Raw genomic sequence first — 123867 nt, 5'->3', positions numbered from 1 at the left:
GTCAAAGTAGTTTTTATATATCCCTATATTTTAAAGCATTTCATATATATATTTCATTACACTTAGTAAGTGTTCAGAGGTCAGAGGCAATGGCATTCCGCATTCTCTACCAGCCGAGTAGCAGAGAGTGCAGAGTAGACATAAATAATTCTTATTTCTTCCTGCTAAACAAATTTTTACAAAATATTCGATCTGATTTTAAAACATATCCCAACTATTTCAGTCGTTGTTCGAACTTTATTGATAAGCATACAATCAAAATTATATAAAATGTGTATTAGACATATAATATAATAACGTAACAAAATAAAAAAATATAATATGATAACATGAAAAATAAAAAATTTTTTGTATTAAAAACCTTGTGTATCTATATCTATTGTAGTGTCTCAATTGTCTTTATATTTATTATTTGCATTAGAATTATTAATTATTATCTACGAAACATATCGTAAAAATATCATTATAGTTTCAAAATAATATCACCTGTTTCAAAGTTTATAATCTGCAATAACTCAATTATAATTAATTGTCACGGTTTTGGGAAATTTAACAAGATCAATATTAGTTTGGTCCTTTAACGTGATCTAATTAATAATGTTGTTTACAGAACCTTAATTATTTTATAATATTAATAATGATATCGTTGTGTGTAGAGAATAATTGGATATTTTGTGTATTTTAATTATTTCTCATATTTGGTATATATAAAGGTTATTATAATTTGTTTTTAACCTTTTTAAATCTTCTATATTATATGATTTATGTATATATAATTATATATATATTTGAAAATCATAATACATAAGTATGTGTGAAATTTTCTTTTGTTAGTGAGAACTAGCGCGCAAGAGCAACTTTTGTCTAAAGTTGCGTTGCGGAAGTTGCGTCGCTACGTGCGCGCACTTTCTTACTAGCCCATAGAGTTAATGGGAGAGACAAAATAGTTGCAGAGACAAAAGTTGCTCTTGCGCTTAAGGGAATTGATAAAGGCTTCAAAACATTCTACAAACTGAAGTTAGTTTGTACGCTTTTGTGTATTCGTGCGAAATAAAACAGTACGGAAAAAACACCTTTCCTTTTTGCCAAGTTTTATAGGAAAAAAATGTCAACATATCGATTTTCCTAAGTGATAAAAAATATTTTCATGAACTATGGAATAAACTATAAAATATTACATATAATACGTCTATATCAAATAAGATGTTTGCGTAATCTATCCCAAAGCTTTGTACCTTTTTCTCTTTGAAATATAAAAAAATATATCTTTGGAAAAGTACAATAGATGGACATAATAATATGTGATGTAATTATTTTTGTACGGACTATCGTAATACTTCGTTATTCCTTAAGTCTTTATACTGTAACTGTCTAGATGTAAGAGATTATACTGATTTATGAATAAAATGTTGATATTTTTATATTGTGTTTTATTTTCCCTGACGCCTTCGAAAACTATTAACCAAGGAATTAGGAAAGAATCTTAAGGTGCATCTATAACAAACGAGCGAATGATCATTCTAAACCCACTATGCCAAATCTTTTAGTGTAAACAGGCGTTGAGCATTCTTTCGTTGTTCTTAGTGCGTTCGAAAAGATTCTATACAACGTTCTAATACTGAACAACACTGAATACGAGTTTTCGTTTACACTAAAAGATCGCGAAAGAATGCTCTTGCTCTAGCTCTATGTTCGTTTGGTCTAAATGCGCACTGTTTCACTAACTACTACTGTTGTGTAAGTTATGTCACGTAACTTACACAAGTTGCGTGACATAACATAGAGCAAAATCCGAGGTTAAATCCTGAAGACTATCTCGTTTGAAATAACATACTAAGCTTATGCTGATAAACCTCTCACCCAACTAAATAAATGGTAATATATTTTATTCCATGAGAAAAGTAGGGCTGTGTCACACAATAGATGTAGATTTGAATAAAAATCAACTCCATCCCTTACAATCCCTTGAGAGTTATGGGTAATCTACATACATACATTTAAATTCCGATTGACTAGTTTTTATGATCGAATAGTTTGTTACAAAGTAAACAAGAATTATGGAAATTTAAAGCTAAAGCTATATGTTAATGGAATAACATAACCTAATGATTGATCTGCCTACGATGCGATAACGTGATATCAAATCTTTTACCTTAATAAATAATATCTACCTAATATCATTTTTCTAAATATAAAGAAAATCCATTAGGATTTTATAATTCTCTGAATTATCAGAGAAATACGATTTAAAGATATTTTATAAACTTATAAAGGCATATACTTAGAATACATTGGAAAGTTATCCACTTTCTATGTTTTCTGTATACGCAAATTGTATCAACTGTAAGATTAATCTAAAAACTTCTGAGTTACAAAGTAAACAAACAGTCACTAGAAAACTTTTTCAATTAAATAAAATCAATAATTTTTCATTTGCGAAAAACTGCAGGTATTTGCTCAGCGTCCTTTAAATTCTGCAGTCGAGTCTCAAAGATATTTCAAATTAATATCTAAAGCTTCATAAGGCGAAGATCATTATTGGTCAAAGCTGACAAGCTAATAGATTCTAGACGATTGGAATTTTAAAGTATTTCATTTGGAAAAATAACTTAGTTTCACAATAAGTCATAGAATCACATACAATGATGTAGCTAACTTTAAAACATCGTAGGTTATTTGTATCCCTGATCACTTTTCATACGTAGCAAACGTACAGAGTTATGAATATTATTTGTATATAATGTGCTTACATGTGACTATTATAATATGTAGCCTGTAGGTTTTAATAACTCATTCCTATATAATATGTTTGTTACAATCATTATCAAAGTTCAATTTGACCTCGCGTAATTATTTAGCTGTCTTTTCACAAAGCACACAATATCCGATGTTTATCAACATTTTAACATTATGTGAAATATTTCCATAATAATATAAAGCGACGTGAAAAATTTAATAACGCTATGAGCGTAGCGAGTACTAAGAATCTCTGTACATTTTCATCTAAATGGAGGAGAGAAACACGTGTAAAAACAAGATTTTTCATTAAAATGTTTCCCATTGAACTTAAGTCGTCGCAAGGTAAACTAAATAATCTTCTCTTTGACCTCTTCAGTTTATTACCTACAGCCAGTGAAGATGTTTGTTATGACAAACTTTTATTAGTGAGACAATCAGTTAAAATGCTCTTAAAACGACTGCCTCATATTAATTCTATGTCAAGAATTTATTCGTCGGTTTTTTGTGGATCATTTTTCTATGTAATTGGGCATATTTTTTTAGTTTTAGGCTATTGAATGGTCACGGCATCCAAGATTCATGCGTGAACGGGTGGACCGATTTCGATAATTCTTTTTTTATTATGTTGAAGTACTAGGATGGTTCTTATGTAAAGAAAACGTAAATATGTACCACGGGCGAAGCCGGGGCGGACTGCTAGTAATAATATAAAAAACTGTTCATACGATCAAAAGAACATTTCTGAGAATTATACTAATTTACTCAGAATTTTCCACTTCAGAAGTACACAAAAACTTTGATTTGTTTTGGACTAGTATTTATTACGTCTTATTTTTGTTAGTCACAGTTTGTTACAGTATAACTTGTAATAAATTATGTTTGCTGTAATAAATTATATTTACACGTATATTTGTATTCCAGAAGTTCAACCAAACATAAAAGGACACAGAAATATAAATACTATCTCTATTTAGCTTTACACTGCTTAATTTATACTTTTACAACTCACCTGAAATTTTTAATAACATATTAATGGTATGGTACGTTCAGACGCGTGGCAAGCAGCCCGTGCGCTTACGGTGATCTATACTAATATTATAAAGCTGAAGAGTTTGTTTGTTTGTTTGTTTGAACGCGCTAATCTCAGGAACTACTGGTCCGATTTGAAAAATTCTTTCGGTGTTAGATAGCCCATTTATCGAGGAAGGTTATAGGCTATTATATATCATCACACTAAGACCAACAGGAGCGGGGCCACTCGGGTGAAACCGTGGGGCGCAGCTAGTAACAAATAAACACGGGCGCATGCACAATCAACATGTTTACATGCTTGTGCCCGTGCTTGTGCTCTTTGAATGTTACTTTGATCGCAAGCGTTCGAACCTACCAGAATAAATTATTTCATTATACATAATGATAATTGATACTATGAGCCATTCAATCGTATTAAGTGATTTTGGATCGATTTAAAATTGCTTCCAGTGAAAATGAATTAACAAAATTGATACATTGGATTTAGAATTGAAAGGAAAACGAGAGATAAGCAAAAGGGTCGGAAAGGCCCAGGTGTTCAATTACTTTATAGCAATTCTATATTTTATTAGATTACTTATGTTATATGATATATTCCGTTAAAATTATATATTTACGTGTAACACACAGGCCAATAAATTGATGTAAAAGTATTCTTCTTTAAAAAAATATAAAGGCTATTGATAAATCTTGCAACACAAGTATGCAGCTGTTTTATTAGAGATTTGTTCATGATATATTTGGTACAGCTGATACATTTGTCTTTTTCGAAGAACTATAGAATTAAGGATGTAGGTGTATTAATGAAGTTAATTTATAAGCAAAAACGTAATATGGAATTTAAAGAAAGTTTGCTGGGTTATAAAGTTAAATGTTTTTAGCTTTAAAAATCTATAGTGCTGAAAAATTAAATATAACGACATACATAATTTTCCGTTTCTTATTATCGATCAATTTGATTCTCTAGTTTAATTTAGAACTTTATTTACATCATTGGATGTTAAAAAGTCCTTTTTGTCCTTCTCCATTCAAGTGTAGTCCAGAAAAATTTCTCATAAAATTTCCTTCAAATTTAGACTTCATTCAATTTATAATTCTTTCATTAATCAGAGTAACAACAGTCATTGTATTAAGTACTACTTGAAAGATATAATCTTTTTAAGCATAAATTGTTACGCCCATTATGTGATTAAATCTTTGGAACTTTTCAAACTTCATTATTCGGTATCACCTTTAGATGGTATCAGATACCACAAATGACTGCTTTTAGGGATCTGTGTTTTAGAACCTTACTTATTAAAGAAATAAACATACAACTTTTTCAATGAATTGAAACTTATTATTGAAACTTATATTATTGTATACGTAGGAACATAATATACCTTTATAAATGCAGACTAAAAAACCTGTAGTGAACATTAAAAATGTATATTTTATCAAGTTCATTGCTCTTAATTGAGTCCATCTTATTATTATTACTATTAAACACAGCGAAAACTATATTAGGAGTCTGGGGTCCTCTTTTTTTTGTGTAATGTATTTTGGTTCAATAAATGATTTTTATTTTTATTTATTTTATTTATTATAGGCTTTAGTTTTTATTGTTACAGTTAATTACCTGCGTAGGTACAGTCAGTTTGCTTTTTTTATCATGATGAATTGATTACTGTTATGCCATTGTGAATATTGCTAATTTTAACTTTAAATAAAAAAATACGGAACCCTTTACCAAAATAACTATTTTATCCACTTTTTGCGTTCCCATTTTCCTTGAACATCGTCTATTTTGGACGTAATGAAGTACTTTGACACCTGAGCTCTAACAAGATGCTGTAAGCTGATCGTTATGCTCATGAAAGTCAAATAGTGTTTTTGGAAAATGATGGCATTGTTATAAGGTCGTCTGATCTACAATAAGGAGCCTGAAATAAATCTGGAGGAATCTGTGTTATTTTTACGTTATTTAAAGATTGGAACTTGAAGCTTCATCTAGCTATAGCTTCATATAGCTATTATTTTCTATAAGCAGTATTGACTTACAGTATCTATTTATTTGGTAACACACGTATACTTTGTGAACAGATAATATTGGTGTGGCTTTTTTCGGAAAGAATTGCGGAATTTCAGAAGAAATTCACTTCAATATGAAAACTTATAAACGCATTATTACGTAACTCAAATTATCGAAGAATTTGTTTTGGTTGATTAAAAATATGGCTTACCAATGCAGCTGAAGGAACTGCTCTTCTAATGAAACATAATAACACTTAAAAACTATTACAAAAGCACAAAGAAATGGCAGACGTGGTCGCTCGAATACGTACCTTCTGTCATAGTCTAGACTCTAGGCAAAGGCTTGTGGAATACAGAGAGAAATCAAAAGGTAACCGAAATAGAAACAACTGGTGTTGTAATATGGACGCTCTATGTAAATCAAATGAGTAAAATGACCTGATTCAAGTGTTTATTCAACAGACACATATAGTCTAGTGTAGCTATTTAAATTACATAACAATAATTCAGCTCTGTCTGTTCACAGGTAAAATATACAAGTTAGAAAGCACGAGTGCGGTTTTTGATTAATTTCCTCCAAAAATATAGATCATAGAAAATAATTGGTTTAAATATTTCTCTTTTGTTTCACTTATTACGTCGTAAAGGTAACCTCCTACATACAATCTTTTATATCAAATATAATGACCTCAGAAATAAATCCAATATCTATACTTCCAATTCTTTTCCTGTCCTTCATATTTTAATATATTTATATTGTAAAAGTAATAAATACGATATATATTTTATATTGTTTCCCCGCAGGAACTTAAGAGAATGCCAAGGTCCTCATATATATAGGTCAGGGATGCTGAGGACCAATGGGCTTAAAAAACAAATAAAAAAGCATTCAACTACAAAAGGGTTGCCTACATGAAATAAAAGACACAATGCTGTAAAGTAAACATTTTTAATAGGTTCCGTTTTTTATATACGTGAGCGAAATGTTCGTTCATGGGCTTTAAAATAAAAAAAAAACAGCGTTTTAAGCTTATTGTGACTTACTGCCACTTACATTACTTAGCGTACATTTTTATTAAGAACTTTCATAGAAGCACTACTATAATAATGTATTAAAAATATTATCCTAAGAATTCGAACTAAATAATATAAGCGTTTGTTAATTTATTTTTAAATACTTGCAGTATACAAAAGTTTAATACGAAGTCACAAAAACAAACACAAAAATGAGCCATAGTTCTTATTAAAAAAAAGAAAAACTTTCACAAATTTGAATTTTCTGAATCTAAAGGCACTAACATACAAATCCCCTATGGTATTTATCGCACTTCTAAACTCTTTTTTATCAAGCAAGGTCTATAAATAAACTGTCAAATACAGTAGGAATGATGTTTACACACAGGGATCTTAAAATAATGCCAAGGATGTTGTAAGTAGGTCACCCGCACCCGGGCCTCAGCCTTGCATGTTGAACTTGAGGCCACTTCCCGCGGAGGCTAGTCTCCACAGATTATATAGAGACCTGGAAGAGAAAGTGTGATTTAGAAGTAAGAAGTACAAATAAGAAAAACTCTATAACTTCAAACATCTTGAAGTTTTTTGGCTCTCTTTCAGTTCTATCTAGTTTAGATTTTTTTCAGAATACACTATCTTCTTAACTAGCTTTGGAATTAAAACATTCGTATCAAAAATGCGTATCATTTCTATTTTGGTTTTATTTGTGTGGTTACTAATTAATTTTCGATTTAAATGCGCTTCTAGTTTAATATATTATGATCTGTGTTAAGGATAGTATCACATTAACATAATGTAAGTAGAAAGAAAGGAACGCCTGCATTTTGATAGAGAATTTTCAACCATTGCGAGTTTTAAATTAAAAGAGCAATTGATTAAGTTATCTCAACTGTTAGGAAATTAATTATTCTCTTTTCCTGTTAGATAGATTTCGTTCGTTCGTTTTCGTTATATTTTCCTTTTTAATTTATTCCAAATACGCTCTTCCTGTTCAGTTAGTTTCTATTAAACCATAATTATGCATACTTGATGTAAGAACCATTTACAAAAAATATTAAGTTATGTAATTTTTTAACGATACGCCAATCTACTAATATTATAAAGAGGAAAGGTTTGTATGTATGTATAGTTTTCACGCATAAACTACTGAACCGATTACAATGAAATTTAGCACACATATAGAGGATAACTTGGATTAACACATAGGATAGGTTTTATCCGAGAAATCCCACGGAAACGGGTACAATGCGGGTTATGCTTTAAAAACGCGGGTGAAGCCGCGGGCGGAAAGCTAGTATTAATATAATCGTGACCATCCCTGTGTATAAGAAGCTGTGTTTGCCGATAGTTAATTATAAAAACTTTATTTAACATAAAATTCAATATTTCTGTTAAATATTGGTTAGAATGCGTATGAAACTATAACTTTTAGTTCTTCTTAGATGTTCTCTTATTGTTTGACGAGAAACAAAGGACTCAAATATTATTTTTTCCGTTCTTCTCTACTGTAAACACAAGACGGTACGAATATTAAATCTCAAGGACTGCTTACGATTTTTTACGTTAAAATATTTCAAGGGTACTCTTATTATGTACATGGAATTCTTTGTGGATTTTACAAAATATAAAACATAATCACTCAACTGTACCTATATACCTGTAGGAATATTTCTTTCTCAGTCTTTCTATATAATCGCTTTGTATCTTCCTATTGAGAATCATAGTATAAAACAAAGTCGCTTTCGCTGTCCCTATGTATGCTTAAATCTTTAAAACTACGCAACCGATTTTGATGCGGTTTTTTTTTAAATAGATAGAGAGATTCACGAGAAAGGTTTTAGTATATAATTTATTAGATTATAAAGCGGACGAAGCCGCGGGCTAGCTAGTAAAATATATGACTTTTACATAACTTTGTATATTATTTAACTCTACGTTCCAGAGGAAAACATGTTTACACAGTCAAGAAATAAATTATTTTAGTGTATAACAGTTTGATATTATTTCAATTTAACCTTTCCGAATACACAAAGGAAATTAAGTGGTGTGTTTGAAAATAATTGGCGAATCGACCTACACGTTTCACTTATAGATGACTAACCATGTACCTATCTATAGATTATTTATGACCTTGATGTATGTATTGTATGTAATAATGTAGTTTCTTTTTTAACCTTTATTATGACTCGAGTATCGATACAAAGAGCAAAAATAAATATTACAAATCCGATAGTCTGTAAGGATTTTTGTCTAACAAAGACCTAGATTATTTTTTCTTTTAGTAAATGTAGACCGAGTCTAGAACATTTTTTGCTCATGTATTTAAATATGATAAAGAGTGAGTTTCCCAATGACAATGAATATATATAATAATATTATTATATCACCTTTTGATCTGTTAAAATATAATTAGATTATGTTTTCTTCTTCCTTATGAACAGACAATTATTTCACAAAGGGGAAATGAGGAAAATACGTAATACCTTTTTTTCAATAAAATTGTTAAACAAAGGAATTTCACTTTATCTTTTTTTAATTAGCACCTATTTATAGATAATATAATATTGGTCGCTGTTAAACAGCTTTTTTAAACTTAATCATATATTACCAGGATATAAATTTAATGAGATGTGATAAGCTCACTCACTTTGTATTTGCAAGCAATGTATCTATTTACCTAATGTTGTGATGAGACAAGTAAAGTTATATTATTTTATTTTATTTATTTATAATGTATAGTAAAAAGCTCTCATGTAAAAGTGCTTTTAACCGAGGCACTTGAATTTTTTTGTGTATATTCAGGTCTCAAAATAAGCAATTTTTAATACTCTGAGTAACGAGAGTGTCCTGGGAGAACAACAATGACCAGCGAAAGTTATTATAAAAGTTATTATTTTCCAAACAGACAAACGAATATTACGATTCAATATCGGTTAGTTTGTAAAATAAACGCAAAAGGGTAATAGTACTGTAGGGTTTGGATAACCTTCAGTGTACAATAACCGACCGAACAGTATTTGTGATCCATTTTATTATTACAAAAGATATCGGATGATGGATGTGGTATCGTACTTAATGTAGAATACGAATGCGGGCTCCAATTTGATTAATTATTATTAGTTAGTTTATAATATTATTGAATAAACTGTGAACTATGTAAAATCAAGATAATTTTGATCTTACTTTAATTATGAATTGAGAACCTTCGCCATTTTTGGAACATCAGTTATAGTTTAATTATTATTACAATATAGTTATTATTAGGGAACGTTTGAACGTGTTTTAAGTCTTATTTATTTATTTTATTTAACAAATTAATGTCACACGCAGAGATAAAAATAGTTTGGTAAATCCAAAATGCACGCCTCATAATCTCATCCTTTACAATAAAATTGATTATTTATAAAGAGTACACTATAAATATAAAAAAGAAATAAAATAAAACAGTTGGAAAAGTAAAGAAAGCGGTACCGTAATAATTGAGCTATTTTTCTTGTGGCCCCAACTAGATGTGAAACTGCGCAGGTTTAAGGGACTGACTACCAACTTATTTTTTTAAACCTTGGCTTATAGTATAAAGAATCGAGTTTATAATGGTGAATTTTGAGTACACTATAAATATAAAAAAAAAATAAAGAATATATAATATAGATATACTAAAATTATGGAGAACAGTCGATATTTTTTTTTTGTTTATTTAATAACAATTAAACCACATCGAATCAGACCCTGAAAAATGAAAGGGTTCTATTCCTGAGCATACTAAAAAGACTCGATTAGTAAAGTATTTCGGTCGCTATCGTGTTAACAAGAAACTCCTCCGCACATATAGACACACGGACGTCCAAAACAGAACTTTTTTAAACTGTTTTTTAACTAGTTTAAATAACAAAAATGACATCAAAAATATCATGAATGTTAAAAATAGTGTTTTTTCTTAATATGTGTGTATATGTATTATCTTACAAGTGCAATGTATGATACATAAAGACATTTTAAGTTTGAAAAATCAGATGTTTTGCGCGAAGTGACAGTAGTACCCACCTCAACGCTTCGCTTATGAGGCGTGCAAAAATACAAGTATTAAGGCCAACTTAAGGTAAATCTTATAATGACTAGAAATATTTACGATATTTATATAACATACTTTTTAATCCATACTTAATATTATAAATGCGAAAGTAACTCTGTCTGTCTATCTATTACTCAATCACGCCCAAATTACTGAACCAATTCATGAAATTTGGTATGGAGATATTTTGATACCCGAGAAAGAACATAGGCTACTTTTTATCCCGGGAAAATGACGCAACTGCGGAAATTCCACGGGAACGGGAACTATGCGGGTTTTTCTTTGAATGCGCGGGCGAAGCCGCAGGCGGAAACCTAGTGTAGGTATAATACGAATTATAAAACATTTATGAATAATAATTTCCAACATTCTTCTTCCCTAAAATTGTAACCAAATTTGTTTGTAGGTATTAAGTAATCGATAAACAGAAAAACAACAACGTTCTTAATAAAAATTCCATTAGCGGAAAGTTACAATACATCTACATAGGCTTTATTTATTTTTACACTAGTCAACAACAACAAGGCCGAATCTTGGTGGAAAGTATTATAGATATACTAGTGGTCCACCCCGGCTTCGCCCGTGGTACATAATATTTCGCAATAAAATGTAGCCTATGTCCTTTTTCGGGTATCAAAATATCTCCATACCAAATTTCATGCAAATTGGTTCAGTAGTTTAGGCGTGATTGAGTAACAGACAGACAGATAGAGTTACTTTCGCATTTATAATATTAGTATGGATTCCTGTTATAAAAGCGCTAATATTTAAACAATTTGATAGGGTTGCTCTATATATATTTGAGCTTCGAGAGTAGCTTTTTGAAAGCTTCATAGTTTAGTCTAAGCTTCGTCTCTAAGCTTTACCGTACGCTTGCAATTTAAGTATGTATTTTACTGGAAGTTTGATTTTGAATATGAGGTTCTGATGTAGTTTCGGGTATCAAAGTTTTAGTATTGCCACGCATTATATATTTGTAAAGTGCATTATTTTGCCAAGTATCTAATTATATAAAGTACTTATAAAATTATGATATAACAGTTTGCTCTTCATATTTTAATTGCTGAAATTGGCGTAAGTACATATACATGTACATTGAACATATAACATACAAATTTTACTGATTTTCTACATATTGACATAAAATCAGCCTTTTAGGCTTTGCTAAGTCTCTTTATCTGTTATTTTGCGGCTTCCCACAAGAAGAATAGATTTTCTCAGCTATTATGCTAACTCTCTCCACATACAAATATGTTAATTTAGTATGAAAGTTACATTTTTTTATTTCTTATGCCTTCAAAGAAAGTATAATATTTAAAATAATTGTTTCTCAAAGCACATTTTAGCTTACAATTTTAACTTTAATAAGTCGCTTCCGGCGTGCTAAGTTACAAGTTAAGTAACGAAATAAGCTGCAAGTTTTAGATGACGAACCCTGGACGAATTTAATTTTAATTTCATATTGTTTTGTGAGTAAACTTTCTATATTTTATGAGTTTACAAACATTTTTATTCTACAATAGATCAATATTAATACATAAATATTTCAGGACAATTTTCACACACGACACGATCAGCTGATCCCATACTAAGCTTTCGCTTGTGTTATGGAAACCAAATGATAAACATACATCTATAATATAAAAATGAATCGCAAAATGTGTTGGTAAGCGCATAACTCGAGAACAACTGAACCGATTTCGTTAATTCTTTTTTTATTACATTTCTTGAAGTACGAGGATGGTTCTTATGGAGAGAAAACGTAAAAATGTACAACGGGCGAAGCCGGGGCGGACCGCTAGTATTATATAAGTTTAAATGAAGAGCAAACACCTATGTTCATTATATAATATTTTTTTATTACCGAGGTTACCGTTACTCATTTTTAAAATATTGATTTCATAAGTCACATTAATTTTGCAACATCATACATCTGGAATATCTCCATAAGTTTCCCATTAAAAAGGTTATAATGACTCAGCTATAGGAATTTATATTGAAAATTGCTTTGATGGCAGGACGTCTGAATTTTACGACATTTGCCATTAAAAGGAATTCTGTAGACTCTAGTCTTAACTATCCTTACCTTGGTTTTTATAACTTTGTCCTAAAATTATAAGATTACTAATATCTTCAGTGACCTGGGTCATAGAATAAAAATATGTCTGTTTGTTACTCCTTTAGTCTATACTATAATGATCAGCTATGTGTATACTAGAATAATATCAACCAAGTTCAGAAGTTTTTGCGTGAAGTGATTCCATAAATGTAGCGGGCAAGGACTTGAAATAATTTCAAACGTTGGGATGTAGATCGTAGGTAATAAAATATCGAGAACCTCCTCATTTTTGTAGTCGGCAAAAAATTATGGAATTTTGCACTTAAATCTCAGCCTTAGTTGGTTGTGTCTCATTTCGATACTCTATCAGGATAACACAAATATTTTAAATACGCAATATAATTTCTATAAATGATTTAAGTAATAACAAGTTAAATTACCTACAAACGTAGAAATAAACAAAATTTCATTTCACCGTTGAAATTGTATTTTTGTTTATATGGATAAGAATTATATATAAGATATCCCTTATTAAGATGAAAGATCAAAGAGAGCGTTAATTGCTATACGCTTCAACATCGTATATAAGTTTCCTTAATTAGTTTTCGGATATTTGATAATTTAATGTTGTATTTTTATAAGCAATAATACTTATTATAATATCTACATAATATTACAACATCATAAGTGAAGTCCCGTGTCCCCGAAGTGGGGTAAGGGGCAGATGCATTATGCATACATCTGTTTCACTGATCGATTTTCTTTAGGGACAAGTAGGAGATCAGTCTTCTGTGTCCTACCAGACCGAGACATTTTTTTTTCTTCGTCTCCACCGGGAATCGAACCCAGGATCCCTCGGTTCTACGCTCACACGACAACCACTGTACCAAGGAGGCGGTCGAAACAACATCATAATGCATAATATAAATAATGCTAGCTGCCTATTTGAAAGAAATACTGACACCACATTAAATAGGGGTCTTTTTAGTTAGGTTCGCATTGACTAGGTCCTTTTAAATTACAGTCTGGTCATTTTCGAGCATTATTGATATCAGAATAATAACAAGAAAAAGCAACTTTATTTGAACTCACATACCTACATAGCAAAAGAATGTTGAATAAGATCGCTATGAGCATACAAAGACAACTAAGCATAGTAAAACTGTAAATAGAGAAGAAGCCGAAAAAATATAAAAAGAGTGGCATATTATTCTCACTTATATTTCTCCTAATTACCCTACAAAATAAAACGTACAGAAAACACGATTAGTAATTCAAATGCGAAATTCGAAGTTAATTTGCATTTGCATTTTCCTCGAACGTAAAATAAATCTTTCGAAGTGGGATTTGCAAGGAAATGTGAGCAAAGAGAAGCGATTCCCTTAAGCCTAGCTCCTACGGTCCAGTACTATGCTACTTTGTGAAATTGTTTGAAATTTTGTTTGTGCAATGCACGTCATTTCAAATGGCTTTCGTGTTTTTATTTTTTAATTAAAACTTACTTTCTCTAGATAGAGCGATTGTAGAAATTTTTATGATAACAGTTTGAGTCCACGATTTAGTAACTATTCTGAGCAGGAATCTGCAGTGTTGTTATAAAATTTGAACTATTTGTATAAACACTAGCTCCCGCCCACGACTTTGTACGTGCATCCCCGTTTTTCCCCGTTGCCGCAAGAATTTCGGGAAATCCTTTCTTAGGTGACGCCTACGTTATGACATCTACCTGCATGCCAAATGAGTGCCCGATACGTCCAGTCGTTTGGGCTGTGCGTTGATAGATCACTATATCAGTCACCTTTGAGTTTTTTACATTTAAATAGATATACCTATAGTGACTTTTTCGGGTAGACCACCATACCAGTAGTATTTTTGTAAAAATCGAACTATTCATTTGTGTAAAAATCCTAATGTAATATTTTCGTAATTTTAGTTTATTTTTGGGTAATATTATCCTTAAATGGTCACTATGTAATTACTAATTTCATTCTTAAGGAGGCTCATAAATAACTGCTTAGTGCTTATATTATCAACGCGATCGTGTACTTAAGTAAAACATTAAGACCATTATAGCTCAGACAAATCTGATTTATTTATAAAGACAAGTTCTTTTTATAATTGAGAAAAGTGAAAAAAACATTATTACATTAAAATTTTGTATCGAAAATGGAAAACAAATTGGCTTTTTACTATCTTTACTTAAAATTATAAAGCTGAAGAGTTTGTTTGTTTATTACGCGCTAATCTCAGAAACTACTGGTTAGATTTGAAAAATTCTTTCGGTGTTAGTAGCCCATTTATCGAGGAAGGCTATATACCATCACGCCAAGACCAACAGGAGCGGAGCAATGCGGGTAAAACCGCGGGGCACAGCTAGTATTAAATAATACCTACTTACAGTAATATCTCTTTCACATAATATAATTGAAGAACGTAATTCCCTCTCTAGCACAATCTGATTAAAAATAACGATCATTTCAATAACGACATTATGTTAATGTGTTCGGTGCAGTAAATGAGTAGTTAATATTACTTATATATTGTAATACAGGTTATTTATTAAATCTGGGATTGTAATTAGTTGCACTGTTGTAAAAATTGAAAAAAATAAAATGAGGGCAAAATAGAATATCATAGAATGCAAGTATCTATACGATAGATTACAGACTAAGAAGCGTATTATGCAAGAGGCATTGTAATATTTACCACAATAAAGTATGTACCTATACCCAATTTTGGAAACAAATAGAATCGAATCGAATTTAATCGATTGTGAGGGGATTCTAAAGCCCGTAACACAGTTTTGAACAGGATTTAGTTTCCCCAATTATTTTAAAACTTTATCAATAAATATTGTTTCTATTTCTATAATAAATTAATTTAAAAAATAATTACACATATAATAATCGTAAATAATTAGATTCATTTATAATAAATTAACGTTTAAACAGATGATGGATTAGGGATCCTCAGATGTCGAGTAAACTTGCTACGTGACTGATTGTGAGGTTTTATTTTCGGGGAAAAACCTGATAAATGGTTGTGAAACAGAGATTAGCGCCAGTTATGGTGACAGAGGATAGTCCGCTATTTATGACAAAGTATAATAATAGTTTTTTGTCGAAGTAGTTATGTAATATGGAAGTTTGAAATTACGATACGAACTTTGAGAAAGTTTTGTGATGATACGAATAAGGAGTTTTTAGATGTGCATTATTAAAATTTCTGTGAAAATCGTAAAACTATTTTTAAGTCGAAAGTTGATGATTAATGTTTTGTCATTAATGTTGTAAGTACCTAATGTAATTAGGGAAGTTATCCGGTCTTTTGTACTTATTTATTAAAACTCACTTACTATTGCAAATTCAAATAAAGTATAGGTATCTTATGTTGACTGCAGCATAAATTAGGTAATAAATGAATAAAACAAATTATGTGTACTTTTGATTTTACCCCATTCAAATCCTATCCTCCTACTTATATTATAAATGCGAAAGTTTGTGAGGATGGATGTATGTGTATATCTATGTATGTTTGTTACTCTTACACGCAAACACTGCTGAACCGATTACAATGAAATTTAGCACACATATAGAGGGTAAATACGATTAACGCATAAGATAGGTTTTATCCCGGAAATCTCACGGGAACGGGAACTATGCGATATTTTTTTTTAAAACGAGGGCGGAAAGATAGTACTATAATATTTCTAACTCAATACGAACTACACACACATGTATAATATCACTGCATATACAATCTGAATGCATAACCCCAATTATGCCTGACAGTGGTCGCTATATTGGATGTAAATTGCCTACTAAAGCCACATGGTAAGGCTTTGAGGCTACGTCTGTGATATATTGGAGTAATATAAGATGCGTACCAAAAACAATGTTAGGCACAATTTCGAACAAGTATTGCACAGGAAAAGGTAGAAAATTCTTTCGTTGCCTATAGTTTTATTGTACACTAGCGGTCCGCCCCGGCTTCGCTCGTGGTACCTACATGTTTACTTTTTTTTCATATATAGATTCCGCAGCGCACGCGATGACAGAATTTTTATTAAGGAATTTTTTACACCTTGGGTTACATTATTGCATTTTTGGTAAGGATCTCAATTTTTTTTTGAAAATGTAATATAGCCTATGTTGCTCAAAGAAGATGCAGCAGATGGTGAAAGAATTTTGGAAATCGGTCCAGTAATTTATGCGTGAAAACCATACATACATAATAATTACAAACCTTTCCTCTTTATAATATTAGTACTTATAGAAAACAATGTAAGTTAGATTATAGTTTAAGAATATTGAGAAAGGCGTTGAAGAATATTTCCTAGTATCTTACTCCATTTGATTGTTAGTAGATAAGTTTAATGGTTAGGTACCAACTGAAAAGTGTTATTAATAAACAAAAATACTTCCCTTTGTTCGTTATTAAATTTATTGGTATTTTTTACTTATTTTACGATAGGTGTCGTGGTAGGTATTGTCACATAAAAACAGCGGCTTAATCTTTCATACTTCAGAGTACCTAATTCATCACCTGCCACATTTATTAAATTAACGACCTGTAAATAAATAAAAAATCACTCTTATGACATTCCTGGTAAACCAATAGGTAATGTTTATATATAAATATAATGGAAGGAAAGGATGAAATAACTCAAACTCAAACATTTATTTATTCAATTAGACTTCTTATAGAAGCACTTATGAATCGTCACAATATATAATAACATAGATGTTACGTAGGTAGTGTTAAAATATCAATATAATCGGCTTTTTAAATAATAATTATCAAAATGTAATGGCACTTCAATGATTCAATAATTCTTTCTCTTTAAATAAAACCTAAGTAGGTATGTAATTAAACCGTTTTCATTAAAATAGTAATTGAATTCTATTTCTAGGCTGTGTTAAACTTAAATCTAATTCCAATGGCTATAACTCTCAAACCAAGATGAAATTTTATTTTACTTACTTTATACCTACCTATTACCTATACAGTACGAAAAAGTCGGTCATTTTTAACCATTGTACACTCAAAACCTTTTCACTGTAAAATTGTATATCAAATAATGAATTTTGAGATAAAAAATAAAATACAATTGATTAATATCAAAGAAAATTATTTAGGTCATTGCGCCTGTTCGCGTCCACATGCCTATTCGCGTCCATTTTGCGGATATCTTTTAGAAAATTCACAAAAATAAGTATACTTTAAGTAAAATTGTAAGAAGAAAAATTTCCGATAATATCTCAATGTATAAGAGACATGCATATATATTCAAAATACGCCTGCGCACCACCTATCCTATTAAAAAAAATATTTAACTTGGCTATTAAACGAGAGAGCTAAAACGCGCGGGATTTTGAGAAAAAAATAGTGCGCAGCGTCGCGTTTGACGGTAAGTATCTTATTGTTAAATGTGAATTTTTGAATATGTAACTGTTTCTTTACTTTGCTAACAAAACATAGAATAGTATGGATTATAAATCAACTTATTTCTTTTACAGTTAATAGCTAAAATAAGGTAGACGCGAATTACTACACCGAATTTGTACAACTTCCATTTTGCGTCCACGGTGGGCGCAAACTATACCTATAGTGCATAACAATAGAACATATTGCGTCCACATTGTTTTTCATTACGTATCAATGAATTGTTTGTTAAAATATGTAATTTAAAATAGATTGTAAATTTTTGACTAAGACTACAAGTTGATAATATAAATTTTCATTCAAATTAGCAAATTTTTATGCAATTTTTTTCATTTTGAAATGGGTATTCTTAGAATGAGACTAGTATATTTGAGAATGAGAGTCAATAAGTCTATGGTTAAGAAAATAAATTTAATTCATTAGAAACTAAAAAAAGAGGGTAGGTAGGTAATCTTAATAGAACTGATTATTATTTATTTACATAACGTAACTTTGTTTTTTGTTAATTTTTAGTTCTATTAATGATGAGATGAAATATAAATAAGTTTTTCCAGTTTCCTTACAGTGAATTATATTAATAATAATGTTGATTTTAGGGTTCCGAACCTCAAAAGGAAAAACCGGAATCCTTGTAGGATCACTTTGATATCCGTTCGTCTGTATGTCCGGTCTGTCTTTCTGTCAAGACTCTTTTTCTCAGTAACGCGTGGAGGTATAAAGCTGAAATTTATATTAAACTAGCTTTCCACCCGCGGCATCGCCCGCGCAGTCAAAGAAAAACCCGCATAGTTCCCGTTCCCGTGGGATTTCCGGGATAAAACCTACTGAACCAATTTGCATGAAATTTGGTATAGAGATATTTAGTATCAAAATATCTCTATACCAAATTTCATGCAAATTGGTTCAGTAGTTAAGGCGTGATTGAGTAACAGACAGACAGACAGACAGAGTTACTTTCGCATATTTCATAATATTAGTATGGATACTCAAGTCTACGGTCCCTTGAAGTAGTGATAAAAACTTATGAGCCAAAGCAATCAAAAGATACAGCCGTTTAGGCTGCAAATTTTCGCAAATTTCGACATTCGCAAGGGAACCAAAACCTACAGGGTACTTTTCGTGAACACAGACACTTGAAGTTTGGTACGAAGCAACGACTTATAGCACAAATAAGGGAAACATTGAAAAAATAATCATTTACAGTTAAAACATATGAAAAAAAAAACAGGTTAATACGGAACCCTCGGTGTGCGAGTCCCACTCACATTTGGCCAGTTTTTATTAAATAACTATATTCGTAAATAAATAATTTATTTAAAATCTATTTTTTATAAGCATTTATCTGATAAAATATCACCCAATACACTCTAAATTCCTTTTCTAAGCTGGTGGACGCGAACTGGTCCACGTGTGGACGCAAACTGGAATTTTTGGACGCGAACTGGGTAAAACGCCTAATTCTGATATTTTTCTAGATAAATAAAAACCACATGATATTTCCAACACAATTGGAAGTAAATCTTAAAATAGACTATGTAAATGAACACGTTACATAAATTTTGCGTAGAAATTTGTTCTGGAACATTTTTATTTTCTCCTTCAAACTTTCCAACTGCACTAAGTGGACGCGAACTGGCGCAATTACCCTACTTACAATATTAATAATGCGCAAATCTGTCCGTATTTTACGTCGAAACGAGTTCTTTCTTGTGTTTGATTTTACGTGAATGATGATGATTTACTATTCGAATAAATCGCGTGTAAGATCCGTTAAAAACTTTAATATTTTCTAAACTAGGTAATACCACTTGAATATTTGAACAAAATACATATTAAATGGCATAATTTATGTTTTATAAATAAATTATGAATTTGTAAGATAAATGTAAGTATATATTATGTATCTACATCAGATATGATTTATCTAGCCTAGGGTATTTCTGCTCGTACTTTATGTCTACAGTATTTTATACGGTCTCGACTGAGGTATTATTTATTAACGAATTTATTGAGCTACAGTGATTATTAACTTTAGTATTTTATCTAAAATCACACATTACAAATACGATGCAACATAAAAATATGATAACGCGTAAGTTAAAAACGTTCTTTTCATAATTTATTTATTTATTTTTAAATTTAGATAGGTAGTACGCTATTCAAATAATAATCTGAACTAGATACTGAAATAACTACGATGGATGTTAAGAAAAAAGCATAAAAATAACACCATTGAATACGAACTTTGGTAAAAAATTAAATTAGTCCAAAGATAATAAAATGGGTAATTGCACTTGTCTTGATTTTGTTTTTTTTTTTTTTTTTCAACCACGTAATAAATACAGTCTACACTCTACACTATAAAGAAACCCTGTAATTGAAGCTCTAGCAGTCAGCAGATGCGTTTAATATTTAACACACCCTAAAGCTACCATTCACTACTCAAAATCGGAGTGAATACAAAATATGGATGGACACTAACGTTCCGAATTGATGACGTCGTTAGCGGACATCTGCATGCGACGTGTTGAGAATAGACATGAGTCGAATATGGAATTATGGAGGAAGCAGGGACTGGGATATTTAGGTATTATGCGCTTAGTAGAGGAACAAGCTTGTTGCTTTACGCCCGAAATAGTTTATTAATAATGTATCTTCTATCTATTGATTAAGTATTGTATGTAAGTACAACTAATCTGTGAATTGTGTTGCGCAGTTACACCCGTATCTAGATATACTAGGTAATCTGCGAATAATTTTGTAAGTTGCGCAGTTACACTTGTATCTAGATTAAGTTTTTATTGTAACACTTAATATATTCACTGTTTGTTACCCCAAACCAAGAAAGATAGGAAAAATAAATAATCATCTGCGGGTCACTACAAAAAAAAAACCTTCGTTAGATGAGCAAGCTATTCTCAGAAAATGAATTGTGAGATCTATCAATAACTTTTGGAGTAGATAAATAGGTTTCAAATCTCTTCTGAATCTTAATTTTCTTGTAGTGTTGTCTTCGCTAGAAATACCTTACATAGTGAATTTAGTTATTTATATTATACCTATCACTCTATAGTAGGTAATAACAAGGTAGGTGGTCAGTATTAGATAATATTTTTACAATTTAGCTACAGTTATCTTGAACTAAATATGTACATACTACATTTACGTCAGAAGCCAGTTGAAATGGTTTAAATATGCAAAGAACAGTAAGTAACCTACTAAACAAACTAACCTAACAAAAAATTACAATCAAATGTCTACAAAAGGAAGGAAGTCAGATCTACTTCATCTTTTCCTTTCAATCTCACAGCCGGTAAATTTGCACGACAAAGCGACAAAATACAGACTTCCTTCGTACTCGATACCTACGGCGATTGTTACGTAAAATAAATATAAACTTGTTCTACTTAGCGAAGAACGTCTCGAACTTTTTCAATAATGTCCGTTGTTTGCTGCTTTGTATTGAAGCGATTAGTTACGTATTATGGTAGCGGTATATACAGGTAGAAATATTATATAATATTAAATATTGTAATGTTATCTAGGCAAGGAGACGAAGAAAGATGACGGAATGTACCTATAGCGTACCTACAGGTAAAATTGTAATTTATAATACAAAATTTTATTAAAAATGAAAATTATTTTCATTATAACTAGATAATAAACAAAAAAAGATTTTTTTTTTCTTGATAAAAAATTAGAAACAATAAAAAATGTGTATCTTAATGTCGAAGATAACATAGCAATTTAATAAATAGGTACCTACTACGAAAAACGATAATATTATCACAAATTATATTTTTACTAAATGATATTGATTTTTTTGTAAAAATATTGTTCATATTGTGATTATTATTTGGTCTGTGGAATAATCATCGTCAAATTAAAAAAAATAAAAATAATGCTCAGTTTTGGCGGTAATCATTTACTCAAAGCACAAATAAAATAATACTAAACTAGTACACGTAGTATATTATTATTAGTCTGTGCTAGTACCTACCTAGGTATATAAAGTAAGCGTTGTAGTAAATAGAGTTTGTAATAGAAACAGATAAAATCAAAACTTTAGCAAGAAGCAATAAGATAAAGTTAAATCGTAAATCGAAATGTGTTAATTAATGTTTATTTTTGTTTTATCGTGGGCGTGAAACAGAAACACTGATTGGAGAGCAGTCATAGACAGTTTTGAAATAGGGTTGTCTTACATTAGTAATAAGTAATCTACATTATATAATATTATAAAGAGGAAGACTTTGTTTGTTTGATTGTAATGAATAGGCTCATAAACTACTAAACCGATTTTAAAAATTCTTTCACCATTCGAAAGCTACATTATCCACGAGTAACATAGGCTAGGTTTTATCCCGGAAATCCCACGGGAACGGGAACTATGCGGGTTTTTCTATAAAAACGCGGGCGAAGCCGCAGGCGGAAAGCTAGTAATTAAATAATATCGTTATTATATTATATTAAACATGTATTAAAATGATTTTATTTAGTAGGTAAAGGATAAATTATAAAAAATTAAATGAGTGTATTTTTTTTTTTCATTTCCTTCAGTAATAAATGGAATAAGGACAGAATAAATTTATTTATACCTAGTTATAATATTCTTGTATAGTATAATTAAAAAGGTAATTAATAACTAATATTAATACCTTTTAGTATGTGGTGGTATGGTCCAGACGTCCAGTAAAAATAAAAGGGGTATAAAAATGAAGCAATTTTAATTTTAAGGATACAATTTAATACAAGAAAGGTTATGTGCATATACATATATGTACATATTTCATCTTTTTAATATGTATAAAGATAAAAAATAACGTTATGTGTACATAACAAAAAAAACTATTTATATATGTATATTATAAATGAAAGATTCTTTATCAATAACTTGATAAGATTAGAATTTGTAGTTTATTAAAAGATTTAAAAAAATCAAAAAGGATTTTTGGCAGCGGTGGGATTCGAACCCACGCCTCCGAAGAGACTGGTGCCTTAAACCAGCGCCTTAGACCGCTCGGCCACGCTACCACTTGACGAGATGGTTGAAATTGTCAATCATATTTAAACTAACGATGATAATTCACATTTTGATTTTTTATAATTTTAATTAAAGTTTTATTACATTTTATACATGCATATTTTAAAAACTCACATTTAAAATATCTTTATTTTCAAATTTTTATATTATTTAACAATCTTAATGTACGTTTTTTTTATTAAAACTAGTATTTATAATAAGAATTAGGAAAAGGTTATTTTTCTACACTATCAAAATTTAAAATAGAATAACGTACGAGCATCTTCATGAAAATGAAGTAAGTACTAAGTACCTAATCCCAAGTGAAACTATATTCATGATATTTTAGCTTTGGGGCTTGTACGCTGAATGTTGAACACAATAATAATTTAATCCCCCGTAATTAACTATTTAGAGCTACAAATGGTTTGGCGGGAAACTTTACACCTGTGCACAGATTAAACAACCTTGTATACCTGTAGATTTTGAATAGTTTGTAATGTAGATAATCAATATTACTAATAGATAATGAAGCATTCGTTAGTTTATTATGTACGTAATTTGTAAGAATATGATATTTGATCTTAGAGAAATGCAAACTACCTATAGGTGATAACAGAGTCAGGAAGATCGTGTTATAGGTACATGATATAATAATATTCCATATTGTGTACATTGGTACCTATTATTATAATTTGAATGATACAAATATTTTTATTATTATAATTCCATTATTTAAAATTGAACTCATTACTCAACTATAAACTTTCTAGGTACTTGTCCGCCTATCGATGGGTCACGTGTATAAATTTTATTAAAAAATAGGTCAATCGGTATTTGAGCGGCGTTATTTTGTTAAATTTGTCGCTATGATGATGCCACCTTATGTCTATTATTTCGACCAAAGTAATTTTATACATAATATCACCTTAGTAGTTATAATGGATACTATAGTTAATAATTTATTATCTGTCAGTATCAACACATTAAATACATAATGGAATGGATGATAAAATGTAGGTACATAGTATGTGAGTACAACTAAACTATAAATCTATACATATAATAAATCTGTAGAAGGGTCAATTCTGTACATTGAAAATATTGAAAATACTTATAAATAGCAGGGGGTGTTACTGGATCGATACCAAACCCAAATATGTGATTAAAAAAAATTTTGTCTGTCTGTCTGTCTGTATGTGAAGGTATCACGTGAAAACTAACGGTTCGATTTCGATGAAATTTGGTATAATTATACCTTATTATTCTGGGCGTAAAATAGGATACTTTTTATCCCGGAAAAATACGTGGAAAAAAGATAAATCTTAATTTTTCCGCGCGGACGGAGTCGCGGGCGGAAGCTAGTTGTAAATATTTGTAAACGTAAGAAATAGGTAAGATAAGAAAAATGCTTTCACTTTACTTAATGCAATTTCGTTTCATCACAAGAATAATATATCTCTTTGGTAACGCAATATTTCATAGTAATGTACGCAAAATCACAGAAAAAACATCAAATAATTTTCTTAAAGGATGTACGGTGAGAGCGAAAATAGTCTCTATCTAAGTAGTAATAAGGGAATTTATACTAACAGATATAAAAGTCTTATTTTAAATTTATTCACACATCAGAATTTGTAAAATTGCAATTATGTACTATAGATTTCAACAAAACATTACCTAGGCACGTAAGCAATGTTTTATTGCTCTACAAGTTAAGGTAAATGTCAAACCTTTTCGTTAATTAAAGTAAGAAGTAATAAAGACTCAGACAATAAGGTATAGGAACAAATAATGGTTAAAGTTCGGCCGTAACATTTACTTGGTATATTGTTACGGACGCATTTAACGCACACATACACGCGCCTGCAATCCCCGGTCCAGACGAGCCCGCTTAGAGAGAGATAGCAAACTCACGCCATGTGTTAGACGAGTGTGACCGATATATTGATGGGGATTTGAGCGGGGAACGTACGAAACTGAATTTCAAAACATTGAACTTTTTTTTAATAATAAAAATAATATCTTGGCGCCAATTTTATTCGAAATGTGTAAGGGGTACTACTACTACTACTCTATTCACAAAATGATTATTTCGATTGTATTCGTGACAGTTATTAAATAAATTTTAGATGGTTACATAGGTATCTATTTTAATTGTACAATTCAATAGGTGAAATAAAACAACATTTTACTAACCTAAATAATATATTAAATTTATATAATAAAAGTTTAGTTGTAACTGTAGCGCGAATCGTGTGATATTGACCTTCCGAGCGATGACGTCATTCGCGACCTACCTGCAGCTTCCAATGCGCGTGTGTGCGTGAACCAGACCCTGAAAGTCCTGTGTGTGCGTAGTTCCGTTTCGCAGACATTAAATTCTACATAAAACGTGCATGTGTGCGTTGTCTCCACGCTTACAATATGCAACAGGCTTTCTGTATGGTAATCATTGATTTTAGTTTACTTATTTTTATACAATAGAAATAGGAAAACTGTGGATATGACGTCACCATATAGAATAGAGCGAATGGAAACTGTATTTTATGCTTCTTTTTGAAATAGACTCTGTAAATACATATACAAAGTCTGTCAAGTCTGTTGAACGCGAGTCATTGCGCTCCGTAAATTTTAATCCAATTTTCGCAAAATGTCGCAGTCTAAGCTCGAAAAAGTGGTTTCTGAGCTGCACAAATCCATCGTCGAGCTCACGAAAAAGGTGGAATCGTTGGAAACTATAATAAACGAGCAAAATACTTTAATTAAATCTCAGGCGGATTCAATATCGAAGTTAACAAAGCAGCAAGCAACGGATTCAAGTACCTCCAAGTTGCAAGAAAACAATGAGGTGTCATTAAGAAATAGACCAATCCGAGCCGCTAGACTTCGTGTACCATTGGTCGCCAACGACGCGGACGTGCGCAAGAAACGTGATGTGCTGCAGGGCGCTGCGTCAGCGAGCGACGCCGCTTCCGCGATGAGTGCGAGCGAGGACGACTGTGCTAACTCCCTTGCACCTATGCAGAACGCGAACACTGTCATCGACGCAAACGCCGTACAATCAACGGACAATAATAACTGGATTCAAGTTAAACATAAACGACCAAAAAATGTAATGCGCGGGAGTGCAGCCCCCGGCAATTCTATGATCGAAGCTTCTGAAAGATGGAAATACTATCATTTGTTTTACGTAAAGGCGGGAACCGCTGCCGAAAAAATTACTGAACATACCTATAATGAAAACTTGTAAAATCGATAACTGCACCGTTGAAGTATTAAAATCGCGAGGTACCTAATTATTCGTCGTTTAAGATTGGCGTACTTGCAAAAGTATCTCAGCTGATTATGGATGTCAACAATTGGCCGGAGGATGTTTGTATAAAGCCGTGGCGCAATAACTTTCGTAAACAAAGTAGTGATCAAAAAGTTTTGTTATCTGACTATTACCTTTCAAAATTGCAGAGGTTTACGCAGTAAAACAACGGAGTTTAGAAAGTCGGTGTTTAATTCTTCATCACATATCTTCGCATTGACAGAAACATTTTTGAATGATTCTATGTGTGATTCGGAGTTATTTCCCAATAATTATACAGTTATAAGGAAGGATCGTGCAAATGACACAGGTTATGGTGGTGTTTTATTAGCGGTACGCAGTGAGTATTCAGTGAAACGTATATACGATGTAGATGGTCTTTCAAATGATAAAGAAATAATCCTCGCTTTGTTATCATATAAAAATATTAGGTATTTGTGTGCTGTTGTGTATATTCCCCCGAGTTATAATGATAACCAATTTTCCAATATTTTATATGTGTTAGAAAATGCAGTATGTAAATTTTCACCTACAGATGTACTCATTTTAGGAGATTTTAATTTGTATTCCATGAGCAGGCACTCAAACGAGATATTTAATTGTTTTACAGCCTTTTGCAAACTAAATCAACATAATACTGTTTTAAATAAATCGGATAGAATGTTAGATCTTGTTTTGAGCAGCATGTCATTGCAATGCGTATCTGTGAGCGGTGATATACCACCTCTCGTACCCATGGATGCACACCATCCACCACTCGAAATAACAATAAAGTGTAGGCGAGGTACAGCCCTCGTTAGTAAGGATGAGGAACCCCCTTCATCCCAGGAATCTATAAATAAATCTTATCAATATTTTTGTGACTGGAATTTTCGGAAAGCTGATTTTAGTTTGTTATATTCTATTTTTGAGAATATAGATTGGTCTGATCTTTATGCTATAAAAGATGCAAATGAAGCCGTCGACTTTCTTTATTCTAAAATTTGCAAAAGTTTAAGCTATTGCGTACCTTTAAAAAATGTTAACAAGCCTGCTAGTCGTTACATTTATCCTACTTGGTATACGGCGGAGATTATTTATAATATTAAAAATAAATATTGTCACCACAAAACATACAAAACAAGTGGTAATTTAGTTAACTTTGAACTTTTTAAATATTATCGTGCCTTAGTCAAGAAATTGATTAACAAAGCGTACCAAGATTACACTAATAGGATTGGTAGTGAGATTTGTAATAATCCTGCAAATTTTTGGAAATTTGTCAAGGAACTTCGTAAAAGCAGATGCGCTATGGGTTCATATAATTATAACAATAAAACCTTAGTTGGACAAGATGCTGTAAATTCGTTCGCTGAATATTTTAGTTCTGTATTTTTGCAAAATTCTCCCCGCTTAAACGTCGAAGAAGCTTTACAAATTTCTGATTCAAACTTTAATGATTCTTTATAAAGAATCATTAAAGTTTGAATTTGAATTTGTACATATATGTACAAATTGATAAATTTAAACCTTCTGAGTTAAAACAGGTCAGTAAAAAATTAAAGTCGCATTCTGCCGCCGGACCGGACGGTATCCCGCCCTTCGTAGTTAAGGATTGTATATCGGTTTTTCTGAGTCCCTTGTTACACATATATAATTTATCCATAGAGCAGTCATTATACCCCGCTGTATGGAAAATTTCCCGTGTGACTCCCATACAAAAAAATAGTGATAACTGTGATATAACTAACTATAGACCCATAGCCGTGTTGTCGACATTTGGTAAGTTATTTGAGATGCTACTTAATAATCGAATTAAACGACAAATTGAACCTCATTTGAGTGATTGTCAACATGGGTTTAGATCAAGAAGCTTATATCTAATACACTGGAGATTGCACTATGACCAATAACTTGTAACAAGAAAATATGATCTAGAATGACGTCAGTCATGTTTTTTGTCTCTTTCTGTTGAGTGACCACGCTGGTTTGTAAATTCAGGATTTTTCAAAATAGAAAAAACTAAAAATCATGGTCTATAAATAATAACGACAAAGGTATATTTTTAACAGTATTTATATTATAATATTATGGTCATACTTTATAGGTACATACAATTTTAATTGGTATAGAATGATAGTTTTAAACAACTTTTGGCTACAAAGCTTGGATATGAACCGATATATAGCATTAACATCCTTTGTAAATAGAGGAAAGTTGTGATTTGCATCAGATGCTGTTTACCAAATTGTAAGCTACTCAGATCTTCTTTTTAAACGCGTTGCTTCGACTGGTCAATTTCAAGCCAAAATCATCAAAGAAAAACTGTTTAGCGGCCTTGCACAAATTTCAGCTAACTTTACAAAGTTTATTTTTCAAAAGGTATTTTTTTCTGGGTCGTAATCCTCAGTAACCTTGATGGGCACATATATTTCTTTTTATTTTACTTTTTGGAAAGCTGAAATACGTAAAACAAAAAAAATATAAGGTAAGTTAAAAAAGTATAAATTTCAATGTAAAAACGAACAATCTTATAACTACATGTGAGTGCAATACCGATGTCGTGTGTTGCTTCATTACTAGTAACAATCTTTAAAATGGTGTTCTAAATTTTCATCATAATATTATTATTACAATATATTCTCCTCGCTATCCATAAAAACTCGTCATCATGGTTACCTTACTTGTTAAATTTGTTTATTGAAAACTTGTTGAAAAATGATAAAGTATTGGGGAAATAACAAATTTAACATGACTGCTTACTAAAATGATGCTAAATTAGACAATTTTTGCCATTGAAATGATTCTAAACAGGTAAATGCAGGAGTATTGAGGAATATTGTAAATAACGTAAATATACACTTGCCTGTGAAATTCTATGCCAGAATTCGGTGTCCAAACGCTTATGCAATTTTGCACAATACAATGCATTCTTTATATTCGGAAAATATTCATTAAATAAGCAACAATATTAACTTAAATATTCGAAGCGACGCAATTTTTTTGACACACATGCCATATAGACAAAGTGAGAGTTGCTACAATTTTATTATTGTGACTACCCATAATCAGGGAGTATCGCTTTTTAATAATTGGTTCAGATACTTAGTTTATTTAGCATAAATAATAATTGTCTCATCCAACAATGCTTCTGAATGACGTTTTTGGCAATTTATCAACAAACTCATGTACAAAAACTAACCTTTTGCACAGAATATTACAGCATACATAGTAGCCTTGGGAAAACTTCGTATTAACAGTGGCAATACCAAGTTAGGTGTGAAAGTGATAAAAAACATGAACTGGGCAATATTTTCTTGTTACACGTCAATGTTCATACCGAAATCTCCAGTGTTTTAGATATAAGCTTCTTGGTTTAGATCCAAGCGATCGACAACAACTAATCTCACAAATTTTGTAAGCTATGTAAACGCACGTATGGATGAAAAGAAACAAGTTGACGTCGCCTATTTTGATTATCAAAAAGCTTTTGATAAAATAGACAACGACATACTATTACATAAATTTGCTCTATTTGGCTTCAATCCGAAGCTTTTACAATTTTTCGCTAATTACCTAAAAGATAGGAAACAGTATGTACAGTTAGGAAATTATAAATCATATATGTATTACACGAGATCGGGTATAAGTCAAGGCTCGAATTTAGGGCCAACCCAGTTTTTAATTTTAATAAACGATTTGCCAAATGTAGTCAGCACCGCTAGATGTCTGATGTTTGCTGATGACCTCAAGTTATACTTGACAGTTAATAACTTTACTGATCACCAGATGCTTCAAAACGATATAAATTCTGTTGCCCGGTGGGGTGTAGAAAATAGTTTGCTTTTCAACACTGAAAAGTGCAAAATAATGAGCTTTTCGCGCTCTCTAGTGCAACAAAACTTCAATTACAAACTAAATAATTTAAATTTGCAGCGCGTTTCAAATATAAAAGATTTAGGTGTCACCTTTACATCTTGCTTAGATTTTAAAGAGCATATAATTAACTTGTGTAACAAATCCCTAAAAACGCTAGGATTTATAATCCGTACTAGTCATAATTTTGATAATATTAAATGTGCCATCTCTCTTTATACCGCATATGTAAGAAGCAGCCTCGAGTATAATTGTACTATATGGGACCCCTATGAACATAAATATATTTTAAAGCTCGAAAAAGTACAAAAGAAATTTTGCAGATTTATTTATAAAAAGATGTACGGACACTATCCATACATTTATCCCTCCTTATTTGTTTATGGCATGACAGGCTTTATGTCACTGGAGTCGCGACGCAAATATTATATGCTAATACATATGTACCAACTGTTACACGGGGGCGTGGACAACCCAGACGCACTAGAGCAGATCTGTTTAAACGTTCCGCCTAAGATCATGTACAGCGTGGCGGGTCCTCTGGACGTGGGCCTGCGACGCCTTCGCGATTTGTTCACCGTCCAGTCGGGAGGGCGAACGAAGAGTGGCAGGAATGCTCCCCTTATACGAGGAATAAAGCTGCTCAATGACATGCTCGCTCACAGCAATGAATGCGATATATTTTATTTAAGTTTATATAAATTTAAAAATATTATTTTGTTCTTTCTTGGTCATAAAAAATGATGTAATTTTAGTTAAGTAACTGCCTTGTAATGTTTTGGGTATACATACCTGTAAATTACTTGTGTTGGAAAATAAAAATAAATAAATAAATAAATAAATAAACAAAATATCATATAGGTAAGTATGTGAGGTTTTAAATTATTTTACATATTTCTAGGTGAATTATGAAGAAGTGAAATTATTCATGTGATCATTCATCATGGTTACATTATACCTAGTATATTATGTAGCTTTGTATGTGTAGGAAATACTTGTATTTCTTTAAATTTACTCATATGATTGAAGATATAGGCTGGCCTAGTAAATATTGTATTGTACACAGTACGTCAGGAGGATAGTGTAATATATGAAATTTCAGGAAAATTTACATAGATTAAATAAAAACACGGTCAAAGTTCAAAAATTTATTCACTAATAATATATTTACAAATAGACTAATTTTTGACAATAACACAGTAAGTATTAGCAAGAACCTTAAACTGTTGTTATTAGCTGTAAAATGTAAATATAGATAAAACAGATGACTATCAAAAAGTGGAAAGTTAGAAAAATCTAGTAAAAATATAAAAATCTAATAACTTAACTATCTTAGAAAAAGATTAAATTGAGCAGAGCGATTTTATAACTAAGATAAAACTGCCAATTTACGATATAGTCTCGCGTAATATAAATATATTCGATTGCTTAAAATTATACATACTTAACTATATTGTAATGTTTGCCACTACTAATAATTATCATTTAATTATATTATCACATTTAATTCCAGCCATTCGGCTCTATTTATTTTCGTTCAGAATACAATGTAAAAATGAAACTTTGTAACTAAAAAAATGTTCGTAATTTTTTAAAAGATGGCGCTACTGAAATTTGTAATAGCGCCATCTGTTGGAACGAGCGTTATTTAAGATTTACGAATATATTGGTGAATCTAGTTCATTAATTATTAATGTAGCAATTAACAACATTATAATATCATTTATGTGTACAACCTATTAGTGCTAAATAAAAACAATATCAACTTTTGTATAAAAAAACGTATTGCAACTAATTTATGGCATTTTATTTCCACAAAAAACATGGAAACACGCATTTCATAGGTTATAAAATCTTAACATAATATTATAATTATTTTAAAACATGTATTTAATGAATGTATGTATGTAATAAAAAATCTTTAAGACACTACATTTTGCTTCTTACTGATGCGCTTTTCTTGGAAGCGATATTTCAAGGGAAAATTTTAGCTAATAAATATTGCAAAGAATTGATAAAACATTAAATATTTGTTTATTGTTACGGTGAAATCTTTTCTTTAAAAGATATTTTTCAAAAGATCTAAACAAAGAATAGTTTACAGAAAAAGAAAGCTAGTTTTGAGAAGCAAGAAATTTTGATAATAATTCCAAATAATATATATCCTAGGTATGTCTATATTTAAAAAAAATTCACCGCATTTGTTAAAATGGTGTAAAATTTATATAAATACATTAATAGCACAACCATTTACATTGATAGTAAATCCTAAAGCAAAGTTGGAATAAGATTATCTGATAACTTTTTAGAAATAGTTTCAAATCCGTAATTTCACCTCACATTTATATTGGTACAAAAAAATTCATATAAGTAATACAATTCTTAATTTCATTCTTATAAAACCTACATATTAAAAGGCCTCAGAAATGATTTTTGATATTTATTCAAAAACAAAATTAGCCCACCAATTATAATACATAAGAACACGCGCCAAAATTTCATCTAAAAATTTATACAAAAAAAAATTTTCTCTCAATTTTTTTCTAAGCTTTCCTAATTATTTCAAGAACACGCTTCGCACTTAACAAGGCCCACTTCATCACAATTCATGCACTTAAGAGCAACGAACTCGGCCGTGAAGTGATTTCTATGGAGGCTCTTTTTGGACCCGTTGCAAATTCGACAAGGCAGTAGTCGGAATCCACCACACATCTGGCAGGTGTTGCAGGCGTCTGGACTCTGGAATTGATGAATATAGTATTAGATAAGCACCAAGATCATAAAATCTATACTAATATTATAAAGCTGAAGAGTTTATTTGATGAATGTGCTAATAGGTAATGCTAGGAAATACTGATCCGATTTGAAAAATTCTTTCGATGTTTGATAGCCCATTTATCAAGGAAGGCCTAGGCCTAGGCCTATCATCACGCTACGACCAACAGTAGTGGAGCACTGCGGGTAAAACCGCAGGGCACAACTAGTATTCCAATTACTAATTGCACTACCATGTCATTACGCGTCTATTTGGCAATAATCTAAAATGACACAATTAAAGGGAACAATCAGATATCTTTTTTCACTATACATTATAAAGATCGATGTATAAACAACAGTAAGGTACAATTCAAATAAATACAGGAGACTAGACAAAAAAAGTGTAAAACATAAGGATAGATTTGGCGACATTTGTTGCTCTTGAAATCTGTAAAATCTCAATTTTCATAGCAATATTTTTCTGAAAACTACAAACGCTTATAAATAAAGAACATAATACAGAAGTCAATACATAATATGTACATTTAAAATTCAATTCGACGCAAACATTATTGCATATAGCTTGTTGAAATCCAAACATTGCTTTTGAATAATCAAAATATTTGTTTAAAACGATTTCAATTTGGTCCGACATTGTTTGCGTTTGACCATATCCAATATATACGTGTAACTGAGATTTTTAATGTGTAATTGTGTACATATTGTAATTTCGTCATTTTCACATATTAAATATTAATTTTATTGTGGAATAATAATATGTGACCGTGGATAATTACAGTCTAAGATGTGTGAAATATTCGATTTTCTAGTTGAAAGATTCAATGCCTTTCAAAATTTCAACAAGAAGTAGGTACCATTTTAACAGGGAATACATAGTATAATTATACTTCCTAAGCAGATTGCCAAGTTTTAAGTTGTTTTGGCGGGAAACTTTAAATAGAAGATCGTTTAAAATCCAAAAAGTGTAATTTTATAAGAGAAAACATGCATTATAGTTAAATTCCTACACCTGTTAGTAATAATAATAATAATTAGTAAATAACTTCTTTTAAGCTTGTAATTAGGTTCTAGGTCATATAATTCCCCCTAACATTTTATATGCGTAAATTAAACCTTTCCCACTTAGCCCACTACGAAATATCATCCTATAGCCGTAAGTATAGGTATTCCTTATGTTTATTTCAGTGTGAAACCGCCCTACACACTAACTGTCTCATGTCTCACTAAAACAATGTTTACGCAGTCAATAGTTGGCCATAATTGAATGCCATCCATTTGCTCACAGCCAAGCCTTGTGTAACTTTAACGTGTCGGATTGATGAAATACGCCTAATGTACATGTATATTTACTTAAAGCATATTATGTCGTTTGTATAGAGGTTAGTGATAGTCCTAACCTTTATGTGTGGTTGTTATTTGCATGCGTTATTTTCTAGCTATATTTTAAAAGTTCTAATTGATGAATGAGATGAGTTTTTACTTACCTTATAAGGTTTCAGCATTTTCCTCAATTCGCCGCTCTCGTTCAGTTTTTCCACCGTGTCTGCGTCCTGGAAATTAAATTGTCTTTATTAGGATTATTTTCATAGTTTTCTTTGGCTTTGTCATTAATTGAAACCTGAAAGGTATTAAAAGGGCAATTTGTTATAAGAACTTATAATCAGCATGAGCCTTTCTGAAGGTGACGTTTCTACAAACTACAATTACTACGACTATATAAAAAAAAAATTATTACAGGGGACCAGCATTACATTTATCGTTATAAAACACTTCTCACTCTATTAAAAAATAATAATAAAAGCTGTCAAATGCTTCAGCTCTGTGCTTATTATGAAGCGACAACATTCCATGGATTTTCATCTTCCATATAGACCGTGTTAGGTATTCTTTAATAAAATATGTTTAACGCTCAAATAACACTATTAAAAATTATCACACGAGGAATTTCATTATAAAATATACCTAACCTTATTCTTATAAAATTCAGGTCGCAAATAATCCCTGTTACAAGTTACAACACATTACAGAAATCCTTTGATTTCTATAAAATTCGATAACGTATCGAATTCATTTATCTTTTCATGAAAACCAATCCGCAAAATTGTATTTGTATTTGTACCACTAAACCTCAAATACGCTCCTAACCCTTTATTTTTACGAGTCTGAACGTAAAAACCCTCTTAATAAGAAATATGAAACGGAATCGATGGTTTTTAGTATCTGAATTTGTTAAAGGTCGATAAGTATGCTTTTTTTGTTGATCTTATGTTTATCGAAATAATATATTCAATATGGCACTATTCGTTAATACTAGATATTGTTAAAAGGAGAAAATCGTTTTGCTGATTACCTAAAAAAAATTATTTCTTTTGCCCGAAAGGTAGAAAATACATAGTAGCACGCTACTATCCAGGTGAAATATCTTTTTCAAACAACCTACCAAATTGGCTTCCAAACATGTTTTCTATACACCAAACTTCAAAAACTTTATAGCAGAATCAAATGCGGGGTTTTTCGAGCGAGATTAACTAAAACTTTTGGCACCTAGACGGAACTACACTAAAAGCTATCTATTTATTCGCCAACATTTCATTTCCATATCACTTTAATACTTGGAACCGCATCTTTTTGTTCTCTTTACATTTTCAGTATTCACAACAAAATTGTTAGAAATTAATTCAATATTTGAATACAACGTTGGAATATTATATCTGTGATTGTGAATGTCACTCGCACGAGTGGCATGGCAACTAGAGATATTATAGAAATAGAGGAATAAATGGAAATAATATTAATAAATGCAAAGGTATTACAATAAAATCGACAAGATTAAATTTACTATAACAAACATTAACCATTAGGGACGATATATACATTTCCTTACCTACTATATTATTTCATATTTAGGTTCTAAATAGATCTTAAATAACGAGATATTCAATGTATTTATATCATGCTAATAATAATGCTAATAAATATCTGACAAATAAACAGTTATTGATATAAAATATACCTATATACATCAGACATCTATAATATCAATAATCACATGGAGAAAGACGAAGTCACATGCAAAAGCTATCGAACTATAAAGTTTCAAAACTAAATCACACATGATCAATGCACGAACTAATTGAAATGCAGTATCGATTTATTTACACAGTAGCACAAGTTTCAGTTGACTTCGCAAAGGTCCTTATAGCTTAGACTTATGAATGCAAACTTCAAGTAATGAGATGGCAAGTAATGAATTCCTGGATAGCGAAAAATCTCAAAGGAAACGGCGCTGGTCGTCGAATATTAAAACTTATCATTTGTGAGATTTATTACGATTTTGCGTAATGAGAAGGAATAAGTAAAGACGTTTTGACCTTTCCTTTTTATTTTGTAAACTATTCCATGTATTTTGTGAATAAAATATGTATCATAGATTTCTTAAGGGCAAAAGAACTTGATAACTCCTCAGCTAGTATATAATATCTTTCATCATATTAATATCTGAATCATTCAATCCGTCATCTCAGTACATAATATATACTCGTAGGTTTGTAACCACTACACTCATCCAATCTTAAATTAACAAAACCAAGTTAAAATTATATCTTAGATATTTCATAATAATTACGTTTATTTTGTTACATTTTTAATGAGTTATTTAAGCAGAAACGTTGTTATAGTGGATAATTTATCTGACATTGCGGCTAGTATAGCCTTGGGCAGCTCTGTTACTATGAGCTCTGCTTTATTTAATAAAATTGTGACTTTAACATTACACAAAGGGTTTACAAAGAGATGGTTTTGTTTGAAATTGTAATAGTTTTATTAGGAGGAAACAAATGACTTTGTGCGCATTAATTTCTTTTTTTTTTAATAAAAAATAAAAATAAAAATTCTTTAATAATTTAATCAATTTGCAGAAATACTGATATATCTATATTATGACACAATAGTAAATATTATATTCGCAAAAAGAACATGAACATATTATTTTTACCATCGAATCGATGACGACTAGTATAACTGCATAACTGCATTTGCAAATCTATCGGCTGATGATGATAATTTAACGAAAAATACCAAAAATTTATCGTAAAGAAAAAAACAAAAACTTATAAAGTTATAATTGCCAAATACTGTATTATTTATGCCGAAACTTATAGCCTATATAAGCCCATATAGTATATTTAAATACAGAAGTTACGATTGCAAATACGAATAACTGATAAGTTAATTAAAAAATATTTTCCCACGTGCGAGATGCAAACATCTTGCGAAACAAACTACCAGTAAAGAAAGGTCCTTCACGCCATTTAAACATTATTTAATCATGGCTCAAGTATCATCTCTTTACTCATCTTTACTATTGCAAAACTATCATGTTGTGTAAAATTATTTTGTGAGAAATGAATGTGAAGGTTGGTTTTAATTTGATTTTGAATATGCCTATTTGGCAAAGGAAAAATTTTACTTGATTAATTAAAAAAATACAGTACGTAATATGAAGTATAAACTACGTGCAATATCACTACATAGAATAAAACAAATCGCTTTCCTTGTCCCTATATCCCTGTGTCGCTATGTATATATACTTAAATCTTTAAAACTACGCAACGGATTTTGAAGCGGTTTTTTTCGAGTCGCGGGCGGAAAGCTAGTATAATACCTAGGTACTAAATAATATGGAGAAATTATGAGATGCAAAATAATGAGATAAGACTGAATGAGCAAGAGGAGAGGTATAAATAAGAAACACGTGCGTGAAAATCTTCTTCAAAGTATGTGAAGTAGGGCACAGATAAAGTGTCATTTAAAACTTTGAAAGTGTCCAATATCTTCATAGTACGGATTGAAAAGCCCAATTCACATACAAAGCTCAATCCTATTCCTTATAAACTGCTTTCCAAATGGGTGGTAAATGGTATATCTATGTTATGGCGATTCAAAAGTCTAGAAGAAGTCTAATTGGATGAAAAGCGTTTGAATTTGCGTTTAACATAAGCCAAAAAATAATCAAGCTTAAAATAAATTTTGAACAATTTTGAACTAAATCAGCTGTTAACCCGTATGTGTAACAATTACGGTACGATAGACAAACAAATCAGTTAATATCCAACATAAACAGTGTTACTAGGTTCAGGGTCGCTGTGCACGTGGAACTAGCGGACGGTATTATGTAATAGTGCGCTTATTTAGATAATTATATAATTTTTTAAATTTTGGTTGATATTTATTTATTAAGGATGTAATTAGATTGTGTAGGTATATAAGAATGTAATTTATGAGTATGTTTTAAGTTAAAAAGATGGAAAAATGAAGAAGGGCGAAACTAAAATGATCTAAAAATTTAAATGTAAAACAATTAAATGAATTAATTAATAAATCTAATAATCGATCATATGGATCTTCCAGCCAGCTTGTTTTTTATTTTGCTTATTTTAGCTAAAATATTGTATTACAAAAAAGACCTAATGAATCCAATGACAGACTCACGCACAAATAAAATACACACATACATTTATAAATTTATTCCAATTGTACAATTTTGCATATAACCCTTACTAAAAGTTAGATCGTTTCAATCCAAAGCTTTCCCAGACAAATAGCAAATACATTGTATTCAAGAACCATCCACCTTGTTACGACAGATTTATTCTGCACACTAACTAGATAAAACCAGTTTCAACAAATTCTGGTTATATAAAATTAGTTTTAAGGCTTTTGAGACAAGTAGCTGAAAACTTTATAAATTGACAAACCTTAAAACAAACTATTGCGCTTCTTTTCAAAGTGCATTGTCATTAAATTAAGTATATAAAAAAAAAAAACTAATAAAAAGTAATGATCTCTTATGAGTTTTCTGATTTCTCGTAGGCGATGTCATTAAAGTCTTAAACTTTTATGTGACATGAATCGATTTCAGCAAAGTCAAAGTTCAATTAAGTCTACTAGGCATGTTTCATCAATTCTTATAAAGCGTAATGCCCTTTAAGGAGTGGGAGGACACGTGCAATGCATGTAAGTGAAAATAGTTCGACATCTATACGTAAGAAAAGCTATAATATATTATTAGGAATTTTCTCTTTAACAAATGGACAACGAATTAGTATAATTTTAGTTATAGCTGCTATCAAATACCACCAAACTATTGGTTTAAGAATTCAAAATACAAAGTTTACTTATGGTAATCACTAATTCCGATGGAATTATAATTATTGTGTAACTTACACGGTATTATGTAACAAAAGAAAAATATGTACACATACAATAGATAAAGGAAGGAAAGGTTTCACATTTTCCCGATTTAGTAAAGTCGGTTAAAATATTACTTCTCTTGTTTACCTCTTGCATACATAGTCTGTGCAACGCTACCTACAAAAGATCTTTAGAACTATGCATCTTGTTACTCGAGATCGCGGTACTACTGTAGACTTACTTTGTGTACTTTTGATAACTTTCAAATGCAGCTAGTAGCTTATTAGTAGATATTTATTATTTTTTTCATAGTATAAATAATATAAATTGTACAAACAGGAAACCATAACGATATCGAATTTAAAATAAACAGTACAATTTATAAGCAGCCTAATCGTTTTGAAGTGATCTCTTCGAGGCAACAAGCGCAAAAGGAAACAAGCATAAATATAAACTCTCACACACAAATATTCATTGACATTTAATCATAAATTATAGAGAATAGTCCATAAATGATCTACTGACTAACTAACTAGTCGAGAACAGTGTATCGGTTGGATATTGACCTAATAAATTTAAATAATTATCGTTATATGTTAGATGTGTTAATGCTGTTGATTGAATAATATTATTATTTCAAAATATTTTTTTTACTGGTGATCTTTTTATCAAGATCTTTCGGACTAAAGGTGTAGGTCACTAATTTATATTGCCTGTTGTGTCATCGAATAAATACATACTTTTCGTAGCTAGAGTTATAGAGTGAATACTGAGCGTTAATTTGGTCCGTAAAATCGAGTCATAATTGGATTATCTGAGTCTTCCCAAAATTAATGTAAATCCAATATATGAATTATTTTATTTATACATAAAGTTATGTAATCCAACTGCTACAAGTTATGTCTGCTACAAAAATAAATTGAAATTATTTGTATGCCAGCACAATAAACTATAAAGTGTTAATAAATAAATAACTAATTGTTATTAAAGCAAACAATATCATTATAATAATATAATGTTGAGTGCTAAATGATAGATTACATGTCCCTATAACGGAAACATAATCATCGTTTACTGTAGAGTACCTTTTACTTACGTAGTAACTAGTATTTTCTAGGGTTTGATTTTACGCGAGTATTATACATTTAGAAATTAAAGACTTTTTAACGGATTTTAAACGCGATTTATTCATTATATTATTTTCCCGACGTTTCGAACACTTTACAGCGAGCGTAGCAGTCTCCCCGTGACCACGCTCGAGCTCGCTGTAAAGTGTTCGAAACGTCGGGAAAATAATATAATGAATAAATCGCGTTTAAAATCCGTTAAAAAGTCTTAATTTCTATACGTAGTAACTATTTAGTAATCTGTGCTTTTACTCATGTGTTTATTTTTTATGTAAAAAGTAAAAAATAAATATAAACAGACTAACTTTTTGCACGCTGCTTCACTCGCGTTACATACTTCATCTTTCATGATTAATGCATTCATCGTTTTGGTATGAGGTCTATCAATTTTTTATTATTTTTATAGCAATTCGATGATGATGAAACTAAAATCGAGATGCTTATATTGTACAAGACTGCAAACGACTAGAACCTATGCCATTTATAAGATATATTGTATCTGTACAACATAAGTTTCGTACCTAGTTGTTTGTATTATTCTAAGAAATAAAAACCCCTACATTATTTACTTTGTTTGATTACAGTTAAAAATATCTTGTTTATTCCCGATATCTTACATCTGTTATTTTGGACATTTTTTATTATCATGAGCAAAGAAAGTACCAGAGAATTAAGAGCAAAGATTTATATCATTTTTTAGGACCGACGACTGTGGTTTTATGACGTTTTGTAATAATAAAACTTCCGCGAAATGTATGGAGATAAATCAAGAGATATATCATGCAGCGCCCTCTAGTCGTAAAGTAAATAAAATTATGATGAGTGCGACTTTCAACATATTATGTTTTTCTAAGTTACTTGTCGCTGTATTGTGTAGTAGGAATTTATGCAGCATCAGGTGCTTTGTTGGAATTGATACTGATGATAATAATAATGGTTTTTGATGATTGATAATGATAATGGTACTATATGGTTGTTAATAGTTGTTAACGGTACTATATGGTTGTTAATACTATATGGTTGTTAATATTTGTGTCCAATGTCCATTCATTTGTAAACAATATACAGTTAAATTAGAAATACAGTAAAATTTAAAACGCATGTAAAATTTAATCATTCAGGCATTAGTTACAATGTCTAACTTAGACAAGAGAGCATTCTATATTCTACATTTAAAAAATCAAAATCGATCCAGCCCCACGCATACACACAACAAAATATTTATCAACGCTTTCCACCTGATTTTGCAATCTGATAGGAAATTGCCAAATAGCTTCAATCAATGTTAGAATGAATCAATTATAACAATTCAAACACATAAACAGCCAATTACGGGAATAATCTGGACGTAATTGTTCAACATAATATCACGCACACATGTACCTAATACCAATGTGTATGTGTATAGGTTCATATTACCTATAAGTATGCATGTGTATGTGTAAGCGTGCACTCAAGCCATATCGATTTTGTGAAACCGATATACATAATATATTATCTCCAATAGATTCTTGATAATGAAGAAATTCTTCATTCTAAAGCTTTACTTCAGACCACAGTCGAGACAGAAACTTTTATTTCGTAGGAAGTAGGCAATGTCTATATAGAAATTAAGGCGTTAATAGGGGCTAGCGACCTTGGCGACGATTTACAAGGCGGGATCGGGGGACTGCGACCGGCGCGAATCTACCGTAGTAAAAGTACGTATAAAAATTATTTAAAAAGATATTTGGATATTGATTCAAAATTTAAAACAACCATGCCCTGTGTTTCAATTTCATAAACACACTGTAAAAACACTACAATAATTGACGTTATATTGACTTAGCGTTTTGGTTTAAAGTCCAAAAATCGACCTCAGTTCATGATTTTTTTCCAAAAAACCTGATTGTAAAATAAACAAATTAAAACAACCATGCCCTTTATCATATTCGAAACTTTAATATACATTTTTTTTTAGATATGTACATCAAGAATCTAAGAAGAAAAACGGTTATAACTAGAGTTAATTTTCGGTATTAAAAGGGAACCCTACCCGATTCAGGCCTTAAGGTGCCGAATTAATAATACTTATACTTATTTTATAAATATGTACTTAGTTATTTAATTCTAACTTTAGAATTAAGTTTCCAGAAAAACACATAGATATATAAACTTTATTCCTAACCTAAACGGAATTTTCCTTCGTTACAATATTTCTAAGTATTACAATCATTCATTTCTTAAAGAATAAAGATTAAACACATTGGTACCAATTTTGTATTTACACGTTAAGTAAACAAAATTTGTTTTGATAAATTCAGAAAATTTCCGCTACCAACGAATTATGAAAGGAGCTTATGAAGTTCGCAAAGGCTTTTATGAATATGGTGTACTTATTGAATGTTCTAGAGAAATTGATACTGAACTTTTTGAATTAACTTTTTTGATTTGAAGCATATTATTTGGCATGTATTTGTGTGTTAGCATTCACCTAATTAAGTTCAATCAAACTAATATTATAAAAAGCCTTGATATTTCGTCCTTTTGACCGATTTATAAACTTATTTTGCTATTAAAATATACGCATTTTCAACCAATTTTAAAGTACCTACCTACCATATTTAAAATTCCTTCTCTACCAAGTGTACTTAACCTTCTGCCTATCTAACTACCTTTCATTCGATTTAACTTATCGATTAATTATTATTAATGCAAAAAGGTACATTTATTTATGAATTTAGGTCCATATATCAGATTGAATTCGGTGTTTCACAAGGAATTACTCGTATATAGTATTCTCATCCACTAATAGTAAAAAAGACGATGTCAAATGAAAAATAATAAAATTTTGAACTCAAAAATAAATAATAATAATATACTTCGTCTCATAATAAGCATATTTTTCCATAACTCATTTTGTCACAGACAAAAATTAAGCTCCGACATCGAATATTAAGAATTTAATAAAAGTTTCCCGCTTCTGTGAAAGCCAATGACCTCTACTGAAAAGTTTTTTTTTTTTATTATGACGGACTTTAATCGAATCGTAACTATAAATATCATGTACCGGTCTGTGCCAGTGTAAAAATTGTAAGACCCTTGACATTCAAGCCTTTCTACTGTTGTCTGAGATTAAGGCATACAATACAAAGAAATAAAATACGTTTAAAGGATCGAAATAATTGCATTTGAGTAGGTGTTGTGTACGGTAATTATAACAAAATAGATATTAAATCGTTTATCTAGTTTTTCTTTAGATAGATGTTACGGCATGTCATTTTTTTACTGATACATATGAAATATCTAATTTTTGAGGCACTTGCAACTTGTTTGATGTATATGCCTACATCAAATTAGTTATATAGGTTATGATTATGTTTAGCCATAATCTAGTCAATGTTAACGCTATGACAAACATATAATATAAAATAAATGCATAATGTTCAGTTGGTCAAGAATCAAAATCAAAATCTGTTCTTTGTTTTTTAATTTAAGCTATTGCATAGCTTCTATAGCGGGCCTTCAGCGCGGGGACCGAATCGAGAAATTCCGTAACGAAAAACCTCACGCTCCCCACTCCGACGGGCTCGAAGGTGTGGCTTGAGGGCATGCAAGCTTTACCGCGGCAGTCCCCGAGTGACACACGTCTTTCTTTGTTCTTTGTTCCAAGTATCATGTAAAAAAAATTTTTTCACAGGTAATATTAGGCAACCACTAGTCTTTGAAGTGATCTAAGTTTTATAATTTACGTTTGAGGACAAAGTAAAATTATATGACCGCGCACCCCAATAATCCTTGAGTTTCAACCTTCTACCCTACTTAACTTTCTTTAGTTTTCGGCTTAAAGGACCCTTATTATGTATTCCCGTAGTAGATAATATCATAAATGTCATGGTTACAGCCTCACTTCATTTTATTAAATATTACCTCTAGTCATAGTACCTTTGTGCAGACTTTTAAAACCGCGAATTTGTGCTTTTGCTTTGTTAATTCCGTATCATGAATCATCTACACACTTTCTTTTTTTAATCAAAGCTGTATGATATTTAATTAAATGTACCTATATATTGTAAAGTTCACTGAGAAATAACAAATTTATTATATTTATTATTTAGGTATTTTTTAAGCTCAAAAACATTACAGACAAAATCCTACTTAGTGTTTGGGCAACAATTATTCAAATCATAATGTAGTACTAGCTTTCCGCCCGCGGCTTCGCCCGCTTTGACTAAAACCTAATAAATTATATACTTAAACCTTCCTCTTGAATCACTCTATCTATTGACGTAAACCGCATCAAAATCCGTTGCGTAGTTTAAAGTCTAAAGTTTTAAAGATTTAAGCATACAAAGGGACATAGGGACAGAAAAAGCGACTTTTTTTTATACTATGTAGTGAAGCAGTATATTATAAATCTTTTAGTATGGTAAACATAATAAAACTTGACAACCTGATCAATGAAATTGCATACATATTCAGTATAGATATTACGCTACACTTTGCCTAAAAGCCTATTAAGATGAGCTCGCACTCGATCGAACTTACTCGTGCTTCTTATTAAGATAACGTTAAATGCTATACTAAATAATTAATAAAATTAATTTATATTATGCATCGAGCCTATTACACGGAAAGTCGCTTTTACGAAAGGTTATAACTTTCAGAAGCAATACCTATGCCTTTGAAATTTCAAATTCATGTTTTCGAGTAGTTACACGGTACATGTAGGTATATATAGAAATTAAATTGGTTCTTAATATTTTAATTCTAAGACTACTTATTGCAATTTTTAACTTCTTTGGCAGTCTTTAAAGCGACATATAAGAAACATTGCTGATAGACCGGGAGATACTGACACAAAATTTCGAGTCATTTGTAACAGGATGGCGGTTCTACAGGGGTCTTAGTACGCAATGACAAAAAGAAAAACGATGGTGTGAACGCTGGTACCGGCGGCTTAGTCGCGTGGGCGTTAGTCGAACTCGTCGGAAAATAGCGAAAATACAAATCGTTTTTCTTTTTGTCATTGCGTACTAAGACCCCTGTAGAACCGCCATCCTGTTAAAAATGACTCGAAATTTTGTGTCAGTATCTCCCGGTCTATGAAGTTTTAATGCTCAACTGTTCTGAAATACAGAAATATACGTATACTAGGGGTCCGCCCCGGCTTCGCCCGTGGTACATATTTCGCAATAAAAAGTAGCCTATGTCCTTTCTCGGGTATCAAAATATCTCCATACCAAATTTCATTCAAATTGGTTCAGTAGTTTAGGCGTGATTGAGTAACAGACAGACAGACAGAGTTACTTTCGCATTTATAATATTAGTATGGATAAACTATAAAGTTACGGTTAGAACAGTCCAGAATTAACCATAAAAATAACGAATGGTTTTTCTCTCTTTGCCATGGACCTATTCAACAAATCACTTAATGGTACAACGGTAAAACGTGTGAACTTACTCCAATATGATGCCCATCAATGAACAATTGCGGCACTAATATCTGATCGCTCCGCATCCTATCCCTGATCTCGTCCTGGTACTCCATGCTCATGAACACGTCCCGCTCCTCAAACTTGATGAGCAGGTTCCTGAGGATCTTCTTCACGAGGACACACCGCTGGTAAGTACTTCGTACGATGCCCATCGTCGTGGTATACACTACCACTTTTCCCGCGTCTTTTTCTTTGTAACTCTGTAAGGAAAATACAGATAATTAAATATGTGATTTAAAATATAATTTATTACGAACTATTATTAATTTAATTACTTAATTAAAAATAGTTTTAAATTTAATTAGTTTAATAATAATATTATTAAAATAAAAGACTAATAATACTAAATACTCTTTTTGAAAATAGCGCCATCTATCGGAAGTTGTGTGTATTATTAAAAAGATAAGGTTTCAGAATAATGCATTGTATCAGTAATTATAAGTTAAACTAGATGTCACTACTCACTGTAAACAATACGTCTATAAAAGTTTAATTAACCTAAAAAGGCAACTCTAAAATGTTTTAAAACATGTTAGTTACCTAATAGATCAATTTAATAACACTCAAATACATATACTTGAATCAATAATATTTTTTTTAATCTTACAGTAGGTATAATCCTGAAGTCCAAAATCTATAACAAGATATCATTAAGAACTCAGTTGTTAAAGTTTAAGCCCGACTTAAAGTAACAATAATTATGTAAAACCAAATTTTTAACGTTCATGCATGCAAGAAGTGATGAGCCAACAAAACTATGTGACAAATGATGGGTGAACGGAACGTGTGGCTGTCATCAAATTCGCACCTATTGCGTACTTACTTCTTTACGCAATCGAGAACATTCTATGAAGTTATTACTTCTTGGGTGGGTTTTGAGTAAAAGTACTGGCTATGTACGGAATTGACCTCTGACGAAATGTGTTTCAAAATGTGTCACTTATTTGTATTGGTTTAAGAGAGATTTTTCAAGTGGAAGGGGTTATAAAATTATGTACTACCTACATACTTTATGGGTTGAAGTCAGATACAAAATTTGTGTTTTTGATAGAATTATTATGTAAAGTTTTTCCACTAAAGTTTGAACTTCAAAGTAAAATGTAAATGTGTAAAATATTTTGTAATTTTATAAGGTAAATGTAACCTTCTAAGTTCTAACTTCTAACTCTAAGATAATAAAATATTATGATTGCCATGAGTTGATGTTTGTCATGGTTTGAAAAACGCTTTTTTTTTTCGTCAGGACCTCAGCACTAACTAGCTTTTAATAGTAATCCATGCGGCAGAGGTCTAAATGTATCAACTTTTTTCTAACATCGGACCACACAATATGACAGTGTATTGAACTTAATAAAAGCAAGTCCAGTTACAGCTTATCATTGGTAGAAGCCATTAGTCAATTGTTTTATAGTGTACGATATTTAAGTCGCATCCTTTAATACATCCGATATAATAAACATATTACAGACGTAAGAATTAAGTTATTAATGCATTTTATTTTTATACTCAATACACACGTAAATATTTATACTCAATCTACTCGCCGCAAAATTCCGAACAAGATGCTTTATAATTTACCTACTACCTACTACCACCTATGCACTTATTTTATTTTTACATATTTAATCATTTTATTTCGGATTTTCAATGAATTTTTTGCTACTGTCTCTATTTATAAGAGGTACATATAGGTAGCTAATTGTCCTATTTTATCAAGACTTATTACAGACCGTATTAATAATGAATATGAACGCAATATTGTCGCATGCTGTAAAAGTCCCAATCTCCTTAAGGCTAAGTTTTACAGTTATTTAAATCTCGTGCGTGCTCCTAACGGTGTCCGTCTCATCCAGTTATGTGGAACATTGATTTGACTATAGATTTTTTATGTTTTTTTTGTACCGACAGAGAAATATATCGTATTGTAATGTTCTTTTATTTTGCACTTTACTAGATGTTTTATATGAAGCAATGCTATAATGTATAAATAAATAAATATAAATAAATATAAAAATAATTATAAAGCTGAAGAGTTTGAACGTGCTAATCTCAGGAACTAGGTACTGGTCCGATTTGAAAAATTATTTCGGTGTTAGATAGCTCATTCATCGAGGAAGTCTATAGGCATTAGGCATAGTCTATACTCTATAGGCATATCATCACGCTAAGACCCAACAGGAGCGGAGCCACGCGGGTCAAACCGCGGAGCGCAGCTAGTGTAGGTATAATTTGGAACGTAAATATATTATCAATATCCAGTATCAGACATCAGTAATGGAATATGGAACATGATTGTAATCAGTAGATTTTTTTGTTGCAAGTTAATAGCCATGAGAGCTTAGATTATTATTATAAAACCATTTCCAGAATTACAAAACTACCTGTGTACTAAAGTCTAAATAGGTCAGGGCAACCGTTTTTAAGTTAATAACAAACATGCCAACCTCGAAGTTGTTGTTATATAATATTATAGAGGTAATTTATAATATAATATATTCAATAGGTAAATCAATTCAGTAATTTTCTTAATGTCTAAGCCACATTGAAATTAATTTCCGATACTTAAGGACGCGTTTACGAATCTGACAAAAATAAGCAGTTTTTCGGTACATTTTGCAACATAATAATACAAAACCAAATTTAACTAATAATTACTATAGATAGATTAATCCTTAATCTTTAAATGGTAGCAATTTTTTAGTCGAAAATTTTGGTTTATAATATTATAAAAAATATTTTCCGTTGCCCTTTCACACAAAATTGACAATATCGTGCTGAATACAGGAACATTTTTCTTGTATTTAATAAAATAAATTTATTGATTTAAAAATATTTTAAGTAAGCAGACATGTCCAACTCAAAAAGGTAGCAAAGAAAACTATCAAAATGTTACAAATAGGCTGAGAAAAAAATTAAAATCAAATCTTATTTTTTCACATATTTAACTGTAACGCGTGATACTTATTGCATGGAAATAAGGGTTATTTTATTTGACACTATCTTGATTTATTGTACAAAAATTTGTAATGAAATATTTTAGTAATTTAGTCGGCGCTCGGACGCCTTTGTGAGTAGACGCTGTGACGCTTGTAGGCAGCTCCTCGTTTACGAAAAGATCGCTGTACGTATACAAAATATTTGACCTAATAAACTTGATCATTGACGACGCATTCTGCACCGACAACCAAGGCACACCAGGGAAAGATTTTATTTATAGTTTTTCATACTTATGGGATTATAAATTTCATATTTAGTTTCTGACTTGATGGAGTGACCTGCATGTGTACTTCGAAGACTGCTACTGGAACTAATAGACGAGTAGAGCTAGGTGTGCCGAGTTTGGGCTCGTTTTGTTAGTAATGTTGAGACCTTACCTCCGGACTTGATGGAATGACCTGCAGGTGTACTTCGAAGACTGCTACTGGAACTAATAGACGAGTAGAGCTAGGTGTGCCGAGTTTGGGCTCGTTTTGTTAGTTATGTTGAGACCTTACCTCCGGACTTGATGGAGTGACCTGCAGGTGTACTTCGAAGACTGCTACTGGAACTAAAAGACGAGTAGAGCTAGGTGTGCCGAGTTTGGGCTCGTTTTATTAGTTATGTTGAGACCTTACCTCCGGACTTGATGGAATGACCTGCAGGTGTACTTCGAAGACTGCTACTGGAACTAAAAGATGGTTAGAGCTAGGTGTGCCGAGTTTGGGCTCATTTTGTTAGTTATGTTGAGACCTTACCTCCGGACTTGATGGAGTGACCTGCAGGTGCATTTACAAAATATGTTTTATTAATTAATGTAATAATATAGTGTCGACTTATAAAAATACTACAGGTTTGCCGGCAGCTTCGCCTGCATCATTTTTAAATTTAACCCAAATTCGGCGCCATTTTGAAATTTTCTGTTATTGTACCGATTTCGTTCAAAATCGATATCTGAGGCTCCCTGGGATCGCAAAACAGGAAACTGGTACCAAAATTTTAAAAAGTCAGCGCCATTTTGAAATTCTTTGTTATTGTACCGATTTCGTTCAAAATCGATATCTGAGGCTCCCTGGGATCGCAAAACAGGAAACTGGTACCAAAACTTTTAAAAGTCAGCGCCATTTTGAAATTCTTTGTTATTGTACCGGTTTCGTTCAAAATCGATATCTGAGGCTCCCTGGGATCGCAAAACAGGAAACTGGTACCAAAATTTTAAAAAGTCAGCGCCATTTTGAAATTCTTTGTTATTGTACCGATTTCGTTCAAAATCGATATCTGAGGATCCTTAGGATCACAAAACAGGAAACTGTTACCAAAATTGAAAAAAAGTCAACGCCATTTTGAAATTTTCTGTTATTGTACCGATTTCGTTCAAAATCGATATCTGAGGCTCCCTGGGATCGCAAAACAGGAAACTGGTACCAAAATTTTTAAAAGTCAGCGCCATTTTGAAATTCTTTGTTATTGTACCGATTTCGTTCAAAATCAATATCTAAGGATCCCTAGGATCGCAAAACAGGTAACTGGTACCAATATTTAAAAAGCCAGCGCCATTTTGAAATTCGTTGTTATTGTACCGATTTCGCTCAAAATCGATATCTGAGACTCCCTGGGATCGCAAAACAGGAAACTGGTACCAAAATTTTAAAAAGTCAGCGCCATTTTGAAATTCTTTGTTATTGTCCTGTTTTGCGATCCCAGGGAGCCTCAGATATCGATTTTGAACGAAATCGGTACAATAACAGAAAATTTCAAAATGGCGTTGACTTTTTTTCAATTTTGGTAACAGTTTCCTGTTTTGTGATCCTAAGGATCCTCAGATATCGATTTGGAACGAAATCGCTACAATAACAAAAAAATTCAAAATGGCGCTGACTTTTTAAAATTTTGGTACCAGTTTCCTGTTTTGCGATCCCAGGGAGCCTCAGATATCGATTTTGAACGAAATCGGTACAATAACAAAGAATTTCAAAATGGCGCTGACTTTTAAAAATTTTGGTACCAGTTTCCTGTTTTGCGATCCCAGGGAGCCTCAGATATCGATTTTGAACGAAATCGGTACAATAACAAAGGATTTCAAAATGGCGCTGACTTTTAAAAATTTTGGTACCAGTTTCCTGTTTTGCGATCCCAGGGAGCCTCAGATATCGATTTTGAACGAAATCGGTACAATAACAAAGAATTTCAAAATGGCGCTGACTTTTTAAAATTTTGGTACCAGTTTCCTGTTTTGCGATCCCAGGGAGCCTCAGATATCGATTTTGAACGAAATCGGTACAATAACAGAAAATTTCAAAATGGCGTTGACTTTTTTTTCAATTTTGGTAACAGTTTCCTGTTTTATGATCCTAAGGATCCTCAGATATCGATTTTGAACGAAATCGGTACAATAACAAAGAATTTCAAAATGGCGCTGACTTTTTAAAATTTTGGTACCAGTTTCCTGCTTTGCGATCCCAGGGAGCCTCAGATATCGATTTTGAACGAAATCGGTACAATAACAGAAAATTTCAAAATGGCGTTGACTTTTTCAAATTTTTGTAACAGTTTCCTGTTTTGTGATCCTAAGGATCCTCAGATATCGATTTTGAACGAAATCGGTCAATTAACAAAGAATTTCAAAATGGCGCCGAATTTGGGTTAAATTTAAAAATGATGCAGGCGAAGCTGCCGGCAAACCTGTAGTATTTTTATAAGTCGACACTATATTATTACATTAATTAATAAAACATATTTTGTAAATGCACCTGCAGGTCACTCCATCAAGTCCGGAGGTAAGGTCTCAACATAACTAACAAAATGAGCCCAAACTCGGCACACCTAGCTCTAACCATCTTTTAGTTCCAGTAGCAGTCTTCGAAGTACACCTGCAGGTCATTCCATCAAGTCCGGAGGTAAGGTCTCAACATAACTAATAAAACGAGCCCAAACTCGGCACACCTAGCTCTACTCGTCTTTTAGTTCCAGTAGCAGTCTTCGAAGTACACCTGCAGGTCACTCCATCAAGTCCGGAGGTAAGGTCTCAACATAACTAACAAAACGAGCCCAAACTCGGCACACCTAGCTCTACTCGTCTATTAGTTCCAGTAGCAGTCTTCGAAGTACACCTGCAGGTCATTCCATCAAGTCCGGAGGTAAGGTCTCAACATTACTAACAAAACGAGCCCAAACTCGGCACACCTAGCTCCACTCGTCTATGAGTTCCAGTACCAGTCTTCGAAGTACACTTCGGCAAGTACTTGTTTACCAAACAATCACTGTCCAATGAAATTAGATAAATGGTATCTACTTTTGTGACCATTCAACGTTACAAACTTTACAAATCAAAGTAAAGTTAAAAAAAACATAGCAATAAAAATAAGCTCAATTATCAAGTCGTGTCAGTTTACTCATAATTTCGCCGCTTCGCGCATTTCGATGTGTGTGTGAGCCGTGCACGTGTAGTAGTAAGACTCAATACCTAAAATTGATGCGCGTCAATTTGTAAATACGTCCTTAACAAGTAACAACTTATTTTGTCAAGTCAATATGGATAACTTTAATACATTACTTATATTATTGACTAACCGACCAAATTGAAGAGTCCATTATCTTTTCTCATATTGCCTAACCGACCAAATTAAAGAGTCCAATAGATCCTCTAGCTCCAAACAGCAGAACTTTCGCATTACACTCGACCAGAGAAACCGTCCAGGAATGTTTAAACCGATAAGTGGGTAAGCACTTTCCCCAGCAAGTGGCCTCACAAGGTCGGCAAACCGGTCTCACAGTTGTAGAAATGTTGGAGACGCTGTACCCTTGAAACTTGTTGGGATACCAGTTATTATATTTAACTATAGCTCGGTAAAGTGGGACTAACGGCTAGATCAAACCACGGGAAAATCAAATATATCTATAATCTACAGCTATGTTATTCTTGTACATAAAGTTCTGCGGCATTAAAGAAAACCACGGGAAAAAGCAAGTATTTCTATGTTTTTATGAGTTATTTTGGTGCGTGCTGAGTTTCATAAAGATCGGTAATCGGTATTTACCCGTTTCAGACAGCTTCGGACAAAAGCTTGTAAACCTCAATTCTACATAATATGCTGTCAAGTTTCATAAAAATCCGCTGTGATTTTGGCATTATTGAATAACAAACATCCTAAGCATCCAGGTATAATTATATTTGTATAAATGGTCGTCCTAGTTTTGTCCTAGTTCCTCGAGGGCCACGAAATAAAAGAAAAAAAATCTTATGTACCTACCAAATAGACTAAAAATGTCTGCTTCATAATATTCTACGGAAGCTTCGAGAATATTCTAACATCAAATAAAAACAGATTCATGTATTGCAATAAAGGATGTACCTACCCATATTCAGATTGTCTATACTCTATACGATGATTATCAAAACTAGGTAGTTAGGTATATTTTAAATGCGACACGAAAACACTCACCGTTCATAGTTCGTGATGAATCGTAGATATAGTTTTGAAAGGTCAAGGTAAGGCAGACGCATAAAATACATGAGTAAGACATTTTTGTTGCTTGAAACGCATTCTTTGCATTTATTTTTAGTAATTAGTTAGCTAATTTAAAATAAGACATCTAAATAAGGTAATACTTAACATAACTGAGGATTAATTATTATCATTAAGTGGCTCATATATAAGAATAATGGCAAGATTAAATACTGTTACTAAAGTAGCTTTTAACATTATTATTTTAACACATTCATGTAATAAATTTGTTAATATATTTAATGTCACTCATCAACGCGAACGTGCTGATAAACATGAGATTATCTAGATCCCAGGTTTACCACTTCTTAAAGCAGTAATTATTCCAGTTTGGAAAAGTGATGGCGCTAGACGACCTAGGAGTATATATTTGTATCATTTTTCTACAATTTAATACGGATTTAAAACGTCGAGTCACAGTAACTTCCTTGGACTTTTTATTCTATGACTAGCTGTGCTCCGCGGTTTTACCCGCAGTGCTCCGCTCCTGTTGGTCTTAGCGAGATGGTATATAGCCTTCCTCGATAAATGGGCTATGTGACCCCGAAATAATTTTCAAATCGGACCAGTAGTTCCTAAGATTAGGGCGTTCAAGCAAACTCTTCAGCTTTATAATATTAGTATCGATGAAACGCAAAACCGATAGCTTTACGTTCGCAGACAGTGATTAAAACAAGCTTGTGGTCAAAAGTCCGTGTGACAAATCCAAAATATCAGTGACAATCACAAGGACTGAGGTAATGTTACAAAACTTACTGCTGAAGGTAACACGCATTACTTGCGTTGAAATGACATTGCGCAATTGAATTTTGTAATTATTTAATACACATTCCAATGTATAAAACTGTAATTTTCAATTAAAATTAAGGTTGGAATTAGGTTCGGGTTTTATACCGCAGGTGCTGAATTTTTGTTTGGTGATTTACGTTTGACATACTTTCATGTAGTCGCTAGTAGGAATTGACGAATTTGTTCGTTAAATGTGTAGTTTAGAGTAAGATACCTATTTGATTAAAATGAAAGAAATAAATAATTGTAGAAAGGTGTACTAATATAGGTATGTAACTTAAGTTGGGATTACATACTTTCATTTAGTTGTAAGTAGGAATTGTGAATTGTTGTTGTTAAATTTGTAGTTTAAAGTAAGATATTCATTGAAATATATCAATTGCTGTTATAGAGGAAGTATGTATGGAGACATACCAATACGTTGCAGGAATTATACCTACGTTAAATGTGTAGTTGATAGTATCTAAGTAATTAAATGAAAGAAATAAATTGTTAGTTATGTTAATTATTAATATTTATGCAGGTTATAATTAGATAAAAGGCGGCTATTTTGCACGCCTAGCATTCTGTTTCTTATCAATCGTAACAGAAGTAATAAGTAGGTAATTCTCATATTATACGTTTATGTAATGTTCCTAGTCAGTAATTTAAGTATCTATATGTAAACGTAGTAATAAATAAAAGCATGCGTAATACATTATGTGAGGCGAAAACTATTTATTATATTATTGTTGAAATTAATTATTGCATTATTTATAGTTTAACTCGAATTAAATCAACAACGTGTTATATGTAATATTAGTTAATATAATTTAAAATACCTATTGAACTGATTGGTCACATACAAAGCATTGGTAGGAACGTAGGTAATTATTTTTAAAAATGAGAATAAAATGTAGAGTGTTTTTTTTTCTGTCTTCTCGTGCCTTGACGATGGTTTTCTTACATTCCTGAGACATGATAACTTGCCATTAACTTGACTTGTTTATAGACTTCGCGATTTATCCTATTAGGATTTGGAACTCGTAAACAATTATACCACAGATTAAAAAGAGTTCATTGAACTCCAATACGGTATTTGTCAAACAAGAAGTAAACATTAAAGGAATTAAAACGGAATGTACCTATGAATTATTGATGCTATACAGAAAGATAGGCATTAATTACGCATACACTAACTTGAAAGCGTGGGAAGGACGTACATATATACAAACAATCTAGATAGGTATGTTGATTGTTATTTGTTACACATTTGGTGAGGAATTATACTTTTACTCTCTATGAGGTGGATATTTTTGGCTAAATTCGAGAGTAAACAGGTTGTTAATGATTAGGTTTATGGTATACTAGCTTACCGCCCGCGGCTACGCCCGCTTTGTCTAAAACCTAATAAATTATATACTAAAACCTTCCTCTTGAATCACTCTATCTATTTAAAAAACCGCATCAAAATCCGTTGCGTAGTTTTAAAGATTTAAGCAAACAAAGGGACATAGGGACAGAGAAAGCGACTTTGTTTTATACTATGTAGTGAAGAATACCAATTGATAATTTTCGTTTTTTTTTTAATTCTGTAATCTAACCGCATGTTGTGTTTGCCTGATAAAGGTGTGCATTGCTATCTACTTAATTGTAATATATTATTGTAGATGTGATTCATCTAGACACGCGGCAGCGTGTCAAGCCGAGTTCAAGCGAAGAGAACTGGCGAGCAGCAGCCGTGTGTATATTTACACGAACCATTTCGAGCCACTTTTCACCCCCTTATAACTCGAAAACTATTTAAGTTAAATAAACCAAATTTGGTACATATCAAGAGGACCTCAAGATAAACAAGAACCTTAAATTTCATAAATACAGATTAAACAGTTGCGTAGATATTAATATCCAAAAATCACAATTTTTAAGACTGACTGACTTATAGACATATACAAAACCTAACCCACTTCCAGATGACCTAGAAAGTTCAAATTTTGTAATCAACTAGGTAATAGTGAGTGTACCTACAAAGGAAAAAATCAGAAAATACTGAATTTATTTGTATTTAATTTTTTTTTCAATGACATAAATTTTGTTTGTATGGAAAAATGGAAAAGTTTAAAAAAAAAGAAAATAGTATATTCACCTTACTAGTCTTAAAAAATAGATCAAAACTAACCAGCGGCCGAAAAAAATTTTGAAATCCATCAATAAATGACTGAGATATAAATTATTGAAGTTTACATATTTTAGGACGAAACATCTGTAGATTCGAAGCGCCTCTGACATCACACTCACTCGCGCTAGTATCGCTAGGGCGGATTACTTCGATTGCATGATTTCTTTATTCAAAACTGTTATTAAACGTAAAATAAAAGAAAATTGTAATAAAAATATTGCCTTTATTGCTCATACAGTTAAAAATAATATATAATTTTACATATTCACATTTATTTATTCTTTATTTATGAGTGTTTAGTTTAGTATTAATTTCAGTGTAAATAAAAAATAAAAAAAAAAAATCTTTATTTTGCTTTAAACATGGTATTCAATGGTGATACAATTATATTAATAAAGCACAAACATGTTTAGCCAATACAAGCATGCAAAAATAATTACCATAAATGGTGTAATGGAAGAAGGCTTCGTCGAAGGTCGAAATGATTTAATTTGCGTAATATTAATATGAGTGAAACATCTTTAGGCGCGTTTAGAGTAAAATTTCAAGATCGCGTCATGGCAATACCGTAACGTCATGGAGTAAGGCGACGATTCTTCTACAACGATCTTTGCATCTTGGTAATAGTGTGTGTACAAATTCACGCTGGATGTTTAGAAAATCATGACGTAATCTTTTAAACAGAAAACGAGTTTAAGAAATTGCAGATAATGACGGGGCAATGTGCGCTGACATTCATAACATACAAGAAAATATAGAAAATAATACTAAACAAACCATACAGAGAAACCGCAAGAAAAAAAATCGTATATAAAAAGTATTATATTTATAAAGTAAATCAAATTTGCAGAGTAATTTTCTGTACAAAAAGTAATGATATCCCACCAAAAACATAAATGTAAAAATTGGAGCCGAGTTCAATCGTTGACTTAATTTGCCAAAAAAAGAAATGAGATCTAAATGTGTGCCAAGTTCTGCAGACAGTCCAGAAATTTATTTACAAAGATGTATTAAGTTCTTAGGTTGACTGAAAACTCAATTGTTTTATTCCCTTAGAGAACAATGTTTATTCCAAAATATAACTTTTTTAATTTGAATAATATAATTATTTTCACAAAGCAAACAACTAATGACCTATTGAAGCCCATAATTTGATGAGGCTAGTTTTACATACTGTTTATATTTTGTGAGGTTCTAAAAACTAGCCTCATCAAATTATGGGGTTCAATAGGTCATTAGTTGTTTGCTTTGTGAAAATAATTATATTATTCAAATTAAAAAAGTTATATTTTGGAATAAACATTGTTCTCTAAGGGAAAATAAAACAATTGAGTTTTCAGTCAACCTAAGAACTTAATACATCTTTGTAAATAAATTTCTGGACTGTCTGCAGAACTTGGCACACATTTAGATCTCATTTCTTTTTTTGGCAAATTAAGTCAACGATTGAACTCGGCTCCAATTTTTACATTTATGTTTTTGGTGGGATTTAATGTAACACATGTTGGTGAACGATAAAATTAATTAAATAATAAATATATAATAAAGTGTATCGACTTTGAAAACCCTTGAAAACGTAGTTGTAACATCTTGTACCTACAATAACAAAAGAAACACAACATAGATCTAGCGATTTGTATGTCAATAAATTATTCAATAATAATTATAATTTATTCAACTCTTTTTTACATAATATTCAAGCGATTGTGCGTCGAAGCATTCTACCATAAACAAGGTTTACAAAGACGTTTAATAAATAAAGATAGATGCCTTAGCTGTTACATAAAGGGTTGCCAACCTCATACTTTATATTATTTAATATTCTATATTATTTATTATATGAAAAATAATTCATTTATTATTCAGATTGATAGGTAGTAGTAATGAAGGCAACCCTCATAGTTGCTATCTTTTTTAAAACAAAAAAAAAATAGCTATAAGGTTCCTAATTTTTCAAGCAGATCTGTGAACGTGATAATTTCAATTTCATAATACGAATTTAATGTGGGTATTATTTATTTGAGTAGGTATCTAAATATGTATTGTTATTTAATTGATTAACTTTATAATTATTTATTAGAAACAACAGAAAATCGTGTAGGAACATCGTCTGTCGCCATGACAGCTTTTTCTAAAGTAAGCAGCCCTAAGTATTTATGTGAAGGAATTATCATACTTATAAAAATATATTCAGGCTGAGAAATCAATGACTCGCGTATAAAATACGACGTGATTATCATGACCAGTATTGTTGAACAATTGTTACTTTCAATTATATAGAGGTTCTGAAATTCCAGTATCGATGAGACGGGTCCAGGCGGTCCAGCTGCAGCGCTAGAATATGTTATACCTACCTACATATAACAATTAGTTATTTATTGCTAGTCCAGTTAATTTCTTAGGTGAATAAAATAGAATGCGCTACAATTCATTGAATTTAACCAATACATAATACCTATTTAGTGAATTTATTAAATCAATTGCAATTTTCGTTCCTTCAATTCTATTCGTTCGTGCTACCTACCTTTTAACCTACCTTCAATTAGAAATGAAGCCGCGTATATTCTATGTAAGGACGAGGTGGTTCTTTTACAGCCAGTGCTTTTAAAAAAGATAATACTTTTCGCGCACCCAATCCAAAAATTAAACAAGTACGCAATAATAGCAAAACGGGAACCCAATAATTTACAGTTATTCAAAAGAGATAAACAAGCATGTTTATCCAATTACGTCATCATTAAAATGCAACAAGCGACAACTATTATTAACATTATTAACTATCAAGATCAAAGCATAACCGTGATATAAATTAATATAACCGTTATGATAACGCGGTCTGCCTTGGACGACCCACAGGCTGCCCACTAGGAAATTATAGGTTCAATCATTGATAATTGATTTGTATCATAACTGTTTAGTACGATAAACAATAACTTATATAGAAAAGGTAAGGAGTAATTTTACTACTACCACCTGCTTGGTCGAATAAGAGAGCATTTCGTTTTATTGTTTCTTTCCACTGCATGTGTCCCCATGAAAGGTACTGTTTACGATTGCTACATTCCAAAAAAAGAAGATCCTTTCATTCTATATCCCATTGTAGCTTTTTTGTTTCTACATATTGGTATAATGAAATCCGTTTAATGAATTTTCCACTCAAAACCTATTCGAAGATACCTTCCTTAGAGATAAGTTATTGTTCTCTCCTACTATCCCCTTTCGAATGAGAAATTTAGTTGTTCAAACAGTTGATTGCATTGTTTTTGAATGATTATTTTATGCATTGATAGTATAATACCCGAGTAACACATAAGTAGCTATTGACAAAAGCAAGATGGCGGCTCAGTACAAAGTTTAATATTTGTTCATTAAGCACTCATCTCGAACTAAGCCGAGAAGAATAAAGGCATGCCTTCCGCATGCCAATCATAACTTCTATTTCCACAATAAAGTACAGAATTACGTAACACAACTATTATATTGCCCGTTGAAAACCATTATCTTTATGTAATAATTATTGTCTGTTAAAGACTTGAAGAAAAATAAATAATTAGACTCTATTGTTAAACTTCTTTTGTTACAATATTGCTGGGTTTTGGGTTGTCGTTCTTATTTATTTTGGTTTATTATTGTCTATTGATTTGACAAAACAAAGGTATTTTAGTATCGCCAATTACTCAACAATAGAAGACTTGTTACAGGCCGGAACGTAAGAATGATTGTTAAATGTATTGAATAACATAAAAAGGTGACCCCTCGTGTCCTAACGTCGATGTAATGATTGATTAATTATTTGATTGTCTGTACATTCGAGTAGGTCAGTCTTATATGTCTTGTGATTTATTTTTCTTTACTAAATTTAATCTGGGTCGTACCCAGAAATTTTCAATGAAAACGTACCCCTTTCTTTGTGTTAAGATACGAAAAACATTCATAGTTCATACTATGAATGTTCTAATTACTTTCATAAGTATCACGAAAAGAGCTCTTATTAAGCTGTTAGAGTTTTAGGCTTAGCACATAACTAATCTAGACACGCGGCAGCGTGTCAAGCCGAGTTCAAGCGAAGAGAACTGGCGAGCAGCAGCCGTGTGTATATTTACACGAACCATTTCGAGCCACTTTTCACCCCCTTATAACTCGAAAACTATTTAAGTTACATAAACCAAATTTGGTACATATCAAGAGGACCTCAAGATAAACAAGAACCTTAAATTTTATAAATACAGATGAAACAGTTGCGTAGGTATTAATATCCAAAAATCGCAATTTTTAAGACTGACTGACTTATAGACATATACAAAACCTAACCCACTTCCAGATGACCTAGAAAGTTCAAATTTTGTAATCAACTAGGTAATAGTGAGTGTACAAAGGAAAAAATCAGAAAATACTGAATTTATTTGTATTTAATTTTTTTTTCAATGACATAAATTTTGTTTTTATGGAAAAATGGAAAAGTTTAAAAAAAAGAAAATAGTATATTCACCTTACTAGTCTTAAAAAATAGATCAAAACTAATCAGTGGCCGAAAAAAATTTTGAAATCCATCAATAAATGACTGAGATATAGATTATTGAAGTTTACATATTTTAGGACGAAACATCTGTAGATTCGAAGCGCCTCTGACATCACACTCACTCGCGCTAGTATCGCTAGGGCGGATTACTTCGATTGCATGATTTCTTTATTCAAAACTGTTATTAAACGTAAAATAAAAGAAAATTGTAATAAAAATATTGCCTTTATTGCTCGTACAGTTAAAAATAATATTATATTTTACATATTCACATTTATTTATTCTTTATGAGGGTTTAGTTTAGTTTTAATTTCAGTGTAAATAAATAAATAAATAAATAAAATCTTTATTTTGCTTTAAACATGGTATTCAATGGTGATACAATTATATTAATAAAGCACAAACATGTTTAGCCAATACAAGCATGCAAAAATAATTACCATAAATGGTGTAATGGAAGAAGGCTTCGTCGAAGGTCGAAATGATTTAATTTGCGTAATATTAATATGAGTGAAACATCTTTAGGCGCGTTTAGAGTAAAATTTCAAGATCGCGTCATGGCAATACCGTAACGTCATGGAGTAAGGCGACGATTCTTCTACAACAATCTTTGCATCTTGGTAATAGTGTGTGTACAAATTCACGCTGGATGTTTAGAAAATCATGTAATCTTTTAAACAGAAAACGAGTTTAAAAAATTGCAGATAATGACGGGGCAATGTGTGCTGACATTCATAACATACAAGAAAATATAGAAAATAATACTAAACAAACCATACAGAGAAACCGCAAGAAAAAAAAATCGTATATAAAAAGTATTATATTTATAAAGTAAATCAAATTTGCAGAGTAATTTTCTGTACAAAAAGTAATGATATCCCACCAAAAACATAAATGTAAAAATTGGAGCCGAGTTCAATCGTTGACTTCATTTGCCAAAAAAAGAAATGAGATCTAAATGTGTGCCAAGTTCTGCAGACAGTCCAGAAATTTATTTACAAAGATGTATTAAGTTCTTAGGTTGACTGAAAACTCAATTGTTTTATTCCCTTAGAGAACAATGTTTATTCCAAAATATAACTTTTTTAATTTGAATAATATAATTATTTTCACAAAGCAAACAACTAATGACCTATTGAACCCCATAATTTGATGAGGCTAGTTTTACATACTGTTTATATTTTGTGAGGTTCTAAAAACTAGCCTCATCAAATTATAGGGTTCAATAGGTCATTAGTTGTTTGCTTTGTGAAAATAATTATATTATTCAAATTAAAAAAGTTATATTTTGGAATAAACATTGTTCTCTAAGGGAAAATAAAACAATTGAGTTTTCAGTCAACCTAAGAACTTAATACATCTTTGTAAATAAATTTCTGGACTGTCTGCAGAACTTGGCACACATTTAGATCTCATTTCTTTTTTTGGCAAATGAAGTCAACGATTGAACTCGGCTCCAATTTTTACATTTATGTTTTTGGTGGGATCTATAATACTAATATTATAAAGCTGAAGAGTTTGATTGTTTGTTTGTTTGAACGCGCTAATCTCGGGAACTACTGGACCGATTTGAAAAATTTTTTCGGTGTTAGATAGCTCATTTATCGAGGAAGGCTATAGGCTATATAAAATCATGCTACGACGAAGAGGAGTGGAGCCACGGGGGTGTAACCGCGCGGAGCAGCTAGTTCTTTATATGTTACGACTCAATTAAACTGGGTTTTGAAGATCAGAATAAACACGTCATTAAAATAGGCATAGGGAATTACAGTTTTTGTTCGTGTTATATATATATAACAATTTTAAGATATCGCAATAATAAAGCTCATATCAACTTTATACGATATGAAAATTTGTGCTCGAAAGAAGTTTAATTTAGTGCCCTTACGCACTAGCGGTTAACCGCTAGTGCGTAAGGGCACTAAGGAGAAGACCTTTCTAAATAGTTTGGTAACTCAAGACATGCTGAAGAAAACAAGCGAATTCGCAATATACGTAAGTAAGTAATTACATTAATTTGAAAATTACGATAAAAATCTATCCAAATACAACTAACTGCAGCATTCAAAAAGAAACAACATCATTATTCAAAGTATTGTACATTAAAAGCTTACATAACCGTTTGAATTAAATTAAACATTACATACAATTCCTTATTATAATAAAACGCTTTATGAGATCACGATAAGTATTGCATCGTTAATATGTAAATGATACATATGGTTAGTTATGTACACGGAAGTAAGAATTAAGTAAATGTTTTTTATTATATTACTCAATTTGCGCTAAAACAATCTCATTCATCTTTTCACTTTTTCTATTGTGCTACATAACTTCTCAATTAGGTACATATAGTTTTAAATATTTGATATCTAAGTAATAATACAGTTTGCAGCTCTTAAGTCTTTAATTTGCGTAGTTCATTAAAACAGAAAGAAAATGTATATTTCCATGATGATACCTATGTGAAATTGTGTGATATAATAATATGTACCTACCTATCTCTTGTATTGTATTAGGAGCAGTATAAGCCGGACATCGATATTGAGTTGAAAACGTCCCTCTTCATGACATTAAATCGTTTTGCTATGCTAAAACAATTACCAACAAAATAATAACAGTTTTCCATAGGCAATCTCAGTATACATTACAGTTTATAACAAAACCAATTTCTAACAATTGAACTTATACCAGAAGCCAATTGTAATCTTTGCGGGTATAGATGCATCTAAGCAATTTGGTAACCATGGCAACCGTCTACCGTTAGCTCAATCTGTGTTTTATGGTCATGGGAACGCCTGAAACTGCTGAACCGAATATAGCACGATTGTGTGGCTTGTGTGGATTAGAGAAACAGAAATTATCACTGTAAATTGCAATACTGTATATTACCTATTGTAGGTACCTACCTAATACATAGGACGTAGGTATTCCAATTTCTGGCCTTCGATGTTATAAGATATAACTATTTGTAATTTTAATACTTATCTACTGCTTTCGATAGCTGCCTATGTAATAATCAATTATTTGGTATTGTAACAGCTTCACATTTTATCAACTAACGACACTTCTCAAGCATGAAATACCTAATGTAGAAAGATTAGCCATTTTCTTTTATAAAGAAAACGTCATTAAAAAAACTTCATCCGGCTATAAGAGATTATAAATTTTGTAACGGCATATTAGTTCGCTCGTTGAAAATCGCGCCAATCAGGGAAAATTATGATGGCGGTGAAAGCAAGACAGATTGTATAAACTATGAAACAAGTGAACAATGATCGAAGAAATCCGATGTCTCTTCCTTGTGGTTACGGTATGGGAACTTCTTAGATATACCTATGTGTTGGTTGTGAGGTATATATAACTTTCTGCCCGCGACTAACACCTTTATAAAATAACCTTTACCTTTTGAAGTGAAACTTCTTTATCGGGGTTGGAAAAAAATTTAGTGTAACATTTTTTCGTTACGCGTGACATTTTTCCGTTACGCGCCATCTTTTTCTTATCCCTACCACGCGTGATTCGACGTATTTCTGTAATATACCTACAGGTACTTAATATGTAATATATTTTATTTTGTTACTTAAAACTCTATCGCACAGATTACTGAATATTTTACAGACTATCCGCTATAGTTTAAAGAGATTGATTTTTTTAACGCTAGCAATTTTAAAATGTCTTTGTACCTATCTATCCATAATTTAATATTCATTATTATTTATTATATTCAGAAGAAATTCATATATTGTTTGTTTTTGTTGTTGTATTTTTTCATATATTAATAATAATAACTGTCTAGTTGACTAATTGAAGCTATTCTCCGTGTCAACACACACATAAAATATATATAAATAACTAGCTAGGTACCTTTCCGCCGGCGCGCGGCTCCGCCCGCTGTTTCAAAGAAAAACTCGCACAGTTCCCGTTCCCGTGGAATTTCCGGGATAAAACCTATCCTATATTACTCGTGGATAATGTAGCTTTCGAATGGTGAAAGAATTTTTAAAATCGGTCCAGTAGTTTATGAGCCTATTCATTACAATCAAACAAACAAAGTTTTACTCTTTATAATATTAGTGTAGACTGTAGATAAATAAATGTATTATTAATATCAAACCAGAACACACTTGACCAATATCCGATTCAATGAAGTGAACGCAAACGCACACATACCCACGAAGGCTAATCGAAATCCATCGTATCGTATACGGAAGACAATACTTATTGTATTTATATTAATTTTATAGCAATTTAAATATTGCAATTTTATTTTTAATATAACCTTTAATTTTAAAAAACTTACCTATATATATTTAATTATTTAAAATGTGTCTTCTTTAAAAGGGGTTATGTTTTTCCGTATAATAAGGAATTAAGTAATTTCTCCTTCGATTAAATTTAAAAAATAAAATAAGGTAATCTATACCAATAAGTACATAGATATTTGGCAATTGATCAATTATTATCCATAAACATTAGGTACAATAAATTAATAATAATTAAAACGTAGACAGCATAATACTCTGCGCAAATAAACCATTGAAAGTGTTTCTTTAATATATCATAACTTAGTGATAACTGCGTTAAAAACAACCGACTTCAAACTTGCACTTGCAACATTTACAAATACAGAAGAAAGAAAGAAAGAAGAAGAACAAATACAGACAAAAATGCTCATAAAATAAAAACTACTGGGCCTATCCGAATAAAATTTTTATGGGACCAATTCGACACCATCCCGCATCGAACAAAAAAGAATCACGTAAATCGGTTCAGAAACCTCGGAGTAATCGGTGTACATACATATAAAAAAACATACCGGCCGAATTGATAACCTCCTCCTTTTTTTGAAGTCGGTTAAAAACATTTTATACGGATGTTTGTTTTATGTAGGTATTTATAGGTGTGTATAAATTTAATAACATCATTATAACAAATGCGTATTATAAAATTCATATGTTCGTCAGGGGTCATGACATCAGAATGCCGTCATCTTTTAAGAACTAGTTCTCAGTATATTGGTTACTCAATACATAATTTAGTGAATATAAAATAAAGTTATCAGAGGTCCTTAAATAATTGATATTATTCATGATAATTCAATCAAGGAATCTAACCTACTCCTTATAAAACAAAGTAGCTTCCCGCTGTCTGTCACTAAGACCTTTAAAACTTCGTAACGTAATGTGATCTGGTATTTTTTTTAGATAGATAAATAAGTACATACTTTGGCAAGTGGAACTGCGTGCTTACTACTAGTAGGTACCTATGTTATAAACTTGATTATTTAGGTAGAGTGAAATAAAATTACATCAAATGTAGTGTGTAAAAAAATAGTAGCAGTAAGATCGTCATCATCACATTTGTTCAGGCAAGATTACGCTAACACCTAATATAAAAGTCAAGATACAAGTCAAACATGTCGAATGGTAGATTTTTTGAACTTTTTCAGAAAACATATAAAAACAATATAACTACATCACACAAGATCTATATATGTACAATTATTGTAAAGGAAATTGTTGGAAATCTTTATTTTAATCACAGCTAAGTAAGTCATAAATATAAGTTCCCTCATTCCTCGACCAAATTTATACATATCATAAATTCCTATGATAATGCCATACATATGCGAACTCGTTTAACGAGGTATGTTAAAGATTTGTTTCTTAGTTTATTTTTATATGTAATTTTCCATTAATTATTTTGATGATTTTTTATTGGGTTTATTCGTTTTTAATTAATCATTTGTAATTGTAGGTATCAATATTATTAATTCGATCGATTCTTAATTAAAATTTATTAATTTTTTCTAAGTGAATGAATGTTTCACTTCAATTCGGTTTTCAATTGAATACTTTCGTTAAAAAGAAAAAACGACGTGTGGCACTCGGGGACTGCCCGACTTCCGCGGCCGCGGTAAAGCTATTGCATGCTATGCCTTCAAGTCACACCTCCGCCCGTCGGAGTGGGGAGTTTAAGGTTTTTTCGTTACGGAATTTCTCGATTCGGTCTCCGCGCTCAAGGCCCGCGATAGAAGCTATGCAATAGCTTAAAAAAAACTTATATAAGAACCTTCTTCGTTTCAGAATGTTAAAAATGACGCATTAGATTTGATTTACGTTCACAGTACACTAGATACATTTGAATAATTACCAAACAGAGTTATCTCATACTTTCTTCAGTGACGCAATTTGCATAACAATAGGGAAAAGTGAATTAATTGATCCAGTATTTTCCTCTATCGAAAGCAGTCTTCCGGTATCTCGTGGGATCAGGAAACCGGTGTAATAAGCTCTTGGAAAAGCGGAAAATTATTAGAAAAATTTTAATCACATGTGTTAGTTAACGATTAGGTCGGTGCCTTTGTAGAATTGTGTCAAGCTGAGAAAGCTGGGTTGTTTTATTGGTTGAATTGTAAAGGTATTAGAAATGTAAGGAGTGGTAGAAAATTCTGGAAGGGAGATACTCTGTCAATTAAACGACATATTACTCTCTGCTTGTCAGATCTTTTCTCATGAGAACGTGTTGTTATATTTTATCGTTAACTTTTCTAGCTTTCCAACCGCGGCTTCGCCCGCTTCGTCTAAAACCTAACAAATTATATACCTAATAAAACCTTCCCCTAGAATCACTATCTATTAAAATAAACCGAATCAAAATACGTTGCAATAAGCGACTTTGTCTTGATACGTGATACCTACTATGTAGTGATACGTTAAAAAAAAATTAATGTAGCAATTTCTTCAATCAATTATGAACATTCTATCACCAAAGTTTCTTTATTTCTTAGTAAAATTGGTTACATTCCTTTATCCCGATTCAACTAGGCCGGAGGGGCTATTAGGTACTATATAATAATAATAATCTGCTATATCGTCTATTCTGTTGAGGTATCAAGGCATATTATTTGATCGTTATTTAGAGGATAATTATGTGGTTTAGATTCGAGCTGCATATCTTGAGGTTAAGGCCAAGATGTGTTGGTTCATGGTTCTTATACTATAATGGAATGTTTTGTTTAGATTATGAAGGTAATTGTTTGATAAATGCAGTTCAATGAGAACAATTTCATGGAAAATAATTGGGTATCTACTTAACTGATTTATTTTAAAATACGAGTAGGTATAATCAATTCCAACCTAATGTGTGACCACATTATGCTTAAAAATTATAGGTGCCCATTCATTGATTTATTAAACGAATTTACCATATTAGCGATATACCTACAACAATTTTTTTTTTATCAAAATGGTATGCGTGTTTTACGCAGTTACAATGATTTACGATAGATCTTTAACGTTATTAATTTTATGTTTTGAACCATGCCGTGACAGTCTGAGAACATTTTCGCGATATCGAACAAAGCAAGGACGCAATAATAACTTTCACGCGTATGCATTCATCCAAATTGCTTTTAAAAATAGGCCCAAGGATATAAGAAACACGTCGTAAAGTGCCATTAATTTATTGTACGTGCTTACTTTCCAAGTCTGCTGACCTCTAAAATAAGTGACATAGAAAATCATTTTTAACGTTGCTGTACGTGTGTTTATGTTTATTATTGTTTAGCTTATTGTCACAAAGATGTAAGTACGTAATAAGTACAAATGAGTCTCGTTATTTGTAAGGTAATGTACCTATTCACTATTTTTGCGAAGACGGTTATTCTAAATTAAGTTCTACCTGAATTTGCTACTTATGATAAAAATAATTGCTTATGTGTATTCTTACCTTAGTAGTGGTCTGCATTTGAAGGAAGGTGGCAATTCCAGCTCGCACCCGGTTTTTCACACCCCGGATAGTTCCTTTCGAGCTCTTTATGGTGGAAGGCGTTTCCTCATTTTTAAAGTCCTTTATACCAGCAAAATATTCCATGTCCGACACTTCAGGACACTCACTTTTAACACTAACACTATGCACAGACACGTCATCGAACTGTTTTTCATTAAGGTGAAAATCGTAAAACTTGTCCGTATCGAAATAATGGCTGCTGTAACAAATTTGCTCCTCTTTCATTTTGTCTATTTTTTTCCTTTCTTCATACGTAGTCTCGCTAATAAGCGGCGCTTTGTTTTGGTTCGTTGCGGAGGAGTCGGCGCCGTTTTTCTTTAGCTCGTTATTAAACTGCGAAACCAATAGGAACGACGTCAGCTGTGCACTTTCTTTCGGAACATTAGCATCCTCATCAATATTCTGGCTAGCGTCCCTTTGACGCTCTTGATCACTTTCAATGTCGACTGTTGCGAGTTTCGCCGAGCGGTCTCTAATGTCTTGCAACAAACCTTGCGGTAGAAAGCTGTCTTTATTGTTCACTTTAGCGAACGTTTGCATGGAAGGCTCGGGCGATTGTTTCTTTTTGCTCGCCTCTTCGATGTGACTTTCCTCGGCATGCACGCTCCCATTCAGCTCGCTACTGTTAAGCGAGTCGCACGATATGTTCGAGTCGTTATCTTCAAAATCTAATTCACCCTGATTTCTTGTGGAGCTAATGACTGTGACGGATACGGATTTCTTGGAAGAGCTCGATTTGAACGACTTCTTTTTTGGTAGCGGCGGCGGCGTGCCGTCAAGGTCACTGCATGTGCCCGAATCCAATGTGTCGCTCGGCGAGCACTGGCCGCTAGACAATATCATGTTGGTCATCGGATTCACGTACGGATTACAGTTAATGTACGGTGCTTTGTCAACCTTGCTTAGATCTTCGCTCTCTAGTATTTTTGGTCGATTTTCCTCTACGTTGAGCAGGACTAGGCTGTTGTTTTTCTTGTTGGTATCGTTGATCTTGAATGTGTCGAAGTCGACGTCACTCTTCAGGTGTACGCTCGATATCTTGGGCGCTTTGGGTTTGTCTGCATCGGTGTTGATTCTGATGGTGACAACGTGCGGGCCGTTAGCAGCGAGTGCGTCTGAGCTAGGCGTGCTCGCGGGTCCGTTTGACTGGGTCGCCGCAACGAATACCGTTGCAGATGGAGCCTTAGAATTAAGGACAAGCGAGTGCATCGAACTTAGAGAGTCCATGTCGGCACGGCTATCAGTGAATCCGTTCACTCTGAGCTTAGCATCGTCGTTGGTAATTTGTGTAAAAGTAGTCGAGCCGGGCCTCTGCATTGCTTTTGGCGGCAGAGGGGGGATGTATTCGACGCTCGGCCGGGATGTAACCTCCTCCATCGTGATTGTTTAATGAACCGGCATAATTAGTAACGGGTTCTACTGTTTATTCGAGTCAGGTGCGTCGGATTAGATACTCGATGTATAAGGCATAATAGTTCCGGTGCGAATGTGGGTCTATAATCCGCACGGCTGGCCTGTATTTCTTGTTGTTTATTTGTACCTGCAAAGAGAGAGTCATCAATGAATATTGTTATAGGAGATGAGTGATAAAATTGCTTTAGAAAGTTAAACGTTACATTTTTCCTTTAGTTCCAGTGTTTAATGTTTACAACACATGCTTGAAACAGCATATGTACTTAGATATTCTTTTACTTATTAATGTAATTAAATTCATACTCAATACGATTCAATTCTAGGTCAACGCAATTAATTCAAAAATAATGTACTGCATATTTGTTCCTAATTTAACAAATTACATAATTGATAATTATAAACAGTTTAACACGTACCTATTTAAACTTATACTAAAATGAATTATATAAAAAACATTGTAGTGAATGGTCGGAAGTGTTTTGTGTGAATATACAAAATTTTTGCATCGGCGCATAAAATAAAAAGTTTTATGTAATAATATAAAATAATATCTACTACTGTTTGCATAAATAGGTAATAAAACAAGTGCTATTATTATGTAACTAGCTTCCGCCCGCGACTCCGTCCGCGCGGATGTCGGTCTTCGCGTGGATGGTTATTTCTCCATTTTGAGTACCTCTGTCAATAACATCTTATAAATATCTATTGGACCCAATTCCCAAATACGGCTAGGCCTATAATAATACGCAACGTGTGTTCGCGGTTCTACGGAACAACGTCTATGGATAAAACTGAAAAATTAAGATTAACTTTTTTCTACGTATTTTTCCAGGATAAAAAGTATCCTATTTTACGCCCAGGATAATAAGGTATAATTATACCAAGTTTCATCGAAATCGAACCGCTAGTTTTCACGTGATGCCTTCACATACAGACAGACAGACAGACAGACAGACAGACAGACAGACAGACAGACAGACAAAAATTTTTTTAATCACATATTTGGGTTTGGTATCGATCCAGTAACACCCCCTGCTATTTATTTTTTCAATATTTTCAATGTACAGAATTGACCCTTCTACAGATTTATTATATGTATAGATAGATTCATAGCATTTCAACAAAGGTATGTTCTGTATAAAATTTATACCCTAGGTATAAAATATACATTCAATATTTCATATTGAACATGTTTGTTTGTAAAACAACAAATTGTTATATCTAGTATTTTATCGTATTTAACTTGCTAAGTCCTGACTATATTTTTTGAGCATTTCAGTTTTAGAATAAGGCATTGATAGATAGCGTACCTAAAGCTTATTGGTGGAGCTTGCATTGCAATCAATCAATGCAAGTAGGTAACCTAATTTTTTAAAAGTAGGTAGGTAACTATGTAGGTTTCTACGTAGGTAGGTTGGTAGGTATATATTCATTCAACTGTAAACAACAACAAATTTATATAATCATACTAAAATGCTTACCGTGTCCAATAAAGTTAAAAGTTTGAAGCATTTAATGTTTTGTAATAAAATCGTAACCGATTGCAATGACTTTTGAACCGCTTATTTGTAAATTACGCAAAATATTACGAGTAGCTTCATCTGAATTATACCTTGATATAACCGCAATGTCATAATGGATACGTTGGGACTAAAGAAGAGTCTATTGGGGCTTTAATCGAAATTTATTAAGACTTAACTCTGCTAGTTGTGTGGTTTGTTATAGAAAAACTAAAGTAGGTTCTGAAAATTCTATATGTATAAATGTATTATATTATGATTATGTCAAATTCATTGGATTTGATATCTCCTGGAGATTCGATTACGAGGTACCTAATTAAAAAAATATATTGTTAAAGTAAGAATAAACAAAATTTTGTTTTAATTTAGTTCCGAGTAATTTTTCTAACGATGAATCATGTCTTCGAATCGAAGAATTTGATTTAGAAAAATAATGGCTGAAAGCTTGCTGAAAGGATATTATCGTCTTTGTTCCAAGATTTCTGTTTTTTGATTGTTCCAAATATTTCCAAATAAATGTATCTAATGTGAGAAAAATTAACGGAGCGGAAATGAACGTTTATCATTTGAAACATCTTAATGTTGATTATGAATTATTCATTCATTGGAAACTTATGGAGACGTGACGGTTATAATGCACTTTCTCTAGTTTGTCAATTATCTATTAATGCTCAATAATTGAGAGAAGATACGTACATTTTAACGATTGCTTCTAGTGACCGCGTTTCCCGCGCTGAGATATCGAAATCTCTAGAAACTAGTCGATATGCTTTGACTCATGCAGGAAGATGAAAAATGGCTGGTTGAATAGTTCTATATTGCGTTTAAAATAAAGATATGACAGGCAAACAATATGTGCATTGAAAAATTGACTGGTGGAGGGGTTATAATTTTAATCCAAACATAAAGAATTTGATAAAAGAAGTTTAGAAGCGCTTTAGTCTTCATTTGTTTTTGATCGGCTATGAAGGGCTCGGGTTTACGTATACCTACATATTAGGAGAAAAAAAAACATTATAAATACCTACATTGATTAATTATTATAAACAATGTGATATGTCAGGACTCTTAAATACAGTATGACGTCTACTAAAAGGCATTATTTAATCTATTTGAATGTGAATTGTTTGTAGTCGTGACTTTGTTGGTTGACTATGATATTTACGACTTTATCGAAAATTATTTCAGGAAATAAACTACGAATTGTCATTTGTTTGTTGATGGACCTTTTTCAATCTAAGTTATTTTAGTGCGAATTTTAAACAAGTTATGTGTCTTAACTGTCTTAACAATAATAAATTAATATAATTCATGTTTTTGACCTTTTTAAAACTGATTTACATGACATGTATAATATTATCGCTGGATAAACAAAAATGAAAAAACCCAAAGGTCGCGTATTTTTCGAGACTCGTAATTTATGTGCCTAAGTCATGTTTTGAATGATTAATTCAGTATATAAATTGATGTTAAACGCACGTTGCTTACTAAATTATGTTCTAGTTATTTTTTCTCAGCTTTTTAAGGTAAGTCATACTCATAGAAAATTTCCTATCATACCTACGTCAAGGGAGTTTTTGTTTCAATTTAAAATTCAAAATTATCGTTTTTATAACGCCCATAAAACATTCTCGGAGAAAAAATGGTACCTACATACAGTTAAAAAAGTATTTCCTCTTGAGAGTTTCATTAAGTAGGTAGATAGATAGATAATTATATAATTGTACATTTTGTATTCAATAAAAAAATCAAGAAACACTCCTGTCGCAATACGAAAAGTATATGGGCGTATACCAATAAATATTTAATACCTATAGTCGAGCCAATTTAATAGGCAACATTTGACGTCTATCAATTTTATGTTCGAAGAGAGGTAACCTGCTTAAAAACATCGATTAAAGTGTATTAATCGATACGGATTTGAAACATTTGTCAATCGAATTTATTAACTTATGATGATTTTTATTGACAAGTAATCAATGCAATCGATTCTAGATATCAGATTTCGATTTTTAGAGTAACGTCTCTAGTATTTAAAAAGAAAAAAAGGTTTATTGACACAAAATTGTAGCGACGTCAGTTCTTCAATTCAGAAATTGTTTATTATGTTTAGGATGGTTTATCAGTAAAATGAAATATTAAAATAACTTGTATCGGTCATTATAATTATAAATATGTAATCGTAATTGAAAAAAGTTAAGCAAATGTGCAGTTCTAACAAAACGAAATATCATGTTATTCTATGTCGTCGTTACTAGGTTACGTTGTTGAATTTTGTTGAACTGTCAAATGTTGCCTATTAAAATGGCTCTACTATATAGTGAAAGTAACAATTGTCAATAAACAAGATGACTGTTACGTAAAAGTGAAGCCTACGCTATGGTAATAAGCGTCGAATTAGTTTAACTGGTTGCCCAATTATGACGGTTATGTCACAGAGGCAATTTGATAGACTTGAAGCTCATTATTCCTAATTTAGATAATAATTATTTACCTACCATTTTCTTCTCGATCGTTCTAGAATTCGATTGTATTGGCTAAGTTTCGATTGTATTGGCTCAATTTACTATTGTTCACGTCTAATAAGGCTTCTGTAATATTATCTTATTATTAATTTAGCACATTCGATGATTTTTGTTAAAAAATTTCATTATTTACCTACTTCTTATTTCAAGTGGCACCTCCCGATCCCAGTGAGGACGGATTCTGCCTTTTATTAACTGAAAATGTGTTATAAATAATTATACCTAGATTATTGACAAAAAATCTGCCTATATTTTTGAAATCAAGCTTTTGAAATTAAGCAGAGTTTCAATTGAACACTTCTATACCCCTTGTCTTATTACGGGTCATATTGTACCCCATACTGGGTCTAACTTCCAAGGAAGTGTCACGTATCACACATAAAGCACGCGACCTCACGCTTAGCCATTATATTAGCATATCCACGTCCATTTGCAAATTTATTAATACTAATTAGTAGCAAGGAATGCGGCTAGTGGCGTAGTTATTTGAACAATGTAGGTACTTTTGTTGTAAGAAATAGTAAATGCCGGTCAAGTGCGAGCCGACTTGTACGAGCAGAGGTTACCTTATCCGTCATTAAAATTTAATTAATACCTATCGGTTAAGTGTAAATCGGGACAAAACAGAAGCACGGCTACGTATAAAAATGTCTGGTGCTTATTTACTCTTTCTTTGCATGAAACTTCATAGTTCAAAGTTAATGCGCTATCTTTACCCACATACCTATACGTTTTTATCGATTTCTTCCGTAAACTTTATTTATTCAGATAAGTGACCCATTTGTATAACCTAAAAAAGGTGAGATATGACTAAAATTCACACGGTCTAAAGATAAACAAAAAAAATTGGGTCAAATGATCATTTGAAATTATTTTTATCAGATAACCAATTGAAATGACATAAGACATAATATAAATAAGTCATAAGAATTTTTGTGTCCAATTTTAAAGGCGATTTTTACAATAGGTATGTATTTGAATAGCTTAGGCTTTAGGTCACATATTTAATTTGATTTTATATAAAGAGCTTATTAACATACCTTATTATTTTACAAAAGATAAGTACCTATTTGTATAATAATTCTACACAGGACTCAGGAGTCCGGCCTACACTTTTCTCAAAACATATCATAACTGCATTATTCGACCTCTAAAACTATCATCCTCATATCTAATGATGGCACAAGAATGTTCTACGTAATATATCTATGATTACTGTTATGAGATTATAATCATTTTGGCCTTTTAAACCCGCCATTTGCACAAAAGTCAACCTGTCAAGTCAAGGTCGCATAGAATCAATGGAAAAAATACGAGAATAAAATTGTATCTCTTTAGGAATGCTAATGAAAGAGGTATGAAGGACTTTGGTGTTGTTTTTAAATATAATTTCGTATCTATTTATGGATGAAAATGCGTATTTGAGTTAATGATAGGACATGGTTGTATTCAGCAACGATTTCCGAACGAAGCTTTCGATGCCAATGTTGACTTACAAAGATATTTTTTTTGTTAGATTTAAACCATTCCTATTTATAAATTTCATGCTTGGAGTTAGTTAACATTTATAATAGAAATATGATCTCAAAATTACCTTACCGATCGGAAAGTCGTTTCAAAGTCATACGAAACTACAAATGCTGAAATATGTGAAATAATATTTTAAGTATTATTAGCACACTAAAAACTTTCTAGTATATCCTTAATTGTAGTGTTTATTTAGAAGATGTTTTGTTAAACAATTTCACAGATCATGTTTCTACATAGCACTTAACGAGATGGTTTGACGCTTTCGAAGATAAATCTATGAATATTATGTTTCACCAGAATAGGTTTAAACCTACGAGTTATGCTTTTATCGATAATTATCTTCTAAATATAAATACATAGTATAAAACAAAGTCGCTTTCTCTGTCCCTATGTCCCTTTGTAAAATTTAAAACTACGCAACGGATTTTGATGCGGTTTTTTTTAATAGATAAGAGTGATTCAAGAGGAAGGTTTTAGTATATAATTTATTAGGTTTTAGACAAAGCGGGCGGTAAGCTAGTCTAAAATATATAAATAGTAATTAATAAGATATTTAACTTAAGGGACATTTCGCAATCTTATCCTGAACTATAGAAAAATACACTGCATCCGAATAGATATTCATTATAAATAAATTTTAAGCATTGACTTTACAAATTCGAAGGTTGTTACATTTTTTCACAATCCTTGTGCCATATTTCCTATTTTGGTTATAGAATACTGCGCCAATAAAGGCATTAATATTAGTCATTAAATTTAATTAAAGAGTTGGTATGTAAGTATGAATAATACCTACACAGAATAATAGCTATACTTCGCGAGTGTACTATCATTTAATATAGATCTTCAATTTTTGTCCGACTTTATTCTAATTGTCGCATAATTAAAACACCTGTTTCTAAATTATAATTAAGATTATGTTTGAATTAATTACGTGTTTTTATTTTACACGCGATCACCTTGACAATTGTGTCCTAATTTGTAAATATTCGGATGATTTATTTAGCACCCAATCAAACATTTTCGTCAATGAACTTTAAATGTTAAGTATAATTAAAAATAATAACGATTGCAATTTGTAACTTTGATGTTTGAGTGATAAATCTTTATCGAAATGGGTCATAAATCATTTTAAATAAATAATGATTTATTTATTCAAAATATTGTTTCTTTTTGGGATGCGAGAAGGTATAATAAATATATTGATTCCTCAAATTTTGCAGCCTTGGACTTATATGACTACAATTATAATATTATACATTGTTATGTAATTTACTAATTACACTGACGTAACTTAGTTACACATAGGTATCTCGAATAAAATCGCAAGACATTTTACTAATAATAACAGCAATGACTTTCCAAGCCTGCTCTAAATTCCCATTAAAGAGTTATTGGTCAAGTTTCAACGGATGGACAGACGGATCGGACAAGTTTCTTTACATAGTTAGGCGTTAGCTCAGTTTCTATCGCTTTTATTTTTATATGGCTTAGAAACGTTAGGACAAGGACACATGAATGACTTCATTCAAAGAGATGGGATATTGCGGTTTCTAACTGTTTGTATTGGTTTTTACGTAGTACGGTGTTCTGGAACATTTTATACTGAATTCTATTACTGAAGACGACTAAGTTCACGGTTACTTATTGAAAATTACTTGAATAAACGGTACTTATTTATTTCGTCATAATTGATCAGAAAAATAAGAATTTAACGTTAATACCAAAGAATCTATACTAAAAGAGTTTGTTTGAACGCACTAATCTCAGGAACTACTGATACTGATACCGATTTGAAAAATCATTTCGGTGTTAGATAGCCCATTTATCGAATAAGGCTATAGGCAATAATCATCACGCTAATGCCAACACGAGCGGAAGAATGCGTGTAAAACCGCGGGACACAGCTAGTAGACAATAATACCATTATAGTCTCTCGTACTTATTTATTTCTTAATAGCACTATGTGGAAGCAATTTGGGTTATAAATCGATAGTGGACATTACTTTAGTGCCGTTATATAATATGACCTTTGCAGGTGCAAAGTTGAACAATAAATTTAGATGCCAATTTGTATATAACAATTTATTAGAATTTTACAATGCTCATAAATCTGGGATGCAAAATTTTAATTCAATATCTCAAACTAGTAATAATTTTAGTTAGGTATGTATTAATATTTACTGCGATGCTTTTTAGGGTTTCTTGTTCATAGGATGTACAAAATAAAAATAACAGAAAAAAAAGATCAGATAAAAAAATCACGTACCTGCTACATTAATTTCATATTTACCTACTTATAAAATAGAGATTATAATAATCATGGAAAAGCTATATCCCATTCCTAGAAAAATTTATTACTAGACATCGGATTATATGCATTTGCATATTTGCATATGCAAATGCATAAAACTCTCTAATTACGGCGTTAGTGCATATTTTAGCCTTTTTCCCCAATCGTGCATATTTCGTGCATAAATCGTTAAGTAGCGGGAGTTTTGATTGGTCGACTAACCTTTATTAGCCAATCAGAACGCTCAGCGAGTAATCAAACCCTATTTTGGCATGGTAAAATGGCAAAAAATTACGAAATGGGCTCCATTTTAAGTAAATTTTGAGCCATTCAAAATAGGGCTAGATTACCCTTTTGGGGCTAAAAACGTAAAACACGGGTTGAATTCCAAAAAAGGGCTAGATTTAGCCCGGAAAGGGTTAAGGTGGCAACACTGGGCTCGCGGGTGACAAACGTCACAAATTTGCGCTCGAAAATTTGATAAAAATGCTTAATTATATATTGGCACAAAAACTATACTCAATTTCAAGAAAATTTCAATGTTTTTGTACAATCTTTGATTTAAATATATAAAAATAATAAAGGTTTTTTTGATTTTTATGTGCATATTTTAGGCATATCAGTCGTTTTTAGTGCATATTTGCATGCATATTTTGGCATTTTGTTAGTGCATATAATCCGATCTCTATTTATTACTCTAGTTTCTTTCGAGATAGTTTAGGAATTGTTTGCTGAAGATTTATGTGAAAGAAAACTTCATTAAAAAGTACTTATCTACGAAAAAAATAAAAGTTATAAACTGAATTGATATAAAAATAAACAAACCGAATTGATATAAAAATCGATCGCATCTTCGTTATTAGTTGTAGTTACTCATTGGAAGGAAAGCAGGTGGTTCTTTTTATAGACATTAAAACAAATTCTTACATCATAGTTAGATAATAATAAGTGAAAGAGATTCACGCCTGTCTCTATTAACATATCGCTTATATTACATTTTTATTATGACATGTAAATAGTTCGTTGATTTATTTGTTTTTATATTAATTGGCAATTAAATTGCTAATTTAGTACCGTTTTAGACTTAATGGCAGGTATTTATTAAGATTAAAGCTTGACTATTTGGCATTTTATTTTAAGTACTTATTTGTTTTATTATTTTTATTTTTTAGGAGTCAATGATACAATGAGACTTTGGTATGTAATTCAATAGATAATATAAATAATAAGAACACAACGTTATTAATTTTTATTTAAATATGATAGTAATCTATTTATTTTTATTATTTCACATAAAAACCAGTCAGGAGTATTTTACAGATAATTGATTACCATTTTTTTTTTTTTTTTTTTTTATTCAAAGACTGTTCAGGCATTTGACCGCGATCTCGCCTGATGTTAAGCGCAGATGCGGTCCACTCAGTTAGCATGCCTGATCAGAGAGGTATAGCCTATTCACTTTTTTCTTAAATAAATCCAAATTGTACTCATTGGGAAACACAGTAGGAGGAAGGGAATTCCACTCCTTCGCAGTTCTGATCAGAAAACCATACCTAAAAAGTAACTTAGGTGTAATAAAAAATAGTAAGTAGGTAACTATAACTCACGTTTCTAAGATATAAGCTATTGTCTTGATCTTCCCTCTGAGTGACCACTGAATATCCTGTAAAGAAACATAAATATTGTTAATATTGAAACATCACTACATAGTATATAAAACAAAGTCGTTTTCTCGATCCCTATGTCCCTTTGTATGCTTAAATCTAATAACTACGCAACGGATTTTGATGCGGTTTTTTTTAATAGATAGAGTGATTCAAGAGGAAGGTTTAGTATATAATTTATTAGGTTTTAGACAAGGCGGGCGAAGCCGCGGGGGGTAAGCTAGTACTTTATAATTAAATTTATATCAATACCTATCTTATATTATGTTATAATAAAAAATCATGAAGAAAAAGAAAACACAATTTTTTTAACATTGTCATATCAAAACCTAACCGAATTAATCTTTTTCATTCGATTCTTAATATTCTGAATTCATTGTAGATTATACAGTTCATAGCAAATTATTTAAAGAACCAATTTGATCAAAAACTTATGATTGTAATTATTGCTTTGAATAACGTAAACATGTTTTTAGTATTGTCCTAGAAGCAAGTTTTATACCAACCTTGTCTAAACTCGTTTTATTTTTAGTGACAAATTCAAATTTTTTGTCGTTTCCTTTTATAAATATAACTTGGTAAATTAGGTTCTGGGTCTTTACAAAATATTGTATAAAAATTATTATACTAGGATGTGCACAGTACACACACACAATAGTCGAAATTAAACTTCAAACTATCGACTCTCACTTTTCACACATTGCACGTATCGCGTTGAAACGTATAGCTATCTACATTTGTACAATAAAGCTGCAAACATACTAACGGACGCGACTTTCGGACGAAGGCTTACAGCCGCGATTATAGATGTGTATCAAACAGCTAGCGCACCAGATTCGCGTCGGACGTCCGATCGCTAAAGGTCAGCCTAAGGGTTCGCCCCATAGAGATCTAGTCTAGATCCATAGAGATTTAGTTTCTGTGATCTGTGGTTCGCCCACTTACGTCTTATAGTTTTATACAATTATTATACCACCTATCTAATTTTAATTCGTAAGACAAATCCTATTCAAAGGTTGCATGCCAGAGATGCCTATTTATCATATTAAGTTTTTTTTTCTGTGTTTATTATTTTTTCTCTCGTGTATGCGTGTGTGTTAAATAAAGGATATGTCGCGGCTTAAGTCGCGTCCGTAAGTTTCGTCCGATAGTTTGTTTCCAGCTTTATACGAAATTCAGCGACGACTACTTAGAGGAATAACTATTAATTTTATATCTCACAACATACGTAGATAAACCATTCAAGGAACGCAAAATAAAAAATAAAACGCTTAAAACGTAGAACATTTAATTGATACATAGCTGCAATGTATGTCAATCATGTTTTTACCTCAGCCTGTTTTTCAACCCTTTGCGATGCGCAAAAACAACTGATTATAATTCAAAATGGCCGAAGACGTAAATAGTATCTAGATAATTCTGTGGTCTAGACAAGTTCAACTTAACTGCACAAGTGGTTGTTAAAATAAATGTCACGTTGTGCTTTCATCGACCATCTATTATAGATAGTTTTACTTTTAATAAGAACCAATGAATAAGTTATGGAAGAGGCGCAGATGGTGTATGTGTTTATTTACACACAAATAAAGTTCTTCTTGTAGATATTGTATAGATTGCATTTGCATTCCATGTATCCCAATAAGTAAACAATGTGTCGAATCTTTATTCAATGTAATCTAGATACATCATACAAAGCTAGCTAAATTTGTTGGCGTCTTAATAGGATATAGAACCGTAACATTACATTCGTAACTTATTTTGTATTAAAAGTGGTATGTGTTCTAAACTATCAAAGGCGAGATAGGTACTCCTGCTCGATCAATATCTAAAAAAAAACGACTGCCGTACCTTAAAAAATATCAATAAATTTATGAATCAAGCTTTCTCATTCATCCTATTATAACCTTACGCAATAACCACCTGTATTCCCATGGCACAGGTAGCATTGTCGCATACAGGTTATAACATTGGTATGCCCAAAGGCAGGTAGTGCTTCCGGTCCTAACACTTTCATTGTGTTGCGCATTGCTATTTATATCTTCTATAATATTATAAAGCTGAAGAGTTTGTTTGTCTGTTTGAACGTACTTACCTCAGGAACTCTGCTCCGATTTGATAAATTTTTTCGTTGTTAGATAGCCCATTTATCGAGGAAGGCTATATTATATCATCACGCTAAGACCAATAGGAGCGGAGCAATGCGAGTAAAACCACGGCACAGCTAGTAGTTTATAAAGTATCGAAGCTATCAAAGCACTTTGTTGTAAAGCTATGTTTCACAGACGACTGGTTCTTGTTTTTTTTTTTTATTATGAAGGAGTATCTTGCGGGAAGTATGGCTTGACCGGTTTGTACCTATTGTAAATGTTTCACAAATAAAGATATATTATATAAAGGTGTGAGAAACTTCTGGAATTACGATAACGATATTCAATTTTAATTACAAATTACAATATGTACTTAAAAACTTGTCTAAGAATAGTTCAAGTCCGGTACTTATGATGTTTGTTTCTTTTGTATCCTTATTCCTTAATCCTTACTAGCTTTCCGCCTGCGGCTTCGCCGGTTCGCCCGCGTTTTAAAAGAAAAACCCGCATAATTCCCGTTCACGTGGGATTTCCGGGATAAAACCTATCCTATGTGTTAATCCAAGTTACCCTCTATATGTGTGCTAAATTTCATTGTAATCGGTTCAGTAGTATTTTCGTGAAAGAGTTACAAACACACACACACACATCCTCACAAACTTTCGCATTTATAATCACTTTATAATATTAAGTAGGATATAAAGAACCTACCTATAATAAAGATAGAAGACAGAACATTTTAATAATTTTACACCCTCAAAACTTGAATAATAGGTTGGTACACAGAGTCATAAGAGTCAAAATTTAAATATTAAAGTCTTCCTTACTCAAGAGATAACTTCTCATTTTCTAATAATTCTTAGTATCATTTAACCTCAATCTTTCCAAGTAATTTATTACGTTCCTAGTTTTTACAATGGCTGACAAAGCACGCTCGAATTACAAACTGGATCCCACGGGAAATCCATGAGCAAAAACATTTTTTTGTATTTTTTTTCTTTCGGTCACTAATGCAAAGACCCTTGGGATATCGTTAGATTAATATCAGGAATCGAAGAATTGTAATTTTGTTCTATCCTATTTTTCGCTTCATTTACCTATTCGATTTAAAAAATGTTGTAAAGGTAAAACAGGAGAAATGTTTCACTGTTACTGTTACAAAAAAACAAATTTATTGAAACATTCATACCTATTGATACACGATTTCTAACAAAATAACAATTATTTCTTCCATCCAATCATAAGAAGCTAGATCAATTTGTATAAGACGCAGTCATCTTGTTGAATCTGCTATTTGATTGAATGACGACATTAAAACTGCGGTCCGATTTGAAAAATCCTTACAAACGAAACCTTAGATGTCCTTAATCACCTTACAACAAATACATACCGCCAAGAAAACCAAGCCCTTACCAAATATTTCTCTCACAAAAAGCGATCGACCCACATCCGAGTCGCGTGTCATATAGCCATGTATCGAGAATCTCGTAACTGCCACTTTCTCGAACCCCCAGGCCATGAAAATTATATAACACCCGGTTTTTAGTTTATTTGGTTATGAAAATCAGCTGCTTTTAGTTCATATTTGTCTGTGTTACGAAAGCTTTGGTAATGCCATCCGAATCGTACCTAATTATACCTACTTCCGGAATTTGAGCTTTTTCAAACGGTTTTTGGAAGAAGGCTAATTGAATAAATTGAAACCAACAATAGCCAGACAAAGAAACTTTAACATTTTGTTAAAATTAATATAATAAACTTTTGAAAATTTGAAATAAAAAGTAAGTTAGGATTCGAAATAATTAGTTATTAGTTAAGTTTTTGTTTTAAAGTATTACCTATTTAATTTCGTAATATAGTACCAGTAGGTCCTATGACATGTTACTACTGAGAAATAGGCTATTAATTGTTAAAATATTACGAAACTTAGTGTGGAATTGATAATTTTAGATATCTTATAAAGTTGGTAAAAAACACAATATGGTTTCATCCGAGCCATCTCTATGCTAAATTTCATGCAAATCCGGTTAGATGTTTAGGTGTGGATTTTTATATAAACATCTAAATTCTTCACAAATTTACAAACTTTCTCGTTTAAATAATACCTATTACTATCTAATATAAATATTTAGTGAAATTTGCGCTTTCGTAAAGAAGTGTTTTTATGTTTAGAAAGGATAAGTACTTCACTGTTTAAAGTACATACAAGGTGTTCCTTTTAATTCAGATAAAATTAAATATTTATTGAGAGATAGTGAAAAGTAAATATTTTTCAAAGTTTCTGCAGTCTATAAAAAACCCCACATCTCTTCTATCCACGGTATAAATAAGTAAACAGAATTCGTAGATTAAGTTAAATATTGTAGGTACGTAGCTATAATAAGAAATAGGGTTACCAAAGAATTTTTTTAAAACATAACAACGAATAAAGCAATTGCATTGTTTTTATTTAACACTTATTTCATCGATTTGTAAATACGCATCTAATGTAATAAGCACAAGCATTTTAATTACTTCTTATCTTTTATTTGTTAATACTTAATACATTAATATGGTATTCGAACTGGTCTGATGATGGAGACTGAAGTTGGGAGTAAATAGCTTCAGATGCCTATTGAATTTCTTTTTTTTCGCTTATTCTGTTTATTACTCATTGACTAAACCCATCCTTAGTATTAAAATCATAATTTAAATAATTAAACACGTTGATTTTATTGTAAACAAAGCATACGTGAACACAAACTTCAGGTTTACTTTCCGTAAGCAGTTCACGACTTAACAAGGTCGTTTAGGTATATGTTATGTTGTTAAATATCTACTTCCTTGATAACCAAACTTGACATTTGCATATACAGACCAATTTAGTAGTAATATTTAGTCCATGGTTTTTAATTGGAGATTGTAGAAACGATATCAAACAATTATTAACGAACTTAACGAGGGCTATAATTAACCTACGTATGTGATTAACTGCATAGTTTTCCGCTCGCTTTTGCTAAAACTTAAACAAATTATATTCTAAAAGCTTCCATACTAAATCCTTCCTCGACAACCGCTCTATCTTGAAAAAAAATTGCATTTAAATCCGTTGCGTAGTTTTAAACTACTCAGCATATATACATATATGTACCTACCTACGGGCAAGCAGATTAACAGCGTGAAGCGACTTTATTTTATATGTACTATGTCTTGATAGTGATAACAAACTATACCTACGTAACCATCACAGATCACTGCTCAACCTAACGGATTTGCAGTTGACGGTCACCATGCTAACTTATCTTGACCATTGTAAAAGTTTTCAGTCGGAAGAAATAACTGTCTGTGTCTCACGGACGTATCAAGATATTTTAATTTCTATTTCCGAATTAAAAATATCTACACCTGAAAATATCGATACATAAACTTTGCTATACTATATACATATCTACATGGTTCAATAGTCTAGTCTATCTAAACGTTACGGTTCGTGAATTTTTTTTATTCTGCAACTGTCATACTCTTATAAGATCATATAGACCAGATAATACTATGTAACAATAGACTGTAACAGAAATATATTATGTTTATTTCTCTTTACGGTCCATTTGAGGCGTTTATAAAGAATGATTCTTATAATACTAAATTATACATTGAAATTTGAATTCGTTTTTGTGCACATGAGTCATGAAGTGAGACGTTGCTTGTCGGTTTTCTTTAGCATAAATATTGTATTTGTTGTTATGTAGTAAAGTGTATATCGAACCCAGGATAATCAATAATAAAATTGCAATAAAACCATTGCAAGAAGGAGTTAATAAAATAACATTAGCGACCAAGAAACTGCGAAATCAGTGAGCAATAAAGAAGAAAGTTGACAGATCAATATGAATGATACGAACATGTTTCGTTCGCTGGCAGGTCGTTCACTCGGTCGCGTCATCGGAAAAAACTTGCTTTTTGTTTGGAAACATATTTATAATAATCTAAAGATAATTCAGTACCATAATTATGTCTAGACTGTTTTGTAACATATGACACAGATATATTGCAGATCGGTTAATTAACAAAAAATCGGCATTATACAAAATGTCGAGACTTTGTAAACTGACGATGCCGTTTGTAAACGGCGAAATAATACAATTTACCTACAGCATATGAAACTAGAATATTATGTTATTTTAATGTTCTGAGAAACTTAGTTGCCAACAATGTTGCCAAGAAAATATGAATAAGGTTAAAAATGTAGAAATGCATTTCCTTATAAATGATCTCGCCATATAAGTAAAAAGAGAAATGACGGCACATGCAAATAACATCGTTTCGTGTCATCTGATGTAAATGAGTCATTAGAAGAGTATTAGAGGATATTCACTCAATGGTGAAGATCGCAGAAATATGCAGAAATAGTTTGTCCATAAGATATTTTTTGGAGGTCATGTGAAATACATTTTATGTTTCAGTTTATATTTCGCTACAGTCATCTAGTTTATATCTCTTAGGTAGGAAAACAGTCAATTAATCAAATTATACAAATTGGCATAACATATTACTTACTTAGGCTATAGTTACAGTAGAAATTTTGATAAGTAGGTATAGGTATTAACTTCTTGAATCAGCTCCTTATTTTTAGTTGCTCTAATTAAAATGATATAGACAGGATACGTATAACGTAATATGAATGTGACGTAACAGATATAGTCCTAACTTAATCATTTAAAAAAGTAAAAGTAAAAGTCATACCGCATCAAAGGTATTTCAGAATACAGAACATAAAAGCACACGCAAGCAAGGTCTTGGTTAACTTTTAATGATTCACAACAATATTGCCAAATCAGAGGTATGCAATACCATTTCGAAACTTCCAGAAACTAATGGATAGAACTTTCTTTGAACCAACATGTAACAATAGAACAGTTTAATTTTAACCAAAAGGCAAAAAAATTAGCAAGATTTTATGAAGATACTAGTTAGCTTATCGCCCGCGGCTTCGCCCGCTTTGTCTAAAACCTAATAAATTATATACTAAAACCTTCCTCTTGAATCACTCTATCTATTAAAAAAACCGCATTAAAATCCGTTGCGTATTAAGCATACAAAGGGACATAGGTACAGAGAAAGCGATTTTGTTTTATACTAACTATGTAGTGATACAATAATAATGTAGTTATGTTTTCTAAGTAGTGAAGCTTATACTTATACCGGTATATAGTTTTATATACAGTTAGTTTCACATAAGTATGAAGAAGCAGTTAACTGTGATTTTTGCAGTTAAATTGTCAAACGGTTAGCGTGTGTTCATTATATCTTTTTATTTGTATGTAAAAAATAACAAAGTAGGTATAAGCAATTCTATCCGTCTATTCGTTTAAAAAATATAATAACAATAAGTATTTATGTTTTGAGCAATTATGTGAAAGTATTATTAAAATTATCAATTTTGTGTAGTCACTATTAGTATTTTTTTTTAAACCCCAACCTTAATAATTTACGATACTTAGTAGTTCTCGAGAGTCAAGTCTCGACTACAGAATGTAACCCTGAATATTTTGCTACATATATCTTACACACGTATACCAGAACATAAATTATACAGATATCTATTAACAGAAGGAGACATTTCCTAGCATATAACACGAGTTAATAACACATTACAGTATGTGCACAAAACAATCTGTTCCTTCCGTCGAACAATTATCTGAAGCAGACGGATGTCACGCTATTTACAAGAATTCGCTATAAAACTTCCTCAATCAATATTCAAAAGGCAATTGAAAAAATAACACGGCACAAACAACGTCGGCTAAATAACTTTCACTGCGTAGAAATGGACGTAACTTGACAAATTGGTCATTAGTAGTGATTGGTGAATGAGTGAACGATATTATTTGGTAATTCAACTGGATTATACGATATAATTAAAGAATATAACATGTGCACTTAACGGTACAATTATTCTTATACATTACATCGTAACATCTACTTTAGAAGTTACAAATTATCATAATGTCTTCAGTTCAGACATTTAAAAATGACAGCTATATAGGACGTCTAGCGATATCACTTTCCCACACAGCTGATGAACAAATGCTGCTTTTAAACATCATAGTTTCAACCCTGATCTGGCAAACGTATGCCAATACCTATTTCCTTATCATCTAGCGATATTTAATATCACTTGCCGACTAAAACCATCTTAAAAACCATGTTCTAATCATGAAATCTAGACACGATTATACTTAAAAACGGTACTCAAATATACTACCTAGCAATTTGCAAGAACGAGATAGACTCATAAGAAATTTTCAAACCCAATATGTAGTTTGATTTTATATTCACTGCTTGAATTCTGTAAATTGTAATGTACGCGTTGTCATACAAAAAGAAGTTCAATTTATACTGGACAATAACTTGCCTTTGTAGTTTTCGCTATTTATAAAATAAGCAATATTTTTATTAAATTAAATGTCATTGCCCTCACAACTATTAAATTTTTATGATTTCCCAACAAGTTTATGAGAATAGCACGTTTTTATATTTTTCACACAATAGAAGAATACAAACGCTATCTACCGGTGTTAAGAAACTTTTTATCGTTTCATAGAAATACATATAAATTATAAATTAATCGAAATTTCATAACGACTAACGAGGCTATATGTTTTTTATTATTTGTTACTTTCAAAGAGTAAAAAATAATATTTATAACACAGAGGTTTATCTTCGAATACAGTAACTATATCGACATAATATTTGAAATGGTCTATTTTATGACGTAAGTAGTTCACGGGAAGGTAAATCATTAAAAAAGTCACTCCTTTTTGTCTTTTTAGGGTATTCCTGAATTACGAAATTTGAAGGAATCATAACTAAGACTCAGAACTTACATATTACAAGAGATACGAATCTTAAAAGTAATTAATTCCAAAACTAACATTAAAAATTATTAGAAAACATGTTCTAAACTTGTAAGTACCTACCTATTGCGTAAGATAAGTAAATTTCATTTAATAAATAAACTTTCGTCTACATCATGATAATATTACATACTAATGTTTACTAAATTAGTCTAAAACAATAAATAATTTGTTTGCGATTCAACCATGTTATAATTTATTTATTTATTTATTATAATTAAGTTTGCCAGTCTGGGATATCAGAAAACATCTACAATTACCCATGATCCTACTAATATTATAAATGCGAAAGATTGTGAGGATGTGTATGTGTGTGTTTGTTACTCTTTAACGCAAATACTACTGAACCGATTACAATGAAATTTAGCACACAAATAGAGGGTAACTTGATATATATAAAGGTTTTATCCCGGAAATCGCACGGGAACGGGAACAATGCGGGTTTTTCTTTGAAAACGCGTGCGAAGCCGCGGGTGGAAAGCTAGTATTTTATACTTTCAGAATATTTTTTCATAAGAATCAAACTGATTTCCCATAGCAGTAAAACATAACTTTATCACTGTAGCACAATATTAAAAAATAATAATTACATAAACTCCAATCATGTCAAAATTTTTCATGTGCATAAATTGCTTTGACGAACATAAGTGGACATTTATTCTTACGTGAAAGATAATAAATCTTGTTCCCAAAATTACGAAGTCATTATCTTTTTTTAACCCTTTACATGTAGGATCAGGTTTCGTGGTCAACGACCTCAGGATTCCTGGACCTGTCAAATTTAGAGATCGAAGTAAAAACTGGATCTGCCCGTACGTTGATGTTATTTATTGATGATGTTTTGGTAACTAGTAGGTAGTATTCCGTTTATTTTGTTACAAGACTTATGTAATACAAGTTTTTTTTATTCTTATTTCTTACCTAATGTTAGTACCTTTCGCCAGAAGTAAATCAATGCCTTACTTTTTAATACTTTAACAATAAGGAACCTAGTTATAAGCTAATCAATGTATGAGTGATTTATTAATATTATTATTATCTAATAAAGCGGGTTTAAAATTCTCTAATCAAGTAAAAAACACCCACGTTTTACGGTTTTTACTATATATAAACGTTTTTTACTTAACAATAGGCTGGACACAGAGCAAGGTGCGCCAAATGGAAATTTCGACAATCACACGCCCGATCGAGCGAGTCGAGTGAAAATTTTGTATAACACCATTGTTATGTGGTTTCGTAATCAACCCATTTTATGCTATTTAACGTACTTTTGTTTGTACCTCTGCCAATTGTGTGGAACAAGGTGACGCTTAGTAAAATAAATACATTACCTAATAGGCTAATAACTTTGCAGCACGTACCTAAGTAAAGGGAACTTTAAAATTTTAAAACTAGGCAGTTGTTTTGATCTGGGTTTGAAATCAATTTATTTGAAGAACCAGGTTTTTAGCAGTTATTTGGGAACTACGTAAATAACAAAAAAAAAACTAATCTACTTAGTACCTATAGGTACTGTATACATGAATGGATACAATGTTAGTACTTACAAAATAATAGTAACAGGATCCACATAGTTATTTCTTAATTAAAGCTAATACATTAATTGATACATAATTGCGTATTACTTTTAAACAAAATGTCAATTACCGGATTTCAAACACTTGGAAGTAAAACAAAAAAATAATCTAACTATTAAATGCTTACCTTAATACATTTCAATTGCGTCTAATAATGTATAATTTATCTTTATTACTGTACCATTAAAAGAGTTCGTGAATCGTGACTATATTTCATGACATCGTGCCGAAATGTCAGACAAAAATATGCAAGATCTGGGACCTAGGTCACCTAGGTCTTAAAGTTTTTTAGTCATCTCAGTTTGGTCTATCTATGCATCAATCTAGCTATTATAATAATATTATTATAATTTAATTTACAAAAATTCAATGCTCAGCTTTTGCTTCGCGGAATAGTCCGTAAGGAACTTAGAGTATATAATCCATACTAATATTATAAATGCGAAAGTAAATCTGTCTGTCTGTTTGTTACTCAATCACGCCTTAACTACTGAACCAATTTGCATGAAATTTGGTATAGAGATATTTTGATACCCGAGAAAGGACATAGGCTACTTTTTACCCCGGGAAATAGGATAGGTTTTATCCCGGAAATCCCACGGGAACGGGAACTAACTATGTGTTTTTTGACTGCGCGGGCGAAGCTGCGGGTGGAAAGCTAGTAGATATGTAATATGTTTACTACCTACCTACTGTAACTCTAAGGTAAGGCATAATATGTTAAAGCATTTATTTTCTTTACAGGCAAGTCGAAACTCCAACTAATAGTAGAATGTTCAACTATATCTACTAGGTACTTTTAAATGGCTTTTGAACTTACAAAAAGACACCACATTCTCCAGAGAAAAGTCAACAAGAAAGTGCTGCTGTTTTCAAATCATATAAATTCTTCTAAAGTAGCAAGCTAAATACAGTTAGCAAGATAAATTTTAAATGTAAATGGATTAACAGACAGTTTTATAATTTCTAAACTTCCTTTACAATTATTCTAGCACAAAATCTATTTTAAATTATTATTAGCACGTGGTTAGACATAAAGACAGTATAAAAATAATACTACATCAATAATGTATGACCACGTAGTTCCGTGCATACAATGAGTGAGTTCATCAACACTATTATTTTCTGTTTAAAACAGTCTGGCTTTATTTTAATTCTTTAAATTTAAACCAACCATGTAAGTGATAAGTTGAATAGGTATATATATTTAGTCTCAATTTACAGACGGGAAACGAAAAATAACTTTCAAATGTTAATCTATGAATGAGAGGTTTTTTTTTTTAATTTACTTCCTTTAATTACATTTACTCAAATTTTTATTTTTATTTTAATTCATAAATCTCTTTACTATTTAGTGCATGAAATTTCGTTCAGTCGTTTTAAAATTTTCCGCGAACAGGAAATAGACATATCTATACTAATATTATAAAGCTGAAGAGTTTGTTTCAACGCGCTAATCTCAGGAACTACTTATCCGATTTGAAAAATTCTTTCAGTGTTATAAAGCCCATTTATCGAGGAAGGTTTAAGGGTAATAATATCATCACGCTAATACCAACAGGAGCAGAACAATGCGGGTAAAACCGCGGGGCACAGCTAGTTGTGACGAAGGCATATTATTTGTGGTGAAATAGCAGTTTAGATTCCGTTAATTCATTTGCCTCCGTTACTGACATAATTATAAGTGACCCATAAAACACATTTCTAGTGTAATCATGGTGGGACACGCCTCCGTAAGTAGTAATGAGAATGTAATTATTGCTTAATGGTGGTGATAGATTGTAAGCACTTGCATGTGTACTAAACGCTATGGTTTACTTCAGTCCCTCTGTTCCGGTGTGCAGGATTGTAGAAAACAGTGTGGCACAAAGTAATATCTATGTTTACTTACATCTATTTATATGATTGTATAATAACAATAAGTGTAACCACTAAGAAATGTTGTAGGTACATCCTTTAGTTTCGCTGAAAGAATAATTGCAGTTTACAATGGATTTAGGCGCGTTGAGAGAATTTCAGGGTCGACAGTCCAACGAGGGGCACCGGGCGATGGAGCGGGGATTTAGTCCATCATCCGGTGATGAAGCCGTGGGTATCTATGCAAGATTTCCCCACTTAAAAAAAAAGGGTCGACAGTCCAGTAAGGCGACGATTTTGGCATCTTTAAAACTTGCCAAAGTAGTTTCACTTCTGTCATGTGTGCTCGGGACACACGCTCTTCTTTATTTGAGTTTAGGTATTTATATGTTACATGTAACTCTTTTAGATTATTAATTTTTAGTACCTATTCAACGAATTCCAAATCCATACTTCAAATGTGTATCGTTAAAATATCAAATAAATAGATTCAATAGTTTTTGCGTGACTGGATATCAAACACACTAACTTTCACATTTATAACATTAGTCATCGTAACGTCATTTATTTAAATTACTTATTTCAAATATCAAAATATCAATATCATATAAATAGATTAGTATACGTGCAAATATTTCTGTATCTGAAATTTCTGTATTGTGTTTAAGATATTATGATTCATATTATTTTTAAATGCTTACTTACTTTTTAAAAGTTTCATTACATTATTTAAAATATATTATTATATGGTCTAATTACTTCCGAATTTAAATGTTTTTTTATGTAGGTAAAATACGAATGGGTTGTGTCATAACTAACACAAATTATAAACAAATTCATATTTAACTTTAATCATCTTCCTAATAAAATATTGCTTGTATGAATATTTAAATACAATTAATTATTACGTATCATCCAAATCCATACTAATATTATAAATGCGAAAGTAACTCTGTCTGTCTGTCTGTCTGTTACAATCACGCCTTAACTACTGAACCAATTTACATGAAATTTGGTATGGAGATATTTTGATACCCGAGAAAGGACATAGGCTACCTTTTATTGCGAAATATGTACCACGGGCGAAGCCGGGGCGGACCGCTAGTGTATTATATAACTAAGCATTAAACTAGCTAGATAAGAAGCAATAAAACTACGAAAATTTCTCTCGTAAAGAAATAAATGGCTAAAATTGAAAGTATTATAACTGTACCACATTTGTGAAACTAGATATCATCAAGAATTTTTCATAATTTGGCGTACACATTGCCTTACAGCGAGACCAGTTAGATTTTGTACTGTGGTTTGTATTGAGAAAAAGGTTTTTTATGGTATAGTGAAGGAAGGTAGATGCATCTGATGTCACTTAATAGTGTGCAACTTGCAACGTATTTATTTATTTAGCCATTTATTGTACCACACAAATTAACATTACAGTACATATACACAATAATAAATATAGATAAGTAGTTTGGATGCTAAGTTTGGATGTTACACTTGTTTTCTTCTTTATTTAGAACTTTAGCTACAACACTTTGAAGGAACACATAGCTGAATAATAATAGGGAATGCTAAATTATTTTTGCCATAATATGTATGAAGAAAATATGGAACGATATATATTGATTGAAATTGCGTCTCTCGTAATACCAAAATAATTATACCCTAAATAAGTAAATAGTAGAGAAAATTAGCTTATGGCATGTCGCATGGAATTTGCAGTAGGTAGGTAATATGTAAGTTTATCTCTACAACAAGACGTGATGAGACAAACTGTTATAGTTATTTTTTTTTCAATTTAAAATCTGTTTACTAAATTACGAATTACAAAGTTTAAATTAACAAAAAGATACAATTAAATAAATTAAGATCTCAATTGTTACAGACATACATTCAGATTAAGATTTATTATTTACTGACGAAAAGTGAGAGCGCACTTTTCATCTAAGCATTATGATATTTATGCGCGAATGCTCTAGAGCTAGACATACGGCATAGGTACCTATATTTAAAATTGTACTAGATTGTGTATGTTTGTTGTTGATAATCTCTGAAAATGCGGAGCGATTTTACGTCCTAATGAAGTTGATTCTTTATTCCTTATCCAGAAGAAATAATAAATTTAAACAATTTAAAATGAAGTAAAAAAATAAGTGAAACTTTAAAAATGAAGTAAACAATGTTAGTCAGTAGGTACCTAAAACTAGGTTTTACCAACCTTAAGTTTTTGTGTTCCATAAAAACAAAAGATGAGTTTCCTTTTAGCTGATTGATATTTAATCGCTTAATTCGTATTGTTTTTTTACCAAATATTAACAATAATTGTACGCTTACACAATTTAACAACATTATAATCCTCAAGTCTAATTATAAGATCGATATTAATTACAAAATCGAATAATAATTAAATGTTTTCACAAAAGTATAGATTTCTCGTCGATTTACGTAATTTGTTGTAATTAATTTAGTTTTGTGTAATAAGTAATGATGTTAGTAGGTTTGTACGTGATTTTCTCATATAGGTGATAAGTTAGTGACTATTAGACGTGCTAATCATGTCAACATGGAAAATTCTAGATGTTTGTTGTATTTACAAACAGGTTACGTTATAAAATTGTTGTATTTAAACATTATTTGGCATAGACAAATGTATTGACTGTTCAAATATACAAATTATGTGAACCTTACAATGATCAAGATAATATACCTAATATTTTTATAACCTCCTATTAGGTAGGTGGTTTAAAAATATATTTATCGAATGAATAAAAACGGATACTGCGAAGCAAACAAAAACAAATTGCATTTAATGTCAAATAAAACTAAAAGAAAATCGTATTTTTTCGTTTCAAATTAGTCGAATCACTGGTACAAGTTTTTTAAATATTCGCTATAACTAAATACCTACCTCTTAATCGCTGCGAATAAAAAAACTTTTATTTCTTTAAACGTGATCTATCGACGTGGTTTATTGAAAAAAATGCATCAACATTTAACGTTTTAATTAATTTTAACTTTTGCATCATCAATTTTAATTTAGAAATCACCGTATACTTTCAAATGGTATAAGCATGCCGTATCTAAATTTTCATAATAAACTAGAATGGAAAGTAACTAGGTATAAGAGGTCGTGTGTTAAAACTTAAAAACGTTTTAACTTTAATGCTATTTTTAATTTTTATGTTCGAGAATATGATACGTTTTATAATTTAATATATTCTTGCTAAACCTGCCCGAAATATATTAATTTTCATTATACATACCTATCATGTAACATTTATGTAGGTAAATGAAACACATTAGGTTATCATTATTATTTTTTGTGGAAAGCGCAAAATTTAACAAAAAAAATACCCGTTAAATAATAGAATATTATGTTAGCTCCTTATCTATCTAACTAACTAGGACCTAGGTATTATCGATTTTATCCAGCGTTTGCCAGACAAATTTTAGATTGCCTACGATTTACGAATTTCTATTTGAACCGACAGGTACGTAGGTATTCCTTTACGGTGATTGGCGGATTGTTACAAAGTTTATCATAATTTCTTTTCATTCGCTATATAAACAAGAAAGTACCTTGTTTATAAACATACTATAAGAACGAAATCGATGGTCGTGTCAAACAGAGCGTTTCTTAGCAGTGAAATGCGAAAGTGGAACATACCTACCTACTTATTTTATGATTAAATTTTTTTAACTTGCGTCTTGACCGACGACTTTTCCATCGAAACAGAATCATATTTCATAGAGAATTTTAGTTTTGTAGTATTTTTTATTCAAACCTAGGTCTACGATGTAGGTAGGTTGAAGCCCGAATGAAGTGCCGTCAAAAAATAGGTAGGTATAAAGTGGTTCCGTCATTTAAAAATCTAGACATTTTATTACGCTCATTAATTGAATGATAATTACTGGTTGTTTAATTGTATAGGATGTGGACAATTATGTAATAATTATTCCAACACGATAATCGCGTAGGAATAGTTCTTAGTTCTTACCAATTAAAGTGTTGAATATTAAATCCCACCAAAAACATAAATGTAAAATTTGGAGCCGAGTTCAATCGTTGACTTAATTTGCCAAAAAAAGAAATGAGATCTAAATGTGTGCCAAGTTCTGCAGACAGTCCAGAAATTTATTTGCAAAGATGTATTAAGTTCTTAGGTTGACTGAAAACTCAATTGTTTTATTTTCCCTTAGAGAACAATGTTTATTCCAAAATATAACTTTTTAAATTTGAATAATATAATTATTTTCACAAAGCAAACAACTAATGACCTATTGAACCCCATAATTTGATGAGGCTAGTTTTACATACTGTTTATATTTTGTGAGGTTCTAAAAACTAGCCTCATTAAATTATGGGGTTCAATAGGTCATTAGTTGTTTGCTTTGTGAAAATAATTATATTATTCAAATTTAAAAAGTTATATTTTGGAATAAACATTGTTCTCTAAGGGAAAATAAAACAATTGAGTTTTCAGTCAACCTAAGAACTTAATACATCTTTGTAAATAAATTTCTGGACTGTCTGCAGAACTTGGCACACATTTAGATCTCATTTCTTTTTTTGGCAAATTAAGTCAACGATTGAACTCGGCTCCAAATTTTACATTTATGTTTTTGGTGGGATATCATTAGGTACTTTTTGTACAGAAAATTACTCTGCAAATTTGATTTACTTTATGAATATAATACTTTTTATATAGGATTTTTTTATTTTTTCTTGCGGTTTCTCTGTATGGTTTGTTTAGTATTATTTTATATATTTTCTTATATTTTATGAATATCAGCGCACATTGCCCCGTCATTATAGCTGCAATTTTTTAAACTCGTTTTCTGTTTAAAAGATTACTTACATGATTTTCTAAACATCCAGCGTGAATTTGTACACACACTATTACCAAGATGCAAAGATCGTTGTAGAAGAATCGTCGCCTTACTCCATGACGTTACGGTATTGCCATGACGCGATCTTAAAATTTTACTCTAAACGCGCCTAAAGATGTTTCACTCATATTAATATTACGCAAATTAAATCATTTCGACCTTCGACGAAGCCTTCTTCCATTACACCATTTATGGTAATTATTTTTGCATGCTTGTATTGGCTGAACATGTTTGTGCTTTATTAATATAATTGTATCACCATTCACCATTGAATACCATGTTTAAAGTAAAATAAAGATTTTATTTATTTATTTATTTATTTACTTACACTGAAATTAAAACTAAACTAAACAGTAAACACTCATAAATAAAGAATAAATAAATGTGAATATGTAAAATTATATATTATTTTTAACTGTATGAGCAATATTTTTATTACAATTTTATTTTATTTTACGTTTAATAACAGTTTTGAATAAAGAAATCATGCAATCGAAGTAATCCGCCCTAGCGATACTAGCGCGAGTGAGTGTGATGTCAGAGGCGCTTCGAATCTACAGATGTTTCGTCCTAAAACATGGAAACTTCAATAATCTATATCTCAGTCATTTATTGATGGATTTCAAAATTTTTTTCGGCCACTGATTAGTTTTGATCTATTTTTTAAGACTAGTAAGGTGAATATACTATTTTCTATTTTTTTAAACTTTTCCATTTTTCCATACAAACAAAATTAATGTCATTGAAAAAAAAATTAAATACAGATAAATTCAGTATTTTCTGATTTTTTCCTTTGTACACTCACTATTACCTAGCTGATTACAAAATTTGAACTTTCTAGGTCATCTGGAAGTGGGTTAGGTTTTGTATATGTCTATAAGTCAGTCAGTCTTAAAAATTGCGATTTTTGGATATTAATATCTACGCAACTGTTTAATCTGTATTTATGAAATTTAAGGTTCTTGTTTATCTTGAGGTCCTCTTGATATGTACCAAATTTGGTTTATTTAACTTAAATAGTTTTCGAGTTATAAGGGGGTGAAAAGTGGCTCGAAATGGTTCGTGTAAATAGGGTCATTGCGCCTGTTCGCGTCCACCTGCCTATTCGCGTCCATTTTGCGGATATCTTTTAGAAAATTCACGAAAATAAGTATACTTTATGTAAAATTGTTATAAGAAAAATTTCCGATAATACCTCAATGTATAAGAGACATGCACACTTATTCAAAATATGCCTGCGCACCGCCTATCCTATTTAAAAAAAATATTTAATTTTGGCTATTAAACGAGAGAGCTAAAACGCGCGGGATTTTGAAAAAATAAATAGTGCGCAGCGTCGCGTTTGACGGTAAGTATCTTATTGTTAAATGTGAATTTTTGAATATGTAACTGTTTCTTTACTTTGCTAACAAAACATGGAATAGTATGGATTATAAATCAGCTTATTTCTTTTATAATTAATAGCTAAAATAAGGTGGACGCGAATTACTACACCGAATTTGTACAACTTCCATTTTGCGTCCACGGTGGGCGCAAACTATACCTATAGTGCATAACAATAGAACATATTGCGTCCACATTGTTTTTCATTACGTAGCAATGAATTGTTTGTTAAAATATGTAAATTATAATAGATTGTAAATTTTTTACTAAGACCACAAGTTGATAATTTAAATTTTCATTCAAATTAGCAAATTTTTATGCTATTTTTTCATTTTAAAATGGGTAGGTATTCCAAGAATGAGACTTATAGTATCTTTGAGAATGAGAGTCAATAAGTTTGTGGTTAAGAAAATAATATAAACAAAAAAGAAATTTAATTCATTAGATACTAAAAAATAGGGTAGAGGTGTAGGTAATCTTAATAGAACTGATTATTATTTATTTACATAACGTAACGTTGTTTTTTGTTACTTTTTAGTTCTATTTATGATGAAAAGATAAATATAAATAAGTTTTTCCAGTTTCCTTACAGTGTATTATATTTATAATAATGTTGAGTTTAGGGTTCCGAACCTCAAAAGGAAAAACCGGAATCCTTGTACGATCACTTTGATATCCGTCCGTCTGTATGTCCGTCTGCCGGTCTGTCTTTCTGTCAAGACGCTTTTTCTCAGTAACGCGTTCAGGTATAAAGCTGAAATTTATATTGAATACTCAAGTCTACGGTCCCTTGAAGCAGTGAAAAAATCAAACTTATAAGCCAAAGAATTCAAAAGATACAGCCGTTTATGCTGCAAATTTTCGCAAATTTCGACATTCGCAAGGGAATCAAAACCTACAGGGTACTTTACATGAACACAGACACTTGAAGTTTGGTACGAAGCAACGTCTTATAGCACGAATAAGGGAGATATTGAAAAAATAATCATTTACAGTTAAAACATATGAAAAAAAAACAGGTTAATACGGAACCCTCGTTGTGCGAGTTCCACTCGAATTTGGCCGGTTTTTATTAAATAACTATATTCGTAAATAAATAATTTATTAAAATCTAATTTTTATTTGCATTAATCTGATAAAATATCACCCAAAACACTCTTAATTCTTTTTCTAAGCTGGTGGACGCGAACTGGTCCACGGGTGGACGCAAACTGGAATTTTTGGACGCGAACTGGGTAAAACGCCTAATTCTGCTATTTATCTAGATAAATAAAAACCACATGATATTTCCAACACAATTGAAAGTAAATCTTATAATAGACTATGTAATGAACACGTTACATAAATTTTGCGTTGAAATTTGTTCTGGAACATTTTTATTTTCTCCTTCAAACTTTCCAACTGCACTAAGTGGACGCGAACTGGCGCAATTACCCTATACACACGGCAGTTCGCCAGTTCGCCAGTTCTCTTCGCTTGAACTCGGCTTGACACGCTACCGCGTGTCTAGATTAGAAATAGATAATCATATAAAACATTGTACCTACATTTAAGTAGTTAGTTAGGTAGGTAGGTACTTACTTAATGTAAAAAATACCTTTAAAATTATTACTTTAGTGTTAACAATTTTATCCTTGCATGTTTATTTCAGGCGCGTTTTTGTGATTAACGTTTACTTTTTTAATGAAGCTGGTAGGTATCATGTAGGTAGGTAGGTATATCTTACACTAGCTGCTCCGCGCGGTTTCACCCCCGTGGCTCCACCCCTGTTGGTCGTAGCGTGATGATATTATATAGCCTATAACCTTCCTCAATAAATGGGCTATCTAAATCAAATCGGACCAGTAGTTCCCGAGATTAGCGCGTTCAAACAAACAAACTCTTCAGCTTTATAATATTAGTAGGTAGGTACCTATTTAGATACAGATTATTATTTAATTTCGAATGAATTACCTAGTTTACTTATGCCTAGATACCTACTTAGGTATTAATGGTATTATGTAGTAGATCAAGGTAAAGATTCTCTGTTGCGAACATTGTGATGTAATGATTGTTAATTGCCATAATTAAATAGGTAATACCTATAATGACTAGGGATCTGTTGTTTGAAGAACAACCTTGGCTAAGGCACTTGTAATTTTTAACACAATGGTTATTGGTGTTGGTAGCTGATCCTGATATTCAGAGTAACTTATGTACCTAAATAGTGCAAAAGGAATTTCAAAGAATTAGGTTACCTACCTTTTATTTTGAACATGAAAATATAAAACTTTAATAAGAATAACAATTTTGATAGGTACCTACCTAAGTACCTACTCAAACATAAATAAAAATAAGCATTCGTCTTAGACTTAGTAAAATATTATATAACAATTATTGTCAATTAGGTATGTATTTATTGCAGTTACATACCTATCTACCTATTTCATTGTTTATTTACCTATTTCATTTGTAAATTTTATTAGAAGCTGATTTGTTTTTTTTTTTCCTGACCAATCAGAGGTATGTATTTAAAATATTATTTTTTCTCAAAAAACGAAATTTATTGAATTAAATATAGGCGAATCATCTTGATTTAACTAGGTAACACGTGTTCTGAGCACCTGTAATAAGACCTAGGACTATAGAACAATAGATTTGCCAAGTGCATCATGCGTGCATCGTATCCATCATCAATCAAATTTAAACGTCTACCTCACCTGCTTATCATGAGAAATCCGGCGCAAACAAACAAAAAAAACACACAGATCAATACAAGTTTCGTTTCCAATGTCACAAGCACTAAGTCACACTAACGGAACACAAAAGAATATCGGACGCGAAGTCCGGTTTAACGTGATAAAATTCAAATTAGCGAATCGCGATGCGTGCGCGCAACCGTACAACCTGCACAGGTGACGGACGAAAGCTGACTGGCTAAATGCTAAAACGGTTTAAGCGACGATGACGGTTGATTTGAATCGAGCCGCGTTCTTTTTTCAAACTGTCTTATGTGTCACTGCGTTCGATAAATTCTAGACTTTATTACAAGTTAATAAGATTTAAATTAGATAACGGCGCGATGCATATAGGATGTTTTGAAATTTACAAAAATGCATTGCCACCTCGGTCGCCTTCACATGCGCACGAGTTAATTTTTTTTGCGGTAACTTGTTCTGTTTTTCTTTGGTTCTTTTTGAATGGTGCCTTTACCAAATGACTCGAAGGCTCTATAGGTCTATAGTATACGTTCACCAATAAAATATTCATACTTCTGGCATTTATAAGAAATATTTTTAGCATTGATCAGTTTTATATGTGTGCTGTCAAGTGAGGAAATCTGTATTTTAATATTTCCAAACCTAAGGTAACTAGTGGACATAGGTAAGAGATATTACTGACATATTTTATCAATTAAATCTAATACCTAGATATCTTATTAAAAATTTACAAGTAAAAAAGTTTTATTTACAATTATTCCATACCTTCAACATAAAATAATATGATTAGGTACCTACCTATATTTTTTTTGACCGCCTCCTTGGTACAGTGGTAGACGCGTGAGCGTAGAACCGAGGGGTCCTGGGTTCGATTCCCGGTGGAGACGAAGAAAAAAAAAAATTTCTCGGTCTGGCAGGACACAGAAGGCTGATCACTTACTTATCCCTAAAGAAAATCGATCAGTGAAACAGATGTACGCATAATGCATCTGCTCCTTACCCCAGGTGGGGTCACGGGACTCACGGGACTTCACTTTTATATTAATTCTCTTTCACAGCCCAGAGCAATTTACAAGTTACAACCACCTAGTACAATATTATTAGTTATTAGTTATTACCTTCCAGTTAAAATATTATGATGTGTGTGCATTTATAATCAATTTGGATACCTATTTTAAAATACTAATATTATTTACTAATCTACTCTGTAAGTAGATAGGTACCTTCTACATAAACATTTTTACTAAGCAATTCCCAAGAATTTAAAAACAACTTCGATAAATCAACAAGGCTGAGTGACGTAAAACTGTGTGTAGAATTTATATCCTACGTTTTAAATTAATAATTTATACAATAAGATATTTATAACCTCTTAACCAATGATATCATCTCCCCAAAAGCCTTGTAACAAAGCACATTTCAAACGTACCAATATGAACATTATTGCTATCGATACAATCCATTGCTTCTTATAACAACAGATTTAAGAGAAGCAACAGATTGTTGCGTACAAAATCTTCAATGTATATCTAATCGATATCGTTTCTCGTCTTTAAAATTGGCAGATGACCAACACACTGACCTCAGGTAGATGTTTGTATGAAAAACCCAAAAGTGGTCAAGCAGGTGTCTTAAAAATACTCGATCGCTATTGGTCGATCTCGTACGATACCGAGAAACTGTATGCGAAAATATTTTAGGATGCTGTTATTTTGTTGGAATTGTTACTGCAATGTTTTAGGCTTTTATTTTAACTACCTACTTACAGATGACGTAAGTGATTGTTAAAAAATTGTTTATGACTTTTTTCATGAAATTAAATTTCAATTCGATTAACTCCAATGTTACATAGGTAGATATTGTCTATAAACAAATTCATCCAAATTGTACTACGTATACCTAATACATATTATCTTACCTGTCAAATTTTGTTTCCAATCCCCCCTGTACAAGTGAAATTATTGTCATTACTAGCTTTCTGCCCGCTGCTTCGCCTGCTTTTTAAAAAAAACCCTCATAGTTCCCGTTCCCGTGGGATTTCCGGGAAAAAACCTATCCTATGTGTTAGGTAATCCAAGTTACCCTCTATTTTTTGCTAAATTTCATTGTAATCGGTTCAGTAGTATTTGCCTGAAAGAGTAACAAACAAACATAATTATACATACATACACATAGGTACATCCATCCTCACAAACTTTCGCATTTACCACAATATTATAGGATTGATAAAACTATTAACATAACACAATAAATAGTACATAGTAGGTACACACGATTTACTTCAGTACAGTAAGAATGTCTTTATAGGACAATTTTAACGGCAATTAAATCGATTTATCTAACGCAGCCGGATGGTAGAGGTCGTCAGTCGACATTCCGCGTCTTGGTAATAAAATGAACCCGATGAACAGGACAAGGCCTTCATTTTACGCACTTTTGTAAACGTTTTTCCTTAGAAACGGAAACAGTCGAATAGTTAAATTTTTCTTTGCAATGTCGTCTCTACTCATTCTAGAAAACTATAAAAATATGTTTCTATATACATTTTTTGCGTATGTAGGTATTTATTAAAAAACTTGTGCAATTTAAATTAAATTTGATAAACTAAAATATATTATCATAGGAAATCGATTTTGAACTATAAGAACAAACCGAGAGATCCCGGAGTCCCCGCTACCAAGCTTTGGGTTAGGCCGTCGAGGAGGTTTTAGTGGGTAAGAATCCCACATGCTCTCTTTTTTCCCCCAAAAGAGAGTATCTTTTGAAGATTTCCTCCCAAAAAAAAAAGGTAGTCTTAGACAAAGTTCGATCTTTTTTGTTGAAACGAATGAACGATGAAACGCTTTTTTCTTAATTCAAAGTTCTGACTCATTCATTAGTTAGATTAATATAATCACAGATAATCGACGTTTTAGGCTGGTTGCAGAGCTTGACCGACCATCAGTGAGTACGTCAGTCGCGCTTGTCATATGTATGGAAATATACATAAAACCGTTCATAGCTAGACCGACCATACGCACGCGTATTGTCATGCGCATTAGTGTCATAGTCATACACATTGTTGATGCGTATCGTCAGGACAGACGGTACGCACTGACGGTCGGTCAAGCTCTGCAACCAGCCTTAGTTCTTAGTTTTTAGTCCTGAAAAATGGATTTCTTTACTAAATATTTGAGGAAAATTTAGTCAATATTTTTTCAATATTATAGACTCAATTGATATTAAATTTGTACAAAACTAGTTATTATTCTGTGACAAAATCAAGATTATAAGAAATCCCGGCTTTACAACTCTATCAAGGATTCACTAATCAGCTAATAGAGATAGCAATAGTCAATATCAACGCAATAAAACACCATTCAATATTTGGTACAATTTATTAAACTTTGGACACAATATAATATTTCGACAGATTTCTAATCTACGTGCACAATATTATTTCTTATTACCACTAATGACTAGATACAACAGGCTTTCTTTAAAATAACAATAAATAGAAATAAAAAAACAATAAATAGTTGCCCTAATTTGAATACGAAAATCTGAGCTATTTAGAAAATCTTATATTGTAACAAGAATAAATAAAACATCGATACATTACTAACAACATGTAATTAAATATAATTTGATTATTATGTATTTGACTATATAAAATACTTTTCACATCATAATTGTGTAGAAGGAATAAATAACACAAGGAATAATATAGGCCTATTTCAGATTATGAGAGAATGAGAATAGTTAGAGCCAAATGGAATGATACTTTAATTATTATTATTATCTGCGAAATAAATTACCAGCAAATAGATAGGCATATTGTAAAATAAAAATACATTTATTTTAAAACCACTCCCTCAATGTTTCTATTCCCTTCGTTTTTTCAATCCCATTTTATAAATATCAGATAAACCGTTTAACCGTCAACCATAATTAAAATATGTTTTTCATCTATCTTCAAAGAAATTTGGGAACTCGTTACCAATAATACTAAACTATAATACCTTACAAGGGCACAAAAACTAACACCAATTAGGCTTATATAGGCCATAAGTACACCAAGAACTATTGAGATTGCCAGAATTATACCATCCTAGTAACCAGGTTTGAGGCCATACAAATACACCAAAAACTATTGAGATTCCAGAACATTCTTATGCCTTCCTGGTCAGGAACCAAGTTTGCATGGGAACCGCTTTTCCTTTCATGGAGACGTGGCCACGATAGGTCAGCTCGAACTGCTCATCATAGTTGTCTTCACGCATCAGGTAGCTGGGGAAATAAAAATAGTTTTAATATCTGGGGGTTACCATCTTAAAGCAGTATTAAGTAATCCAGTGTGAGAAAGTGATGGAACAATACGAGCATATTATAGCTCTGTCATTTTTCCAGACTGGACTAATACCGCTTCAGGACATCATGGTACCTGGCAGAAACAGGAATAATGCCTGATGTTTAACAAAATGAAGTATATGGGGCACAACAAATTGTACATATTCATTTTAATAACAAAATTGCCAAATAAGTAATTTATTTTATTTTATTTATTTATTACTCTTTAATAAAACTATACATGGGAAACTTATTGCTAATTTATACAAAACAAAACAAGAAAAGTATAGTTTATTAGGCGGCCTTATCACTTAGAAATGATCTCTTCCAGGCAATCTGGGCAAAAGGTAACAAGCTTACTGAAATTACGATGGTAGGTAGAAAAAAAACAATGGTCCAAACAAAATTGTACAAGGGCAAAAATATAAAAAAATTGTAGAGCATTATAAAGTTGTCACAGTTCTAGACGATCTTTTTCTTCTGATTATGAATCTGCAAATCACTCTGCAGAGAATAGTGATCCAGCTATCTATATTGCGTTTTGACATTTGACGCCTATAGTTTAAATTTAGCAAGTCATTTAAATCGAAAGAAATAAAAGATGCACATAATATAACACCTAGATATTATACCTATACAAACAAAAGAGCTGAACGGAATCAACATTCCAGACCAATGGCAGAATCTTAAATCTACCTGCGCAATAAGAATTTTAACGTTAAATTTTAATTCTTGACCTTGGCAGCTTCAACACATACTAAAATATGTTACCGTTGCATTGTTAACTCTATGTAGGTACCTTTTTATCATTATATGTGTAAGGAAAGGTAATCAGCTGGCCAAATTCCGGCTAGTAGATCCTAAAGAACATTTGACATTTTAAGTTCTTTGTACGTTGCTTGGCTCTGTTATTTGAACAGTGGTGTTAAAGCACATGTTAAAGATACTGTGCAGATAAAATATTGAAAATTTTTTAAGCTCATTTTGACTCGATCTTGCGAACTATTGTTTAAATAAGCCTTTAACACTGAAACACCACGGCTCTAGGAAATGCCTCATAGAGGTGCAGAAGTGCCATTTTATCCCACAATTAGACTTAATAAGATACATCATAGATAGTAATTTATATACTCGTTATGTTATTATCGTAAATCATTGATTAATGGTCCCATCAGCCCATTCGGAGAGATGTAATTAAAAAATTGGTGCCTAATCATCTGGAACTAATTATCAACGCTAAAATTATGGATACGCTCCAAACCACACTCGACTACGATAGGAAACTATTATATGGCTTCTGTCAGTAAACCGGTAACGAGATTAAAATGCACTTATTTGTTTTCACTGTTAAGCGGATATATCGGATTTTTACTACTATTTGACCAACAGACGCTGATCGAGCTACTTTTTTAAACGTCGCCGTAAACGGAGGTCTTATGTTCGCGCCATTTTTGACATTTTAAAAGTCAATGAGTGTTTGAATTGTACAAAATTTTCGGTGATAATGGAGTCGTTTATGGATTTCTATTTTGACGAAGTGTTCATTAATATGGAGAGAGATTGTCTGAATGAAAGATACAAACGGCGCGAACTTGTGCAGTATTTTAATTCTGTTATCGCTGGATGTGCTAAAGGTGTAGTATTTATCAATAGTGATGTGCTTTTAATGCTAGTGATGTTCCGATGACTACAGAGTACCTATATACCTAAGTTTTCGTAAAAAGTATAGTTTTTGGAAGCCTTGGTTACGCGCAAACATTTAAATAGTACCAACCAATAATAAATGAAACTGGTGTTGCTTAATGTATCTGTCTATTTAAAAAACACATGTTAATAAAGACGCTAATAAAAATGCAAAATAATCTAAGAAATGGCATTAAAAATGCAAATAAACTATTATATCGTGCAGAGTCACGTTCATAAAACCAGAATTATCGAAGCGTTTCTAAATGATAAAATCAACACGTCAATCCCATTATAAACGGCCCATCCATTTAGGAATGACACAGCATGCAAACATTTGCATTACTTTGGTTTTTATTATTGGAATAAATCAAGGCTATCGCTTGTCCATCGTTTTAAATAATGGTTAGTCCATCCAGGTAATAAGACAAACAAAAGTGGAAAATTTTATTAAATATAAGTATACCTAGAAAAAGTTTAGTATTCTAAGATGAAAAATTATGAGTTTGGTTAAAGGCAATAATAAAATAATTAATATATAATATAAAATGCATGTATTTGTCACCGTTTTCTGACCATGCTTTGGTGTGAAGTTAAAAACCACATTTTTTGTGAAACTTAATTTTAATTTGATAGTGTGAAAGTAACTTCTTGTATTGTATTTGTAGAAGTGCCACTTTATTACGCTTGCGTTGCCTTCGTACAAAAACAGACGAAAAAATGGTGTATTACTAATTAGTACTTTTTGGGAAATTGAATTATGTTATTTACGCATTGTAGGTTAGGTACAAACAAATTTCAACAGATTGAAATATTGTTATAATATTACGTATTAAGATTTAAGTAGACGGTGTAGACGGTACCTACTGTGTACATAATATTTTTCTCAATGCAATACATTAATATGCGTAAAATATGTGACTAAATCAAATTATTCGAAATTAACAATATTTATTTTACAGGGCAAAACAAATCTGATAATACAACATGCAAGAATTTCGTCAACTCAACGCTTCGGTACCACAACAACTGCAAAGCAAATAATGGCGATGTTTGCCTCATGGGAAAGTACCACAATCTCCTGTACATTGCAATGAAACTCGCGTTTGATTGGAGCCTGCAGGATAATGGCGTCGTTGCTTCACTCTTGGATGAATTATATGCTTGTGAACGAACTTTTGAAAGGATATTTCTAGGTAAACCAATTATTTATATATGATTTTCAAGTATTTTAATTTTTTTACATAGTGACCGTCTATGTTGAGTTTCAGCGTCTATAAATTCAGACAAATGTCAAATACATTTTATATTCCATTAAAATTCCGTATAAAATAACATCAAAACAATTTTCAGGCGCCATATTTGGAACATCAGCACCATTCTTCTTAGCTGGCTGGAAATCAGACTTCGTGGACAGAGAGGAAAATGTCCACGCTTTAGTATTCTTCCTAGACCACGCGACAAACGCCAATCTAGAATTCCGGGATGACGACAAGACGTATCGCTTCATAGATGTTCCTCTAGAAAGTTGTGGAAAAGCCTCCCCAGTACGAGTTGTAATTCAAATGGGAGCTGCAGAAATGCTAATGATTCTGCTAAGGTTTGGGGCTAGAATCACTGCGGACCATGTTTCATCCAACCCTATAGAATCAATCTTGGATAGGCTCAATGAATACAATAGAAAATATCCATACGAATTAGTCACATGTCTTAAACTAACGTTGAGAGCGGTGCCTCATTTAAATTTGACAGTTGATAAGGATGCAGCAAAGCGATTGGAATTGCCTGAAGATTATAATTACCAGAGAAAGATTGTGTTGGAAAAGTATGGGGATATATTAAACGATCATTTGGTTCCTTCGTCGAGGTGTGGGTTACAGCCGGTAGAATTAAAGCACCTGTGTCGATGTCTAGTTAGGCAGATATTGTGGAAGAACTTTGAACTACCTTTTGGTATACAGAAGTTGCCTATACCATTATCTCTGAAGAAATATCTGGATTTATTCGATGATTAAAGTACCGATATTTTAATGTCACACTTGATTTTACATCTTATAAGTTTATCTATACTCGATAATAATATTAGGTATATCTCGAATTCTAGTCCCAATAACTTAAGTTTTCTAAAACATGGAATGAACCATTTTGGTAAAGATAATAATAATAATTTCGACGTTAATTACCATACAGTGTAGTCTAGTCATTTTTATGTACTAAATAATATATTTGTGATAAAAATAAATAATTTGTATTATTGATTTAATTTTATCCTAACAGCTAAATAAATTAATATCCTCTATCTTTTATTTTGTAAAAGGTAGCTAATATTGTATTATAATTGCAAAGACAGCTAAATTGTATTTGTAAGAAATATACAAAATGTTGGACTTCACACTCACATTCTTCACACGCACCCAAAATCAACATTCACAACCTCAATCAATCATATTCTTTTATATTACATTTTTGTCAAATTTTGTACACATTATCCAAGTAAAGAATTATTAATTTATAGCCTATCGAAAATCAATCTAGTATTTTTGTCAACTTTTGTACACTTTGTGTCTCTGAAGAAATATTTGGAATTTTATTGGTTAATTTTTGTGCAAGTGTAGAATTATTTATTTATCAATTTAATCGAACCCACAATACCTATAAGTATCCTCGCTAACATTAATAGTGCCGGGCACGCCCGTGGTCTCACAGCGGCTGGTGAGGTTCACGGTGTTCCCGAACAGGCAGTAGCGCGGCATGCGGTGCCCGATCACACCCGTCACTACCTCCCCGGAGTGGATGCCGATTGTTATACCCTGGGATAAATATAAAGAAGAAACATTGCCATTTAAAACAACAACATGATAGACACATAAATGCTTGACAAATACATAATCTATACATAATATAATAAATCTGTAGAAGGGTCAATTCTGTACATTGAAAATATTGAAAAAATAAATACCAGGGGGTGTTACTCGATCGATACCAAACCCAAATATGTGATTAAAAAAATTTTTGTCTGTCTGTCTGTCTGTCTGTATGTTCAGGCATCACGTGAAAACTAACGGTTCGATTTTGATGAAACTTGGTATAATTATACCTTATTATCCTGGGCATAAAATAGGATACTTTTTATCCCGGAAAATTACGTAGAAAAAAATAAATCTTCATTTTTCCGCGCGGACGGAGTCGAGGGCGGAAGCTAGTTTATATTAAATAACTAATTAGCAGATAATTTACAAAATGTACAAAAAAAAGACGTGTGGCACCCGGGGAAAGCCGCGGTAAAGCCGCGGTAAAGCTATTGCATGCTATGCCTTAAAGCCACACCTCCGCCCGTCGGAGTGGGGAGCGTGAGGTTTTTTCGTTACGGAATTTCTCGATTCGGTCCCCGCGCTCAAGGCCCGCGATAGAAGCTATGCAATAGCTTAATAAATCAATAGGGTGCATTTAAAGGAAAGGATCATATGATTAGATGGAAAATATTTAAAATCTTTCGGAGATGGAATTAGGTGCCTTATCTTTGCATTTTAGAAGTGGAATAATGTTTATAAGAATTAAAATTATGCGTACTATAAGTCGTACTAAAAAATTAGGTACTAAATAATGAGGAAATTGTCATAATATTCGATACTGATAAAAAATATTATGCGTTTGAAATAGCATTTAAATTAAACCGAAAAGATAAGAAACAGAAAAGTTTACACAATCTCTATTGTTTGAATCGTACAGAAACTATTCGCAAATTAAATAAGCTAGGAGTTCATCACAAAAATAAACATCTTAATCTACATACCACTGGTTCTCCATCAACTGTCACAGTTTTGGAAAGATCCATCATTTCCAGAGCTAGCAAGCAGATGTGTTTTGCATGACCTTCCTTGTATTCGGGCAAACCTGATACTGCCATGTACTTATCTCCTACTGTTTCAACCTGAAACAATTAATTGGTAAAAGGTGTAAAGTTCCAAAGGTTTTGCAAAAATAACTAATATTACAGTAATAAGTCTATTTTCAGAAAATATCTGAGGCAGGAGTCGAATCATTTAATTTGTTTAATATACTTATATTCCTTCTTTTTTAAAAGAATTTGAACAAATTAATATTTTCAAAGCTGATTATGACACGAAATAACATTGAAATTGCAATGTAAATGTGATTTATCGCAAACCACTTCCAAATAATGAGCGGAGTAACGGAAAACCTGAAGTGCTAATTGTCTTCACAGTGATTCACCATTAACTTGGACAGTTTTGTTATATTATCGACTTTGTTTTGTCCTCATATTTAAATTCTAAATACCTTATACACATCTTGGTTCATTTTAGGGTTGGACAGGACATCGAAAGCTGTGGACAAGTCATTTAACATTTCCACAATTTTCATATCAACCTTGTGGTAGGTGTTTCTGTTACTAACGAGCAGAGTCAGGGGGCCGTTTAACTACGACACTTTTGTAATTATACCTGTATTTTTAACTGCTAAGTACCTTATACACATCTGGGTTCCTTTTAGGGTCGGTCAGGACATCGAAAGCTGTATACAAATCGTTTAACATCTTGACAATCTTCATGGCGCCCTTATGATCAATATTCCTGGCACAATAGTTAGCAAAGCCCACAATCCCACTAAAGAGAAGCGTCACAGGATCGTATCTGCGAGCAGGTACGGGACGACGATGGCGGAGTTCTGTAGCTACGCTCTTGGGTAGGACTGAATAGAGGAGCCTATTGAAATTATATAGGGTTATTAGCTTCTCGCCAAGACACTGACTTCTTAGCAAGTTTTCCAAAAAAAATCAAAGTGCAGGCAAATCTTATAAAACGTTCAGTTGGAGTAGAATTTTAAACAGATTTTCAATTATGTTTAACATTATGACTGTACCAATATTCTAGAATGATAAATATAACTAATGTATCAGTATTCACATGGAAATCATTATTAAAAAAACTCGTATGAACTTTAATACAATTTTAAGTTTGTCTGAAGTTTAATACGTCTTAATTCCACAAGAATTGAAAATTCTTCAAATCTAATAAAATACATACCTATCAGTCTTCTGTTTCTCCGCCTCCAGTTCCCGATAAGTATGTTGCAGTTTATCAGTAAGCACTTCCAAATTCTGCGTCAGTTTATAATCAGCTTCAAACTGCTCTGACATCAACACCAAGTCTCTGGTAGCATCATGCAAGGGTATATCTGAGATGCAAAGTCCACGGCTAAAAGATAAAGTAGCGGTCAAAAAAAAGTTGTAATTCTGAGTAAAAGATCTGATGCTATTGAATGTGTAAGGTGATTGGAAGAAATGTTATAGGTTTATTCTTATAAGGAACTAGCTTACCGCCCGCAGCTTCGTTTTGTCTAAGACCTAATAAATTATATACTAAAACCTTCCTCTTGAATCACTCTTTAAATTAAAAAAACCGCATCAAAATCCGTTGCGTAGTTTTAAAGATTTAAGCATACAAAGGGACATAGGGACAGAGAAAGCGAAATTGTTTTATACTATGTAGTGATTATTGACTTACCGGATCAAATCATCGAGATTAGTGACACTGGGGTAGCATTGGAATACGACAACATCTGTTTCGGGAATGTATAGCATTTGACCCTAGAAGAAAATTTTCCATAGGACGTTCATGATCAACTCACGGAATTCAGTAAAACATCATAGGTATTTGAACTCATGTCAAATAAAATATTTTACCTTCAAACGTAAAGGAGCAATTTCCTCGTGATGGTTAGACACACTCATTTCTTCAGATTTGGTTTTCAACACATAGACTGTGTTGATGTGTGCTAACACATTGGAAAATGTCATTACCAAGTGGGGACGAACCTAGAAAAAGATAAATAATTAAAGCGCGTCACACACGATGGAGATAAGTACTATATTAATATTTTATGTTAAGACTAGCTTTCGCCCGCGACTCCGTCCGCGCGGAAAAATTAAGAAAAGTTAAGATTTATTTTTTTTCTACGTATTTTTCCGGGATAAAAAAGTATCCTATTTTATGCCCAGGATAATAAAGTATAATTATACCAAATTTCATCGAAATCGAACCGTTAGTTTTCACGTGATGCCTGAACATACAGACAGACAGACAGACAGACAAAAATTTTTTTAATCACATATTTGGGTTTGGTATCGATCCAGTAACACCCCCTGGTATTTATTTTTTCAATATTTTCAATGTACAGAATTGACCCTTCTACAGATTTATTATATGTATAGATTCTCTAATATAAAACGTTATAGTATCTTAAGGTATCCGGTATCAGCGTTCTGACCATCATTTTTCTTTTTGTCATTGCGTACTAAGACCCCTGTTACAAATGACTCGAAATTTTGTGGGTCATTTGTAACAGGATGGCGGTTCTACAGGGGTCTTAGTACGCAGTATCTTCACCGTGTGTGACCCGATTTTTTTATATGGTACGGGAGCTAGCAACGTTTTAAAAAAAGTCATTTTAGTATAGTTGGGTTTTTGATATACTGTTTCTCTTGCTATTTCGGTTAGAGTCCGGGCTGTCTGGCTGGCCGCAGTGGTTGCGTTTATTAGTGCGCATCTTATCTGCACAGGAAAATATCCTTAATTTAAAGTCATTTTTTAATGCGTAATTTTTAATCTTTTGCCTTTAGATAGATCCATCAGACATAAATTTTTTATTGCAAGACGTTTTTTTCGTTGTAAAATAGGTGCCATACGCAATTTTAATTTCAAAATAACTAAAATGTCATCGAAATAAGTGAAATTACATCAACATGAGTCCGCTTAAAAGGTAAGTAATAACTTTATTATTTATATTATATTATCCTTTTTTAATACTTATATTGAATAATTAGTAAACTAATATTTTTAATAGATGGTTTCATATTTGTTACACTTTTGGGTATAAATATGAATTTGATGATATTTGTATTTTCTAGTGTTTGATTTTACGCGAGTATTATACATTTAGAAATTAAAGACTCGGGAAAATAATACAATGAATAAATCGCATTTAAAATCCGTTAAAAAGTCTTTAATAACTCAGCCCCCGGAATCATAGACACAATAGAAAATCTATTGTGTCGTGGTCCAATCGGGCTGCTCGGGGCTCAATGGGTTAATTTCTTGATGATATTTGGTTTTTATCAAGTTTACATTAACGTCCTATTTGTGGTTCGTTGGGAAAAGAACGCAACATGGTAGATTGTTGCAAAAAAATTGTAAATAGTAAAATGAATATTATATATAGTATAAGTAACACAGTGATTACTTATCCTTTACGGGGACTCATCTTGATAGAATTTCACTTATTTCGATGACATTTTAATTATTTTAAATAAAAAATCGCGTCTGGCACCTATTTAACAACGAATAAAACGTCTTGCAATAAAAAAATTATGTCTGTTGGATCTATCTAAAGGCAAAAGATTAAAAATTACGCGTTAAAAAATGACTTTAAATTAAGGATATTTTCCTGTGCAGATAAGATGCGCACTAATAAACGCAACCACTGCGGCCAGCCAGACAGCCCGGACTGTAACCGAAATAGCAAGAGGAACAGCATATCAAAGAACCAACTATACTAAAATGCTCACTTGTCAACGTTGCTACCTCCTATACGAATAATGGTATGTAACTTCAGTCTGTCTTCAAACCAGAATTTTATAATAGTAGAGTTCAATGATATCAGTCCTTTCGAGTTATCTTTATCTATTTTTGGTGGGAAGTTTTAACAGATTAGAATTTCTGAATCTCAGCCAAAACTTGAACTAATAATTTCAAATGTTGTTTTTATGTGTACTAATCAAATGTACAGATTTTGCATTTCCTATGTTAGTAATTTTTTAATATCTAGCTTCATAATTTACAAAAAGGCATCAATAATAATGAATAAAAATAAATTTCATAAAGATATTATGTAAAAAATATAGGTAACTAGGTTTCCGCCCGCGGCTTCGCCCGCGCAGTCAAAGAAAAACCCGCATAGTTCCCGTTCCCGTGGGATTTCCGGAATTGCGTCATTTTCCCGGGATAAAAAGTAGCCTATGGCCTTTCTCGGGTATCAAAATATCTCCATACTAAATTTCATGAAAATTGGTTCAGTAGTTTAGGCGTAATTGAGTAACAGACAGACAGACAGAGTTACTTTCGCATTTATAATATTAGTATGGATAAAAAAAGGTTGCTCATACCGTATCCAAAACATCGGTAATCTTGCATCCAGGCTTCATGAGCCGCGGCAGAAGCCGAGTGACAGAACGACCAGCTTGTACTATATTCAGCTCCCGGTCGAACATCAAGTGGAAGGGGAATACTCTGCAGAACGTCGCTGGACTCACTTTTGGCTCTAGAATGGGAGTTTTTTATGAGATTTATAAAAAATGTGTGCGTCTACTAGTGTACACACGTAAGAAGTGAAACTTCTTTATGACCTTATTTTTCAAAAAATAATTGACTATATGCAACTTTACAGAAATACGTCGAATCACGATACGATAAGAAAAAGATGGCGCGTAACGGAAAATGTCACGCGTAACGAAAAAATGTTACACTTAATTTTTTTCCAACCCCGATAAAGAAGTTTCACTTTAATAAAATAGATGTAACTGGTCAGTCATGAAGTATGTAAGAATTTAGAGGTTGGCCTAAATCTGAATGAAAATATACAATTTCAATTCATAGATTAAACAGCGGGCGATTACGAAGTAGCAATTTTGTTATAGAGTTTGAGATGTATTGCAAGAAAAGAAGGCAATAATATAGGGAATATTTATATGGCTCTATAGGAAAAGTACATATAATATTTTCTAGGGTTTGATTTTACACGAGTATTATACATTTAGAAATTAAAGACTTTTTAACGGATTTTAAACGCGATTTAATCATTATATTATTTTCCCGACGTTTCGAACCTAAGAGCAATTAACCTATAGAGTACTTGTATCGAGCGTATACAATTTACATATATTTGTTTCTCTCTATCTAAAGAAAACGTCGTATGAAAGAATGAGACAGCTATAGACAACAAGCTACGTTTCAACATAGTCATGGCACCATTTTTACTATAGGTACGTATTTAGATAGATAGAAGGTGATAGTGATGGGATGTGCTTCAATCGATAAAATCGTGAATGTATTTTGCATTTACGGTTTCGTGAAATAATAAATAATAAAAAAAGAAAACTTATAATTAATTTCAGTTGAATACATTATTTGTTTAATCCTACGTATATAATAAATGCGAAATTATGTGAGAAGGGATGTTACTCTTTCACTGCGGAACCGATTACAATGAAATTTTGTACATACACACATAGGTTAGGTTTTATCCCGGAAATCCCACGTGAACGGGAACTGTGCAGGATTTTCTTTAAAAACGCGGGCGGAAAGTTAACTTACATTATAAAAGAAATTTTAAAACTTGAAATGTAATTTAAAATAAAGAAGGAAATGATGATAAAGTTAAAGGAGTGAGGAGAAAGGCACAGTCAGCATGAAGGAATCATGCAGCATTTTAACAAGTTAATAAAAGGACAGTCTTAATGAAAACATTTTCCTAACATCCTACTAATAAATCGAAAGTTTGTGAGGATGGATGTTTGTTACTCTTTCACGCGAATACTACTAAACCGATTACAATGAAATTTGGAAAAATTACTTTTGATCCCGTAAATCCAACAGGAATGGGAACTATGCGGGTTTTTCTTTGAAAACGCATGTATATTAAGTATGTATTTCAATAGTAGTTTCTCATCTATGAGAACTGTCATTTAATCAACCGTTTAATTTTCACATAGTTACACATTTAAAGTAGGTAACTTATGTGTAAAAAATTTCAAAATAAAAATTCACTCTCTTTAATCAAATGTATTTATTATCTACAGGAACAAAAAGAAAACGTAAGCGTAAGATTGCACAATTCTTCTAGAGTATCCATCTTGATAACACGTAGGCTCGAAATGCAGTGAACACAATATTGCAAATTGTGGCGGCGTCCAATCAACTCATGTCTCACGTTTTATACCCATTTTTTATTTAGCTCTGGAAATCTAAAACAAAATGAATTTATTAATAATCTGAAAGAGAAATTAATAAACAACAAACGAAAACTAAAACACATAGTGCAAATAAAACAACCACGTGGTATGTTTTATTTTCCTGCGGTAAAAAATTTACATCTATTATTTGCAACAACAACTACATATAAATCTGATTTATGAAACAAAATAAATAAATCAACGTTAATATGAAATAGATTTTTTGTCATAAATCGATAATATACGCTAGATGTGTTACAACACTACGGTGGTAAACAAAATGCCAAACGTGATATTATTGTGACGTTTTTTAAAAATTATTTCATTATTTTATATTCCACAACCCCATAAAGTGGGTAAATGTTACAGTTACAACATAAAATTACAAAAAAGCGCTTGATAAAACCTTCAAATAGGTTTAAAACATAAATATTTATCAATTTGCTGAAAATCACTTACCGATGGAAAGATATTTTTACATTGTTTTTATCCAAAACTCCCATTCGACTAGTGATAGCCGGTTGCTAAACATACAATAGTTATTTTAGCACACTGACAAATAAAAAGAAACACTGTACACTTTATATTTTCTAAATATTTCGTTAAAAACACTTGACGCACTGAGCCCACCAGCTGGTTGGAAAACAAACTGACTGCCAGCGCGCTACGTTTGAAGACAGTGCAGATACTCTATCGCTATCTCAATCTGGCTTATGCTGTTATTGACTAAGAGTAAGTAGATTAGAAAATATGTATTTTGTTCTGTCTTAATATAAGAACTCTATAGGTTAATTGCTCTTAGTTTCGAACACTTTACAGCGAGCGTGGTCACGGGGAGACAAAAGTAAGTGTAAAGTGTTCGAAACGTCGGGAAAATAATATAATGATTAAATCGCGTTTAAAATCCGTTAAAAAGTCTTTAATTTCTAAAAGTACATATATTATATATTATGTATGATTTTATCTTTTAGACCAATAAAAAGCCACAATCTGGTGTATTACATTTCATCATTTGCCACTTATTAATTAGATGAATATCTTGATGGTCAATTTGAAACAAATTTTAGATTATTAAAACCACATTAAAACAATTGAAGTAAGCCTTCTTCTTCAATGTATTGAGCTGTAGTCACACGTAAGGTATTAGCTTACGTCTTACGAGTTACGTCAATAATACAATACAATGCTGGTAATTGCAATGATAATTTTCCATAACTTTACGCTAAATTAAGGCGGTGAAAGTACTCAACACACATAATTTAATTGGCATTGTTTTGGTCTAGCTATTGCGGCGCAAATCGAATAAAATTGTGAAATTATCCCCATTTACTGAGTTTCACGTACATTTTCAGCTCTCGCACTTTTAAAATTAATAATGTTATTAAGCGAAGATGCGTTAAAAGCCGAAAGCGGAAGTACTGTGATGTGTTTGATATTCTCGTGTCAAAACTACTTTTGATAATTTATTTGGCAGTTAATTATGTTACCTACACATTTTTTTAACTAATAGACTTTTGTTTTGTTACTTCAGATATTTGGCCGAAACCATTTTTTTAGACTTTTTTTTTAAGGTATTATTATAATGGTTTAGGTATGTAGAGGAAGCTTTCTTTCCGTAAAAATGCATGGTTATTTTCTTTTGAAAAATTAGTAATTTCTTCAATACATATAAAAAGCGTCGTTTCCCCTCCGGAAATTCGCTTTGCAGTAATACTGATCACAAATTTGCCAAAATTCTGTTGCTCCAATTAGCAACAGTTTGATCTTAAAACTAATGGAAGCTTATAACATTATTTACCAATAGAAAGCGTCTCAATCTCAGTCATCTCTGGAGCTGAAACCCTCCCAGTAGACGATGTCTCCGTGATAAGGAACTGCACGTGGTCGCATTCCTCCTTCGTCTTCAAGATGTCCACCTGCACTTCAGTGTTGTGGAGCTTGCTTGTTACCGTCTGCAATTTAAAGTGGGGAGTTATAAATATATAGGGAATTTTTTTTAATAAAAAAAATTATCGATCTATTTTGTTTTGTTTTCTTGTTTTATTTTTATCTCATACAAGTTATCGATATTTTCTTGCTAGAAGTTTGAAAATTTCTTCTTAGCCCTAAGCTATATAATAGCTTTTATTGTAATAAATGTAGGCCGCACGCGAAACAATTTTCATGTATGTAAGTAGATACCTTTACAATTGAGCCTCCATAAATTTAATACTTAGCTCCAATTAAATATTGTTATCTATTCACTATGAATTATCCAACTCTATTTACTGTTATACAACAAGTCCTTCACAATTATTTCTTAAATAATTATTAATTATTAGGTACAAAACGTACCTTAACAATACCAATAACAATATGCTCCAACCCCGGCCTGTCAGAATAGTAGTGTAACACAAGCGCGCCATCTTCCGGCCGCTCCGTGCAACGGAACGATGGGGAGCGCATGCCGGGGTATAATGTGCCAAGATGGTCGTGGAGACCGTCCAAGTTCTGGAATTATTAATTAGATAATTATATATTTTCTACACTCTACAGTAATAAGCCCTGAACCAGTCTATAACCTTATTGACCGGTAAAATTAGTCAATATCCTTATTGACTGATTTTATCTGAAAAAATGACTGTATCCTTTAAAGGTAATGTTAATATGTGAATTGTGAACATATTTATTTGCTTTTTATATGTAGTAAATAATAAATTAATTGCGTAGTTTTTCTGTGTTGAAAGTATTTTAGGTACCTACTTATCGCAATATTCTTTCAATAATAATGTTATTTTTATACTTGGCAACTAAATTAATAAAAAAATCTTAATTTATAAAATTATTGTAGGTATGTTTGATAATAGGCAAAATATATTCAATTCGAATGGGCTATTGTGAAACCATATTTATAAATATTATGTTAAAAAAAATTGGTTGTCTGTAAAGTCGGTTTAACTGACGATAGTTGAACGTGACAACGTCCGATTGTGCTTCTTTGTCGTTCGTTCCGCGCTCTCGCTCGCACTTCAAGCCTTACATGGAACGCCTCAGAGCGAGGTAACGCCGCATGAGTCATGTTTTTTCGTGCGTGCAGGCGGCTCTATCGAATTATAAGACGTTGTCACGTCAAAAAATGGTGTATGATAATTTATGTAATAATAGAAAACTGTTCTGTGTAAAATATACAGGAGAGAAAATAAATGATTAGTTATTACTATGAATTGTTTCAGGAAAATACTTTTAGGATTGATTAGCGTAACAACCTGTAAGAAATCACGAGGCGTAGCTCCAAGCACTTGCAAAATTTTGTCATATCCAGAATCTTGACAAAACTCGAAGAAAGTCATCCCGAAAAGCTCAAGAATTTCATTAGCTGGGGTCTCTGCAATTAATATAAAAAATATTAAATGTAAATGAACAATTCCATACAATGTACATAATGCATTGATTATAGCGCCATCTAGTGTACGGATTTTGAAACAAATTAAATTAAGAATAATAATTATTCTAATCTCTATGCAATGGAGTCGAATGTAGATATATAAAATAATTTCAAATACATAATATATAATTTTTAACTTACGCAGAACTTCAACAGCAGCAGTAATCAAATTGTATGTTATTTCGTCTTCATAAATCTGGCGAACGAGAAAACTGCCTTCCATCGCAACCTCAGCCTTTTTCCTTGAAATTGTATAAAATTTTTATTAATATATTCGAATTTTAAATAATTTTGTATAAAATAAAGGTTAATTATGTACTTGATTTTTTCCCATGTTTCCACACCATGCGCCTTCATCACCAGCAACTCTAAGGCATAGTTTACGAACCCGTACTGAAAGAGAATAAAAATTTCATTAATATTCTGCCATATTGTATTTATTTTTAATTTAAATAATATTTTAAAATAAAAATTTACCATTTTGCTGCGTGTTACCGCTTCTGAAAAAAGAATTTTGATATTTTATTTCAGCGCCCTCTAGTATACGGTGTACGCACTATTGCTAATCTGTGGTAGCGAATGAAAGTTGAACCAAAATAGCCTATAGATGGCGGTAAAGATCTAGTTATTGTTTTTATTTGCAAATAATTGTTTTTCTTTGTGATAATCATAAAATTATGCTTGAGAAAATAACATGTAAATGAAGTATTTATTCTTGTGTATGATAAAATATATTTTGATATAATTAGTGCATACGTACTTTTTATATTCTATATACCTACTACCTAGGTAGTTAAATTAACAAAAATATTACTAGAAATCGTTCTTAAAAAATAATGTGAAAAGTAATATTTACTGTGAACACTGATGGAGTGATGGTAAGTAAAATATGTTTCAATATTTTTATTATCATACAAGATAGTACTTCAAAGGATCAAAATATGTAAAAAAATAATTGAATGTGCAAACAATAGTGAAACAAATAACAATCCACTATAACTTACGTTTTCAGGTCACAGGAATACTGTTTTATAAATTATATTATGATTTTTTGTATTGAAGCCATATAATTCGAATCTACGTAATGTTTTTGTTCATTTAGGCCGAAACGCTTCACTTAAACAACCAGCCAAGCCAACAGTTAGGCGAATACTGAAGCCTGATTGGAGAATGGCGGACCACTTTACAAAATGGTCCTAAAAATTGAATTTTATCACAAAATATAATAAGTAACTACTATATTATTAAAAGAAAATATTTTAATTGAATATTCATGTATTTATAAGACTTGAATTAATTGGTTTTCTGATTGAAATAGCTTCTGGAAAAGCAATTTTCCGATTTACGTGGAATAGCCCCTAGATGGCAGCACGCATTGCATTAGTAGTTAGAAATGAAATCTATACTATAGCAAACAATAATTAACACTTGTTCAATAAAAATAGCAATTATTTCTATAATACCATTTGCGTTATATAATGACATAATGAAGTCACTTGGAATAATTGTAAAATCACTGCTAGACTTTTCTCTTACGAATTATCTATTGGTTTAATAGATATATCATAATCATAAAAGATAACTCCCTACTTTCTATTAACACCATAAAGTAAATCGTAAAAGAATAAAATTATCATATTGCTGGAAGCTTAGACCGCTAGTGAAACCACAGGGCAAAGCTACTACCTAGTACATACCTAGTAGCACAGACTTATATTATTATACTACGTATACAACTAGTAGGTATGTATAAAGTTAGTTAGTAGCACAGACTATTAATATTAAACTATGTATACAATTATTAGGTACATATAATTAACGTATATAATAAGTAACTATTAAATTTTTCATTGACGTTAGGAAAACCTATCTCACAGGAAGATAAAAAATTTCCTAGCTGTAAAATAAAATTATTATATTGCGGCAACGAATATTTCCCGTGGGATTCTTACACGTATTCATTGTGTGAAATACCTACCTCGTTAAATAAAGAATAGAGAACGTGTGTGCCAAGCACACGTGTCAGAAGTGAAACTTCTTTGGCAAGATTCAAAGATGCCAAAATCGTCGCCTTATTCCTTGATGTGACGGTATGACCTTGAAATTTTACTCTCAACGCGCCTAAAGAAATGTCTTAGATTACAAAATAAAGTACAGATGGAGCATGACAACCGCCCGTCGCCCTTGTCAAAGAAAATACGAAATCAAAAACAAATACGTCGCTGCACCAGTGCTATAGCGCATATAGTGTCATGCAATACGTCAAAAAGGGTTTGCAATTTTAGTAAAAAAATGCCGTCTTGTGATAATAAAACGCTGTAAAATTTGTTCCCGAAAACAAAAAAAAAAAGATAAAACATCGTTTCACAGGTTTTCTGTAGATTATTTGACTGATTTATTTCTTTAAACGAATAATAATTTTACAGATATGAAGGAATACAAAACTTTAACGTATGTTGCCAGTATTTTGAAAATGAATTTGCCATTTTTATTGGTAAAACGGTAAAATGGTTAAAGGATCTTCAGGGTAATGCTGTTGGATTTTTCGATCGTGTAAGTGATTATTTGTATAGTGCACTAAAGGTTCATGATAATTATTAGATTATTTTAATAAGCATAATACATTATTTTGTTACTTTTATAAAGCTTAAAAACGTCATAGTCGTTTTCGCTAGCGATTTAATTTATGTGAACTCCATGATGGATATGATGAAAATAAAGTGTCCCGTATTCTCGACTAAAAACTACCGCTATTCGTATTCATATATTATGAAAAATAAAAAAATAATATAATTATTATAGTTAATATTGAAACTTTTTTTATGTAATTTATTTAATAAAAAATTTAATACAATTTTTTTGTCCATATATAACTTTAGTAGGCAGGTACTTTATGTAATAAAAGAATTTAAATAAAAATTAAAACTTAACTTCTCATTTATGTATATAACCTACGTCACTACCGCCACTAACATAATAATTCAGATCATTGCAATGAAACCTCACAACTCAAAATCGGTCCAACGGTTTATACTGCAGGGCGTGTCAAAGAAATATTATACATACATCCATAAACTCGAAAAACATAACCCTCTTTTTGCGTAGTCGGGGAAAAATTTGGGAATTTTTTCAATATCTGGCAACATTACACGCACACAGAAGCACCGTGTACGTAAAGTGCAGCGGC

The 123867-nt window shown here is 31.7% G+C and overlaps 3 protein-coding genes and 1 non-coding gene across 5 annotated transcripts; 1 reads left to right on the top strand and 3 right to left on the bottom strand.

Annotated features, from left to right (window-relative positions):
• Positions 1–23326: 23326 nt before the first annotated feature.
• On the bottom strand, positions 23327–23408 carry Trnal-aag. The gene has a single exon. It is a non-coding gene; the product is annotated as a tRNA-Leu (tRNA).
• Positions 23409–31701: 8293 nt separating this feature from the next.
• Positions 31702–101420, bottom strand: LOC123701195 (glutaredoxin domain-containing cysteine-rich protein CG31559-like). The gene is made up of 6 exons (XM_045648592.1): positions 101218–101420; positions 79772–79827; positions 68824–70423; positions 46109–46342; positions 34831–34896; positions 31702–33307 (listed from the first exon to the last, which is right to left on the bottom strand). Exons 3-6 carry the CDS (start codon positions 70258–70260, stop codon positions 33131–33133), a joined length of 1914 nt encoding a protein of 637 aa, XP_045504548.1. The 5' UTR covers positions 70261–70423; positions 79772–79827; positions 101218–101420; the 3' UTR covers positions 31702–33130.
• On the top strand, positions 94734–109410 carry LOC123701199. Of its 2 annotated transcripts, none has more exons than XM_045648598.1 (3): positions 94734–94845; positions 108192–108425; positions 108583–109410. In XM_045648598.1, exons 1-3 carry the CDS (start codon positions 94809–94811, stop codon positions 109242–109244), a joined length of 933 nt encoding a protein of 310 aa, XP_045504554.1. In that variant the 5' UTR covers positions 94734–94808; the 3' UTR covers positions 109245–109410. The 2 variants fall into 2 exon arrangements, with proteins under 2 accessions (XP_045504554.1, XP_045504553.1); XM_045648597.1 differs by lacking the exon at positions 94734–94845 and adding an exon at positions 106936–107180.
• Positions 104579–121815, bottom strand: LOC123701196 (guanylate cyclase soluble subunit beta-1). The gene is made up of 15 exons (XM_045648594.1): positions 121685–121815; positions 121158–121180; positions 121000–121073; positions 120822–120922; positions 120502–120620; positions 119591–119746; positions 119055–119208; positions 115412–115566; positions 112934–113065; positions 112755–112837; positions 112275–112445; positions 111716–111953; positions 111023–111160; positions 109882–110039; positions 104579–105486 (listed from the first exon to the last, which is right to left on the bottom strand). The coding sequence occupies exons 2-15, from the start codon at positions 121158–121160 to the stop codon at positions 105369–105371; spliced, it is 1800 nt and encodes a 599-aa protein (XP_045504550.1). The 5' UTR covers positions 121161–121180; positions 121685–121815; the 3' UTR covers positions 104579–105368.
• Positions 121816–123867: the final 2052 nt, after the last annotated feature.

This window comes from Colias croceus, chromosome 21 (genome assembly GCF_905220415.1).
Source record: "Colias croceus chromosome 21, ilColCroc2.1".
NCBI lineage: Eukaryota > Metazoa > Arthropoda > Insecta > Lepidoptera > Pieridae > Colias > Colias croceus.
Note: the sequence above shows the minus strand (reverse complement) of the source record. Positions and strands in the feature narration are given on the sequence as shown.

Coding starts and splice junctions, on each gene's coding strand:
- LOC123701195 (XM_045648592.1), bottom strand. CDS start 70,260: ATGGAGGAGGTTACATCCCGGCCGAGCGTCGAATACATCCCCCCTCTG. Junction 34,897..46,108: donor TTGATGGGCATCATATTGGA/GTAAGTTCACAC, acceptor TTTAATTTCCAG/GACGCAGACACGGTGGAAAA. Junction 33,308..34,830: donor AAATGCTGAAACCTTATAAG/GTAAGTAAAAAC, acceptor CATCAATTCCAG/AGTCCAGACGCCTGCAACAC.
- LOC123701199 (XM_045648597.1), top strand. CDS start 107,051: ATGGAGTCGTTTATGGATTTCTATTTTGACGAAGTGTTCATTAATATG. Junction 107,181..108,191: donor TATCGCTGGATGTGCTAAAG/GTGTAGTATTTA, acceptor TTTATTTTACAG/GGCAAAACAAATCTGATAAT. Junction 108,426..108,582: donor TTTTGAAAGGATATTTCTAG/GTAAACCAATTA, acceptor AACAATTTTCAG/GCGCCATATTTGGAACATCA.
- LOC123701196 (XM_045648594.1), bottom strand. Junction 115,567..119,054: donor GATTGAGACGCTTTCTATTG/GTAAATAATGTT, acceptor CTCCCATTCTAG/AGCCAAAAGTGAGTCCAGCG. Junction 113,066..115,411: donor TTACCGATGTTTTGGATACG/GTATGAGCAACC, acceptor ATCTTTTTCTAG/GTTCGTCCCCACTTGGTAAT.